The sequence below is a fragment of the Schistocerca piceifrons genome, chromosome 1, assembly GCF_021461385.2.
Source record: "Schistocerca piceifrons isolate TAMUIC-IGC-003096 chromosome 1, iqSchPice1.1, whole genome shotgun sequence".
NCBI lineage: Eukaryota > Metazoa > Arthropoda > Insecta > Orthoptera > Acrididae > Schistocerca > Schistocerca piceifrons.
Window position 1 is genome coordinate 153,826,316 of NC_060138.1, and position 144,179 is coordinate 153,970,494.

A 144,179-nucleotide genomic window follows, 5' to 3' on the forward strand; every position below is an offset into this window, starting at 1 on the left:
TTTACCAAGAGCCATGGGAGACAACTTGTAACCTTCCCTTCCTAAAATCCACAAACGCCCCAGAGAAACATCTTCCAAATAACCCACAGGTCCAACCACAGTCTCTCCAGCAAGGTTCTTGAATCAACCCTTGCCAAAATATGAGAGTGATTTGAAAAGTTCTTGGAATCACCATGAGAAGTCTGCGCTAACACAACGAGTTGTTAACATTGATATTCATTGGACTGTTGCCTGTAAGCATGTGCCACATCAGTGCTCTTGGAAGAGAGCTGTGGTGGTGACGTGGATCTGTTGTTGTTCCCCCATAGTGATTTGTGAAGATGGAAACAAATTGAGATTCGAGCAGTGATTAAGTACTTCGTAAAGAAAGGTACGAAAGCAAAAGATATTCATGCTGACTCCCATAACACACTGGGGGACTCGGCTACTTCATATTCGACTGTTGCCAAGTGGACAAATGAATTTAAATTTGGCCGGGAGAGCTTAGATGATTATCTGCATAGAGGTCAGCCAAGATGTGTCACTACTCCAGAAATCATTGCAAAATTGCACAAAATACTCGTGAAGGATTGCCGACTGAAAATGGGTGAAATTGCTCATGCTTGCCAGATGTCATCTGAAAGGGTATATCACATTTTAACTGCAGAATTAGAAGTGAAAAATAAACTGCAAGATGGATGCTGCAACTCTTGACAAGCGCTCGCACACATGCTGTCACCATGGCAAAATTACACAAACTAAGGTATGAATTGTTGCCACACCCATCTTATGCACCTGATATGGCTCCATCAGACTTCCATATCTTCCCAAAACTGACAATTTTTCTTGGTGGATGAAGATTCACTTCAAACGAAGAATTGATAGCCGGAATTGACAACTATTTTGCAGGCCTGGAGGAAACTCATTTTCGAGATGGGGTAAAGGCACTGGAACATCGTTGGACCAAGTGCATTAATCTGAAAGGAGACTACATTGAAAAATAAAAAAAGCTTCAGTGGTGTAAGTACTTTTTTTCTATTCCATTCTGAGAACTTCAAATCACCCTCGTACATCCACAAACACATCACACAATAGCTCTCCATCCTTGTTATAGATGATTTGAATTTTGTCCCTACCTAGTCCATCTACTATATTAACATAAGATGCATTGACCCTCCCTGTACAAATACCCAAAAATATATTTAAAAAAAGCTGTAGCATGTGTGGCATTGCAGCATCCTGTTCTCATTCCACTACTGTTATTGAAGGAAGATTGGTTTGATGCACCTCTTCTTTTGGTCTACCCTGTACAAGTATCTTCATTTTGGTATAGTTAGTGCACTTTACATCCAGTTGGACCTGCTTACTGCATTCAGGCCTTAGTCTGCTTTCCCCTTGTTTCAATTCTGATCTTTCTGTACAATGTAAATTTTACTCACAACAGTCTATCATCCACCTCATATTGATGCACTTCCACTTCGCTTTCCATAATACTGTCTTCAAGTTTCTTTCCTTTATATTTGCCTTCTGCACATTCCTTCCGACTTTCAACCTTAGTATGAGAATTATTCAGAAAGTAAGGTCCAATTTCTTATAAAACAAACCATCACAGATTTTTTCCCCCAAAAGCACTGTTTTTATTTATTTCCTTAAATGTTTATTTTTCTACATAGTTTCCATATTTGTTTAAGCATTTCTCATAATGTTCTACATGCTTTTGTATCTCTAAGTCCTAGACATCTGCCACTGTGAGGATAACGAGCCTAATGTTTCAGGGACAATTTTGTGCGGAGTTATTCTACCCATATTCAGAAATTTCAATGCAAAAACTGAAATTGTGAATCACCAGCTTCATGAATCTTTTTGTTCACAGCTTTGACCAAATCTTCTAAGATCACTAATCAGGGTTGCCACGAGTTTCCTCAAGTGAAATTCCCTGATTTCCAGGCAAGTTTTGGCATTTTTCCCTGACAAATTTTGAGAGTGATTGATTGATTAATTGAAAGGGTTTATGGGACCAAACAGGAGATCATCAGTCCCACGATTACCAAGTTACACACAGAAGAAAAAGGGTCAGCTAGAAGTGGATGGGTCCAATCAGGGGAGTCAAACTATAAAACAAGGAAGTTAAAACACAATGCAAAAAGGCATAAAAGGTTAGTCCAAATCTGAAAACTGAGTGGTCTTTTCACAGGGGAGTGGTCTTGGGGTCCCAGACTGAGAAAACGTGAAGAGAGTCCCTAACCACAGCCACCCTGCCGCTGCTCCAGGAGTAAAGCAAAACCTTATATCTGGAAGTAACCACTTTCACGGAGGAAACTACCGACCATTTCAAGCATCTGTGAATTGTCTGCTAATATTAAAATTAAGGAAGACTATACTTAGCATGAGGGGGACATTCCACCAATATGTGTGATACTGTCAGTCTGGCTCCACAACCATATTGTGGCAGTGGATCATTACACAGGACACAATGGGTGAGCTTGATATGAATGCATAGAGGGCAAAAAGCAGAGGACCCCTTCTTTTAGGAGTGGAAGGAAGCGCACTAAAGCACAGTGGTCTCCTTGACTGTGCAGAGTTTACTTCTGAGAGCAGCAGTGCAACAGATGGCATTCCACTTTCGGGCAGAGAGATTTGACATAGATCTGCATATCCGCAGCTACAGTCATGAAAGGGAATGGGGGATGACTATCAGCTTATCAAGCCAAACGGCCAGCCACTTCATTCCCTGGGATACCGACATGACGTGGGACTCAGAGAAAGACAACTGAGCAGGCAGGGGCCATGGGCAGAGAGGTGGTCATGGATGGCAGAGACCAAAGGATGGCAAGAGGAGCAGGCTGCTCAGTAAGTCAGTACATATTAACACACTTTGGAGGGAGACCTGAGTAATGGAATGGAGGGCCCTGGTAACAGCTAGCAGCTCTGCTGTGAACACACTATATGATTCTGCCAATAAATGGTGTTCTAAGCCCGTAGGAAACGTGAAAGCATATCGCGCTTTACCTATCATCTTAGAACCATCAGTGTAGAAGATGGTAGCACCCTGGAACTCTGCAAGAATGAAATGTACAGGATGCCGGAAAACCATAGGGGTGACAGAGACCTTAGGATCCTGCTATAGGTCAACCTTAATCTGTGATCTAGGCACCATCCAAGGGGGTGGGGGGGGGGGTGGGGGGTGAGACAGGAAATAAATGGGGCACATTTCAGTGAATGGAGATGAAGATCCCCACAGAGGGAAGTGAGACACATTCCAACTGGCAGCCCACCCATGAGAAGTGATCAGGAGGGAGATGTCCCTTGCTTGCAAATAGGACAGAGTACACAGGTGGTCAGACAAATTGCGAATGGTGATTCCATAATAAACCAGGAATCGGCTTTGTCGTATTTGTAGAGGGGGAATCCCCACTTCTGTGAGGAGATTGTCAACAGGACTAGTGTGAAAGGCACCAATAGCTAGACCCACACCATTATGGTGAACAGGATCAAGTATTTTCAGAATGGAAGGAGCTGCTGAGCCATAAACCTGACTTCCATAATCTAGTCTGGACAAGACCAGAAAAAAAGCGTAAGAAACAGGACTGTGCTGCAACATTTTATTTAGGTAACCAGCAACATCTAGGAGCTGGTTACCTAAATAAAGTTTTGGATCAGAGTGTACTATGAATTGACAAAAAAAATGCATAACCCACATTTTGGAGGGAGAAAATTGGAAGCCATGGGAGGCAGCCTACGCAGAGGTCCATAGGATGGCGCCTTGGAGCTGGCACTCGGCAGATGTTACTGAGTGATTGCTGCACCAAATGCAAAAATTGTCGACATACAATGCTGGGGTAACCTAAGAGCTAACAGATGTTACAAACCCATTAATGGCTATGGCTATGAGGAAGAGTGTGACACTTAATACAGAACCCTGTGGGATACCATCCTCCTGAACCCTGACGGGTGCTGAGTGAAATGCCAACTGGAACCCCGAAGACCTGGTTGGATAAAAAATCATGAATAAAAATCAGAAGGGGGCTGCAAAAGCCCCAGTCATGGAGGGTAACTAAAATGCAATGGTGCCAAGCCATGCCGTATGCCTTATGTAGGTCAAAGAAGACCATGACAAGGTGCCGACTGTTAGTTCTAGCCTGTTAGATTGCAGTTTCCAATCCCATTAAATGGTCAGTTGGAGATTGTCATTTCCAGAAGACACACTTACATGGGGACAAAAGGGCCTTAGATTCGAGTGTGCAACATAAGTGGAAGCTAACCATCCTGTCAAGCAGTTTACAAAGTACCTTCATCAGGGTAATTGGGCAGTAGCTTTTGAGAGATGTTGGGTTCTTCCCAGACTTAAGGACAGGGATAATTATACTTGAGCCGTGGCTGGCTCATGCTACGCACTGCAATTCTGTGTTTAGTCTCCCGCAGTTATGCTGTTATTGTCTCCTTCCACGGGTGGCAGCAGTGTGTATTGATATTCACACCTCGCTCTAGCTTTGACCTGGCGCATATAGTTTCCGGCTGGGGAGTCTGCGACCTGTCGGTCGATTGGCATGGAGCAGCAAGGAATTCTCGGCAGGGCGTGGTTTGGCTGGGCCTGCTGGTGGTCTCTACACGGTGTCGGAATGTGTGGCGCTGTTCCCATTGCTACGAGGTCCGTGGCTCACCGACCCTGGACACGAAAGTTGAGTTCTGATTTAACCTACCAGCAAGTCAAGACTGTTCACATTGTGTCGTTTGGAGTTTGTTGGCAGCTGTTGGGATATTTCTGCGAGCAACAACGTGGTTTTCAAGTTGGAAAATTCTAGTCAGCCTCCAGTGGAGATCCACTGTATTTGGTTATTTGAATTGAAGTGCACCAGCGGAATCTTCTGCCTTGTGGCCATTAACGTTCCGGTTACCTCCCCTGGTCCTCGACGTAAATTTCAGGCTGTGTAGTTTCCTCATCATGTTGTTGCTGTCCAGCACAGTGTGTAGTTTGACAGCTCCATGTATGATTGGTTGTGGGTGCCAATATCTTCTATGTGTTTCCATTGATCTCCCTGTTCAGGTGAAGTGGAAGTATCTTATCGGTGGGTCCGTTGACTGTCGCTCAGTTGGGTTGTCGTCAGATTGTGAATGGTTGGCCCGACTGCCTGTCTAACCTAAGCGAGCGTTAGTGTTTCAATTCTAGGCTGACCCTCGAACATCTGAGCGCCCTTGGGTGTGCTGTCTATTTTTTTAAAATTTGTTCTTGTTGTTTGTACTTGTATGGCTTCTAGCTGATTTTTGTTTTAAATTGGAGTTGTTTTGCTATTAAGGCCTTCAGCCTAGTTTAGAGTACTGTTTCACATAAGCCCTTTGGCATTATAAATATTTTAATGTTGTTGTATTTTAAGTCTTGGGCCTTCAGCCAATTTTAAGTCTGAGTTGTTGCTCTTAAGGCCTTCAGCCCAAAATAAAGAACTGTTTCATGTAAGGCCTTTGGTATTTTTAAAAAAAATTAATGTTATGAAGTTTTAAGTGCTAGGCCTTCAGCTGATTTGAATTTAACTTGTTTACTTCAGCCTAACTAAAGAACTGTTTTAAGATAAGGCTTGCCTTTTAAATTTCTGATTATGCTTGCGTTTTAAGTTATTGGTGTTCAGCCATTTTTAAATTAAAGTGGCTTTCAGCCGGTAATTAAGTCCCAAAGATTAAAGCTGTGTGTTTAAAAAAAAAAAAAAAAAAAAAAAAAAAAAAAAATTTTTAGGGCTCTTGTAATGTTTGATCAAATAATAAAGTTGTATGTTCGAGTGTAACTGACAGCCCCTTATTTTGGCCCCTTTCCACAATTTAAACTACCTGTTCTGTTGTGCGGGTTTAGCAGGGTGTCTCAATACTGTCTCACCATTCTGAGTGGAAGGCACCTGTGAGCAAAATGTGGTTGAACACCCTGAGTAGATATTACCTCTACGTAATGTTCAAGTGTTGGATCATCTGGTTGTGGAGGGAATCTGGGTATGGGGCTGTGTCATGTGAAGAGGTGAGAGCCTGCAAGAATTCCCATTCAGTGAAAGGTAAATTATAGGGTCAGCTTGGTGAGGGTGTGTTCAACTGTGTGTTTCTGCCACAGAAAGGTGGCAGGATAGGAAGAGGTTGCTGATGCTGTCGCAAAGTGTCTCACGACGTGTTCTGCAAGGACCAATGGATCAGCACCTTTAAGGGTAAGCCCCTAGACAGTTGACTGTCACTGGTGGCCCAGAAGGCTGCAGAGCTTGGACCAAGCCTGCAATGAAGAGCCATACGTCCGCAGGGAGGAAACATAGTGGTCCGAGCATTCATTTTTACTCTACTTAATAAGGTAATTAGCCTTAGCATGGAGACGCCTGAAAGGAAGGAGGGTGCCATTTAAATCGCTGCAGCACCCATCAGCATTCCTGAACAGTGACTGTTACATCCTTGGTCGACCATGGTACTGGTCGAAGATGAGGCGGACAGCTGTGTCAGCAGCATGAAGAACAGTGGCAGAGATGCCCTACATGATTGCATCAATGCAATCTAAGAGAGAGGTGTCAAAAGGCACAGCAGACACATATAAAGGCCAATTGGCCTTGTGAAATGCCCTACGTGGGTGTCTGTCTGCCTGGGAATCACAGAATCACCAGAAAGTGGTTACTGTTACAAAGGTCATTACGGGATGATCAATGAAGGTAAGCCAAGAGAGCAGGGCAGGAGATTGTGAGGTCAATAGCAGTAAAGGTGCCATGAGCAGCACCAAAGTGTGTAGGGGAACCATCATAGAGGAGACACAAATCAAAGTCTATAGCAAGATGGTCAAGTAGAAGACCCCTACCCAATGAAGTGGCACTCCCCCACAGGGGGTGACGTGCATTGAAGTCCCCAAGGAGGAGATACAGGGGCGGGAATTGCTGTATTAAGGTAAATAGTTCAACATAAGGAAGTGGCCTATGTGGAGGGAGGTAGCCATTGCAAACAGTGATTGGCGGAGTCATCTCGCTCTAACTGCTATTGCTTCCCGGTTGGTATGAAGGGAGATCCAGTCACTAATGACATTGGTGCAAACCAAAGTGCAGACACCTCCAGACACTGTCCCGGGGCCAGCACAGTTCTGACAGAATGCCCAATAACACGAAATGTTAGAGAGTGGTCATCACGAAAGTGAGTTTCTTAAAAGGCGAGACAGAACGAAGAGTAGGAGGAAACAAGGCGTTGTATTCACAGGAGGTGGTGATAATATCCGTTGCAGTTCGACGCATTACCGTGTGGTGAGAGTCAAGGTGAGACATAAAGAAGCCGAGGGGATGTCAAGTCGCTAGGTCGTTGGTCGTCACCAACAAGGATGGGGTGACATACCTAAAAACTGGGTCTGATTCGGGATGAGGTGGAGGGGCGAAGCACTCCAGGAAGCCAGGGAAGCCTCGTCCTTTGACTAGTGCTACTTCTTCTTCTTCTCCTCCCTTGGATGGATGGATGGAGGGAGAAGCCATTATCAGTAAGGGAACAGGTGGCAGTGATGTCAGGATCGGACAGAGAGCGAGTGGCTTTGGGGCCCTTGGAGCATGGGTCTCTCCTCCGGCATGAGGGTGCAAGCTTCCTGTCCTGAGAAAGGCGGGAAGGGGTGTTCTGAGTCAGAGCCCCACACCTAGCAGGAGCCAAAGAAGAGGGTGTTTCCCCTGGACAAAGAGGAGGAGGAGGAGGAGCAGTTCCTGAAGGTGAAGGGACATGACCTGGAAGGGTGAGGGAAGGGGGGCAGGATGTGGGTAAGGGGGTGGAATGAGGAAGGGAAGGCGTAACTGAGGCATAGGTAGAGGAGAGATTTACAGGGTGAAGTCAGTCAAATTTCTTCCAGGCTTCAAAGTAGCTAAGGCAGTCAAGGGTCTTTATTTCCTGAATTCTTTTTTCTTTCATGTACACTGGACATTCCAGTGAGTGGGGAGAATGGAGACCAGAGAAGTTTACACAGTTAGGTGGTGGGGTACAAGGGCTCCCCACATGAAGAGGGTGGCCACAGTTACCACAGATGGGAGTGACATCGCTTCGCAAGGACATGTGGCCAAACTTGAGGCAATGGAAGCAATGCACAGAAAGGGGAATGTACAGTTTCACATCGTATCTGTATATCATTACCTTGACCTTCTCGGGCAGGATATCCCCCTCAAATGCCATGATGAAAGTGCCAGTGTCTGCACGATGGTCATTACGGCCTTTCTGGACATGCCGGATCAGATGAACACCACTCTGTTCCAGTTTAGCCATAAGTTTATCATCGAACTCAACGAGAAGGTCCCTATAGAAAATTACATGCTGCGTCATACCGAGTGACTTCTGAGGAGCGATAGCCATGTAGCCACGGGTTTGTCTCCTAAATGGTTGCAGGCACAGAGGGAGGCTGGCTGACTGGCTGAAATTGTCTTTATAAGGAGAGAGCCAGAGCTCATCTTGCTTAAAGACTCAACTTCACTGAACTTGTCCTCAGTATGTTCCACAAAGAATAGGGGTTTGGTGGTGGCGAAAGTCTCCCTGTCAGTCCTGGTACAGACTAGGAACCATGGAAAGCATTTCACCTCAAGCCAGTGGGCCTGGCACTGCGCCCAGGGGATGGCCAAGGAGGGTAAGGCTGGAAGGACAGAAACAGGAACTGAAACAGGACTGCATTAAGGAAGAGATGCGGCCACAGTAGAGGGGCCATAGAGTTTAATACATTTCATGTGCCAAATGTCCGCCCTGGTACCACCCACTCCAAACAGCAGCTCACCTTGTGGATGCCACCCAGCCACAGCAATGGCTGCCTGGCAGGACGGTCATTGTTGGAAGTTCCGACACCCTGAAAAGATGGCCAACCTCTCCTAGGCTTGCACAAGACATTCACAGCAGAAGTAACAGCAGTGTGATCCCTGTGGTATAAGGGGGCTCAGCCAGATGGGTTCATAACAGCCCCACCACCACATGGACTGACTACTAAGCTGGTGACCTAGCAAGGAGGCGAAAGGGCTTTGGCTGGGAGGGAGGGGAAGGGGGGAAAAGGGAGAGGGAGAAGGGGGGAGGAGGAGGAGGAGGAGAGGAACCTACATCAAAGGCACTAGGGAGGGAGTTTTCCACATCTAGCTCACACTACAGATTTCAAATTTGGGGATGGAGGTCAAACCGCTGAGGGGGACCAGAAAAGAAAATCCAAAGAGGAGGAGGAAAAGCAACCAATCAAAACTGCAAGATGAAGCAAAGTCATGAGGATAGACAGGCTGGAAAAGGAGAAGACAAAGAGAAAGAAAGGAAGGCGTAAAGGGAAAGGAAGAAGAACAGGGAAGGAGAAGAAAGGCGCAAAGGGAAAGGAAGAAGGAGAAGGAAGCGGCAAAGGGAAAGGAAGAAGGAGATGGAAGGGGCAAAGGGAAAGGAAGAACAACAAGGAAGGAGAAGGGAAAGCAGCCCAGAAAAGAATAAAAGCTGCAATAGCTCAGGGACCCATGCACGCCACACACATACCCTGGGCAGACAAATTTTGAGATCTCAAGAGTAAGTAAAGACATAAATTGACAAAAAAATGCAAGGACTTCTGTACTTCTAAACACATGAGCAAAAATCTTAAGTACTAACATCATCTTTTTCAATGAACTGTTTTTAGACGGAGAAAGGAAGCCAAATGTTATTTATGTTTCATTAAGACCACTGATGTTATTTTACTTCAATAAAACAAAACACATTTGGTGGCAAAAATATTTATTTCTTGGAGTTGCAAGACAGATTTAAACTATCTTGACTGATTTAAGAAGTAATCTAAGAAAAAAGTAGGCCTTTTGAAAGAACTATAGAAGGCAGGGAAAAGTTGTGTAAACCAACACAATAGGTGACTGTTAATACAATGTTGGTTCTACTATGTTTGTTATTGCCCACTGTGTTACGTCTGTTATTTTACAGGTATTGTGTGGTTTTTCTTTCACAAAATCCATGAGTACATAACATACAAACTGCCAGTGACTGCCACAATTAACCATACTTTCTAATATATAAACAACTGTCAAGGTGCCAAAATGCACTAGAACAAATAAAATGTATATAAAATGCCCCACTGCACAATATTCTTGCAATGAGACAGTCACAGTTCCCAAAATCCATTGCCTGTGGCTTCTGACCTGCCGAGGAGCACCACAGTCCTGAGTCCATGAATAAACCACGAAAATCTGCCGCATACACTACATGCACAGACAGACCTGGCCTGCAAGCGGATCGGTGATACTATATCTGATGGACAGGGCCTGTACATTAGTGGGAAGTGTTGGGCTTGAGACTGGCAGGGCAATCCGTTAGAGATACTCACAAAAATGGCTTGTGGTTTTGGCCCGTCATGCAAGCCCACTGGTGTGGTCAGCTATTTACATGTCACAGACACCACGTTGACGAAACGAGACCGCGGTGGTCAATCCATGCAACAGATAACTTGCGTAAATACTCTGAAAATCAATACAAATGAGGATAGGTAGCAACTCACTGTAAAGATAATCACTGATCTGCAGACATGCACATAAAAAGGCAATCACACTCTCACAACAAAATTTTTAGCCATAGCCTCTGTCAGAAAATGAGAGTGTACACACAGTCACACAGTCATTCAGACACAACTCATGCACACATGACTGCTGTCTCCAACCACAGCATCAATAGTCTCTGAGAATCAGATCCAAACAAACCACTCCTCATGCCTCCCTGCCTCTCATCGGTAGCTGCTAGGTTAGCAGCAGAAAGTGGTGGCAGCACTGACTGCAAACTGGGAGGGGGTGGGGGTGGGGGGGTAGTAAAGGAAGAAGCAGGAAGAAGCAGTAAGAATGAGCTCTGCTGTGCCCAGCCAGCAGGATGCATGACATCTTAGTAAACAAACCATTTCATCTCCTGAGACAAAAACAAGATTTTTCCCTGTATTTTTTTCAAATTTTCCTGATTTCCCTAACATGTTTGAAATTCCCTGATTTCCAGAACTTGTGGCAACCCTGCTAATGGTCAGCCTGATTACGGTCCATCATGGACTTTTCCCAACCTCCTTGAAAGATCTCATCCACTTATGCACTTTGGTGTCACTCATTGCATTAGGGCCATATCCCTCACTTAGATGTCAATGCTGCTGCAATGTTTCTTGGTGTCAAAATTTGATCACTGACCGTATTTCACAATCAGTGGCCTAATCAGTTGTTTTAAATATTCTGAACTGTGCACAGCACACTATGACAGTACCAATGCAAATGGCATTGTGTGACAGCACCGCATGTCATGAGTCTGTGCTCACACGCGTTTCAATGTTCGCAGGACGTTCGATTAGTTACGGTGATTCGATCCTTACTTTCCGAAGAACCCTAGTCCCTGTTCACCATTGTAGTTCTATAGGTTCACACAGCTGCTACTCTTTCTCCAACAGTTTCTTTACTCAACCGTAAGTGGCATCTATCTTTCCTATATTCATGTAGACTTCTACAGGTTTGAATTTCCTCCTCGAACCATATTCCCCTCTGGGGAATTTTCTCTATTCATCAGTTCAATTTATCATTTATTATGCATGAATTTCTGCTTGGTCTTGTCTTCTTGCTTAGTTTTGCATCCACTGTTTCCAATATTTGTTCTCTCAAAGCTACTCATTCATTGATCTTATTCCTTTCCCCTATGTTAAGTTAGTTGTTATCTAATACCCAACTCAAACTCTCCACAACCAGTTATTCTTTAACATTATTCAGGTACCAGCTCCTTAATTTCCTACCTTTGTTCAGGTCTAGTTTACTTTTCATGACTAAAATTCTGAGGCATCAAGGGATCACCAATTTAGTATTGAAGGGCAGTGCGGAGGGTAAAAATCGTACAGGGAAGCCAAGATATGAATACACTAAACAGATTCAGAAGGATGTAGGTTGCGGTAGGTACTGGGAGATGAAGAAGCTTGCACAGAATAGAGTAGCATGGAGAGCTGCATCAAACCAGTCTCTGGACTGAAGACCAAAACAAAAACAACTAAAATTATTATTGGAATTCACATCAGCACCTAGAAACATTTTATAATTTAAAACCTACATTCTAAATCTCTATTTTACCATTATGTAATTACTGGAAACCTTACGGTGTCACCAGACATCTTCCATGTATACCTCATTATTTGACTAGTGCCCATTTTTAATCAATCAAATGTGTCTGCCTAATTGTATCCTTTCTAAGTAACCATCCATTCTAACAAAAACCAACATCCACTTCAATATTTTCCACTCTGTCTACAGGCCTGTCCCAAGGATTCATCCTATCACTGCTCCTGTATCTCCTATACAGACTTGACATCTCAAATCCATTCCCTCCTCTGTGTCCCATAAACTATGATTATGACACGGGCTTCCTCATCAATCAATCCATTTCATTCAACTCAACTGTTCCTGCAACTTCATCTGAATAACTTCACCCCACTTGGTCTAGCCCTTGATACCTACACCTGCACTAAAAAATCCCACACAATAAAACACTAAAATTACCAAGCTTTACAGTCTTGTGCATTTGGACTTGTCTGATTTTTTGGGTGCACTACACTGTAACAGGGCAGATGTTTCAGCAAAATATATGACACAAGGAGTTGTGGTACATTTAATTTGTGAACCGCCCTGGTAGGTGATTCATTTAAACTTCTTACATAAGCAGTGTAACTGTTTTCCAATGCATCCCTTGACTTCAGCAAAATATCTTTTGAGGAACAGTATTTAGTGAATGGGAATACTGCACTAAAAGTGCAACATACGTTCTACACAGAAATACTTTTAAAAATGATGTCCAAAATTGTTTCTGCATTGTTGCAGCCACTGTTAATACTCCACTCATATTAAATAATTTCTCTTGGCGTAGGGACACCATTTTGTAATCAGGAAAGGTTCTTATAGTGAGTAGATTAACTACAGAAACAGACAGACAATACACAGATTATACGCTTACAAAGAACATCACCACCGAACTCTTTTGTGGATTTTCCATGTAATTTTCGTGAGGACTACATTAACTTTATCAATGCATGCATACTTTTTTTTAACAACCTTCAATTACATAGAATGGTACTGTCCCTTTGTGAATAACAAATGGTTTGTGCGCACTTATTCCAAGAACTTTCCCTGCCCAAAATAGCAGGGAGGAACATTAAAAGATTCAACTGCTGTGGGACGACAAAGTGGACTCTGCTATACAGATGATGATATGTTCTATGAATTTAGTGTATATGTATTGCTGAACCAGTTCAGAGTAGGATTTCTGGAAAGATAATCAGCAGAGTGCTCTAAAAATTTTGGGAAGAAGCAGTTTGTTATTTTATTGAGACATTCTTTTGCTCAGTCAGTAATTCTATCAGAGATCACATTGTAAATATTGTCTCATAATGTCAGAAAAAGGAAGTCAAGTGAGTTTATTTTGCATGTACTGTTTTGATATACAGCACCATGAAACAGAGCAATGCTTCAAAAATCCAGCAGCAAGCAGATTACTTCAGTTTTTTGTGTTCCAATTATTAAAAGGAACTTATTTTGTCACTATTAGAATTAGGTGGTAACAGAAAGACCACCCAGCAGTGCTTTGTGCTGCCTGTCAGCATGACGGATGGGTGTTGGGTCGCACTCCCAACATGTGGTATTGTTAGTACCCCAAAGCACTGCAGGAAATCGTGGCTAGCTGCTGCGTCAGAGGGTTGCATCTTTCACACATTGCTCAGGCTGGATAGCCCATGATAATGGTAGTGCCGGCGTAGAAACTAATGGTATCAATCACGCACCCATTTCATGAATTCAGGCTCCAGTGGCCCACATCTTAAAAATCACCACAAAAGAAACATTATTTCCTTTCTTATGGTCAAGCAGATTGCACACTTTAGTATTTGTTACATATAGTACATTGCCCAGGCACCATAAAGTGTCCACAAAGGGACATCGTCTCCTCCATACACATGAGGATATTCTACACTTTCGCCCCATAAGAGTTTGAAGCTGACAGTGCATATTAGTTACCCATTTCGTTGCTTCAGTATTTGTTAAAAATCTCAGAAAGTACAGGCACCAACAACGTGGCTTCTCTTACAACACTACACATAGAGCTATTGTCTGTTATAGTCACCTACACCCGAGGCAGGCCACACATGCAGGTTTAAATAATGAAGGCCCGCAGAAGACTAGCTGTCTTGTTTTCTCAACAATCTTGTTAAATTGCAACATACATGGGAGTGTTTATCATTCCAATGTGCACAACATCTGTGTGTTAGTTTAACAAAATTAAAACATGTCATTGAAATAATTCATAACTTAAGCTTTTTTGAAAGGATAGAAGTAGTAAATGTAGAGTAACTAATACCTTGTAATCAGTGTTTAAATGCACGTAATTAAATAACTTTTGTTTAACTACATTTACTAATGTAGTTACTCTAAGTTGTACAAATTTGTAACTTACAGCATGACACTATGACAAAATGGCATGGAGGGGGAGCTACGGATGCAACAACCATTTGCAGACAAACTCCAAGGATGTAGTGGGGATATGGCATAATTTAGCTGGGACTTGGTGTTGAGAAGTGAAGGGGACATCAGCTGCAGACTCCAGAGAATCAAGATGTCTTGTTTAACATGAGCTGTCACACTTTGACTGGGAGATTTGTGTCCCAGAATCAAAAGGGTCAAGACACTGGGTTTAGGAACAAAAGAGAAAGGAGATCAGTTATCACTGACACTAGCAGTACAGTCACTAACTGGTTTTAAGTGGCAACCAACTTTGATGCAGCAGTTTCCAGACTTTGGTTTTTTGGAGTGTACATCACGATTTAGAAGATTTCCGTGTTGTAAAACTGTAGGAATGTTGATTATTCAGTGGGATCATCTTGTCTTTCAATTTTTCCACCAGTGATAATATATGTGAGGAATAAAGTTGTGTTGGGAAGTGCATTCACACAAACAGTTTCTTACAAGTTGTGAGTGAGACCTTTGGTTTGCTTTGTGAATTGACTGCTGTTACAGTTGCTGAAATAATTAGTGTCAATAATAAACTGATGTTAGTACATTAACAACATTAATTTAAATGTATTTGTTCTGTTGTCGAGCTTACTGTTAAAAGACAACTCCAGATACACAATTTTAATATTAAAACAGCTAACAAGTCTGCAAGGATATTATAAACTTGTGAGCATCCTTAAATCAAACTGTTTTGCACCAGTGTGTGACTGGTCCGTAGATAAAATATAATGAGTCAAAATTCAGGTAAACTTCTATTGTACCTTTATGTTCCCTCCCCCCCCTCCCTCCCCACCCCAAGGAAAAGTTTTAATCCACAACAGGGAGTCGTAGCCCATAAATCACAACCATATTGTAAGAATAATTCTGTAAATAACCTATAACAACATTTAAGTTCACACTGCCAACAATCTCGATAAGAGAACACTCAGAAAGCATCATGTGTCACGTCAGACACACACAACAAACCAAAACCTGTCTGTGATTATTCATTAATCTGATAACTTGAAGTATGTAGTGTATTCAATAATAACCTGGGGTGGGAGAGGAGGAGCACATGATGAGAGAGAAACCAGCAGGTAGGGGAAGAGGGATGCAACTTGATCACAATTTTCAAGACCTTTCCACATTCACCTGCTCATTTCATACTTTTAATTTACATCAGCACTAATGAGCATGTTGTCATGCCTCTTAAACAAGTATGTTTTTTTCTTAATTGTATCATCTTCAAATCATATGGAGTACGTGCATACACAATGATTATTACAACACTTGTTGGAGTTAAGTCACAACAGCCAGCATCTAAGCTGGGTAAGTAAAATCACAGATTCAGTTTATATCTAGGAACTGTTTTTATTAACTGCGGTGTGTTTTAACAACATTTCACAAAATTGGCAGATCTGCTGGCATTATTTTGAAAACTGCAACTGAACAACATAGAGTACATTCATTGACATTTTATAAACCAATGAAGAGAACTTGCTACAGACAGAAAAATGGCACATTTTGTAAAGAGACTCAATAAATAAAGCAGTTTAGAACTGCATAATAAAATGGAATGCTACAGTTTTCTTAAAAATGTAACAATATACAATAAGCTATTGCAACAAAAGTGACAAAAAGTGAAAAATGTACTTTAACATTAATTACGAAGCTACTACTCACACAATGTTATTTAATGCATGTTTCTGTATGTAGGTACAATCCAATTCTCTTAATAAGAATATTTCATTACTGACTCAGTAGTAAATATTTACTTTCTAATGAGATGACAGACCTCTTACCACACTGTCATGTTACAATAAATAGGTTTACACTATCAAAATGAAGATTGCTAAAATGCCACTGTGAATAAATTAGTTTAGAATAACTTTAAAGCACCATAAAATTGTATTTGTTGCTAACAAATACATGACTTAGCTTACAATACATAAAAAAGCATAGATTACATAAAAATGATTTTTTTTTAGTTTTGCATCATACATTTATTGTTCTGTATTGGATATGGACAAAAGATACTTGATATTACTGCTGGATGCTTAAGGAAGTGTCACCTACACAAAATACAGGTAACTTGCAGACAGAAATTACTCTTCGATTATTTCTTTTGTAAACAGTTAGTCATTAATTAATGTCAAGGATTTATGTTTATGGGAATGACCTTTATAAGTAGTTTGTGGCCACGACATGCAGCTGCACATGTGTGCCTGAACAGGAAGTCCCTTATAAGACTTCCTGGTTCATGTTGACAACATACAGTGAATGAGTTCTGTGTAGTGCAGCTCTATTGGGAGTTCCTGTACAAAGAAAGTACGAAACATTCACTTGAGGTCAATCGTCAAGTAAAGCTACGCACAAAGCCTGGAGGCTATTTGTGGAACTGAATCTTTGATCTTTGCATGAGAAACAAGTGATGCTATGATCTGAACAAATGCGAAACTGTGTAGTCTGAATTACCTGCCTCTAGCACACAAGAACCGCAGTGCTGCACGTTTATTCTTTGTCATGGTTTCAAAAAGAACTGTGGCACATTGCTCTACATTTTGTTTTGAACATGAGAAAAAGATGGCTGAAATGTATGAAATGATGCAAAAATTATTAAAAATAGTTGACTCTAAGCAAGTTACCTGAAATGTTTTCATATTTTAAAAATCGTTGAGACCTTAGGAGACAGTCCATATACTGGGAGACTGGTAAGTATCCAATGTGCCAAAAGAAAGAAATTAAATTTTGCATGCACAGGAGGTTGAGTTTGTATGACTGAAGGCAAGCTTCAACAGTGTCATGCAAGGCTAGTTTGGTATGTAAAAGGTGTGTACAAAGTTGTACATAATCATGAGAGATTAAACTTGGTGTTCAGAATACCATTTGTCAAAAAAACAATTACCTAAGTGGTGGTAAATAGAATAGGGCCACATGACGAAAATGTGCGCATCAAAATCAAGAGGTGAAGACCATGCTCAGTGCATTTTTCAATTCTTGAGGAATTATTTATTTTGCAAACTCGCACTTCCAAACTTACAGCCAGACTGTGAATGGTGTATTCCATGAGGCAGCTGTCAAACACCTGCTTGCACGAATTCGTGTATCATACTAACAGTCCTATAAATTGTGTATTTTGCATTGCACTGCATTGGGCCTGTCCACAGTAGCATTCTTGTGTGTCAGCTTTTGGCTGTGTGTGTGTGTGTGTGTGTGTGTGTGTGTGAGAGAGAGAGAGAGAGAGAGAGAGAGAGAGAGAGAGAGAGAGAGAGAGAGAGAGAGAGAATTGTGAGGGGAGTGGGCTTAGTCCCTGAAACTACTGTGTGTGTATGTGTATATTATAGTCTGTCTTCTCATAAGAACAACACTTTTACAGTGGAATCTATGACCAATAACCTCACTTTTGACTTACTAATTCAAAAGCAACAAAGTACCCAACATTTTGTATCAAACATGAAATAATAATATTATGACACATTTAGTTACTAAAAATCTCTGCGACCTGAAAATTTGGCAACAATAAACTTAGTAATAATCTGTTTTTGCTCAATGAACTAAAAGCCACACATTAGCAGGTCAAATAAGCAGGATTGTTACATTTCCACAAAAACAGATAGCAAATGTTGTTAAATGCGGTAGTTAAATGTATAAAAAGCTTCATAACATTACATGAGTGATCAGTATCAACTAAATAAACTTGGAAGAAAAAAAGTTCAACTATGGCTATCTAAATATAAATGCTAGAATCTTTGCTAAGCAGTACAATTTTTTCACAAATCATCATGAGAATTGAGTTTAAATGCACAGTTTATGGTAACATAACAGTCACAACATGGAATTTGTATGTCCATCATCTAGCACCTGCCACAGTCACAATTACAAAATATATATCCTCCCTACAGGACATTTTTGGAGAACAAATATCATTAACGTTTAAACAATGGCAGCTTTTGGAGTTTTTATCCAAGAAATTGAATTAAATTGTCACAATGACCATTTCTCAGGTTTGGTGCAACTGGCAGTGAATGAATGGACAATTTATGAATATCTACTCCCTACTCCTATTCTATACACTATTTATGAAACTAATACTTCCTCATAAAAGAAACTTACAAAATTTTTTATCTGAGAACAACAACTGTCCTTACGTAAACAGTGGCAACAATGATTACAATGCAACAATAAAACTGTGAATTATTTGTGATAAATATAACAACAATTATAATACCACACAACAGAATTTTAAAACTGCTTGGATCACTTTACAGCACATTAAATATATGTACAGATCACATTAGAGTTCACTACACCAACAAGTGACAAATACTTCAACCTCACAAATTTTTTGGTTTCCCTATATTCTTATGTTTCAAACTGTTCCATGGCAGAGTACCTCTGACTGAAATCTCCTGTGAACTAGCATAAATGTCTGCTGTCAGTTCTTCCAAGTTACATTCCTTTTCAGACTTTGCTAACTTAACTGCATCATCAATTTCTGTTCTTATTTCACTCTCCAGTTTCTGTTAACAAAGGAAAAAGTATTTTACTATTGTTAACACACATTAAGTTAATAAAATATTTTTTTCACTAATTCCAATAACATATTTATCTGAGGGTGGGGGAGAAATAAAGATTGCTTCCATAAATTGCTTTAAGTACATGATGATATCAAATGTCTAAGACACACAAATTGTATCAGAAAGGATATAAACAATGTGCCTTGAGATTCTAAGCTCAAAAGTTAATTTCTTGACAATTCTGGAAATAAATAATTTAAAAAATGATATGGATTATAACGGAGGATGATTACTGCATATAAATTCCACAAAATCCAAGCAACTGCAACAACAGGCATCAGGTAAAATTCAAAACATGATGCTGACTTTTTCTTTTTCAACATGTTTTTTTATTGGTCCCTTCAAAATCTCTGTGTGCAGAGAATGAAGATTTCCATTTGCTTTTGTTTTATCATAATTATAAATTTCCTACCATTTACAATTAATCTGACAATATTAATGAAGAGATAAAAATGTGTAATCGAGACATAATGATACTGGTAAGGTTTTGGGTTTTGAGTACTGTTTACAATCATTGTGCAATTGACTTTCTTCTGCTCCAGCCTCCCTAAATCTGAATCTGTGGAAGTGGCTTGAAGTTGAAACAATTAGTGCCACTAGTGCTTTGTCTGCTAACAATGCCAACCTAATAAATATACTGGGTGTGGTGTTGTTAGTAGTACATTATTGAATAATTTGTCGAGTTCAGCCAAAACTTCAGTATTATTTCAAATGGAAGGAAAGATCAAATGTTCAAATGTGTGTGAATTCCCAAGGAACCTCAAACTACGTGGCCACTACACATCATGAAGGAAAGATAAAAATGATAAGTAAGATAATTGTCTCTCTTCTGGATAACATACTAACTACCTTCAAACAGCTGCAGATGTGGTGCTTCTTAATAGGAAAGTACCAACAATGGATCTAATAGCTCTGTTCGATTTGAAACTATAATTCTGTGTATATCATGCCCTACAGCATCATATGTCATTATGCTGAAACACACCTATCAACACGTGTACAAACAATTTCATGATGATGTTTATAGAATGTAATCATGTTGGTGGGTCCACCATCTTATCTAAATCAGTCGACATTGACTGCTGTCAACTGCTATCCAGTATTGCTCATATTTATTAACAAAATCATTTTTAAATACAATGTAGCAATTTTTACGCCCATATACACTTATTGTTCAGAAAACTTATGGGAATGCAGCCAGGTGACATTGTTGACAACCGCCAATATTTTGACAGGTGACCAACCTGTCATTTTCATGGCAACACTGCAGGAAGTAAGCACTGTGCAAGTGAATTTAAAACCTTGGTTTGCAGAGCAATTGTGGAAGGATAAAACTCACAATCACTGTAAACAATAGCGCCACCACACAACCAAAGATGACTAATGCCAGAAGTGATTGATACTGAGGGAGAATTAACTCTGTTCTGTTTTTTGACAAGGAAGAGAGCACTGCTCTACACAGAATTTAAGCCAAATTTTCCATCTCCATTTACAAGGTTACTTTGTAATTTAATCTCAACTGCTTCCTTAATAACACTATCGCAATAGCTGGAAGTGCATGCCAGAATCTCTGTGACATATTCCAGAGGGTGACCACTGCTAAGACAATGTTCTGCAATAAATGATCTGCTTGGATGGCATAAGTGTGTGTGATGCTTATGCTCAGTAGACCAAACCTTCATGGTCCTGACAGTCTGAACAATATGTGACATGCCACAACTGCACGGAATGTAACAGACACCCATCTTATACAAACCAAGAGGATTGATGTACTGAGCATAAGCATCAGATATGCTTAGAACAGCCGAGAAAATATGCTATTGCAAAACATTGTATTGACAATTGTTGTCCTATGGAATATAACACAGGAGATTCTGGCATGAAGTTCCAGCTACTGAGATAGTGCTACTAAGGAAGCAGTTGAGATTAAATCAGCAAGTAACTTTGTAAGAAGGGATGGAAGTTCTTGCTTAAATTCTGGGATCCTGCTCTCTTCCTTGTCAAAAACCAGAGGGACGGAATTAATGCTACTTCACTCATTGTTCAGTAATTTTTACTATCAATAATGTCTGGTGTCAGTCACCTATGGTTGTGTGGTGGTGCTAGTGTTTACTGTGTGTGTGTGTGTGTGTGTGTGTGTGTGTGTGTGTGTGAGACCTTTCTGGATGTCTTGAAAATTTCTCGGGTATTCAGCCGGGTAGCATTGTTCAAAAGGCACGATATTTCGGCAAGCCGACTTCTCTGGCAAGAAGTCGGCTTGCCAAAATATTACGCCTTTTGGATGACGCTACCCTTTCTGGAATTGCTTCCCAGATTGAGGTTTTAAATTAACTTGCACAGATACATACTTACCACAATTTTGCCTTAAAAATGACAGGTTGATCACCTGACAAAATATCAGTGGTTGTCAGCAATGTCACTCGGTTGCATTCCTGTAAGTTATCTAAGCACTGCATATGCCAGAAGACACTCAGGTCTACGATACACTTCTTGCTCACTGGGGACATCATACACATGTAATGTATGTCCAGGTCTTGTAATCACTCTCAGACTACTGCACAATGTTTGATGTAGACATCAAAACTTCTGAATGCTTTTATGAGCTAGAAAACCCAATAGATAAATATTCAACTGAAGCAATTTAAATAACTATAATTCTTGACTTTTTTGGCAAAATGCTTGTACTACCAATGTGTTCACTGACTGACTGATTGAGGGGGTTATGGGACTAAACAGCGAGCTCATCAGTCTCACAACTCTAAAATTACACACAGAAGAGAGAGTGTCCGCTAAAGGTGGATGTATGTAACCAGAGTCAAACTGTAAAATGAGGAAGTCAAAACACACACGGCAGAAGGTGTAACAGGGTACCCCAAATCTAAAAACTGGGAAAACAGAGGGATAAAAGAGCGGTCTTTGCGAGGGGTATTGATCATGGGTCCCAGGCAGAGAAAATATAAAGAGAGGTTCCAACCACATTCACCCTGCCCCTGCTCCAGGAGTAAAGCAAAACCTTATATTTGAAAATGAAAACTGCATTCATGGAGGGAACTGAGAACCAGTTCAACCATCTGTGAATGTTCTGCTAATATTAAAATTAAGGATTCTGGAGGACTATACTCATTACAAAGGGCCAAAAGAAGGGGACATTCCACCAATATATGTGATACCATCAGTCTGGCTCGACAACCACACTGTGGGGGTGGTTCATTACAGAAGAGGAAACAATGAGTGAGCCTGGTATGACCAATGCGTAGACGGTGTAAGACAGTGGAGTCCTTTTGAGAGAGGAGGAAGAAAGAGTGCCAAGCTGCAGTAGTCTCCTTGATTATGTGGGGTTTATTACTTAGAGCAGTAGTGCACCAGATGTCATTCCACTATTGGGCAAAGACAGATTTGATGTAGATCCGGCATATCCACAACAGGAATCATTAACGGGAATGGGGTTACGTATCTGCTCTCTAGCCAGTCAGCTAGTTCACTCCCTGCTATCCCCACATGACTTGGGACCCAGAGAAAGACAAATGAGCAGTTGGTATCGCCAAGGACAGAGAGAAGGTTATGGATAGCAGAGAACAAAGGGTGACAAGAGTAGCATCAGTCGATAGCCTGCAGGCTGTTCATTAGTGAGTACATATTAAAACAGTGTGGAGGGAGGCCTGAGTAACAAAAAGGAGGGTTCTGTGAATGGTTAGCAGCTCTACTGTGAACACACTACATGATCCTGGTGGTGTTCTAAGCCAGTAGGAGACATGACAGCATATCTCACCTTATCTATAATCTTAGAACCATCAGTGTAGAAGATGGTGGCACCCTGGAACTCTGCAAGGATGAATATACAAGACACCAGAAAACCATAGGGGCGACAGAGACCTTAGAACCCTGGAACAGGTTGGTCCTAATCCATGGTCGAGGCACCACCCAAAGAGTGGAGGGTGGAGGGAGTGTGTGTGTGTGTGTGTGTGTGTGTGTGTGTGTGTGTGTGTGTGTGTGTGTGTGTGTGTAGATACAAGGATCACACTCCAGAGAGTGCAGATGGAGATCCTGACAGAGGGAAATGAGATTCATTCTAACTGGCAATTCCACCCATTGCCAGTTATCAGGAGGGAGACATCTCTCATTTACAAAGAGAACAGGGAACATTGGATGGTCAGAGAATTGGCGAATGGCAATTGCATAAGAAATCAGGAGTTGGCTCTGTTGTATTTGTAGAGGAGGAATCACCGCTTTTGCAAGGAAACTGCCAACATGACTAACAGGCAGAAGCACCCACAGTGGTGAACAGGGTCAAGTATTTTCAGACTTGAAGGAGCCGCTGACCCATAAACCTGACTACCGTAATCTAGTCTGGACAAGACCAGAGCACGGTACAGATGGAAAAGAATAGCTCAGTCTGCACCCCAAGATGTGTGGGCCAGAAGGGAGAGAGCATTAAGCTTCTGCATGCATGTAGTCTTCAAGGTGGTAGATATGGGGCAGCCACATCAGCTTTTCATCAAAAATAATTCCCAAGAAACTGGACTTTGCTACAACATCTAGAAGCTGTTTGCTTAACCCATTACGGGCCATTGTCCCTTTTTTGAGATGCGTATATTTTACTTATTTCTACGTAAGCAATGGAGCTTTTAGCCTTCATTGTTGCACCTATATGTTCAACTAACTGCTATAATGCCTGTAAATGTAAAATAAATAACTTTTTTCTAAATACTCCATGCCAGGAAAATTATAAACTTGCCGATTTTTTGTTCTCTCACATGGCAGCACTGTACGTCTGCTGATAGTTCCTGGACGATAATGAGCTGTGATTTAATTGTCTGGGCGTGTTTGTGTCGAACATATGGATGTCTGTGTAAGATTAAGTATACTTCAGATTTTTTCAAGTAGGTGCAATATTGATATATTTTATGCGTCCCAATAATGGGACAATGGCATGTTACACTATCATTTATTGTTGATGAGCCCTATTCTTGTATACACTTATTATACAGAGAAGAATTGCATTTTACATTCTTTGTATCTGCCTTTTTTCATATTCTATTCGAATTTTATGATTCCAACAGGATAAAAACACGCGTGGACTTACACTTGAAGAAATTCTAGCAGAACTAGAGAACCATCAAGAGAGTGACGATAAAGATGACGACGTAGAATTGGCGATTATTCCACCCGAAGCAGATGTAATAACAGATGAAGAAGACATTGACGAAAATGTACTGAACAATGAGTCTGTTGTACAAGATGTAGCCAATGCTTTAGAGCTCATAACCAGCAGAGATGAAGCTAATGCTACAGTTATACCTCCAGAAGCCAAAGGAAGGAAAGCGTTAGGAGATGGAGCAGAAAGTGGTACATTATCTACAAAAAAATATAAATGTAAGTGGTATAAATGTCAACCAATGTACAAAAACACTAGTGAACCACGGAAGAGCAACGAACATTATGTTGCGGAATGTCTAGCAAATAAGACAGTGCCCCAGGTGTTTGAGGATTTTTTTTCTGAGAAACTAATGGATACTATTATTGAACAAAGCGAAATCTATGCTTGCCAACATAACAAAATAAATTTTCTGCTAACCAAAGAAGAACTAAAATCATTTATTGGTATACTACATCTAAGTGGTTATCATAAGCTTTCCCATGAGAATATGTACTGGGAACAGGCTCCTGATGTCGGTGTTCCTTTAGTCTTCAACTCCATGTCAAGAAATATGTTTCAGGAAATAAAGAGATTCATTCATCTCAATGACAACTCCAAGATAGACAAACGACAAGATATACAAACTGAGGTTGTACTTTGAAATGCTGAAAAAGGAATTTGGTAAAATTGGTGTATTTCATCCAGAACTCTCAATTGATGAAATGATGATACGCTATTATGGCAAACATTCAGCTACAATGTTTCTGAGGGGAAAGCCTATCAAATTTGGATACAAAATTTGGTGTCTTACAAGTTCCAATGGTTTTCTTTATAATTTTTCACCATACTGTGGCGAGACTGACAACAAACAGGAGCCTTTAGGTGCAAGGGTGATAAATGAACTAACCAGCATGATTCCAGAATCAGAGTATCCGAATTATAAGCTTTTCCTTGACAACTTTTTCACCAGTGTTGACACACTGATCACACTCTGAAAGAGTAAAATGAAAGCTACAGGAACAATAAGAGAGATCCGAACTAATGCATGTCCTTTGATTGATTCGAAAAGAATGGCAAAAGAAAAGGAATGAGGATTCTATGATTACATGTTTGACAAAGAGTGAAATGGAGTGACAACAAACCAGTATGTGTAGCGACAAATTACAGTACTAATACTCACGGGCAAAGAAAAAGGAAATATCTGTTACAATGCCACATCTCACTGAAGAATACAATGTCCATATGGGTGGCGTAGATCTACTGGACAAGCAGATATCACTTTATAGGACGAGGATAAGGTCAAAGAAATGGTGGTGACTATTATTCACACAGATGATAGATATCTGTGTAGTAAACACATGGTGTGCATACCAAATTGCTAACTGTAATGAGAAGCTCTCACTTTTGGATGACCGACAGAGAATAGTTTTTTTTTTCCTATCAAAGAAAACAGGGTCAGTACCAAAATGCAGAGGCCCACAAGGAAGCAAATTGGTGGGAGGACCAGTGAGCACAGATGTACGACTAGATCCAGGAAATCATTTCATTGTGCCAAGTAAAACACAGAAGAGATGTGCTTACTGCAAGGAAAAAAAAAAAAAAAAAACAACAAAAATTTTTGATAGGTGCAATGTTGGTGTACACGACAAGTGTTTTGTTTCATTTCATACTGAATAGACGTTCAATAATATTTAAACATTCTTTATTTATTGTTTGTGTTGTTTCTTACAACATTATGCATGGAGAATAAGGTTGTGAATTTGGATAGCGCATTTGACCAATGTCCCAAAAATGGGACGGTCTGTAGTTTTTGTTCCAATATACTGAAAATTTTCAAAACAACTTTTTACTCAATTAATCACTCAGTGTAACGCATTTATGTATAAAAGTTTGCAAAAAAATGATCCAATAGTGTTTTGGCCAGTAATGGGTTAAATAAAGTTCTGGATTGGGGTGAACTGTGGATCAACGACAAAAATGTATAGCCCGTATTTACGAGGGAGAAAACTGGAACATGGGTGAGAGCCCACACAAAGGCCCGTCGGATGGCGCATTGGAGCCTGCGCTCAGCAGATGCTACTGAAGGAGAGCTGCCCCAGGCGGAAATGAAATGAAATGAGCATATGACATCGTTGGCCGGGAGGCCCCTATTCAAAGAAGTTCGGCTGCCAATTGCAAGTCTTATTTTATTCGATGCCATATTGGGTGACTTGTGCACTGGCGATGAGGATGAAATGATGAGGACAAAACAGCACCCAGTCCCCGAGTGGAGAAAATCTCCAACCCAGCCGGGAATCGAACCCGAGCCCGCTTGCATGGGAGGCAAGCACATTACCACCCAACTACGCAGGCGGACACCAGATGCAAAAATTGTTAACATACAATGCCGTGGTAACCAGAGGCCCAACAGAGGCACCATTGATAGCTATGAGGAAGAGTGTGATACTTAACACAGGGCGCTGTGGGATACCATTCACCTGAATCCGGAGGTTGCTGAGAAGTGCCAATTCTTAACACAGAAGAGATGGTGGGATAAAAACTCACGGATAAAAATTGGAAGTGGGCCGCGAAAGCACCAGTCATACAGAGTAGCTAACCATCCTCTAAAGCAGTTTACAAAGTACGTTTGTCAGGCTAATTGGGTGGTAGCTGTTGAGAGACTCTGGGTTCTTCCTGGGATTAAGGACGTGGATAACTATACTGTCTTGCCAGTGTGACGGGAAAGCATCTGTGAGCCAAATGTGGTTGAAGATCCTGAGTAGATGTTGCCTTTGGGTATCCAAGCGCTGGATCATCTGGTTGTGGATGGGATCAAGGCCTGGGGCGTTGTCACATGAAGAGGTAAGATCCTGCAAGAATTCCCATTTATAGAAAGGTTCATTATAGGGTTCAGTGTGGTGGGGGTTGAAGTGGAGGACGAGGAGGGAGGGGGGTTGTTCAAATCGGTGTTTCTGCTGGAGAAAGGTAGCGGGATAGGAAGAGGATGCTGACGCCATCGCAAAGTGTGTCACGAGGTGTTGTGCAAGGACCAATGGATCAGTAGACAGAGCACCTTGGAGGATATGACCCTGGACAGTTGATTTGTCGCTGGTGCCCCACAAGGCTACGGGGCTGTGATGAAGAGCCATACATCCCCATGGAGGAAACATAGCACTTCCAGCATTCCTTTTTACTCTGCTTAATAAGGTGACAAGTCTTAGCATGGAGACACTTAAAAGCGAGGAGGTTTGGCCATGAAGGATGTCGTTTAAATCACTGCAGCACATAGTGGCAGTCCTGGGCAGTGACTGCTACGTCCTCAGTTCACCACAGTTCTGGTTGACTACTAGAGGGACTTGAGTAGGGGGACAGCAGTGCCAGCAGCAAAAAGAATAGTGGCAAAGATGCCCTGCACGACTACATCAATGCAATTCAAGAGAGAGTTGTTGAAGGGCAATCGAAATGAGGGCGACCTTGGAGCACACAGATTGCGCTTCTCATGGCCGAGTTGTGGCAGTAGGCTTCCAGACAGAGACGTCGCGGAGAGGGGTTCTTGTGGGGAGTCCCGTCATTGGCAGGTGCTGAAGAAGTGGAATACTTCTTTGGCCAGGGAAGGAGAGCAGCTCCTGGAGGGGAGGTTGTTGGAACTGCAGGGGAGAGGGAAGGGAGAGGTGTCAGGGCTGGGGCAAGGACGAGTTCCGAGGGGGAAACGATGTAACAAAGGCAAAAGTTGAAGAAAGTGACACCAGATAGCGTGTCACATATTTTGGCAAGCCACAGCATAACAAAGGCAATCCAGGTATTTGTACACTTGGATCTTCTGCTGGACAATCTGGTGAACAAGGAGAGTGGCAGTCATGACACAAAGGGGGTGGAACACAGGGGCTTCCCTCACCACACAGAGAGTCCGCTGTACAACGGAAGTAATATGCCCAAAATGCAAGCACTGACAGCACTTAATGGGTGGTGGGATGTATGGTTTCATGTCACATCTGTAGCACATAACCTTGACCGCCTCATAGAGTATACCCTCAAAAGCCAGAATGAAGGTGCCAGTATCAGTGCACTTGTCTTTACAAACCTTCTGCACATATTGAAAAAAAAAAAAAAAAAAAATGTATGGCGCATTGCTCCAGATTAGACTTACCAGTTTGCAGGATGAAGTCCCTATAAAAAACATCCCCTGGACCGATATTCAGAAATTGGTGAGGGGTAACAGATGCTGGGACACTGCCAAGACGATCACAAGCACAAAGAGCTGCAGACTGGCCAGCAGAAGAAATGCTGATCAACAGGGAGCTTGACTGCACCTTACTGAGTGACTCCAATTCACCAAACTTGTCCTCGATATTCTCCACAAAAAACAATGGCTTTGTGGCGGTGAATGTGTTTCCGTCATTTCTAGTACAGACAAGGTAGTGGGGAATGTGTTTCATCCCAAGATGGCAAGGCTTGCCCTCCTCCCATACAAAGCACCATTCAATGATCCGTTACCATTCTAAGAGACGGTCGTTTGAGAATGGCTGGATTTTTGCAGCTTGATACACTTCATGTGCCAAGTATCCGAACTGATACCTCCCATTCCAATTAGGGGATCTACAGCAAGGTCGCTTGGCATGGCAGCCATTGCTGGGAGTTCCGATGCTCCAGGAAGACAAGCAACCAGTCCTTGGCAAACATGAAGAGGGAATAGCTAAGGTGTCAGCAGTGTGATCCCTGTGTTGTCAGGGAGTTCAGTCAGATGGGTACGTAACAGTCCCACCACACAGACTGGCAATACTTGCTGGTGACCTAGGGGGGTGGAGGGCTACAGCAGGGAAGGAAGAGGGGTAGGAAAGGGGGAGAGGAATTCATACCATAGACACTGGGGAGGGAATTCTTCCCCAAATGGTTCACACTAAAAACAAAACATTTAGAAGTGGAGATCAAACCTTAAACAGGGATCTAAATGCCAAAAAGGATGAAAGAAAACCAGGCAGGAGGAACCAAATTTCAAGCAATATAGGGAACAAGGTGGATAGCCAGGTCAATATAAATCAGAACACCAAGAGAGGGAAAGGAGGAGGCAGCGGGGAAGGAGTGAGGATAGGGAGGGAGGGGCAGGGTGAAGGAAATGCAGCCAGGGAAGGAAGAATTGGCTGCAATAGCTCAGGGCACCATGTGCGCCATGCACAAACTCACAAAATAATTGAGCCCCCCCTCTGGGTGGGAGTACCAATGTTTTCTTGAAATGAATTATCTATGTACATGCTTAAAAAATAATTTCCCATTACTTACACTGTCACCACAATTTACACCATTTGTGAAGGTTTTCCTGTATAACCAGAAATTTACGCCATTGGTAAAGGTTTTGCTGTACAACCAAAGCACATACATATCTTTTAAAATGGATTCCAAACAGTCTCTACCACAAAAACATTTATAATGATGGTAACTGGTTTCAGTCAGTGTTTGAACATCCTCAGACCTTCGTAGCATGATGGTAGGTGGTGGCAGTGAATGAAGCAGATGATTTAAGTCCACGAATATCAACTGCCAAAGGCAGCAAGGCAGTAGTTGCTTAAATATGGTATGCTTCACCCCCTGAATGCTAAATTATGTCAGCTATTGCCAATCAGGCATACAGGACTTAAAACAGTTGTTACAATAAGGTATGTACAGAATAATTACATGAAAGCTAATAACAATTGAAAAAATGGGTACATATAATGTAACTGCTATGAACAGTATTTTGTCAATCTGTGACACAAATATATATAAAAGAGATACCTGATCATAATAAGTTGTGACAACACTGACAGCCATCTGTGGGGATTTATAGGAAAATCATAAATTGTATGCCAGCAAAGATAGTGGTTAAGTGACGTCAACAGTTCCCATGGAGACAGTGTTGTTGTATCAATATGAACCATCCAGCAGAAGATGATTTCTGAGCTGCGACAGCAACTGGATGTTAAATACATATTGTCACGCGGGCTGACATTGAAAGATGCATGCCAGGTATTGCAGATTGGTCCTACACATTGTAGTGCCACTGGAAATACTGATTGAGTAGCAATGTTACTTACCACGGAAGCAGTGTGGATGTGTCAATGTGCACGTTTCAAGAGAAGGTGAATTCAAAGTTATGATAGCGACTAGCTGTGACAAAATACTGGCAGGCAACTAAGACAATTGTCACAATATGTGTCAGATCTCTGCAGATTACATTGACCAAGTACCGTATTTACTCGAATCTAAGCCGCACTTTTTTTCCATTTTTTGGAATCCAAAAAGCCGCCTGCGGCTTAGAATCGAGTGCAAAGCAAGTGGAAGTTCTGAAAAGTGTTGGTAGGTGCCGCCACAACTAACTTCTGCCGTCGAATATATGTAGCGCGACACAGGCATGCTTTGTAGGCACAAAGATAAATACTGGTGCCAAAACCTCTGCATCAGTAAATAAATTAAAAAAAAAAGTGGAAGATGAGCTTTTTTCTCCGCCCCGAGTTTTGACCACTGCATTTTCATACATTATCCAATGAAGTAAATACAAATTCCGTATTGTTCATCTTCGAATGTAGCAGAATTTCAATGTACTACGAAAATCCGTCTGGCAAGACTGACTGGGATGTTTGTCAATATGGCCAACTCTACGTTCTGAATTTTTTCCTACCCCTGAGAAGAGATGGTTGCTAATAGCAACCTGATGAAATGTGAATCACATGCAGTATTCTCTTCACCATAAGAACAATATGAATATAAACATTTTGCCATGTAGTCTTTCGTGTTTGCTGCTATCTCATTTAAATCCTGTCTGCCTAATAAACTACGAAACTTGAGTGAGGCAACAGCAAACGCGGAAGAATATGTATATCGTGTCACGTTTACATTCGTATTATTCTTATGCCTCATAGTGATACAGTCAGAAATGAAGCACAGCAACTGACTAGATTTTTGAATCTAAGATGACTCTGATTTCTGTGCAGAATTTGATGTACTAAAGAAGCGGCCGCAAAGATTTTCAAACGGAGAAACATTTTCGCCTAACTCTCGTTCAGAACATGTTCTATCATACGCAGTCTATTATTTGGTTCTTGTTGATCATTACCAAAGAAAGCAGCTGTGTAAGTAACAACAAATAGCAGTCTCTTGCCATTGTTTCGCTAATGAGACAATTCCTCTCTTTTTTTTATTGTAAGCGGTGTCAACGCGCACAAAAGCAAGCCATGCCGCGAGCGGCGACAGACCGTAAACACGCACTATCAGAATGCGACGAACAGTACAGTAATGCATTTTCTGCTTAGAGTGATGTAAGCACCTAGAACAAAGAAAATGGCACTTATCAGATCAAAGCAAAATAAGCAATCGATTCAAACCAGACGAAGCACGTGAAAAAGGAAGGGTACCTGTATAAATACAGACGGAGCACCTGACGCATAGCAATGGCTACCTGGTAAAGCTTAACTGCTAAGCTTACGACTCGAACCAAACTATTGTAGCTGTATCGTCATTCATTCGACCTAAATTGTGTCTCATATTACATTGGACCAACATTGTTTCGATTTGGAGGTGCGGCCTAAAACTTTTCTCTCCCCTTGAATTTCGAGTCTCAAATTTCAGGTGTGGCTTAGATTCGGGAAATTTTTTTTTTACTTTATTCGAGTCTCATTTTTCAGGTGCGGCTTAGATTCGAGTAAATACGGTAATCAACAAGATAACAAATAAAGTAGGGTTATAATATCCAATGCATGGAAAAATAAGTTATATCAAAATACATAATTTGGTATGCAATGGGTGCAGCATCACTCATTTAAGCAACAACCCCATTGCTCTCCATAACAGTTGAAATTTGTGGCGTTCCAATGCCTACACAATTTGCCATCACTGCCTACTATCATCGTATGAGGGTCCGAGAATGGTAATTGACTGAAACCAGTTACTATCAAAATAAATGTTTTTGCAGTTGAGATTGTTTGAAATCTATTTTAAATTATTTTTAGCCAGACCACTGTTTTTCCATGAGAAATGTTCTCAAAAATTATGTGTATCTTCTGTCTCCTGTGCATGTGAAAGACCTAAAATTGATAGAGATTTTCTTCACAGTTAAATCAGTACAAACTGACAACAGCAGTACATGTGGTAATGACTTGACACACAGTAAGCTTAAGCAATATTTGATTTTAGCCAGAGATTAGTTATTGGGTCATTCTATGTCAGTTCAACCAGGGGCTCCAGCTCATAGTCTCAGATTTGACTGAAATTCATTACACTAATTCTACCAAGTGTGGAACACTCGTGTACAAAGTACTAGTTTCTCATGCCAATTAGTTCCAGAATTATGACTTGTGAAAGAAGGTGGCGTGACCCGCAAATTGCAACCCGCATCTGGCAATCTATCTTCAGACCCAACTTCAGGTCTTAATAACTTTGGAACTATTTCGCACAGTCCAGTGAAATTTTTACAACCCAGTAACATCCATTTAGAGAACACACTCCATGAATCAAAACACCAACAACATATTTCTGAGGGAAAATGAAAAATTCCAAAATGTGATTAAAAAAAGTAATACATTAAAAGGTACGTGTTGTAAGTGCTCTCTATGCCAAATATAATTCACTCAAAAGGGGTATAAATTTTTTTGTGGTAAGCTTAATGTGGCCTAAATACACACAGAACTCCTCATGCCCATATCAGTCACAAAAACTGAGTTACATGCACACAAAAATACAAAAATTTGAAAAATCACCTGAAAAACATGGATTTTCTAAATGTGGTAGCACAAAAGGGACAAGAGTTATCCAAGCCAAATTTCACACACTGCATAAGTAGACCATAATGATATATATCTCAAAATTTCAGCATGTTATTGCAAGACATTTGTGTACAATGGAAGTTGACAGATGTATTTGGCGATGTGCCCATTGTTCCACAACAATTTTGTAAAAACATATTGTAAACTGCTCTGCCTCTTCTTATCCTCCCCCACAACTGTTTAATCACTAAGCAACAACATACAGACAGATTAACACAACCTATCATTAATGTTTACTGCACCTTAACTGCTAAAAACCAGTTGATTGTGCTTCGAACAGAAGTTCTCCCACAGTTTAGCTATTGTACTCTGTACATTGACTGGCAAATTGTACTGTCTTCCTGACATTGTGTTAGGAACTGGAACTGTCATAAGAATATGTTCAAAAGGAATCCAACACCTGTCTGCCAAACGTGGCCAATGAAATGATCTTGCTGGTCCTGCTGGTGCCATGAAGTTCACAAATACATCACCTTCTGCTTCACAACACTCTGCAACACATCCTGAGTGCCATTTGTCATCATAAACAGCAATAACATAGCAACCTGGTTGTATGTTGCTGCTTTTGCTTCTGAAGACACATGTTGTGCTTCTGAAGACACATGTTGTGCATGAACCTATAGTTATAATTGGACAGTCTGCTCATCTGTACATTGTCAGAGTCCGCTGGAGAGGAGTGATGATGGCTCCTTGTGCCTGCAACAGTTTTAACGTGTCCTAGTCTGCTTTTTAGAAACTCTTCGACTGATTTCACCTCATCTTTCGAAACATAGAATGATTGTATGCCAGAGATATTTTTCTGTACCCAGGTAAATAATTGAAGAGGTGTTAGAAGGTGGCCCGTAGGGTGCTGCAGACTAGCTTGTGATGCCATGCGCTTAATGGTAGCACCAATACCATCACATACATTTTTGCCATGACTTGTTGTGAAAAAATTCCATTGTACGTGAATCTGAAAATCATGGTTCAAATGGCTCTGAGCACAATGGGACTTAACTTCTGAGGTCATCAGTCCCCTAGAACTAAGAACTACTTAAACCTAACTAACCTAAGGACATCACACACATCCATGCCCGAGGCAGGATTAGAACCTGCGACTGTAGCGCAAACATAAATTTTTGAGATTTTTACAGTTTTTGTACTGACTAGCTGCCCCATCACTGAAGTATTTTGCAAAATGTATGTGAGGAAGCTTGTTTTTCACATATGCCATGACAGTGCGAATGTGGACATGAACTGCAATGGCATCATGAATTAAACAGTCACTAAAAACACACAGGTTCATGACAGACACATTACCTGATTCACCTCTATAGTAAATCGCAAATGGCTGGAGAGTTGCTTGACTGTTGTTCCAATGATATCCTTGGATGGCATTTTTAACTATAAATGCTTAATTTTCAGAAGAGTCTAGTATTACTATAATTTCATCCTGTTTCAAATTATCCTTACAAAACTGGAGATAAGCCAATTGTGCTGTTACTGTGAAGCTGTGTGTGGTCAGTTTGTCCGTTTTTTGACAACACATTTCAACAAAATCTTCCACTGTACTTTGCTTTGTTTCAAGACTTGTGTGATCCATGTGTGTCCATTGCTTACAAGAAACAAGTTCATCATCATCCATAAGGAGTTCACCATACAGTTTGTTATTCACGTGTTCTGCACGATTTGCCTTACCAGGACACTTTTCACGCCTGTGTATCATGCACTGGTAGGAACTGATGTCACACTAGCAGCTTCATTGCACCTTTGTAATCCAGACCAGAATCCTTTATAGCAGCAAACATCAGCTTAGCATCTTGATGCGTCCCACGTACACAAACATTGTGTGTGCCCCTTGCACTTACAGGCACAACCCATTTTGGCTGAAGATTGAAAAAAGATGGTAAACCTACCTTGGTATTGGGATACTTTTGCTTGAATTCTACATATAGTTCTGATACGTTGCATAGCAACAGTCTTTTTTGCATCTGTACACGTACATTTCCCATTTTCACCATTACACAGTCTTTTTTCCAGGCATTATTCGGCTATAGTCATTATTTTCATAAAACTCCGACACTAGCATCTTTATTTCTGAACTCAATTGCTTACAATGAGCCTGCTGAAGTTGTGGAAGCACTCCTTGGGTTGCTTTTATTTTCCTAACTTGTGTTACCATATATGTAGAAACATTAAATTCCTTTGCAGTGTAGTCAATAGACCAGCTGGAAGGTGCAAGGGTAAGAATAGCTACTTTTTTCTGGTGTGTGGATATGGCACATTTTTCTTTCAACTCATGCACAATTTTGTCCAAATCAGAGCATTTCTGGCATGATTTCTGTTCCTTTGGAGCAGATAGTTCTTCCTCTTCCACCATTAGCGTGTCAGCTATTTTGTGTTTTAATTCCATTTGAGCTTCTTGTACTTTTTGTCTACCATAGCTGGGCCTGTCTCTTTTCCCAACTTAGTGTGTCTTCATGGGAGACAAACCAGGAGCAGTCACTGACGTATTTAATTGCTCATCTGCTATGGTTGTAGGTGACTGTCATGTAAAGTATCAGAATATTCTTCATTTTTTAGCAGTGTAACACGCCTGGGACATAACTTTTGTCCTGGTTTCATGTTAAGTCCCATGCACTGATTCACTTTCAATACTGATTTTATATCAATTTCTCTGAGGCTACACCTCACTGTCTTCTTATGAATCTGAAATGGATCAAAACAACTTCTTTGTAGGAAAGAATACTTATCCAGAAACACTTTCATATGATGATAGCAAACACTAAAGTTTCCTGGAACTGTACTTCTTGTGCCCACAGAATGTATCCCAGATCTCCATAGCAACAGATCGTGGTCCGATTCATCCAGATCATGCAGTACAAAGCGAATGCCACATTTTGTTCCATATGTTGTTTTATGACATTCAGACGCTTGTGCTCTACCAATACTGCAACTTGTTTGAACAAAAGCACCACTAATACACTCTTTTGCCTCCATACTGACTTTCCACAACAATACTGACCAGTCTGAACTAGAATCTTAAAAACATGAGTAACCTGTAATTGTTGCTTGTTTCCTTTGTTGTTCCTGCCTAATAATGACTCATTCTGTACCTGAAAACTACCACTGTTTAACTTTCTGTTGCCTAATGGTTCCCAACAATTGCTGCAGCTTTATCTGAAACAAGCTGTCTGCATAATCACTATTACTTGCTAAATCGTGTTAAAAGAAACATAAACAAATGCATCTCTGTCAACTTTTATTGTGCACAAATGCCTTGCAATAACACATTGAAATTTTGCCACATATTATATTATGGTCTACTTATGCAGTGTTTGAAATTTGGCTTGGATATCACTTGTCCCTTTTGTGCTACCACACTTAGAAGATCCATGTTTTTCAGGTAATTTTTCAAATTTTTGTGCACGTTTAACTCTGTTTGTGTGACTGGTATGGGCATGATGAGTTCTGTGTGTGTTTAGGCCACATTAAGCTTACCACAAAAAAATTTATACCCTATTTGAGTGAATTATATTTGGCATAGAGGGCACCTACAGTATGTACCTTTTAATGTATTACATTTTTTTAATCACATTTTGGAATTTTTTATTTTCCCTCAGAAATATGTTGTTGGTGTTTTGATTCACAGAGTGTGTCCTCTAAGTGGATGTTACTGGGTTGTAAAAATTTCACTGGACTGTGCGAAATAGTTCCAAAGTTATTAAGACCTGAAGTTGGGTCTGAAGATAGATTGCCAGGTGCGGGTTGCAATTTCTGGGTCACGCCACCTTCTTTCACAAGTCATAATTCTGGAACTAATTGGCAGGGGAACTTAAAATTTGGTACGTGAGTGTTCCACACTTGGTAGCATTGGTGTGCTAAATTTCAGCCATCAGCTGGAACATTTTCTCAAATTGGTTGAATTGACATCGATTGAACCTATATAGACTTAATTTCATTTGTCCATATAGTTTATTAATGTCACAATCTTAGAAAAAGAAAATAGCCTTCACTTTTATTGTTCAAAAAGTAGTCCCTGACATTTGGTGCATGCTGACCAGGTTTATTGCCTGGGCTTTAGGAAGTGGTGACTTATCCACGTTCCAACCACACTCCATCTATCAAAGTACAACAGATTGGAGCTAATTCAGAGGGGATGTGTACTTTACACATTTTCATATGTGTTATCTTTGGTTTACTGTGTTGTAGTCCCAACTAGAAAGTTATAAGTGTATTAATTCCTGCAACAACATTTACACTCAATAAGAGACTGTAGTTTTCAATGCTAATGCAGAGCCCATCTGGGTCCTTTAAATGAACAAAAAGCCTCGTCTGTTGGGATTTTATCAGCTGGCATTGGGAAAATACGAGTTTCTGCATTGTCAGTAACTTTCTAGTAATGATGGCTAGAATGCTATTGTATTCTATCTACAGGGTGTATACACGGACAATTAAAAGGGGGGAGGGGGGGAGGGGGGAAATCCTGGATTTTCATGGATTTCCCAGTTAAAAACGCAGTTTTTCTCATGTGAAAATACATTTATTCCGAGGTGAAAAATACAATTTTGCCATGATAAGTGACAGTATACTTTCCCTTGGAGCTGTGAAAATATCAGTCCTTTGATTGGTAAAGGTTTTATACACCAGCATGGAATTTCAGAGAACAAAAAAAACTTGGCAAAAAAGTTTTGGAGATATATGTGATGTGCAGCAACATTTACGCTGTGTATTTTCATATTATGATACACCGCATATTTTTGTATTACGAATCTATAGATTTGAAATAGAATGTTGGTTTCAAAGCATTGAATATGAGATTGAAATGCGCTTTTGTAAGCCAATCATGTTATGTGATCTTGCCAGCCAATGGCAGCAGATATTCAGAGCATATGACACATGACAGTCAGCCAACAACATAACTGTTATGTAGTGTGAACACTCAAATAGGAAAAGTTAAACTTTCGCAAATAATATTGGTCTTTAAGATTAATAAGCTACAAGAAAAGCTAAGCTTTCACATATAATATTGGTCTTCTTTGCGTGTGTGACACTTTAAAATACATCACACAAATGTGCCAATAAATTTTTCAATAATGACATTAATGTCTTGTCTTATGAGCTTGAAATTCTTCTAACTGGATAGTCCTCAATGTGTTAAATTTTAAACAAGAGTCAAACACTCTGTGATTTAAGAACTTCATTAAACATTCACACATGTAACATACATAATTAATCTTGCATAAAAAGAATTTTACTTTGAAACTAATACTTTTCAAAGCACCATTCGCAATATTTTCTGCAACCTATTGAAAATAGCTTCATTTCAGGAGTCACCACAAAGCGCCAGGAAACAGGCATTGCTCCGCATGGGCAGCTACGATGACACAGTCAGTCCGCATGTTTGTACATGTATAGTATTACGAGATCTTACCTGACGCCATACAAGAAATAGGATACTTCAAGAGCATCAGAATTTCGCACACTATACTAAAATGCATAATTCGGCTTAAAGTGCACATTCATTTACAATGAAGTAGGCCCCAAAATGGTATTAAGCTTTGCAGTGCGAGTTTCGGGATGCAAATTTTCTTTGAGTACCAGTACTGTAATATCTCATATTTGTTTCTTTATTCTGGCATAATGCCACACATTCCCATGACATTCATTGAACAGTTTAAACTAGCCAATAGTGTGGAACGAAACACTTCGTTTCTAATAAATTGACTGCCTCTGGGGACAAGATTAATAAAAGCCACATTTATTTAGCAAACCAAAGACAACTGACTGCCGAAAACCTGGGAAAAAAGTATCAGAAAACTGAACTAACAACATATGTTAGCCTTCTGTAATTACACGAATGTATTTTAATTCACTTGACAGCTCCCAACCACCAAACCCCGTTTTATTTTCATTTGACGTGAGAAGTGTAAATGAAGAGGAAACAGCAAAATCATTAAACATAAGCATGGCTTATGTGGAGGCTAACCCCCTCCCCACTACCACCCACACTGTTATGAGCATGTGCCAATCTGGCAGCTTGGGGGTGCCACAAAAATTTTTACAGGTAACATCTGGCTTCTTGTTGCTACTGCTGACACAGTGAACCAGCCACAGTTTGGTATCCGAAAGCAGGACAAGGTACTGCCCATACACAACTCAACTGCGCATGTGCAAGAGAGTCAGAAGAGTCATACTGGGCATTGTCATGACAGTGCAGAATCATGACATTTAGCCTAACAGACACTTTAAAAATCACAAATGCAATTCATTTTTTGGACCACTTTAAGTTTTGTTGGCTACTGTTTGTAGATCTTTTTTCAGACATTGCTCTATGCTGACCATTTTAAAGTCATCAGTTATGTATTTGGCAAGCATTGTGACACTAACGGGCTCACAGGCCTGGAAAGGACCTTTTGTTCGTTCTACATGTGTTTCCACCATTTTGACTTTTCAATATTTTAATAAAAGACTATGAAGCTGACCAGTTACACAAAATCACTTCTTTTAAGCGAACTATAATGTGTTCGATTGTCAATGATATAATTAAATCTGCAAACGAAAGATGTAAGGAAGATTGGGGTTTAACATTCTGTCAACAACAAGATTGGAGCACAATCACACATTTGGAAAGCAGGGGAATGAAATCAGCAGTGTTCTTTGGAAGAAACTATACTGGTATCCACCTTGAGTGAGGGAGATCAAGGAAAATGAAATCTGGATGGTGGATGAGGATTTGAAACATTATTCTCTCGAGTGTGAGTCTAATACTTTACCCTTACACCACAAACGACTCCAGAATAATAAAACTAACATGACTTCTTGCACTATGGAGTATACCGTATTTACATGATTACATGATGAGGTTTTTCCATAATTTGTTATTAAAAAAATACAGGGTCTTTTAACATTTGCAGATTAAACTATTGCTGCTGAGATCAATGTTTAATAGATTAATGTACGGGTAGCCTTGGGTCTACAGATGAATCTGTGGCAATTGAGATCCTGTAGAAATTTGTTTTGAAGAATTCTGAAGGATTCAAGGGACAACAGTGACACTACCTTGGCTTAAAACTACAACGTATGTGGGGAAGGGACTGGTGAGTGAGCAGAAATTTCACTGTCCTGCCATGTACCTTGGATTTTTGTGAAAACCTGTCATGTTTAAACTGCACGTTGCCTGAATCCATTTGAAGCTGGAATTTAACCAACTTCAGAATTAGGCAAATACCTAACCTAACAGTAGTACATATTTCTGCAGGTCAGTGGCGTACTCAATTGTTTCATGCAGCAATGTTGTCAATGCTCACCATGACGTATGATGGGAAGGAAAGGGTGTGTGTCAGCCACTGCTTCTATGCCATCAATGAGACACCAGTAGGCAGACATGTTTGGAAGCAAGATATCAGATATTCTTATATTCTCATGTCACTATAGACCATGTTTAAGAAATACTTTTACAGACTTTGGGGAGACACTAAACTGCATACCTTATAAGCTATGAGCTCTTGTTCACTAGACAAGATGTGTTTTACAACACCTAAGATGAATAAGTGCTCATGCCTCTAAAGGTATGCATTTTAGAGTCTATTTTTACTAGACATTTTGTTCTTGTTTAGGTGTAAGGGACCTGTCCCAAAAGTTTGCAAAAGTATTTTAGAAACACCCTGTAATTGCAAAATCTGCTATGTATTTGGAAAAAAGCAGTTGTTTTCTCAGGTCCCACCAAAACCACAACAACCTCCGAAATCACAACATATTCAGAAGGAAGAGCCAAATATCTGAGGCAATGAAGACAAATTTCATTGCTACTTGTATATTTTATTTTGTTTACACGTCAAGTTCCGTAGGACCAAATTGAGGAGCAAATCTCCAAGTTCATGGAATGTGTCAGTACATGAAATTACAACATAAAAGTAATGACAGATAACAATAAATGTTTATGAACCAGTAAAAAGTCAGTCCATAAGTGTAAGTAAACGCAATCAACAACATAATAAGAATTGGCTTAATTTTTCAAAGAACTCCTCAACAGAATAGAAGGAGTGACCCATGAGGAAACACTTCAGTTTCGATTTGAAAGCAGATGGATTACTGCTAAGATTTTTGAATTTGAGTAGTAGCTTATTGAAAATGGATGCAGTGGTATACTGCACACCTTTCTGCACAAGAGTTAATGAAGTCCGATCCAAATGCAGGTTTGATTTCTGCTGAGTATTAACCGCGTGAAAGCTGCATATTCTGGGGAGAAAGCTAATATTGTTAACAAGAAATGACAGTATATATATGAGAGAGACCAATGTCAAAATACCCAGACTTGTTAACAGGGGTCGACAAGAGGTTTGTGAACTTGCACCACTTACTGCCTGAACTGCCGGTTTCTGAGCCAAAAATGCCGTTTTAGAATGGAAAGAGTTACCCCAAAATATAATACCATACGACATAAGCAAATGAAAATAAGCAAAGTAGACTAATTTTCATGTCGAACAATCACTCACTCCTGATACTGTTCAAATAGTAAAAACGGCAGTATTGAGTCTTTGAACAAGATCCTGAACGTGGACTTTCCACGACAGCTTACTATCTATCTGAACACTTAGAAATTTGAACTGTTCAGTTTCACTAATCTGTTCTGTAAAATTGAAATGTCAGGTTTCTTTGAATTGTGTGTTAGAAACAATAAAAACTGAGTCTTACTGTCATTTAGCATTAGTTTATTTTCTACAAGCCATGAACTTAGGTCATGTACTGCACTATTTGAAACCAAGCCAATGTTGCACACAACATCCTTAACTACCAAGGGACTACCAGTCCCTTCCCCACATACGTTGTAGTTTTAAGCCAAGGTAGTGTCACTGTTGTCCCTTGAATCCTTCAGAATTCTTCAAAACAAATTTCTACAGGATCTCAATTGCCACAGATTCATCTGTAGACACAAGGCTACCCGTACATTAATCTATTAAACATTGATCTCAGCAGCCAACAGAAATATTTTAGAGTTACCCGTAATATTAGAGGGCATATCATTTATACAAATAAGGAACAGGAGTGGCCCCAAAACTGATCTCTGGGGCACCCCCCACCTGACAGTATGCCACTCAGACCCCACATCACAGCTGTTATCAACATTGTGAATAATGACCTTTTTCCTACTGTTGCTAAAGCGAGAGGTGAACCAATTGTGAGTTACTCCCCGTATTCTGTAATGGTCCAACTTCTGGAGCAAATTTTGTTAACAACACAATCAAATGCCTTAGTTAAATAAAAAAATATGCCAAGCATTCAAAACCTTTTGTTTAGTACCTCACATAGAAAAGAAAATATGGCATTTTCAGCTGTTAAAAGACTTCTAAAGCAGAACTGTATATTTGATAGCAAATTGTGTGATATAGAATGATCAATTATCCTTACATACACAGCCTTTTCAATAACTTTTGCAAACACTGATGGCATAGAGACTGGTCTAAAATTATCTACATTATCCCTTTCTCCCTTATTATAAAGCGGCTTTAATACTGAGCACTTTAATCGCTCAGGAAACTGATCATTCCTAAAGGAAAAATTACAAATATGGCTAAAAAATGTGCAGCACAGTACTTTAATATTCTGCTAGACACTGCATCATAACCATGAGAGTCCTTAGTCTTCAGTGATTTAATTACTGACTCAATCTCCCTCTTATCTGTATCACAGAGGAGTATTTCAGACATCAAACTCGGAAAGGCATTTCCAAATCAAGTTATATGATTTCCTGTTGAAACTAAATTTTCATTTAATTCACTAGCAATGCTCATAAAAGATTGTGAAATACTGTACTGTACATACATCTGATTTATCAGTAACAGAAATATTTTTACTGCGAACTGACTTTATACCGTCGATCTTATGCTGCTGACCAGACACTTCCTTCACAACTGACCGTATGGTTTTAATTTTATCCTGTGAATTAGCTATTCTATTTGCATACCACATACTCTTTGCCTGAGACCTAATAACATTTTTAAGCACCTTACAACACTGTTTGTAATGGGCTACTGTAGCTTGATTGTGACTACTTCTAACGTTTTGATATAATTCCCACTTTGTTCTACATGATATCCTTATCCCACTAGTCAGCCACCCGGGCTGCCTATTACTGCTAGTACCCCATTTAGAACATTCTAATGGAAAGCAACTCTCAAAGAGCATGAGAAACGTGTTAAGGAAAACGTTATATTTATGATCTATGTTATTGGCACTATAAACATCCTGTCACTTTTGTTCCTTGACAAGGTTTAAAAAACTCTCTATTGCTGTTGGATGAACTTTCCTACATAGTTTGTAATGACAACTTTAAACTGACTGATTAGTTCCCTAATTTTGATTCAATAGATGTCAGAAGGCTTTAGCCAATACTCATATGTTTTTGGCTGCAGCCAATGTCATTTAACTGATGGTACTGTGTGAGGTAGTCATTGCTGGCTGCTGTGTTACTGTGGTGTATGTCACTCTGCTGATAAGTGTATGCAACCATTCCAGTTATGACTTCTATTAAATATTTTGTAATTGTGCAGATGAAAAAGATACTCACCAAGTAGCAGCAAGGGAACACACAACTGGCAAAAGGACTGAGGGGGGGGGGGGAGGGGGGGGGGAGGGGGGGGGGAAGAGGGATGAAGAACAAAGACTGATGAGTTTTAGGAAATGGAGAGAGTTTGGAAAAGTTGCCACAACCCTGGGTCAGGGGAGACTTACTGGACAGGATGAAAAGGAAAGACAACTTTCAATGTTAGGCCTGTGGGGGTACCTCCAAGAGACAGCAGGTTTCAAGAAACAGAATGTGAGACTTTAGTTTTCAGAGAGAAGGGTTTCAAGTATCTGAGACGGTGGTAGTAGTAAAATGTAAGCTTAAGTGGGAAAAAAGGTCAGAAAAATGTAAAAAATTAATTAAAAAATCATGAGAGGTGATGAGTGGGCAAGAATTTCTTGCCAGAAATTTAGCTATGTGATATGAAGAAAACTATGACAGGACAAAATACAACAATAAATTGCGAGTAGAATGTTTTTGGATAAGACATGAAAACAAATAAAAATTTAAACACAGAGCACACATACAGAGGAAGTCTTCAGAGAAAATGGAATCTACCATGTTTGGGACATAAAATAACGCAGCAGACTGAGGCAACAGCCAACCTGTGCAGTATGACAAAAAATAAATGCACAAAAATGTGCAAGAATCACGTAAAAGCTGTTGGTTCTCAGGACGAGGAATCATTGTAAAAGCACGGGTCAGAAAAGAAAGTGCTGTCAAATTTGCAAATAAATTGGCATAAGACAATTGGAAGGAGGCCCTGCATTGTAGTGAACTGTAAATGAGGCATTACATGCAAATTTGTAAATAACAATCAACCGTCTAAGTGCACGGAAATCAGTACCAGAAAAGATGTAGGGGCAAGATGTTGGTTAATAAAGGTGGTACAAATAAATGAATGAGTGAACTAGAACATAAGGCTGGAAACAGATGACAGCTTGAACAACACATGACAGTAACGGTTGACAAGAGTATTACACAAGAAGGATTGATGGCCAAGAGAGCTAATATATCAACAAACATAATCAATTTTTGAAAATATAGTGTAACTGGATAGATAAAAAATCTACTCACTAACACACAAACATATAAAGGTTAAAAAATCTGCAAGCATTCAGAGCAAGTGTACAGACAGTAGGGTTGAAGGGGTAGGAAGAGGAATGAAGAGAAAGGACTGGTGAGATTTAGGAAATGGGGAGAACTTGGAAAAGTCACCCAGAACCCTGGGTCAGAGACTTATTGGATGGGATGAGAAAGAGACTTTTCCTCTTGTGCTGTCTGGTACATCTCCCTGACCACAGATTTTCTGGATTCTCCCCATTTCCTAAAGCTCACTGCTCTTTTTCCTTCATTCCTCTTCCATCCCCTTCAATCTTTCTGCCAGAAGAAGGAGCCACTGGGACTGAAAGTTTGCAAAATTTCTTTAACCTTTATATGTGTATGTCTTCTCCTGATGCTGATGGGTGAGTCTATCCAGTCACATTATATTAAAAAAAGAAAAGAAAAAAAATTGTTGATTTATTAAATATGTCAATATATAAGATGATATCCATATTGATTAAGACCAACATTTGCATGATATTTGCCTCCATGCATGACTTTTGCTTTTGCAGAAGCATGAACCACAGGTTAAGGAGCTTACACTGTGAGAGTTTGTGCCCCGCACATGGCTCCTCATCTCGTGACTGTCTACACAGGAGTCAAGATTGCTTTCTCCACTTCTGCAACACCCTCTGGCATTGGCTAACTTACGGTTAACAGACTGTAGAAATACATTGCCTCTTTTCTTCGCTCTCATTAGTTAGGTAAAACTATCATCAGAGATGACAATGTTGCAGAAGAAGCTGAGTAGCACTATGGTGTAGTGGTTATGATACTAAACTGTTAAATGGAGGGTAGTGAGTTCAAAATTCACATGGACTGTACAATTTTGATTTCTATATTTGGTTTAAGTGCATTCTAGAAGTATCCACAAATGTCAAGAATCATTGTACTGGAATGTTCTGTAGCTGTATGTGTTCTGGCCGGAGGCAGTTCACTCTGCACTCTTGTATGTGCAAGTGCTGAATAAACCTTTGTTAAGTGAAGTTGGTGTTCATCATTCATCTTATTACACCCTCTTCTACATGACATTATTCTGGTGGAGACACTGGGTATTGGAACTTGTGACAGCGCACATTATCGACGACACAGTAGCTCCCATCAGGCCATGACAGAGCCGCCGTTTATGTGGCGAGAAACCCGAGTTCGAGTCATATTCAACAGATCGCAATCTACCGGAGACAGAAGAAGAAGAAGATGTTACCATGACAGCAACTGTGTGCCACCACATGAGACATCCTTCTGGGTTCTCTGGCGATGATGGCCAAGATCCAGACAAGTGGCTGAAGGTATATGAGTGTAAAGCCAAATTTAACAAATGGGATGAGACCATGTGTTTGCCTAATGTATTTTTCTACTTGGAGGGCACTGCCAAGCAATGGTATGAGAACAATGAGGAGAAGTTTACAATCTGGAAAGTATTCCAGGTGAAATTGCACAAGTATTTCGGTGACACACAACGACAGAAATGCAAAGCTGAAGATAAATTAAAGTGCAGGGCACAGGGTCCAGGAGAAACCACAGCATCCTACACTCAAGATGTCTTGGAGCTATGTAAAATAGTGGATCCTAGAACGAAGCAGGAAAATAAGGTTGCATATCTGATGAAGGGTGTTGCTGAGAACATCTATCAAGCCCTACTCCTGAAGGAGGTTTCAACAGCAGACGACTTCAAAACAAGATGCCAGTATATCGAGACAATGCATCAAAAAAGAATTACACGCAAGAAGTTTGAACGGCTTCCAAACGTCGTATTGATGTCTGTGATGGAGGAAGCAACTGATTTCACCAGTGTTCGTCAGATAGTGAGAGAGGAAGTTCAGAAGGCACTTGGATTGCACAGCAAGCAAAAAACCGAGACACTTCAAGAGCTCATAAAGGAGGAAGTAGAACAGACATTGAACCCAAACTCTCGTCCTTCATTTCCCTTTAAAATGGTGAAAAAGTTGAGACCCAGGCAGAGTTACGTTCCTACAATGCCGCATCAGGAACCTGTTTGGGTACCAAGAAAGACTGATGTATGGAGGACCCAGGATAACTAACCAGTATGTTTCCACTGCAGACAACCGGTACATGTGATGTGCTACTGTCGAGAAAGGCGGCGGATATTTGATGACTCCTATGCCAGAAGACAGCAGACCAATCTTAGCTTCGGCAACTCCAGGACGACAAAAATGAAGAAAAAGATGATGTCTGTGCAGGACGACATAAGTCACCATCACCACAAGGTAGCTGCTGGAGGGGACGCTGCCCAACATGCCAATCAAGGTCTCCATCGCTATTTAGAAGCTCCAGCCGATCACCTAGCTGGAAGGAGGACGCCAAGATATATCAAATTATGCTTGCCTTAAACTGGGCAGGGGATGTGAAAGGACAATTTAAGGTAGTTAATGTATTACTTTGCAAGAAAAACTTTGATGTGTTTGGAAAGGGGTGGCTACCAGTGATTCCTAAACACATGCACTTAGATGTTCTACAGTAATGCCATGACACACCTGAGGCCGGACATTTAGAATTTATTAAGAATAGCAATAGAATCCGCAAGAGATTTTTCTGGCCAAGTTTATTTAGGAGTGTCTGTCAATATGTGTCGCATTGTAGAGAGTGTCAGAGGAGAAAGGCACTTCCTCAGAAACCACCTGGCTGACTCATACCAATTCCACCAGCTGAAACACCTTTCCAGCATGATGGGATTGACCACCTCGGACCATTTCCAACGTCTGATAGTGGCAATAGACGGATTATTATTTGCACTGATTGTCTGACATACTCTGCCATTACAAAAGCCGTGAAAACAGCCGAAGCATCTAAGGTAGCCAAATTCACCGAGATAGCCAAATTCATTGTGGAAGGCATTGTATTAAAACACGGTGCTCCAAGGTCGTTAATTACGGATCGAGGGAAGTTTTACAATTGAATCTTGGGACAGAGATAAACTGTTGGTGCAACATTACTCATCACGCGATGACTGCCTACCATCTGCAAACTAATGGGCTTAATGAACGCCTTAATAAGACCTCGGCCAACTTGCTATCAATGTTCGTCAATGTTGAGCAGAGCAACTGGGATGAGGTGCTACCTTTCGTGATGTTTGCCTACAACACCACCAAACAAGACACCACAGGATTTACGCCATTTTTCCTGGCGCATGGGCGCGAGGCGACTCCGCTGTTGGACACTGGGTTTTGTTACATCCTAATGATGTGGACGATGACTACATCGGCCAGGTGTCAACCAGAGCTGAGGAAGCTCAGCAGTTACCTAGACTCCGCATGCTGCAGGCTCAAGATAACGATCGCTGAAGGTACGACGTGGGTCACCACTCTGCTGTCTACCAGCCTGGTGACCTCGTCTGGATCTTCACTCCTGTTCTGTAGGTTGGCCTCTCTGAGAAGCTCCTCAGGTGCTACTTTGGACCTTATAAGGTTGTAAAACAGTTGTCTGATTTACTTATGAAGTTGAAGATTTCTACCTCGACGCAAGATGATGAAAGATCAGAGAATGAAGCCCTACAAGCATCCTGCCACCCAGGGTAAACTCGAAGCTCCAGCAACAAGCAGAAAGGTGACGAAGAGCGTAGCGGCAAAAGAAGTACTAAGATCACCGCCAGAGTGAGCATCAGTCATCAGGAGTCTGAGTATGCAGGACCGATGACTTGTTCCCGGACTAGGAGAACGTAACACTGAGACGCTGTTCTCTTCAGGAGGAAGCAATGTCGCAGAAGAAGCTGAGTAGCACCGGGGTGTAGTGGTTGCGATACTGAACTGTTGCATGGAGAGTCACGAGTTCAAAACTCACCTGGACTGTACAATTTTAATTTCTATATTAGGTTTGAGTACATTCTAGAAGTATCCACAAATGTCAATCATTGTACTGGAATGTTCTGTAGCTGTATATATATACTGTATGTTTTCTGGCTGGAGGCAGTTTGCTCTGCATTCTTGTACGTGCAAGTGCTGAATAAATCTTCTTTAGTGAAGTTAGTGTTCATCACTCATCTAATTACACCTTCTTCTACGTGACAATTGTTGTAACCGCAGGAATAAGCCAAGTCTAATTACAGTCGTTCCCAGGCAGTATGCCAAGAATAGTACGTAGGAAGGAGTTAAAATTGTAGCGCTGGAGGCCACGCGTGGCTGAGGGGTAAGCCGGGGCGGAAGTTCAAACTGTCGGCCAGCGGCACTTGATAAGAAAGCAAACAACCAACAGATACAAATGAAGTTCTGTGCTGGGACTCATGATAAGCAGTCAATTAACAGTATCAACAGAAAGCATTTTTGGCTAGAAAGAGAGGTCTGGGAGTAGAGAGAGAGAAAGAAAGAGGGCCCTTGGTGGGGACAGCACTATGTCATGAGGAGCCAATGAAGGGCTCAGGACACAGTGCATGACCATATAGGGAGAGGCGCCTCTAACCCTCCACCCAGCCTCTGAAGAACAATAACAACAATAAAACTTAAACGTTACCAAATAAGGACAAGTTGCCTTTGACCCTATGTCATGCCAAGCACTGGGGGGGGGGGGGGGGGGGGGTCGAAGGGGGAATGCTAACAAAACTAGGGAACACGCTGCTCTCCGCGTTCTTCTTCTTCTTCTTCTTCTTCTTCTTCACCTCTCGATGTTAGGGTCTAGGTAGTGACAGTAGTCAGCGTGATAGCAGCAGCCGACTTGGGCTGAGGAGCGGGCTGTAGGCAGGCAGCCGGAGATAGTCGCTGAAGAGTGTTAGGGTGTAGTCGCGGGGGACTCTGACGTAGGGTGGTAGGAAGTATTGCAGAGCTTCTAGTAGGCAGTCAGAACGGTGGAATCAGTCACCGTCTCTGTATTAGACTTGGCCTTCCTGTGAATGCAATCACCACACAGTTAGGGGGTTGGGTTGGGGTTGTTTGGGGAAGGAGACCAGACAGCGAGGTCATCAGTCTCATTGGATTAGAGAAGGCCGGGTAAGGAAGCCGGCTGTGCCCTTTCAAAGAAACCATCCCGGCGTTTGCCTGGAGCTATTTAGGGAAATCACGGAAAACCTAAATCAGGATGGTCGGACGTGGGATTGAACTGTCAACCTCCCAAATACGAGTCCAGACCACACAGTTAGGGTGAGCTGTAATTATTCAGAATGAACTGCAACTTGTTAAAGTTAGCAAGACTTCAATTCCACCTGCTTCCTAGCCTTGTACCTTCACACCAGGGATTTCCACATCTTAGCCAGGTCAAAAAATCTTCCTCTCACTAAGGTCAACCGGCTAAATCACTTTCACGAACCATGTCACTCAATCCCTCGCAATACCAACACTTGGGATGCGACACAATAATACCTGTGATAATATATTTAGGATGTTCTTATACTCGAGTAAATATGGTAAATCCAATGTGGCTGCCATGTTTAACATGTTTTAACCAATTCTGTACACAATGATCCACCCACATCCTGTAATAAGAAGATAAGGTGATGTTTTTATCAATCACCTATATACATCTTCATATATATTCCGCAAACCACCTTTGGTTTGTGGCGGAGTGAACTTTAAGTAGCACCATCGCTTCTTCCCTTTTTATGTAGGGGGTAGTGATATACTGATAGACTCTTTGAGGAACATACACACTCTGAATCCTAACCTACATTCCTGTTACTGTAGGTACTGTTTTTGTAATTTTTTGTCATATCCATTAATATACATAGGTTATTGTTTGCAGAAGTATGAAATTAGTTTTTGCTGAAAAAAAATCCCACTTAACTGAAAAAAAAAAGGGCCATCGTCTATTACGGAGCTCTATCACTACAATTTTAAACAAACAATTAACAAACCAATATGAGTAAATGTAGTAAAAATATATATTTTTAAATACAAGGATGTGATGTGAACAGGTGCGATTCACATTTTACCTTCAATTCTTCTGAAGTAGCCAGCTCTGCATTAATTATTTTTTCTTTGAAGGATGTTATAGGATCTCTTGTTTGTCTTACTTCTTGTATTTCTTCTCTTGTTCGATAACTAGTTCCAGGATCAGACATTGAATGACCACTGTATCTATATGTTGCAGCTTCTAAGACAATTGGTCCCTTACCACTGAGACAGTGTGCAATTGCAAAACGAGTAGCTTCTCTTGTTGCCAAAACATCCATTCCATCTACCTTTAAGGCACAAAAAATATTGCACATAGAAAATGCAGATAATTTGCTTATTGCATCAAGTACAGCTGAAAGTGAGATATAAGTACAAGTATCAATATATTTACAACAAAATCATTATCTGTGATCAATTTCCTTTTAAGTTAGGAGGAAGGGAAACACTGGTCATAAATTTTAATGTGTTTAATGCAGACTGATTTCAGCTAATGTGTAGATATCTTCAGTGCAACATGAATAAAAGAACATAATGAGAATCAGACATTAAAATACAAATTAAAACCAGATCCCAAATACCTCAGTTGGTAAAACATAAATTTACATACCAATTATATCCACATCATGATGATTCATAGTAAATAAATAAAGTCACATATGGTACCACATTGCCATTACAGATAAACAGTTAAACCGAGCTTGCTGCTTACATTTCCATGCAGCTAACCTCGGCATGTGAAATCAGTAGTAACAAGCACCCTCTTTATTATAGTTACCTGCATATTACACCTTAAAAAAAATTTAAGAAATAAAATGTAGTAACTTGCATAAAATTAAAATGGCATCCTTAAATAAGAAATTGCATTGAATAATTATGTTACAACCAGAAAGAAGAATCCACAATTTGAAATATTAATAACGTGTTTTTGTACGTAGATTACATCAACACTAGTAAAAAATAAGTTATACAATAGGAATACATATAGCATACTGTGTGCTTAATTATTTCTTCCGACGTAGCTTTGATTACGAAAAGTAACTAACATGATTGTCAAATATGAACCAGTGATAGGGTTTCAAGGAACTACAACATATAAATTGACTTATAAATACTTATCACAGTTCAGTATAGAAACATATGTAACTTGGTCTGGTGTTATTTGTAATGCAGATGTGTGCACTGTCTGAGGCAAATGGAAAAAATGGTTTGGTTCATGAGCTGTAAATTTGGTTCTCTTAGTGAGCCATCACAAAGCACTATACAGAGCCATATTTAAGAGATGTTGTGTGTCCTTTGGACCTATGAAAGTCCCTTATTCTTCCCAACCAGGTGCCTTCTGAAAAGCCCCTAAAACTAAGTGCTTCTCACTGCTACCTGCTCACTGGGCAAGGTTGCATGGGGAGCTCTCTGACATCAAAATATCCTCATTTTCTACATGGGATCCAAAACTCTGCCCTTATCCTGTCTTTGCAGCACCTTTAGTTGTGAGGTCAGATCAGGAGGACCATGCCCAGTGTCACCAAGGTGGGTAGCAAAATCTGAATTTTCTACTATACCCCTCCACTGTAACGCCACATGCTCACAGCATTTAATCTCGAGCCTTCTTCCAGTTTGCCCTACTTAGCAGGCACTGCTATCATGAGATTGTAATTTTTTTTTTTTTAATATATATTATTAGCTAACATACGACCAAATTTACTTTCAATTGAAAAAAAGACAACACTTTTTTTTAAATAAATCAATTTGTACACTGTACTTCCTTTAAATTTTAACACTGGTTCATATTTGACAACCATGTAAGTTACTTTTCAGATTGTAAGTTCCACTGGAAGAGATAATTAAGCACTTGGTACGTATCATGTATTCTTATTGAATAACTTTTTTTTATTACTAGTAGTACTGATTTTGGTTTTAAACATAAACAAATGTTAATATTTCAGATATATGTGGATTCTTCCTTCTGGTTGTAACGTAATTACTTAATATTTATTACTGTTTAAGAATGTCACTGTAATTTTATGTGAACTCTAACATTTTATTTTTTAAATACAAGAAAGTACTGAAGAGGATGCTAGTTACTACTGATGACACACGATGAGGTTAGGTGTATGGAAATGTAAGTAGTGAACTCAATTTAACTGTCTATTATTTATAATGGCAATGTGGTATCAAGTGTGATTTTCTTTTTTAACGGTGAGTCTTTATGACTTGGATAATATTAGTATGCAAGTTTAAGTTGGTTGGTTTGGGGAGTAAAGGAACCATGCTACAAGGTCATCAGTCCCTTTTTCCTTATCTAAAACAGGTCTCGCATTAAAACTATTCCCTAAAGGAGTTAGGGAAAGTAAAATGGGGTAAAACTAACTGGGAAACACACTGAAAGAGAAAATGAAAGAAGCTAACCAAAAGGGGAAAACTTGCACTAAAAGGAAAATTAGGGGCAGGCATTAAAATAAATAGTAAAGAAAAAAAGGATGGGCCCGCCACTCTGCAACCCACTAAAAATCTCCAGCCTAAAAGACAAGATTATAGGAACACAGATAGGTAAAGGATGAACACCAAAGCAAACAAACAGCAAGCAAAGAGTGAAAAGGCATTAAAATGGAGGGAGGGTGGAGGCCTGGGAGAGAAGACCAGATGCCCACCCTTAGATAGTGTAATAAAAACCGTCCTCAAGAATAAAACGTAAAACTATATCAACTGTTGAGGAAATGTCTCCCAATAACACTGGCAGTGTGGCAGCAAGGTTAAAAGTTCACTGCAGAGTGGCTAAAATTGGGCAGTGCAACAAGATGTGGACGACAGTGATATGGGAACCACAGCAACACATATGGGGGTCCTTGCGATGGAAGTGGTGACCCAGAGTCAGACAAGTATGGCTGATGTGGGGCCGGCAAAGGACAATGGAGTACCTCAGAGTGGTTTGCATGGATGACCACCACACATTCATTGTCTCCTCGGTAACACATAGTTTACTTGGTGTACTGAGGGTGTACCACTCAGTATCCCAGATCCCGAAAACTCTCTGGCAGACCGATCACCTGAGTTGGTTTATTGGTATCCTGTTTGGCCAGCCCGTCAGAAAGTTCATTGCCTGGGACTCCAACATTTGTCCTGATTTCCAAACAAAAAGACACTGGACATCCACTGTTTCCGAGGGCATAGAGAGACTCCTGGACAGTCATTACCAAAGAAGGACTCACCAGCACAGAAGCAGGCAGCCATCCAGCAAGGAACGCTGTTCAGTATGTCCAGCATGTGCGTACGCGAAGTCAACATGACCACTGAGCATCGAGTCATCAGTGTAGACTACTTCTGAGCTTAAGAACTCGCCGAGAAGAGAGAAAAATTTCTGGTGGAGGGCCTCATGTGGAACTGAGCATTTTGGGCCTTGCGATAAGTCCACACACAGCTGTGGCCAAGGCAAAGACCATGGAGGCGTACATGAGTGGATGTGCAGGAAACGTGGTAGAGGGAAAGTGTCGAGTGCAATAAAAAGTGACCGGACAGGGACTGCAATTAGAATCCCCGATCTCACCCACTGCTACAGGAGACTGAGCGCCATGTTAGGGAAAAGAAGATGGTAATTGGGATGGTGAAGTGAACTATGAATGTGGGCAGTATAATTGGCAAGCAATTGTCACCTGATCTGCAATGGAGGAATGCCAGCTTCCATGAGGAGTCTTATTTGGAAAGCTCCCATCACAAGCCGAACTACACAAAGGTTTACAGGATCCAGCAGCTGCAACACTGAGGGCGACATGGAATCATACACTAGGCTCCCATACTCAAGACAGGACTGCACAAAGGCTTTGTACAGCTGTGGCAGGGTAGGGTGATCAGCACCCTAGGCGGTGTGGCTCAGGCATCGAATAATATCAAGATGCTGCCAGCATTTTTCCTTAAGCTGACGAACATGGGGAAGCCAAGTTAAGCAGGTGTCTAACATCAGTCCCAAAAAGTGGTAAGCCTCCCCTATAATAAGTAGTTGATCATCGAGGTAAAAGTTCTGGATGTGGGTGGACAATATGACAACGAGGGAAGCGCATGATGCACGTCTTGGCAGCTGAAAACAAAGTTGTGAGTGAGGGCCAATGAATGCACCTTTTTTTATGTCTCCCTGCAGTCGACATTCAGCCACACCAACAGAAGAGGAGGAGGAGGAGATTGGTGTTTAACATCCCGTTGCCAATGAGGTCATTAGAGACGGAGCACAAGCTCGGGTGAGGGAAGGATGGGGAATGAAATCGGCCGTGCCCTTTCAAAGGAACCATCCCGGCATTTGCCTGAAGCGATTTAGGGAAATCACAGAAAACCTAAACCAACAGAAGAGGAGCACCAATAGTCTGCTGACAGATGTTTAATCATTTGGGAATGGGTGCGGTCTGATCCAGGCAAAGTGTCAGGACAACTGGCAAGGGCACTGAGAAATTTCCACTCACTGAAGGCACCATTACATGACTCATGGTGGCGGGGAGCAAAAGATACGTGTTGTCTTTCCACCCGCTGTTTGAGGAGACAAAAAGCAGAGCAGTAATTCTCAGATGCAGAGGTGCAAGCATAATGCTCAGCAAGACACTCTGCAATGATATGTGGATTGGCACACAAAGCTGAATGTGTGGAAATTTCAGGTATACCTTCAGGGGTGAGGTATCTGTAAAGGCATCTGAGCTTGGTCCAAAACTGGATAGGAGAGGTTTGTGCTCCAATGGGGGAAACACATCATTTCCAACATTCCTGCTTCCATCAGTTGATGACCTAATGGACTCTGGCATGTAGCCATTTGAAGGCAATGAGATGCTCCAGGGACAGGTGGCACTTATGACATTGGAGGGCCTGCCTGTGGTCTCTGATAGCTGCAGCGATTTCCGGTGACCACCAAGGCACTGTCTGGGGGCAACCTGAGGAACAAGGGATTGACGATTATTTGTTTGTTTGTCTGTGTGTGTGTGTGTGTGTGTGTGTGTGTGTGTGTGTGTGTGTGTGTTATGGGCGCCAAACATGGAGACATGCACTAGAAGACCTAAAAGAAAAGTGCAGAGAACTGTGACTGGTGCTGGCCACTTACAAAAAACTCGCATTGGCCAGTCACCCTGTGGACAAACTACAAACTTCTCCCTAAAATCTTGTTAAAAATGTTGGACAATTCACAAAACTTGAATTCCACTCATTTGAACATTGCTTAAAATAGAGGGCAGATCTGTCAGAAAATTTGACACAGTCCGCTGAATTCTTACAGTGGCGAGAGGATCCTCCAATGTGTGGTGCTTGTAGGGTGCAGATCACTCTGCACCGTATTTTATTGGATTCAGTTGCGGCAACAATGGTAATAGTGATGGTCTGGATCACCTCACTGATGTTGCCATGCTACAGCGAATCAACAGTGGTAGTGGAAGTGAAAGAGTCCCCGTCAGTCTGGGTTAAGAGCCCATCTGGACAACCATCCAGTTGAGTGATGCTGGGGGAGGGACAGGAATAGCGGAAAGTGGTCACTACCACAAAAGTCATTGTGAGCTCTCCAGTAGATGGATGGAGAAGGCCAGGACGTCAAACTGAGACATCAATGGCCAAGTATGTGCCATGAGCCACACTGAAATGGGTGGGGGCAACTGTATTTAGGAGGCAAAGGGTGAGTTGAGTTAGCAGAACCTCAACATTTTTACCATGATCACTAATCTTGGTTCCACCCCACAAATGTTCATGGGCATTAAAATCACTCAGAAGTAGAAAAGGTGGGGGGGGGAGTTAGGAAATTAGTGCAGCCAACACAGGGTGCGGCACTTTACCATTACCATTTGCAGGAAGGTAGATGTCACAGATGGTAATTTACTGTGTTGTCCTCACCCTGACAGCCACAGCTTCTAAAGGTATTTGAAAGGGCACAGGTATGCCACAGGCAGATGTAAGGACATAGATACAGACTCCATCTGACATTCTGTTACAGTCAGGATGGTTTTTGTAGTAGTCCCGATAGCCACGAGGGGTGGGAGTCCACATTGGATAAACCAGGTTTCCTGAAGGGCTACGCTATAAGCAGGTGTAATGCTTAAAAGTTGTCATAACTCAGTCACGTGGGAGAAAAAAACTGCCGCAGTTCCACTAGTGGATGATGCTGTCAGTCATTTGGAAAGTCATGAAGGGACCAAGGAGGCAGTTTACACCTCAGTGGCACCTGCTGCCACCACCTGAGAGCTGGTATCAAGTCTGAAGTGTTGGCAAGACCTAGGTTCTTGGGTGACACTAGAATCTCCACCTTGTCCTCAGGCATGGAACTGTTAGGGACTGGTGTTGTTGGGGCTACTGGAGTGTCCTGTTTCTTAGCAGACTATTACTTCATCTGCTTGCTTCCACACTTCTCTTCAGGGGCTCGCTGGAAGGACTTCTCTGAGGTAGCTTCAGGCAGAGAGGAAGACCGTGAACACTTTGTATAGCAGCTTAAGGCTCCTTCAGGTGCGAGGAGCTGGAGGAGGCTGTTGCTGCTCCAGCTGGGGTGTGGGGACCAACATCCCTGGCATTTCGGGAGGCGTTGCCCCCAAAATAGAAGTTTCGGGAGCAACTGAAGAAGTAGTTCTTCCTACCACGAAACGGGGAGGGGTGTGTATGTAATAGGGTGGTCCTGAGGGTCCACTGTATGAGGTAGAGGCGAAGAGACTACCATCATCAGTGAGGGTGATGACTTAACTGCAGTGTATGTAAATGTCAAGCAAATGGGGTGCAACCATTCATTTCTCCGTTTCGCCTCTTGGTGGTACATCAGCTGCTTCAGAGTCTTGTACTCCATAATTTTCTGCTCCTTTTAGAGTACTGTACAATATGGTGAGCAGGGAGTGTGGTGCTCTCCTCAGTTGACATGGTTGGGAGGAGGTGCACATAGAATATGCAGTGTTTTTTCTTTTTTAATTTAAAAAGGGGAAAGGGCCCAAACTGCTTGGCCATCAGTCCCTTGTTCCTGTGAAAACAATCATATAAGGGAAAGAATAAAACAAATGAGATGTAGAGCACAATAATGAAATGAAGGAAATATGACAAAAACGACAGAAACACTACAAGGAACAAAAGACGAAAACAAAAACCACAGAGAGATGCAAGAAACAGGTAGAGGAGATTAAAACAAGGAAGCAGATTACCATGGCTGGCTGATCATGAGAATAAAAAGGAGAAGCCAGTCACTCTGCACTACATGAAAACCTTCACCCTAAAATTACTACAGTGGAGGACACAGAGGGACAAAGCACATGTCCTAAAACTTAGATCAAACGTAAAACTAAATCAGTTGATGAGACATTATCAGATAAAATTAGCGACAACAAGTCCGGTAAACAAAGATTTCGTCGCAGGGCATCAGGATATGGGCCACTGTCAACCAGGCGCACCGATACTGACTCAGATCTTCACGGCGCAGGAGGTAGCCGTGGGTCGCCCAAGCGTGGGCAATGCGGAGCTGGCAGAGAACCGCAGAGCCCCTGTAGTAGGTCCTCATCAAGGACTTCCACACATTCGTAGTCTCCTTAATGGCACACAGTTTGTTGTGTGTACTGAGATTATGCCATTCCGTCTCCCAAAGCTGAAAAACCTTGCGGCATAGTAATGAATGCAGGTCAGTTACGGGGATGCCAACCTCCAGAAACAGTTGCTGTGTAGCCTGTTTGGCCAGCCTGTCGGCATGCTCATTTCCTGTAATTCCGATGTGACCTGGGGTCCAGACAAACACCACTGAACGACTAAACCGTTCCAGGGCATAGAGGGACTCCTGGATGGTCACTACCAAAGGATGACGAGGGTAGCACTGGTCAATAGCTTGTAGGTTGCTCAAGGAGTCAGTACACAGAAGAAATGACTCCCCAGGGCAGGAGCGGATATGGCCACCAGCTCTGCAGTGAAAACACTGCAGCCATCTGGCAAGGAGTGCTGTTCAATATGTCCTCCATGTACATACGTGAAGCCAACGTGATCATCAGCCATCGAGCCGTTGGTGTAAACCACTGCATGGCCCCAGTACATGTCAAGAATCGAGAGGAAGTGACAGCAGATAGCTGCAGGGTTAACTGAGTCCTCAGGGGTGTTTGAAAGATCCAGGCAAAGCTTCAGCCTATGTTTACACCATGGAGGTGAATGTGGATGAACCTCAAGTAGAGATGGTAAAGGGAAGGACTCCAGTTCAGACAGTAGGGACCAGACGCGAATCGCAATCGTAAGCCCTGACCTGGGCCGCAGATATGGGAGATTAACTGCTGTGGTTGGCAAAAGGAGACTGTAATTAGGATGCTCAGGAGAGCTATGAATGTGTTCAATATAACTGGCAAGTAGCTGTGCATGTCTGATCTTCAATGGAGGGACTCCAGCTTCCACCAGTACGCTGGTCATCGGACTTGTCCTAAAAGCTCCTGTCACTAGTGTAGTGTCACAGTGGTGCACTGGGTCACGTAAATGAAATGCTGTGGGTGCCACCAAACCATAAATCACACTCACATAGTCAAGGTGGGACTGAACAAGGGCTCTGTAGAGCTCCAACAGCGAGGAGCGATCAACACCGCAGTTGGCATTGCTCAGGCAGCAGAGGGCATTGAAAGTGCAGCCAGCACTTCCATTTAAGCTGACGAAGATGAGGAAGCCAAGTCAACTGAGCGCCAAAAACCAGTCTAAGAATCAATATGTCTCCACTACAGTGTGCCTTGTGGATGGCTCCCTGTAGGCACCGTTCAGCAACACCACTACAGGAGCAGCAGTACAAAATGCAGAAGTTGTCTGCACACAGAGAAGGTGAGATGGATGGCCCTACAGCTGCTGCTAGACCGTTAATGGTCACTAGATATAGAGACACTCAATACAGAGCCTTGCGGGACTCCATTCTCCTGGATATGGATGGAACTATGTGAGGCACCAACTTGGACATGGAAGGTACGGAGTGACAGGAAATTTTGGATAAAAATCAGGAGTGGGCCCCGGAGACCCCACTCATATCATGTGGCAAGGATATGTCGTCACCAGGTCGTGTCATAAGCTTTTCATAAATAAAAAAGACGGCAACCAGGTGTCGGCGTCTGGAAAAGGCTGTTCGGATGGCAAGCTTGAGGGACACAAGATTATCAATGGTAGAGTGACTCTGGTGGAAACTGCCCTGTCATGGAGCCAATAGGCCATGTGACTCCAGTACCCAACACATCCGCTGGTTCACTATACGTTCTAGCAGCTTACAAAGAACACAGGTGGGCGGATAGCTATCCACATCAAGCGGGTTTTTACCTGATTTGAACACGGAAATGATGATGCTCTCCCGCCATTGCGATGGAAAGATGCCGCCACACCAGATCCAGATCTGGTTGAAGATGACAAGGAGATGTCACTTGTAGTCAGTCGAGAGATGTTTAATCATCCCACTGTGGATCCGATCTGGTCCAGAAGCTGTGTCAGGCAATGTGCAAGGGTGCTGAGGAGCTCCTGCTCTATAAATAGGGCATTATAGGGTTCACTTTGGCGTATAGCAACGAGAGGGCTTTCCCTTCCATCCACCACTTGAGGGTGCGAAAGTGTGTGGGGTAATTCTCCGATGCAGAGGTGCAAGAATAGCGCTCAGCAAAGTGCTCCTGCGTTTGCGCCTGTAGATAACATGCCTTCGATGTTAATGCCAGGGACACCTGTTGGGGTCTGGTACCAAAAAACATGTCTGATCATCATCCAGACTTGGGAAGGTGACATATGGCACACAATGGTCAACACATATCTCTCCCAACACTGCTGTTTCCGTCTTTTTATAAGCTGGCGAACGTGGGCACGGAGCCATTTAAAGGCTATTAGGGGGTCTAGGAAAGGGTGCTGCTTATGTCGCTGTAGAGCCTCCTTATGCTCTTTAATGGCCCCAGCAATTTCCGGCGACCACCAAGGTACTGACTTTTGCCGGGGTCACCATAAGGAACAAGGGATCACAATTTCTGCTGCAGAAACGATTGTCCTGGTGACACACTCAACCACCACATTGATGTTACCATGTGCGGGAGATTCAACGGGGACCGCAGAGGTGAAAGCTTCTCAGTCCGCCTTGTTTAAAGCACATCTGTGCAGGTGTCTGTGGGCCTGACACAGGGGCAGTGACAGGAAGATGGGGAAATGGTCAACCACACAAGTAGTCATGTGCTCTCCAGTGGATAGATGTGAGAAGTCCTGGGCTGCAAAGTGATGAATCAGTGGCTGAGTAACTACCATGAGCGTCGGGACCCCAGTATTTAAGATGCACAGGTTGAATTGGGACAGTAAAGTTTTGACATCTCTACCGCAGCCAGTAATCACGGTGCCACCCCACAAGGGGTTACGGACGTTAAAATCTACCAAAAATAGGAAAGATTTAGGGACTTGATCAATCAGTGCAGCCAGTATGTTCAGGGGTACTGCACCATCTGGAGGAAGATATACATTGCAGACAGTTATTTCCTGTGTCGTCCATACCCTGACAGCCACAGCTTCAAGAGGGGTTTGAAGGGGCACAGTTTCACTATATACTGAGTTCAGGACATAGATGCAAACTCCATCTGCGGAGGGCAGAGATCTGCATTGGTGGGAACCAGGCCTTCTGGAGGGCATTGCGGAAAGCAGGTGTAAAGCATAACAGTTGCCGTAGCTAAGCCAAGCGGTGGAAAAAAACTGCTGCAATTGTTCTGGAGGATGATGCGATTGTGAGGCTGGGAAGGCACTGTCCAACGAGGCAGTTTATGCCTCAGGGTCACCTGCTGCCACCAACTTAGTTCATGAGCAGTCTATATCCATTGTGTCTCACAGTCTGGCAAGATCTAGATCCTCAGTGGACACCGGAATCTCCACCTCATCCTCAGACGCAGAGCTTGTAGGGAGCAGTGGTGTGGGTGCCCCCACAATTTCCTTGGCCATGGGGGGTCTTCTTTTTGAATTTCTCTCGCTGATCCTTGGGGTTCGCTGGCTGGGAGGGCTTCACTGATTCAGTTTCCATGACTGAGGAAGATCACGAATCCCTACGACCAGCTGCTTTTAGGCACTCCAGTCACTGGCGGGTGTCATGTTTCCCATTAGTAGAAACCTGGGAAGGGAGGGACCCAAGGGACCCCTTCCTAGTGAGAAGAGCTGAAGAAGACTTATGCTTCTCCGGCTAAGAAGTGGGGACAGATGTCCCTGATGGTTGGGGGGAAGGGGCGGGTGGGGGGGGGGGGGAGGGGGTGCAGTGCTCCTGAGGTAGGTGGTATGGGAGCAACAAGGAGGGAAGCACCATCAAGGGGGCAGATGTAGTCTTGCGGCTCTTTTTTTTTTGGGTAGGGTTTAAGGGCGCTCAACTGCTGAGGTCATTAGCGCCCAGTCACTGGTGTTAGAGCACATGGAATCTGCTAAAACTCAAGGGGATGGGGGGACATAAGGACCTGACAAAGATGCAGATAAAATAAGTAAAAAGGTTAAATGTCTTTCGACAAGCCAGTTAAAGTTATAAAACGCAGAATACGAGCAGCTGCTCGAGCGTCATCAGCTAAAACATCCGGTAAAGTAGATGGCAGGGACAGGACAACACGAAATTGACTAAAACGGGGACAAGACAATAAAACATGGCGCACTGTTAATGCAGGCACTGCGGGGCTGGGTCACCGGAGAGCAGGTAGCGGTGGCTAAACTGGCAATGCCCAATCCGCAACCTGGTCAGAAGGACCTCCTCGCGCCGAGATGGTCGGGAGGATGTTGTCCAAGCAGTTGGGAGCGGTTTTACTGCCCAGAGCTTGTTTCCTTGGAGGGATGACCAAGCATCCCACCACAACGACACAAGCCTCTTACATACATCCCCACGAACGTCAGATGACGGGACACAGTGGGAGGCTGGCTGAGGCAGGAGGACTGCAGCCTTGGCTGCAGCATCCGCAGCTTCATTCCCAGGCACTCCTACATGTCCGGGAACCCACAGAAAGCTGACAGAACCACCATTATCAGCGAAAGAATGGAGGGACTTCTGAATCCGTTGAATCAAGGGATGGACCGGATAGGGAGCTCCAAGGCCCTGAAGAGCACTGAGTGAGTCAGAGCAGAGTACGTACGATGAATGGCGGTGGCGGCGGGCATACTGAACGGCCTGATGGAGAGCAAAAAGCTCGGCCGTAAAGCTCGAACATTGGTCGAGGAGCCGGTATTTAAAGGTGGCGGCCCCGTCGACAAAGGCACAGCCGACACCATCGTCAGTTTTGGAGCCATCGGTGTAAATAAAGGTGTGACCGGCAAGGCGAGCACGAAGTTCGACAAACCGTGAGCAATACACTGCAGCCGGAGTACCCTCCTTTGGGAGTGAGCTGAGGTCGAGAGAAACATGAACCAGAGCCTCGAGCCAAGGCGGTGTCGGGTTCTCACCCTCTCTGAATGTGGTAGTGAGGGCAAAATCCAATTGTCGAAGAAGGCGACGGAAGCGGACTCCGGGGGGCAGCAGGGCAGACACATACAACCCGTACTGACGGTCGAGAGAATCGGCGAAGAAGGACTTGTAAGAGGGGTGGTCGGGCATAGACAACAGCCGGCAGGCATACCGACACAGCAGTACGTCGCGCCGGTAGGTCAATGGTAATTCGGCAGCTTCAGCATAAAGACTCTCGACAGGACTAGTGTAGAAGGCTCCGGTCGCAAGACGTATCCCCCGATGGTGGATGGAGTTGAGCCGGCATAAGAGGGATGGCCGAGCGGACGAGTAGACGAAGCTCCCATAATCCAGCTTCGACCGGACTATGGACCGATACAAGCGAAGCAGGACAGTGCGATCCGCTCCCCAAGATGAACCGCTAAGAACTCTTAGGACATTAAGGGAACGTGTACAACGGGCCGCCAAATAAGAGACATGTGGAGACCAACACAGTTTCCTGTCCAACATGAGCCCTAGGAACTTAGTTGTGTCCACGAATGGGAGAACAACGGGACCGAGATGTAAGGATGGCGGAAGGAACGCTTTATATCGCCAAAAGTTGATACAAACTGTCTTCTCTTCAGAGAACCGGAAGCCATTTGCCACGCTCCATGAGTAGAGGCTGTCTAGACAACGCTGAAGGCAGCACTCCAGGAGGCATGTTCTCTGGGCACTGCAGTAGATCGCGAAGTCATCGACAAAGAGAGAGCCTGAGACATTAGGTGGAATACAATCCATAATTGGATTGATCGCGATGGCAAAAAGGGCTACACTCAAGACGGAGCCCTGAGGCACTCCGTTCTCCTGGAGGAAGACGTCGGACAATACGCAACCCACACGTACCCTAAACTTCCGATCCGTTAAAAAGGAATCAATAAAAAGGGGCAGGCGACCGCGTAGGCCCCACCTGTGCATAGTGCGGAGGATACCTCCTCTCCAACAGGTATCATAAGCCTTCTCCAAGTCGAAGAACACGGCTACCGTTTGGCGCCTTTGCAAAAAGTTGTTCATGATGAATGTCGACAAGGTCACAAGGTGGTCAACAGCGGAGCGGCGGCGACGAAAGCCGCATTGGGCATTAGTAAGTAGCCGTCGAGATTCCAGAATCCAAACTAACCGAGCATTAACCATGCGCTCCATCACCTTACAGACACAGCTTGTAAGAGAAATGGGGCGTTAACTAGAAGGAAGGTGTCTATCCTTCCCGGGTTTGGGTATAGGAACAACAACGGCGTCACGCCAACGCCTGGGGACTTGACCTTCGGTCCAGACGCGATTGTAGGTACGAAGAAGGAAGCTTTTGCCCGCCGGAGAAAGGTGTGCCAGCATCTGAACGTGAATGGCATCTGGCCCCGGAGCAGAGGATCGGGACAGTGCAAGCGCACGTTCGAGTTCCCGCATAGTAAAGGGGGCATTATAAGTTTCCAGATTCAGCGAGTGGAAGGAAGGTCGCCGAGCCTCTTCTGCCTCTTTCCTGGGAAGGAAGGCAGGGTGGTAATGGGCGGAGCTTGAAACCTCCGCGAAAAAGCGGCCAAAGGCGTTGGAGACAGCCACAGGATCAACAAGGACCGCATTACCTGAGGTCAGGCCAGGTACCGAGGAGTGGGCCTTAATGCCCGACAGCCGGCGCAGGCAACCCCAAACGACGGAAGAGGGAGTAAAACTGTTAAAGGAGCCGGTGAAAGAGGCCCAACAAGCTTTTTTGCTGTTTTTGATGATTCTACGGTATTGCGCTCGGAGTCGTTTGTATTCAATACAATTCGCCAACGTAGGATGGCGGCGAAAGGTGCGTAAAGCACGTCGTCGAGCACGGATAGCGTCCCTACAAGCCTCGTTCCACCAGGGGACGGAAACGCGACGTGAAGAAGAAGTAGTACGAGGAATGGAACGTTCAGCAGCATTGATAATAACAGCCGTGAGGTATTCGACCTGACTGTCACAACTGGGAAAATCGTGGTCCGGAAAGGTCGCCAGGGAGGAGTAAAGTCCCCAGTCAGCTTTCAGTAAGTTCCAGCTCGAAGGACGTGGGGATGGGGTGTGGTGCAGGAGACGAACGACACAGGGGAAGTGGTCGCTCGAATATGTGTCAGAAAGGACATACCACTCGAACCGACGGGCGAGAGTGGTAGAACAGATCGAGAGGTCCAAGTGGGAGTAGGTATGAGTAGAGTCCGAGAGGAAAGTCGGGGCGCCAGTATTGAGGCAGAGAAGATTGAGATGGTGGAAGACATCTGCCAAGAGTGAGCCTCTTTGACAGGATGCAGGAGAGCCCCAAAGGGGATGATGGGCATTGAAGTCGCCGAACAATAAGAACGGCGGGGGAAGCTGAACGATCAGGTGCATCATGTCAGCCCGACTAACGGCAGATGACGGTGGAGTGTAGATGGTACAAACTGAAAAAGTAAAAGCAGAAAGAGTAATACGGACAGCTATTGCTTGGAGTGGGGTGGTCAATGGGATGGGATGGTAATAGACATCGTCCCGAACGAGCAACATGACCCCACCATCAGCTGGGATACCGTCCACAGGGGTGAGGTCATACCGCTCCGAGGTATAGTGAGTAAAGACAATATGGTCAGTCGGGCGCAACTTGGTTTCCTGGAGACCAAGGGCGAGCGGACAGTGCAGGCGGAGGAGCAGTTGTAATTCCTCCCGATTAGATCGAATACCTCTTATGTTCCAATGTAACAAAGCCATCGCTAGTCAAAAAGTTGGGGGAACGAGACGGGGGAAGAGCTGGTCACCTCGACGGCCGCGGAGGGCCAGGTTGCGAGGGAACAACGCTACAACCGACGGAAGGCGGATCCGGTTCCATCGACTCGTCGCCAGCTGCGGCCGCTGTCCCTGATTGTGTAGGAGGGGCCGCATCATTTGCCGACGAAAGGCCGGCGGAGCGCCTGGCAGCAGAGCGTTCCGGCGAAACTGAGGACGGCCGGGAGCAGCGACTCACGGATGAAGCGTCAGACGAAACGCGCCGGGGTGGAGAGGGGGATAGAGACTTCTTCTTGGAGGCCTTCTTGGAACGCCGAGGAGGCACAGGGATGGTGGGCTGGACCCGAAGAAGGTCCTCACGTGCGGGCTCCGTTTTGGAACGCCGGACCTTGGAAGCTGGGGTCCGGAACGTTTCCCCAAGGGACGCCTGAGAAGAGGATCGCTTCTCAGGGGGCGAGGGGGGAGGAGGAGGAGGAAGGGTGGCCCCTGGGGCAGAGGGGGTGGGGGCCACGGGGGAGGAGGATTTGGAAGGGAGGGATTTGGGAGGCGGAGGCAGAGCCCCCTGATGGGCGGAGGAGGCGGAGGGGGGACAGGATAGGGGTGAGGATACCGCAGAAGGAGTGGACACAACTGAGGCAAACAAGGTGGTCAATGGCACGGGATGAAGGCGGTCATATTTCTTCCTGGCCTCAGAGTAAGAGAGCCGATCCAAAGTTTTGATTTCTTGTATCTTCTTCTCCTTCTGATAGGCGGAGCATTCTGAGGATCTAGGTGAGTGGACGCCAGGACAATTAATGCACCGAGGTGGTGGGGTGCATATATGTTCCTCACGAAGAGGACGTCCACAATCGCCATAAAGGGGCTCAGCCTCACACCGTGACGACATGTGCCCAAAGCGCAAACACCTAAAACAGCGCATAGGAGGCGGGACGTAAGGTCGCACGTCGCACCGGTAGCACATCACCTTTACCTTCTCCGGGAGAACGTCCCCCTCGAAGGCGAGGATAAAGGCCCCGGTGTCGATGCGACGGTCTTTGGGGCCGCGCTGGATACGCCGGACGAAATGCACGCCGCGACGCTCCAGGTTGGCCCTGAGCTCCTCATCAGATTGTAGCAGGAGGTCACGATGAAAAATAACCCCCTGCGTCCTATTTAGTGCCAGATGTGGGACAATGGATACTGGGATGTCCCCTAGGCGGTCGCACGCCTGGAGCGCCGCCGACTGTGTGGCGGAGGTGGTCTTGATTTGAACGGACCCTGATCGCATCTTGCTGAGAGCCTCGATTTCCCCGAAGACGTCCTCAATGTGCTGAACAAAGAACATGGGCTTGGAGGTTGCAAACGTCCCCCCATCGGTTCGAGAACAGACCAAATAGCGGGGGAAGTACTTCGCCCCAAGCCGGCGGGCCTGTCCCTCCTCCCATGGAGTGGCCAAGGGGGAAAGGGCAGGAGAACCAGAACTAGAAACGATACCTTTTCTTTTGAAAGACTCGGCCGCAGAGCGACCTGATACATGGTGACGTTTCATCTGCAAAACGTCCGCCCCGATACCACCCACTCCGACCAGGGGCTCTCCCCACGGGCGCCACCCAGCCGCAGCAAGGGCCACCTGGCAGGATGACCATTGCCGGGAGTCCTGATGCTCCAAGGAGACGGGCATCTACTCCTTGGCCAACGTGGGGAGGGTGCAGCTCAGGTATCGGCAGTACGATCTCTGTGTTGTCAGGGGGCTACAACCTAGAGGGTACATGACGACCCCACCACAACGGGCTGGCTACCGTGCTGGATTTCTGGTGCCATGGAAAGTCCATCATGATCGCTGGTGCAGATGGAGATGCACTATGGGCATAACTTGAACAACCCATCAGGCGTTTAGGCCCAATTTGAGGAATAGTGGGTATGGTTACAACGCCGGTGCAATGCTGAGTGCCAAGGTCTTAGTGCACTTAGGACCAGTGGTACACCATGTAAGGTGTCCTTCCCCAAAAGGCTCGTACTTCTGTAGAATTTTGAAAAATGGAGGTCAAACCCCAAGGGGGACCATCACATAGAAGGCCGAAACGGTTGAAACTCCTTTTAGTCGCCTCTTACGACAGGCAGGAATACCTCGGGCCTATTCTGACCCCGGACCCGCAGGGGGTCTTGCGGCTCTGGGAGCCAACTGGAATAGGCCGAACGGAAGGAGCTGGAACCGTTGTCGTAGTGGCAGTGTAGGTCGATGTTATACACACAGGATGTAGCCTCTCATATTTTCTCTTAGCCTCCGTGTAGGTCAGTCGGTCCAGGGTCTTGTATTCCATTATTTTCCTTTCTTTCTCTAAAACCCCGCAGCCTGGCGAGCAAGGCGAATGGTGCTCTTCGTAGTTGACACAGATGGGAGGCAGGGCACATGGAGTAGTGGGGTGTGATGGACGTCCATAATCTCGGCACGTGATGCTGGACGTACAGCAGGAAGACATATGCCCGAACTTCCAGCACTTAAAGCAGCACATTGGCGGAGGGATACATGGTTTCACATCACAGTGGTAAACCATCACCTTGACCTTTTCGGGTAATGTGTCACCCTCGAAGGCCACGATGAAGGCACCAGTGGCAATCTAATTATCCCTAGGACGTCGATGGATGCACAGGACGAAATGAACACCTCGTCACTCGAAGTTGGGGAGCATCTTATCATCAGACTAAAACAAGGTCCCTGTGGAATATAATACCCTGGACCATGTTCAAGCTCTTATGGGGTGTGATGGAAACAGAAACATCCCCTAGCTTGTCACAGGTGAGTAATGCCCACGACTGGGCATAGCATGCGGTTTTTACCAAGACTGACCCAGAGTGCATTTTGGACAAGCCCTCCATCTCCCCAAACATGTCCTCTAAATGCTGCACAAAAAACTGAGGCTTCATTGACATGAAAGATTTCCCACCTATGTACATATGAGGTATCGGGCTGAATAAGCTTTGCTGCCATTCTTAGCCTCCCATGGTGTGGCCAGGGAGGTGAATAATTTGTGGTCATATTTCTTTGCATTGAAAGTTAGACCTCAATCATTTAGAAACTGCTGGTGGTGGACCACCAGCAAGAGATGACGTACTATGCTTCATGGCGTGTCATCCGCCCTGATGCCACCCACTCCGACCAGGGGCCCTCCCCAAGGCGCCACCTAGCTGCAGCAAAGGCCACCTGGCAGGATGGCCAGTGCCAGGAGATCCGATGCCCCATGGTCACGGGCATTTACTCCTTGCCATACGTGGGGAGTTAATGGTGCATGTATCAGCAGAACGATCCCTGTGTAGTCAGGGGGCTACAACCAAGAGGGTACATGGCAGCCCCATCACAAAGGACTGGCTACCATGCTGGATACGAGGTGCAAACAAGTCCATGGTCATCATTGGCGCAGAAAACGACACTGCACAGTGGATGGAGGAAAACGCACCCAGGAAGGCGTCCTCGCCCAACAGATGGAAGATAAGTGGAACTGCAAATCCATGATGATAAAGTGGGCCAAAGATCTCCGTGCACGATGGATATGATGCACCATGTAAGGCACCCTCCCCAGTTGGCTCGCTCTTCGGTAAAATTTTGGAAAAATGGAGGTCAAACCCTACAAGGGACCATCACATAAAGGCTGAAACATGTTACACTCCTTTTAGTCGCCTCTTACAACAGGCAGGAATACTGCAGGCCTATTCTAACTGCCGGACCCGCAGGGGGCCAGGTGCAGTGGATGTTAGCAATCTCGACATGTGGCGTTGGAATTGCAGTGGAAAGACGTGCCCAAATTTCTAGCATTTAAAGCACTGCATAGGGGGAGGGACATATGGTTTTACGTCAAATCGGTATACCATCATCTTGACCTTTTCAGGGAATGAATCACCCTCAAAGGCCAAGATGAAGACACCAGTAACAACCCAATTGTCCCTTGGTCCCTTACAGACACACCGGAAGAAGCGAACACACTGCCATTCTAAACTGTGCAGAGCTTGTCAGAGTGCAAGAGAAGGTCGCATTGGAAAATAATCCTCTGGACCTGGTGAGGTTTTTAAGGGGCGACAGAAATAGGAACACCATCCAGCTGATCAAGGGTGAACAACGCCTTGTACTGGGCTGGGGAGCTGTCTGAATGAGGACTGCGCCATTTCTCATTTTCGATAGCGCAGCCAATTCCCCAACATATCCTCCACGTTTTCGACAAAAAAACAGAGGTTTTCTAGCCAGAAAGGAGTCCACACCTGTTTTGCTGCAGACTAAATACCTTGGCGAATAGTTCTATGTTCCTCCTATGATGTAGCTATGGAGGGAAACAATTTAGGGTCACACCTGTCAGCATTGTTCCTTGCCATATGTGTGGAGTTTGCAGCTCAGGTATCAGCAGTGCAAACCTGTGTTGTCAAGGGGCTACGACCAAGAGGGTAGCCTTATGGCCCCACCATGATGGACTGGTTACCAGGCTAGATTTTGGGTGCAGAAAAATTCAGCACTGTTATGGGGGCAAAAGAGGACAGCAGAGAATGGAAGAGGGTGTCCTTCCCCAAAAAGCTGAATTGGGGGTGAGGTTGCAAAGCGATGAAAATAAGAGGCACAGGAGATCTAACCGGCCTATGGATATCTGGTGCACCACTTAAGGTGTCTTTCCCTAAATGGCTCACACTTCTGTAGAATTTTGGAAGTGTGAGGTTAAACCCTGGGAGGGAACCAGAACTTAGTAGGCAAGGAAGTGGGAGACTCATGAATATCTTGGGTGTTGAAGATACCTACACAGTAGCTGAAATCTATCGGCATTAAACAGATTTATGAACAAAGCAGCCCTTCTCCCTATCTTGAATCTCATTAATTTGGTCGTGGAGTTTGCAGTTCCCGATTGAAACAAACTTGCAGTTTCCTTTTTCTCTGGAGTATGAAATGGGATATGGAATGACAATTCCTTCACACAGTATTGCTCCTACTCATTAACCTAATATGAAAAATACCACCCATTCACTACTAAAATACTAACAAGGGGAGGGTGTGGGATGGGGCTCACCAATTTGGCTCAAACTGTGGGAATATAAGTACGTTGAGGCTCCTTTAAAGTTCCTAGACTATCTCACCAGACTGAGCCATATGAAGAAAAAACATTCTCTATAGATTTTAGAGTGAAAATTAAGAGACTAAGATGGTACGGACATGTGAGGAGGAGAGGGAAGAACACGGTAATAAAGGCTGTAATGGATGGGAAAGCTGAAGGAAAGAGACCACTGGGACGGCCGAGAATTAGATGGGAGGGTAGTATCATGGGAGACATGCAGATACTGGGTCTGGGAAATGAAGATGCAGATGACAGGTAAGTGTGAAAGGCTGGACTGAGTGAGGCCAAGGACTGGCTGTGGTTTGTGTGGAGGCAGACAGACACAGAGACACACACACACACACACACACACACACACACACACACACACCTACGACTTATCTTAGAAAATAGATTAAGGAAAGGCAAACCTACATTTCTCGCATTTGTAGACTTAGAGAAAGCTTTTCACAACATTGACTGGAATACTCTATTTCAAATTCTGAAGGTGGCAGGGGTAAAATACAGGGAGTGAAAGGCTTTTTACAATTTGTACAGAAACCAGATGGCAGTTATTAGAGTCGAGGGGCATGAAAGAAAAGCAGTGGTTGGGAAGGGAGTGAGACAGGGTTGTAGCCTATCCCCAATGTTATTCAATCTGTATATTGAGCAAGCAGTAAATGAAACAAAAGAAAAATTCGGAGTTGGAATTAAAATCCATGGGGAAGAAATTAAAACTTTGAGGTTCACCGATGACATTGTAATTCTGTCAGAGACAGCACAGGACCTGGAAGAGCAGCTGAATGGAATGGACAGTGTCTTGAAAGGAGGGTATAAGATGAACATCAACAAAAGCAAAACAAGGATAATGGAATGTAGTCGAATTAAGTCAGGTGATGCTGAGGGAATTAGATTAGGAAATGAGACACTTAAAGTAGTAAAGGAGTTTTGCTATTTGGGGAGCAAAATAACTGATGATGGTCGAAGTAGAGAGGATATAAAATGTAGACTGGCAATGGCAATGAAATCATTTCTGAAGAAGAGAAATTTGTTAACATCGAGTATAGTTTTAAGTGTAAGGAAGTCATTTTTGAAAGTATTTGTATGGAGTGTAGCCATGTATGGAAGTGAAACATGGACGATAAAGTTTGGACAAGAGAATAGAAGCTTTCGAAATGTGGTGCTACAGAAGAATGCTGAAGATTAAATGGGTAGATCACATAACTAATGAGGAGGTATTGAATAGAATTGAAGAGAAGAGAAATTTGTGGCACAACTTGACTAGAAGAAGGGATTGGTTGGTAGGGCATATTCTGAGGCATCAAGGGATCACCAATTTAGTATTGGAGGGCACCGTGGAGGGTAAAAATCACAGAGGTAGACCAAGAGATGAATACACTAAGCAGATTCACAAGGATGTAGGTTGCAGTAGGTACTGGGAGATGATGAAGCTTGCATGGGATAGAGTAGCATAGAGAGCTGCATCAAACCAGTCTCTGGACTGAAGACCACAACAACACAATATATCTGAGCAGTAATTATTTTAAATGATACATTTCTGATAGTTTGTAATTACATCTGTTCTTCAACAGCAACATTCTGTTGTCATATCCCCACTCCAAACTGTTTCTTAGTTCACTTTCACTTTCATGCATTCAGAGCACATGGCTCTGATAGTCGTTTCAAATACCCTACAGTTGGTCCTTACTACACCTGTTTTCTGACATTTTCTAACACACTCTACAGACGCGAACAGCCTCTCACCCAGTGCCTTTGGTGATTTTGCATGAAAATTTATTATTTTGTTCAAAAATGGAAACTCAACAAGAATTTTCTACCAGTGAAGTGATTGATGAACACACCAAAACTTTTTATGAAGGCTTTTAAGAAAAATTTCACCAGTATCCTTTCAATTTATAAATAAAAATGTAAGATCACTGATAGTTCTTCCGAATCTGCAGATCCCATAGCAATAATTATGGGTTGAGAAACTGCAAAGCAGGTTTTTAAAATTATAAATACACTTTTACTGTATGCAGCCCTATTTTATATGTAACAGGTTCATTTTTTGAGTACAGACATAAACAATAATGATTACAATCCTAATGGCTGCTAAGAAGAATCTCACTGATTTTGCTGGTGTTCATCCAAAATGGACTTTCCCATCACTGAAATCATGACTCCTAATATTGGGGAAACAAAACAAGATCATCCTCAAATTTGGAGGAAAGAAATAGAACAGGGTGGCACTGTAAATACCAAATTGCATTCATCATCTCTGGAACATGGGAAAGATTTAAGAATGCAAGAAAATTACAAACCAATGGCGATGACATTATGAAGAATAAATAAAAACTTAAAAAATCACGGTAATAGTGAAAGTTGTACCCGAGCTGGAGAACTGACAGTCAGTGCGCTTGTCCACTGCAGTATGCCAATGACTTGATTGTTAGTGCTCAAAACTACTGTACTTCAAAATCTTTAGAGTGTGTTTTCTCTTTTCCTGTGGACCAAGAACCACTCAGGTGAGATATTCTAGGAAGTTGAAATGGACGACAGCTACATGCTTCTATTCACACTGTTTGAGCAAAATCATTGACCCCCTTCTAAGAAAAATCAGTCATTTTTGATTAATACGAAAATGAACATTTTTCATTTAAACAAAGTATCGCAACAAGAAATTTTCTATGGGCTGCTTAACCACATTTAACCCCTCCATTGCAAAAAACCTCACACACGTAAGATTATTATTTCTGAAACTACCATTAACAGGCAAATTGGCAAATTTTATGGAGATAAAGCCATGAAACATCAATAAAGCTCACAGTCCACAAACTCACTGGCAGTATTTTCATATCTCACTATCTGTGCCTCACCATCAAGCATCTCTATCACACAACTTCAGCTAACTTAATCACGTCACAGTTTCGCTCAGATACTTCAACAATTCTCAATGACCTTTTTTCCTATTCCCTATTCCATACAGTCCATGAATCTACAAATATCATTGTCCCATCCCTTTCTTCCAGTCTCCACTACTTGGGCAACGTTTTTGGAACTGACATCAGAAGTCACAGCATTACATTTTGTGCAGATATATCCAAGATACAACAATAAAGCTCCTAAGGTAACACTGTATCGTTGAAATTTGTGCAACTGAAAGATTGCAGCTGCACATATTAATTACTTATAAGATATCACTTATTTTACTAACCCATAATCCTGGAATGTAGTCTCCTCTTGTATAATATGCTGTACTTGCAGATGCTCGTTCTACGCTTGTTCCCATTCCATAGCCATTATTCTCACAAACAAATATACAAGGTAGATTCAGGAGTTTGGCCATATTGTAAACCTCAAAGATCTGTCCTTGATTGGCAGCTCCATCACCATACAGAGCAACACACACGGCATCTGAGCCCTGGTATTTGTGTGCAAAAGCAATTCCAACACCTAAGGGAACCTGTAACATTAAAACCAACAGTGTTGATGTGTATTATTACTGCTGCTACAGCTACAATCAAGCCGCTTTCCAACAAAAAGTGGAAAAAAGAAAATAAAATTGATCGACTTGGCTCTTCCATAAATTATAAAGATTCTGAACTAATACTACAAAACCAGTAACAGATTAGTATTTTAAAATAAACATCAGATACATGTATAATTTCAGACACTTGCCAAAAACGGATCTTTAAAAGCAGTCCAAGACACTTTTTCTTTGTACTTAGTGACTAATTTCGATCAAATAACCATATTTAGACCAAGACACTGATGGTGAGGTGGCAGCATAGACAACTTGTTTACACACATAGCTGACCATTATCGTGGTGTGAGGTTTACCTTTATTAACAATGACAATACTCCCACAGATTAGGTCTAATCTCAGCAGCAGAAAATGCAAGCAAAAGTGTTCAAATAATTTATGGGAATGGAGCTGGGTGATCCCATCGACAACCACCAATATTTCGACAGGGCCACACATTGCCAGTTTCAAGGCAAAATTGCAGCAAGTAAATGCTGTGCAAGGGCATTTACAATTGTTTTACAATTGTTCTTTTCAGAGAATCCCATATAGATAAAACACACACACACACACTCACACACACACACACACACACACACACACACACACAAAATGCTGTAAACACTAATGCCATCACAAACCAAAGATTACTAACACCAGAAAACACACACACACACACACACACACACACACACACACACAATGCTGTAAACACTAATGCCATCACAAACCAAAGATTACTAACACCAGAAATTTTCGATAGTGAAATTAATAATCTATGGGTGAGGTAGCATAAATTCTGTACTTCTGTTTTTTGAGAAGGAAATGAGCTGGATTCCATACAGAATTTAAACAAAAACCACAATCTCTCTTTATAAATTTATGTGTTAGATTAATTTCAACAGCTTCCTTAATAACACTATCCCAACAACTGGAAGTGCATCCTAGAATATCTCTGTTGTTCTATTCCATAAGATGCCTGATGCCAAGACAACATTCTGCAATGGCAGATTTGGTCAGCTGTTATAAGTGTGTGTGCCACTTATGCTCAGCACACTGGTCGTCCACAGTCCTGATAGTGTGACCGATATAAGACATGCCACAACTGCAAGAAATACAGTAAACACCAGCCTTATGCAAACCAAGATCACCCTCTACAGAACCTAAAAGGACCCTGATCTTATATGGTGTTTGAAAAACACACTTGACATGATATTTCTGCAAAATATGGCCAATCCTGTTCAAAATGCTCCCTGCATAAGACAAAAAGTCCGTAGACTTTGGTGTCACTTCGGTATTACTGTCACTCACCAGGTGCACAGTTGTTCAATAGCACAATGCATGTCTGATCTGTCTTTCAATAAAACTATTCTGAGGAAAGGTGACTTCAAGATGGGCTAACTCGGCTGACAAACTCTCATGGTCTGAAAAGACATGTGGCCTATGAACCCAGGTACGGGACAGCCATCCTTTCCATCTCCATCATGAAACAAATATTTGGGTGGGTTGAATTCGGGTGTTCTAAAAAGTCATTCAAATTCTCACTGTCATGAGGCCAAACAACAAAGTATCATCTATATATATAAAGACCACACAGGATTCAATGCCCCCAACTCCAAGGCACATGCCTCAAAATCTTCCGTAAACAAATCAGCAATAATAGGTGACAATGGGCTTTCCCCCCAACTCAATCTGTCTGCTCATATTACTAGTCACTGAATACAAAATAAGTGGAAGTCAATACATTTGAAATAGGTTAGTTAATTCAGCACCAAACCTAACCTCAATTAACTGTAAAAAGTCACACAGAGGAACATGAGTGAAGAGAGAGACCACATCAAAACTTACTAGAACATCAGTAATTCAAATGCATTCCCTGTAATTAACGTAAGAAATCTGCCGAGTTCTTGATGTGGTTCTCACACTGCAATACATGAGAGCTCAACAGAGTGGCAAGGTGTTTTACTACATGATATGTCAGACCACCAATGTTACTCACAATCGGATGACGAAGTACCCCTTCCTTGTAGATCTTAGGTAGACCGTATAACCTAGGGCAAACAGTGCAATAAGAACTGAGACTCTTTATAGTCCCCTGTGATAAGAGACTTTTCTTCAAGAGGCCTTTAATCTTTCACTCAACATCTTTTGTGGGGGTCAGCACTGATCCTGCGATTCACTGAATCAGACAGACAGCTGATTGAGGTTACGTTTTGTGCCGAATTAACGTATCTATTTCAGCCTGTGTAGCCTTCCACTTACTTATTATTCACAGAACAGCACTATGAACAGACAGATGGGAGTTGTGTTGGCAAGCCCATTGTCACCTGTTACTGGCAATTTGTTTATGGAAGATTTTGAGGAACGTGCCTTGGAGTTGGCGGCCCTGAAATCTGTGTGTTCTATCAGAGATGTAGACGACACTTCTGTTGTTTGTCCTTATGACAATGAGAACTTGAATGACTTTAGAATGCCTGAATTCAATCCACTCTAATATTTGTTTCATAATGGAGGTGGAAAATGAAGGCTGTCTTCCCTTCCTTGATGTGTTGGTCAGGAGGAAGGTGGATGGTATGTGGGACACACTGCTTACAGGAAGGGTATTCACACTGATTTGCATCTACAAGCTGATACTTGTCACCGTCCGGCTTAACAGGAACCTTGGTTCACAGGGCACATGTTATCTGGAATCCTGTGAGCTAGTCCATCTCTAAGTCACCTTTCACCAGAGTGGTTGTAGTGAAAGACAGATCAGACATGCATTGTGCTGTCAACCAGCTGTGCACTGGATGAGTGATGATAATATCATAGTGGCATCAAAGTCTACAGCCTGTCTGCCTTACACAGGGAGCACTACAAACAGGATTGGCCATATTTTGCAGAAATACGATGTGAAGTATGTTTTGGTCTACCACGCAAGATAACGGTCCTTTTAGGTTCTGTAAAGGATGATCTTGGTTAGCACAAGGCAGGCATCTACCATATTCCTTGCTGTCACCTATTGGTTGGACTGTGGAAGACCAGTGTACTAAGTGCAAGTGGCAGACACACACACACACACACACACACAACAGCGGAGCCTATCCACTATTGCAGGAGACTGTCTTGGCACCACCCATCATATTGAATATAACAACATAGGAGTCTGGTATGTACTTCCAGTTATTGGGATAGTGTTATTAAGGAAGCTGTTTAAATTAAAGTAGCAAGTAACCTTACAAACAGAGATGGTGGGTTTTGTTTAAATTCTGCATGGAATACTGCTCTTTCCCTCATCAAAAAACAGAGGGGCAGAGTTTATGCTACCTCCACTGTTTATTATTAACTTCACTACCAATAATTCCTGATGCCCATCGGCTTCGGTTTGTGCTAGTGCTACTGTTTATCTTTCCGTAATTATCTGAAAATACGAGATTTTAGGTCCCCTTGCACAACACTTACTTGCTGCAGTTTTGCCTTGAAAATGGCAGGGTGTACTATTTTGAAATATCGGCAGTTATCGATGATGTCACCTGTCTGCATCCCCGTAAGTTATTTGAACATTGGATATGCTGGGAGATACTAAGGTCTCACACAATCAAAATTTATAACAGCCGCATCTTAAAAGAAAGCATTGACTGAAAAGATTGCAAAAGCTGTAAATCCAAAATTTATTATAAGAGCCAATAATACATACAAAATATACTCATCTTTTATGAATGAGTATCGTCTCAGCTGTGTGACTGTATTTGTGATTTCCTGCCAGAAAGGCCACTGTTCATAATAACTGACACAGTCATTGAGTAAAAGAGAAATAGTATCTGGTGTTCCTCAAAGAAGTGTTATAGGCCCCTCTGCTATTCCTGATATACATAAATGATTTAGGAGACAATCTGAGCAGTCCTCTTAGATTGTTTGCAGATGATGCTGTCATTTACCATCACGTAAAGTAGTCAGATGATCAAAAAGAATTGCAAAATGATTTAGACAAGTTATCTGTACAGTGCAAAAAATGACAATTGACTCTAAATCATGAAAAGCATGAAGTCACTCACATGACACTAAAAAGAAATACTACATTTCAATTACAATATAAATCACGCAAATCTAAAGGCTGTGAATTCAACTAAATACTTGGGGATTACAGTTACGAATAACTTAAACTGGGACGATCAAATAGATAATGTAGCACATCTACCAAAGTGGCTGCTTACACTAGACCTGTCTGCGCTCTTCTGGAGTACTGCTGTGCAGTGTGGGATATGCATCAGATAGGATTGACGAAGGACATCGAAAAAGCTCAATGAAGTGTAACTCGTTTTGTATTACCATGAAATAGGGGAGAGTGTGCCACAGATATAATACCTGAATCGGTATTATTAAACCAAAGGCATTTTTCACTGTGGCAGAACCTTCTCATGAAATTTCATTCACCAACTTTCTCCTCTGAATATGAAAATCTTTTGATGACACCATCCTACATAGAGAGAAATGATCATCATAATAAAACCAGAGAAATTAGAGCTTGCACAGAAAGACTGAAGTGTTTGTTTTTCCCATGTGCTGTCTGGGAGTCGAACGACAGAGAAACAGTTTAAAGGTGGTTCAATGAACCCTCTGCCATACACCCAATTGTGAATTGTGCAGTAACCATGTACATAGATGTAGAATACATTTTGTTACGAATTTTCATTATGGTGGAACAAGCTACTTTAAACTATGAAGGAACAAGCTATATTAATGTGTTTCATGGAATTCTCCCACCTGGGATTTCTGGAAGGCCAGAGGTGTGGGGCTTCGAACACTGAACTATTAGCAAAGACTGAGAAGCAGAGCATTCCTTGAAATGTTTGAAGTGATAAACTATGGGTAAGAAATCATTAAATTAAACTTGATGGTTGTTCAGAACACCACAATGCTTTCTTCACTTATTGTGCTTCTACTGGAGGTGGTATTCCCTTGCCTTCTTCCAACCAGTGAGGTGACTTACCCAGCAGCGTTTTTTTTTTTTCCTGTCCCGACATGCTTGTGGGTTTTTTGAGGTCTAATGTGCTTAATGTTGAAGTCCTATGGATATAACTATACCTGACAGTTTGTTGGTTTATTTATAACAAATGATAAAAACAAAGTAGAAGAGATGACAAAGCCAGTTGGAAGATGAGGTCAAGCTGAGGGTCCTCCAAACCCAGCTCCTGGTGGGAGATGCCCCAACCCCAAACACCCTACCCCCACCTCGAAAACAGAATAAAAACAACTTTTATGGAGAAAATGGAAAACTAGTTCAATTATCCACGAGTCGGCCACCAATATTAGAGGCAAAGAATACAGAAGAACACGCTTAGCATGGAGGGCCGGGAGGAGGGAGGCATTCCACTAGGATGCAAGCTACTGTGTGCAAGGCTCTGTAACAATACAGAGGGGTGTCTCTTTACATATAGAAAAATCTAGGGTTAATGGCATGATGAGTTCCTTCCAAAAGCAGGATCATCAAAGTGAATGTTGGATGAGTAACCACTTCTCTAGCCAAAAGTTGGTCAGTTTATTCTCTGGGATACAACTTGGGACCAGAGAAATGCAAAAGTAGGCAGTACAAATAAGGTGAGAGAGAAATTATAAACAGCCAATATCATGGAGAGACAAGAGTAACATCAGTCAATAGCCTTTTGACTGCTCACTGACTCACTATAAATTAAAATGCAGCCTAGAAAGGTTTGTATTGTTAAGCATAGGGCTCTTATGGCCAACAGCCCCACTGTGAAAACACTATTCAGACCCTTAAAATGTATCATGGTCCGGGTACTAACTGAGGGGTGTGTGTGTGTGTGTGTGTGTGTGTGTGTGTGTGTGTGTGTGTGTGTGTGCGCACGCTTCTGTACCTTGTCAATGCAATCTGACAGAGGATATGAAGGTACAACAGAAGTACACAACTGCCAGTTGCCACTTTGAAGAATTCGACATGTTAAATGTTCAGTCAGGTGGCCATAGGGAAGTGTCAGGATCACCACGAATTGTCACTATCACAAAGATCATAATGTAGTGACTACTTTAGCAAAGCAGTGAGATTTAGTGAAGGGATCATATGGTTGATGGTAAAAAGGATGCCAAGGGCAGCACTGAAGTGGATACAAGTATTGTCCTTGACGACAGAGAGATTAAGACAGGAAAGAAGCTGGTCAATCAGAAGACTCCTACCAGACAACATGGTGCTTTCCCCTGAGGGGGATCCCCAAGGACGAAAGGGAATATAACTCATGGATGAAGGTGGTCATCTCAATGTAAGTGCCCTACCTGGAGGTAAATAAATGTTACAAATGGTGATCACTGGGATCTTTTGCACTTGCACTTCTAAGGCTCCCAACGTGTTATGCAGGGAAATCCATTCCCTGATGATGTCTGTGTGAACCATGGTGGTGGTGGTGGTGGCGGCGGCGGCGGCGGCGGCAACATGTACAGGATGCTCAACAGCAAGATGATCAGCACCCTTACTAAAATAATTACAGACAAATGTCTCTATACACAGACTATAACTACACAAAAGCCAAATTGTATTATCGGGAACTGTGCCTGTTTAATCAGTGGAAATGTAGAAGATGAAGCTATCACCCTAAAGACAATATTAAAATCGTTTACCTGAGAAGCTATGTAAAAGGTTGGACATGACACAATTTATTAAAACACAAACTAAATTTGATTCATCATGTATTTGAAGGTGGCAGGTCAACTTGAAAATGGGTTGCAACCCTTATATCTTGGTATAAAATACATCGAGCTAAAATTCATTCAGATATCTGTACAGCATAAGCGTTAATACTGATGGATCCTCCCATCAGAGGAGGAATCCACGTTTCACAGTACAGTGCCCTACACAGAGGTGCATTAAAGAGTACTTTCCTCCTGCTGCAGTGGCTGGAAGGAGGAAAGCAATGACTGTGTTCTTTGTTTCAATGATCACAGTATGTTGCTCCTCAATCCTAACCATTATTCCTTGCACACGCACATGATTCTGTGCCTCAACAGCAAGGTAACTGTATCTTCATGTTGAGGTGACTGCATGTGTAGGGTCAGCACATTTGGAAAATGTACTTTCCAATCAGGCATCCATAGCTGCTTCATTACCCTGACTTCCTATGTGCCACGGTATGCACTGGAATGACACCTCCTTGCCTTGGGTCTCTAACAGGAAAAGAGAGCCGTGAATTATCTACATATACCTCTCCGTTTGACACACATGATGCGTAGGCTCAAGGGCACTTGTAAGTTCGTGCAGATAAGGAATTAGGTAGTATGATTACTTTGCATCTGCTTCAGCATCCTCAAGATTGCATATAATTCAGCACCATACAATGTGAATGTATCAGGTAATCAAATCTTGAGAGCATATTCTGGAAATAAAGCACAGCCAATAGAATCTTCCTGCTCAGACCCATCAGTGTAAACTACAACACAGTTGCAATGCTTGGCTAAAATTCTGGAATACATTGATTTAAAAACAGCCTAGGGTATAATTATTTTTGTAATTTGATAAATCTAAAATAATTCTTGTCTCCTTACACACCAGGGCAGTCAGCGACATGAACCACTATGAAGCACAGGACTCTGATTCGCAGTAAGAGCCACTACGTCATGCTGTCAATATTCGCTGCTCCACTGAATGGGGAGCAACAGTATGGAATGCTACTGACTGGGGCCTAGAGTAGGCTGCACACATATTACACCATGAAGCTCTGCCACTGTATGAAGAGTAGTGGCTCAACAGAGGCTGTGAGTTTGACTGATTCTGTATACTCCTGTTGCCAACCAAATCCCCTCATGTACAGCAATGATTTTTTATGATAAGATGATCTAACTGAGTTGTAAACCCTGCATCTGTAGTCAAGGCAGGACTGCATGCCTTTAGTCCTTTGGCATTTATACTCTTCAGATGGGGTAACTGTGTCCGACACTCATCAAATGAGACGCCTGGAAGACTGAATGAACTTTTAAAATTGAGAACAATGTCCCTCATTTTAAGAATGTGCAGCTGAAAAGGGTGACACGGACAATTGAAATTAACACAAAGCCTCTTCTTTGAAGAAAATTACCCCATTAAGTACCAGTGTCCTATTTTGAGGACAGAGCACATATTTATTTATAAATACACAATAAATTATTAATTTGCAACTATTACTGTTAAACGTCATTTGTTGATGCTTTTTATGACAAATGTATGCTTACAGGAAATTAAAAGCAATAATCCTGCCATTAACTGATTACTGAATACTAAGGCACACTTTTCATTATTACAGGTATTTACTTTATCGACAATTTAGTAATATTTGAAATATGTGGCAAAGATCTTTTTGTGATTAACTATAGTCAACAATGTGTCTTTTAAACTATTTGCATTGTTAGCTCAATTGGAGTTATATTCATTGTTTTCCATTTTATAAAATTTGGTGTACTTGAAATAGGACACTGGGACTTGGCGTTATCATTTCAGTTATTTGTATTGCTGCACGTTAGAATATGAAACTCTGCTACTGCTGATGTATTTTCTATTTAGAACATGATAATTTTACCAGATTTTGTTGCTGAGGTAAGTAACGACCCCTGTTATATATATTACAGGATATGAAGTTACTTTGAAATTTACAGCATATTATGAAAGTAGATTTATGAATATGTTACCCATTAGTAAATAATTCAGTTCCAGATGGACAGAGGTATTTACACATCCCTTTTCTGTAATTTGTGCTAATGTATTATTCTTTCATTTCACTTTATTTTATTACATTTTATTTCATTTCATTTTATATAGATTATAATGGCCTTCAGATGAGATAGATACCTCACTAACGAAGAAATAATAAACAGTGATGCATTCTACAATGCGGTGTCAGATGATCAGGACCATATTGATATCATCGTATGTCCTCCTGAAGTAGACTGTATGACCGACGAAGAAGAAGGTCCAGACGATGTTACTGGAAGCGTGGAAGTCTCAGATGTGCCAGGGGCTATTGAATTACATTATGTTCCATTAGAGAATAATGAAGAAACTGTATGTAAAACTTCACTGTCAGTTACATCCCAAGTTTCCAGAAGTAAATCGAAGAAGAGACATCTTACTGATGAGAAAAGCAATTGGAAAACGACACCTCCAGTTTATACAAGGCTGTCTCAAACTAGTGAGCATGACATCAACACAAAGAGAGAGGAATTGAAGGAACAACTTTCTTCCTTGACTCCGAAGGAGATGTTTGAAGAACTTATGAACGAAAACATATACGAGTTCATAGTGAAAGAAACTGTGAGATATGCAGTAAATATGAAGAATATGCAGGATTTTATCCTCACAGTTGAAGATGTGAAGGTCTTTGTTAGATTTCTTCTTTTTGCTGGTTACCATAAGCTCCCTGCTGAAAAGCTATACTGGTCTGAAGATGATGTTGGCATACCAATTATAAAGACAGCTATGTCAAGGAATAAATATCAGAAGTTGAAAACATTGCTTCATTTTCAAGATAATGACTTAGCCAATGAAAACAAACACGATCGCAGATTCCAAATTAGACCTCTCTTGAAAATGATAAATGAATCTTTTCAAAAATTTGGAATATTTGAGGAAATTTGTCAATTGACGAAATGATAGTCAAATACTACGGACGAAGTGGGCTGAAACAGTTTATCTGAGGCAAGCTTATTAGGTTTGGCTATAAGTTGTGGTCTCTTTGTGGCGCAAGTGGCAACTGTTTCAAATTTGATTTATACTGTGGAAAGGATCCAGAAGATACTGCAAGGGATGACCTACTATTGGGATCAAGAGTAGTCCTAAACATGCTGGACTGCATTGAAAAACCCGAGAATCATTGTGTGTACTTTGACAATTTCTTCACTAGTAGAGATGATCTGATTCATCTGAGAAACAGCAGCAGATAACTCCTCACAAGAATCTTGACCACCAAAAGTTGTGGAAGAGAAGAAGATATAATCTGAGGAGAAGGCTTCTATGTTGACCCCACAGGAACTAGATCCCCCCCATGCCGTTGGATTCCGAATCCATGTCCATTGATGTAGTTCCATACCCACTGGTGACAGATCACAATGTGTGAAGTGGACCCCTCACCCCTCTAAGTGTTCGCATAGTCAGTCTGTCGGCAGCATTAACTCCCAGAGAAAAATTAATCAATGTCGCATGTTGATGTTTTTATGGAGTGTGATGGGAAATGGTACATCACTGTGTTGTGAATAAGAGTGTGTTGTTAAGGAATGTGTAAGATCTGTCATCTTGATTAAAATGGAACCACTCCATAATCTGCTGAAAGAAGACAGCTTCCCAAATATGTTTTCAATATTTTCCACAAATAACAATGGATTGGTAGAGAGAAATGGCCCTCCGTTTGTTTGGGCGCAAATCAGGAACTGAGGGGGCAGTAACTGTCTGAAACTTGCTTGGTTTTGTCTGCCTTCTATGATGTAGCCAACGTGGGAAAGTTTATAGGATGATAACCATCGGCAGTGAACTGCTGCGTGATGGGACGGTGAGTGCCTTGTTGCCACCAACAGATAGCTTTGGCTGTTTCACGATACCAAATATACATCATGAAACACCACATACGGTCACAGGCACATGCATGTGCATACCCTAGCTCATCCAAGGATAACAAAGCTAGTAAGTTTTCCTTCATTTGTGTGTGCCCATCAAAAGCTAAAAGCTTTCTTTAATCCTAAAATATTTGCAGTTCTTGTAGACTTTGCTACAACAGATAATACAAGATGGTTTACTTCTAAGGAGAAGCAGCTGGCTTGAGACAATGGCCCATTAGAATAGCAGTTACTCACAATCTATCAGTGATGCACGAATCCCTACATGATGAATGAGTTATTCTAAACAGGGGAAAGTACACACATTCAAATTCCAAATTGTTCCTTTAAAAATTTTAAGAGACTGGGGAAAAAGATATGAATAAGGCTTCAATCTGATGTGTCAATTAGTCTCTGTTTTCTAATGCTAAAAATAATTTTTTTTTCTTCAGAATGAACGTAAATCATAGCAAAACCACTTACTAATTGATAAATGCATATGAATTTGATGAACACATTGTGTTTTGTTACTTTGTTCAAAGCACCAGCGTGTTAGAAAGTTGCAAATTTGGAGGTGAACTAATGAAACTAAATTGTTAGAGGCATGGTAAACATAAAATAATAGAAAATTCAAAAAAGTTTACTAACTTGAGCTCCAACAATTCCATTTCCACCATAGAAGTTATCGGCATACATGTGCATAGATCCTCCTTTTCCTCTTGCACAGCCTGATTTCCTCCCCGTAAGCTCTGACAGAACGACTGATGGTGGAATTCCCATCAGGTAAGTCCAACCATGAGCTCTGTAGGCAGTGATTACACTGTCCTGTGGCCTGAGAGCAGCTTTCATTCCCACTGCAACTGCCTCCTACAAAGGTGTAAGAATTCATGGTAAGGCACCACAAGTCAAATATTCGTCTCCTAGTACACAAATACAAGATAAATTTTCTTTATTAACCATACCTGACCAGAATACAAGTGACAAAATCCGCGTACAATTTTTTCCTTGTATAAATTTCCTGCAGCCGATTCCATTCGACGGATAACATGCATATGCTTATACAACATAAGTGCTTCATCACGTGTCACACTAACTTGTGTAGTTGGGCCAGAATCGAGTTTGTGTAGACGAAATGGCTAAAATATATTTGTGGCATTAAAGACAGCTTTAGAAGGATTGAAACAGGCATTCAGCATAATTTATATAATTCTTATTAATGCAGTACTGTACCTTTGTTTCAAAGTCTGCTTTAGTTGCAAAATTGCTCTTGCTTCCAAAAAATGACGAAAGAGCTTTCTGGAAAAAGAGAGGGAGGACATTTATTATGGTCTAATGTAAAAAATTGGCTGCCAGCACAATAAAAAAACCATCACTCTGCACACTGAATACCCAGTTGTGCACAAAGAGGCAACTCTACAGTAAAGAAGGATAACACAACTCACTACTTTATTAGAGAGGAAAGTTGCTACTGACCATATAGCGGAGATGCTGAGTTGCGATAGGCACAACAAAAAGATCCACACAATTATAGCTTTTGCCCATTAAGGCCTTTGTCAGCACCACACACACGCAAACGCAACTTGCACACACGTCTGCAGTCTCAGACAACTGAAACCACCACTTTTTTGCTGTGCCTACCGCAACTCAGCATCTCCGTTATATGGTGATTAGCAACTTTTCTTCTCTAATATTGTTACATTCCACCATGGATTTTCCATTGTTTGATAACTCATTACTTGGCAGTTTCAACTAGTGGGGAACAAACACACATTTACTTTGCACAGTATCATAAACAAATTTTATGAAATGCAATTTTTTGTGAATAAATTCTAATGAAATACATTTCTTTAAGAATGCACATCCACTCAAATATGGTGATATTTTTATTTTACTGCAAGGTTAAGAGAAAAATCAAGCTATAAAATGCAACATTAAAGGTTGCTGCATATATTTTTAATGTGGAATTTATGTCTGTCAACACAGCAGCATTTTTGGACCACTATTCACCATTTCACGTCTGTGATCTGCTATTTCAAGTACCAAGCTCACAGTTACACAGAGGAATGTAACAATGTTACATTCACATTTTATGAACAATGTTAAAAAAAATCTAGCATGTAGGTACCAAATGCACTAAGTGAAAACCAGAAAAATATGATGAGGGAACTTTTCCTTGCTTGTCATGAATTAACTTATCAATAAAAGTGAATATTATTATAAATGATTGTCATGGTCCCTTTATATCAACATTTGTATAAGATTATTAGAGGACATTAAAAAAACTAATGATAGTTCTGTTGGTTGGTGCTTTACAGTGCAAAACTGCTAAGGTCATAAGTGCCCACGTCATAATGTAAGAAAAAACAAGTACTACGTAATAACCTGAGGTGAAAAAGCAAAAATGCAATCAAGCGACTTTAAAAGAGAAGCAGGTAAGGACAAGGAGGCCCATAGCGAAAATTTCTCAAATCACTGAGATGGTGGATGTCCCAATGGGGGGGTATCAAATTTGCTTCGCCATGCTGCTGCAGTGAATAAAAACTAAAACACAATCAACAGAATGGGTGTCTTCAGCTAAAACATCTAACAATGTTGAGGGCAAACACAGATTTGAATGTAAACAGTTAAGAAATGGACACATGATCAGGAAGTGGCGGACTGTCAAGGGTTGTGAGCAGTTATTTTTTTTTTTTTTTTGGTGGGGTTTAAGGGCGCTCAACTACTGAGGTCATTAGCGCCCAGTCACTGTTGTTAGAGCACATAGAATCTAGTAAAACTCAAGGGGATGTGGGGGACACCAGAAGGACCTGACAAAGATGCAGATAAAGTAAGTAAAAAGGTTAGATGTCTTTGGACAAGCCAGTCAAAGTTATAAAACGCAGAATACGAGCAGCTGCTCGAGCGTCATCAGCTAAAACATCCGGTAAAGTAGATGGCAGGGACAGGACAACACGAAATTGACTAAAACGGGGACACGACAATAAAACATGGCGCACTGTTAATGCCTGACCACAAGGGCACTGCGGGGCTGGGTCACCGGAGAGCAGGTAGCGGTGGCTAAACCGGCAATGTCCAATCCGCAACCTGGTCAGAAGGACCACCTCTCGCCGAGATGGTCGGGAGGAGGTTGTCCAAGCAGTTGGGAGCGGTTTTACTGCCCGGAGCTTGTTTCCTTGGAGGGATGACCAAGCATCCCACCACGACGACACAAGCCTCTTACATACATCCCCACGAACGTCAGATGACGGGACACAATGGGAGGCTGGCCGAGGCAGGAGGACTGCAGCCTTGGCTGCAGCATCCGCAGCCTCATTCCCAGGCACTCCTACATGTCCGGGAACCCACAGAAAGCTGACAGGAGAACCATTATCAGAGAAAGAATGGAGGGACTGCTGTACCCGTTGAATCAAGGGATGGACCGGATAGGGAGCTCCAAGGCTCTGAAGAGCACTGAGTGAGTCAGAGCAGAGTACATACGATGAATGGCGGTGGCGGCGGGCATACTGAACGGCCTGATGGAGAGCATAAAGCTCAGCCGTAAAGCTCGAACATTGGTCGAGGAGCCGGTATTTAAAGGTGGCGGCCCCGACGACAAAGGCACAGCTGACACCATCGTCAGTTTTGGAGCCATCGGTGTAAATAAAGGTGTGACCGGCAAGTCGAGCACGAAGTTTGACGAACCGTGAGCAATACACTGCAGCCGGAGTACCCTCCTTTGGGAGTGAGCTGAGGTCGAGATAAATATGAACCGGAGCCTGGAGCCAAGGTGGTGTTGGGCTCTCACCCTCTCAGAAGGTGGTAGGGAGGGCAAAATCCAACTGTCGAAGCAGGCGACAGAAGTGGACTCCGGGGGCAAGCAGGGTAGACACATACAACCCATACTGACGGTCGAGAGAATCGGAGAAGGAGGACTGGTAAGAGGGGTGGTCGGGCATAGACAACAGCCGGCAGGCATACCGACACAGCAGTACGTCGCGCCGGTAGGTCAATGGTAATTCGGCAGCTTCAGCATAAAGACTCTCGACAGGACTAGTGTAGAAGGCTCCGGTCGCAAGACGTATCCCCCGATGGTGGATGGAGTTGAGCCGGCGTAAGAGGGATGGCCGAGCGGACGAGTAGACGAAGCTCCCATAATCCAGCTTCGATCGGACTATGGACCGATACAAGCGAAGCAGGACAGTGCGATCCGCTCCCCAAGATGAACCGCTAAGAACTCTGAGGACATTAAGAGAACGTGTACAACGGGCCGCCAAATAGGAGACATGTGGAGACCAACACAGTTTCCTGTCCAATGTGAGCCCTAGAAACTTAGTTGTTTCCATGAATGGGAGAACAACGGGACCGAGACGTAAGGATGGCGGAAGGAACGCTTTATATCGCCAAAAGTTGATACAAACCGTCTTCTCTTTAGAGAACCGGAAGCCATTTGCCACGCTCCATGAGTAGAGGCTGTCTAGACAACACTGAAGGCAGCGCTCCAGGAGGCATGTTCTCTGGGCACTGCAGTAGATCGCGAAGTCATCGACAAAGAGAGAGCCTGAGACATTAGGTGGAATACAATCCATAATTGGATTGATTGCGATGGCAAAAAGGGCTATGCTCAAGACGGAGCCCTGAGGCACTCCGTTCTCCTGGAGGAAGATGTCTGACAATACGGAACCCACACGTACCCTAAACTTTCGATCCGTTAAAAAGGAATCAATAAAAAGGGGCAGGCGACCGCGTAGGCCCCACCTGTGCATAGTGCGGAGGATACCTCCTCTCCAACAGGTATCATAAACCTTCTCCAAGTTGAAGAACACGGCTACTGTTTGGCGCCTTCGCAAAAAGTTGTTCATGATGAATGTCGACAAGGTCACAAGGTGGTCAACAGCGGAGCGGCGGCGACGAAAGCCGCATTGGACATTAGTAAGTAGCCGTCGAGATTCAAGAATCCAGACTAACCGAGCATTAACCATGCGCTCCATCACCTTACAGACACAGCTTGTAAGAGAAATGGGGCGGTAACTAGAAGGAAGGTGTCTATCCTTCACGGGTTTGGGTATAGGAACAACGACGGCGTCACGCCAACGCATGGGGACTTGACCTTCGGTCCAGATGCGATCGTAGGTACGAAGAAGGAAGCTTTTGCCCGCCGGAGAAAGGTGTGCCAGCATCTGAACGTGAATGGCATCTGGCCCCGGAGCAGAGGACTGGGACAGTGCAAGCGCACGTTCGAGTTCCCGCATAGTAAAGGGGGCATTATAAGTTTCCAGATTCAGCGAGTGGAAGGAAGGTCGCCGAGCCTCTTCTGCCTCTTTCCTGGGAAGGAAGGCAGGGTGGTAATGGGCGGAGCTTGAAACCTCCGCGAAAAAGCGGCCAAAGGCGTTGGAGACAGCCACAGGATCAACAAGGACCTCATTACCTGAGGTCAGGCCAGGTACCGAGGAGTGGGCCGTAATGCCCGACAGCCGGTGCAGGCCACCCCAAACGACGGAAGAGGGAGTAAAACTGTTAAAGGAGCTGGTGAAAGAGGCCCAACAAGTTTTTTGCTGCCTTTGATGACTCTACGGCATTGCGCTCGGAGTCGTTTGTATTCAATACAATTCGCCAACATAGGATGGCGGCGAAAGGTGCGTAAAGCACGTCGTCGAGCACGGATAGCGTCCCTACAAGCCTCGTTCCACCAGGGGACGGAAACGCGACGTGAAGAAGAGGTAGTACGAGGAATGGAACGTTCGGCAGCACTGATGATAACAGCCGTGAGGTATTCGACCTGACTGTCACAACTGAGAAAATCGTGGTCCGGAAAGGTCGCCAGGGAGGAGTAAAGTCCCCAGTCAGCTTTCGGTATGTTCCAGCGCGAAGGACGTGGGGATAGGGTGTGGTGCAGGAGACGAACGACACAGGGGAAGTGGTCGCTCGAATATGTGTCAGAAAGGACATACCACTCGAACCAACGGGCCAGAGTGGTAGAACAGATCGAGAGGTCCAAGTGGGAGTAGGTATGAGTAGAGTCCGAGAGGAAAGTCGGGGCGCCGGTATTGAGGCAGAGAAGACTGAGATGGTTGAAGACATCCGCCAAGAGTGAGCCTCTTTGACAGGATGCAGGAGAGCCCCAAAGGGGATGATGGGCATTGAAGTTGCCAAACAATAAAAACGGCGGGGGAAGCTGAGCGATCAAGTGCATCATGTCAGCCCGACTAACGGCAGATGACGGTGGAGTGTAGATGGTACAAACTGAAAAAGTAAAAGCAGAAAGAGTAATACGGACAGCTATTGCTTGGAGTGGGGTGGTCAATGGGATGGGATGGTAATAGACATCGTCCCGAACGAACAACATGACCCCACCATGAGCTGGGATACCGTCCACAGGGGTGAGGTCATACCGCTCCGAGGTATAGTGGGTAAAGGCAATATGGTCAGTCGGGCGCAACTTGGTTTCCTGGAGACCAAGGACGAGCGGACAGTGCAGGCGGAGGAGCAGTTGTAATTCCTCCCGATTAGATCGAATACCTCTTATGTTCCAATGTAACAAAGCCATCGCTAGTCAAAAAGTTGGGGGAACGAGACGGGGGAAGAGCTGGTCACCTCGACGGCCGCGGAGGGCCAGGTTGCGAGGGAACAACGCTACAACCGGCGGGAGGCGGATTCGGTTCCATCGAGTCGTCGCCAGCTGCGGCCGCTGTCCCTGGTTGTGTAGGAGGGGCAGCATCATTTGCCGACGAGAGGCCAGCTGAGCGCTTGGCAGCAGAGCGTTCCGGCGAAACTGAGGACGGCCAGGAGCAGCGACTCACGGATGAAGCGTCAGACGAAACGCGCCGGGGTGGAGAGGGGGATAGAGACTTCTTCTTGGAGGCCTTCTTGGAACGCCGAGGAGGCACAGGGATGGTGGGCTGGACCCGAAGAAGGTCCTCACACGCGGGGTCCGTTTTGGAACGCCGGACCTCAGAAGCTGGGGTCCGGAACGTTTCCCCGATGGACGCCTGAGAAGAGGATCGCTTCTCAGGTGGCGGGGGGAGAGGAGGAGGAGGAGGAGGAGGAGGAGGAGGAGGAGGAGGAGGAAGGGTGGCCCCTGGGGCAGAAGGGGCGGGGGCCACGGGGGAGGAGGATTTGGAAGGGAGCGATTTGGGAGGCGGAGGCAGAGCCCCCTGATGGGCGGAGGAGGCGGAGGGGGGACAGGATAGGGGTGAGGATACCGCGGAAGGGGTGGACACAACTGAGGCAAACAAGGTGGTCAATGGCACGGGATGAAGGCGGTCATATTTCTTCCTGGCCTCAGAGTAAGAGAGCCGATCCAAAGTTTTGAGTTCTTGTATCTTCTTCTCCTTCTGATATGCGGGGCAGTCTGAGGATCTAGGCGAGTGGATGCCAGGACAATTAATGCACCGAGGTGGTGGGGTGCATGTATGTTCCTCACGAAGAGGACGTCCACAATCGCCACAAAGGGGCTCAGCCTCACACCGTGACGACATGTGCCCAAAGCGCAAACACCGAAAACAGCGCATAGGAGGCGGGACATAAGGTCGCACGTCGCACTGGTAGCACATCACCTTTACCTTCTCCGGGAGAACGTCCCCCTCGAAGGCGAGGATAAAGGCCCCGGTGTCGATGCGACGGTCTTTGGGGCCGTGCTGGACTCACCGGACGAAATGCACGCCTCGGCACTCCAGGTTGGCCCTGAGCTCCTCACCAGATTGTAGCAGGAGGACACGATGAAAAATAACCCCCTGCGTCCTATTTAGTGCCAGATGCGGGACAATGGATACTGGGATGTCCCCTAGGCGGTCGCACGCCTGGAGAGCCGCCGACTGTGTGGCGGAGGTGGTCTTTATAAGAACGGACCCTGATCGCATCTTGCTGAGAGCCTCGATTTCCCCGAAGACGTCCTCAATGTGCTGAACAAAGAACATGGGCTTGGAGGTGGCGAACGTCCCCCCATCGGTTCGAGAACAGACCAAATAGCGGGGGAAGTACTTCGCCCCAAGCCGGAGGGCCTGTCCCTCCTCCCAGGAAGTGGCCAAGGGGGAAAGGGCAGGAGAACCAGAACTAGAAACGGTACCTTATCTTTTGAAAGACTCAGCCGCAGAGCGACCTGATACATGTTGACGTTTCATCTGCGAAACGTCCGCCCCGATACCACCCACTCCGACCAGGGGCTCTCCCCACGGGCGCCACCCAGCCTCAGCAAGGGCCACCTGGCAGGATGACCGTTGCCGGGAGTCCTGATGCCCCAAGGAGACGGGCATCTACTCCTTGGCCGACGTGGGAAGGGTGCAGCTCAGGTATCGGCAGTACGATCCCTGTGTTGTCAGGGGGCTACAACCAAGAGGGTACATGACGACCCCACCACAACGGGCTGGCTACCGTGCTGCATTTCTGGTGCCATGGAAAGTCCATCATGATCGCTGGTGCAGATGGGGACGTACTATGGGCGTAACTTGTACAACCCATCAGGCGTTTAGGCCCAATTTGAGCAATAGTGGGTATGGTTACAACACCGGTACAATGCTGAGTGCCAAGGTCTTAGTGCACTTAGAACCAATGGTACACCACGTAAGGTGTCCTTCCCCAAAAGGCTCGTACTTCTGTAGAATTTTGAAAAATGGAGGTCAAACCCCAAGGGGGACCATCACATGGAAGGCCGAAACGGTTGAAACTCCTTTTAGTCGCCTCTTACAACAGGCACGAACACCGCGGGCCCATTCTTACCCCGGACCCGCAGGGGGAGTTGCGAGCAGTAAGACATGTGGGAAGACCAACAGAAGAGGGAAAGGACCGAGATATAGGGATGGGGAAGAAATTCCTGGCACTGCCAGAAATTAACACAGACAGTACTATCAGCAGAAACCCGGAAGCCATTGTCAATGCTCCATGAATAGAGATGATCAAGACATTCCTGAAGACTCTGCTCAAGTAGAGGGGTTCATTAAGAGCTGCAGAAGACATAAATGTCATCAATGAAAAGAGAGGCTGAGATACCTGGTGGGAGACAATAGCGTTAATGGTTATGGCAAATAATACGACGCTGAGCACGGAACTCTGAAGCATCCCGTTCTCTTGAATAAAAGTGTCGAACAGAACCAAGTCCACACATACCTTAGAAACACAATCTTCTAAAAATTCCCAGAAAAAAAGGGACAGGTGCCCCGGAAGCCCTACTCTTGCATAACATGGAGGATACCTGTCCTCCAGAAAGTGTCATATGCCTTCTCCAAATCAAAAAATATGACCACAGTTTGGCAATTCTGCAAAAAACTGTTCATAATATGAGTTGACACAGTGATAAGATAATCAACTGCAGAGTAATGCCTACAGAATCCACGCTGGGTGTTAGTGGGGAGATTCTGAGACTTGAGCAACCACACTAGCTGACCATTAATCATATGTTCCATCACCTTGAAGACATTACTGGTGAGGGAAATTGGGCGCCAGATGGAAGGAAGGTGTTTGACATTACCAGTCTTACGTATGGGAATGACAATAGCCTCACACCAGTGATGTGCCATACATCCAAATGCAGTTATATGTATGGAGGAGAAAACTTAAACCCTCCAGAGATAGGTGTTGCAACATCAGAATGTTAATGCCATCTGGTCCTGGAGCGGATGACTGGGACAAAGAGAATGAATGTTTAAGCTTCCTCAGTAAAAGCAGTATTGTAACATTCACGATTATGGGATGAAACAGATACTGTCCTTGCCTCCGCCAACTGATTCGAAGGGAGGAAAGCAGGATGGTAGTGGGTGAAACTCAAAATGTCTGCAAAATATCGGCCCAAGGTGTTGGAGATATCAACATGATCTACAATGACATTGTTCGCCATGGTTAGATCAGCAAGTGGGGGAATGAACTGTGGTTCCTGAAAGCCACCAGAGATTATCCCAAACAGCAGAAGAGGGAGTAAAGCTGTTAAAAGAGCTTTGAAAAGAAAGCGAACTAGCTTTTTTGTTATCGCTGAAAATTTGGTAATGTTGCACATGTAGCTGTTTATATGGATAGCTGATCACCACTGTGGGATGGTGTTTAAAAATGCAGATAGCTTGTGTCCAGGTGCAGTTTGCGTCGCGGCATGCTTCAGTCCACCAGTGGACAGGGGTATGTTGGTGCGAGAAAGATATGAGAGGTATGCAACATTCTGTGGCTGTGAGAATAGTGCTTGTAAGGTATTCTATCTGGTCACCAATGCAGAAGAAATGGCGTGCATTGAAAGTGGCCAGTAAGGAGCACAGCTGCCAGTCAGCCTGAATAGCTGCCAGTTGGTTTGCCTCACAGATAGGATAGGCATTAACAAATGAATGACACATGGGAAATGGTCACTTGAGTGTGTGTTGGAGAGAACAGAGTACTCAAGACGATGAGCAAGCTGAGCAGTACATATCGAAAGGTCCAAGTTGGAAAAGAAGTCCGGGGAATTGAAAATAAATGTGGGTGTACCCAGGTTCAAACAGATTAGATTGAGCTCGTTGAAGATGTCTACTAGGAGAGAGCCTCTCTGACAGAGGCATGGAGAGCCCCAAAGGCAATGGCAGGCATCAAAATCGCCGAGCAGCAAAAAGAGAGGAGGAAGCTGAGCAATAACTTGCAAAATGTCTGCCCTGGTGACAGCAGAAGATAAGGGTGAGTAGATGTTGCAAAGAGACAAGGTGAAACCAGGAAGGGAAAGACAGACAGTAACAACTTGAAGCTGGGTATGCAAAGAAATGCTGTGACTATAGATGTCATCCCTAATGATCAACATGACTCCCCAATGACCCGGAGTCTCCACCTCTGGGGGAAGTTCAAAACGGACTGAATTTAAGTGTTGGGGGTGAAAGTGATCGTGAGGGTGTAATTCTGTTTCCTGGAGGCAGGAAACAACAGGACAGTATGATCGCAAGAGGAGCTGTAATTAAAACCTATTGGTTCCTATGTCGCAAATTCATTGCAGAATAACCACGTCCGATGACAAGAGATGGGTCAAATAAGGGGGCAGTCACAGAGGTGGCTGCAAAGTTCCAGAACAATCGCAATGACCAGCTTCGGGAGGGGGATCCTGGTCCATTAGTTCGACAGAGGTGTTGGTATTTGCCTTCGGCTGGCCAGCACAGTGGTTGTTGATGGTGCATCCCAGTGAAACGGAGATTATCTGGGTGAGGGTATAGCATGGTGACATCGCTGAGGAAGAATGTCAAGGTGGAGAAGGGGAAGATCACCTTTGTTTGGCTGCTTAGAACCTTAGGGTTTGTCAGGTCCCTAACAGCAGAAAATCTCTATAATAGACGTGGCTGCTGAACTGTATCCCCCAACAACAGTTAAAACTTCCAAATAATGGACAGCACGAAAGAATAGATTGTTGTGTAAAGTAAATGGCAACAATCATTATTATACTTTTGAATGTTTGTAAGTTAAAGTACACACTGTTTCTATTGTCAAGGAAGAGAGCTTATGTACTGTAGTGTTAAGATGTCACAAAAACGTTCATTGAAAAGATCATCATCATCATCAAGTCTATAGAAAGGAAAGCTTAGTGTTAGAGATATGGCTACAGCTCGTGCTGCTGTAGAAACAGAGATCAGTGAAATTTTAAGAAACAAAAAGGGCATTCCGAAATTGTGGGCTGAAAATGATATCAGTAGACAAGCTTTTTCCCAACACACCAGGTTTAGAAGTTGACAATTTGACTTTTGAATGGTTCTGCCAGGCTCCAGTTAGTGGCCTCTGATTTGAGAGACAGCATCTGCAATTGGCAAGGATTTAGGACTTTGTGATTTTAAACATCTGTATGCTGGTTTGACAAATTTAGGAGTAGACACAACGTCTCTTTTCTACCCGTGTATGATGAATCCAGTTCAGTGGATAAAAACATTGTGTCAGATTGGTGAAAATGGATAACAGGAATTTATGGGAGTTACAAAGAAAAACATTTTCAACTTTGACAAGGCTAATCTTTTCTTCAGAATTCTTTCCATTAAATCATTTAGTTTGAAAGGAGACAACATTTCGAAAGAACAAGTCACTGTTCCACTGTGTGCTAATATGATGGGCAAATTTTAAAAGCCTTTAATTATTGGTAAGGTTGCAAAGCTTAGATGTTTTAAGGGTATGGTCTTGAGTAAACTGAAAATGAAGTGGTATGCTAATAAATGATTTTGGATGGCGAGAGCAATAATCAGTGAATGGTTGATGGCATTTGACAGAAGAAATGAAAGACATAAGAAAAAGTAATTTTGTTTACGGATAATGCCGCTTACCACTGCAGTGCTGCACTAAAAAAATGTAAGAATTTCTTTCTGCTGCAAAATTCAACTGCCCATTGTCAATTACTGAATGAGGAAATTATTCAAAATTTCGAAGTGCTTTACAGGTGGAAAGTGTTGAGACATTTTGTCTCTCAGACAGACAATTTTGAATCAATGTATGAACTCTGGAAATCTGTCATGGTACTGCATGCAATTCTATGGATTTCTTCAGTCTTAAAACAAGTAACATACGTTACATCGGCAACTGTTTCAAGAAGGCAGGGTTCATCTTTAATGACCATGCTTCAGCAACTGATGACAGTGTGGGGGCAAAAAAAAAAAAAAAAAAAAAAAAAAAAAAATATCAGCAAAACCTTGAGACTATAGTAGAGGGATCTGGTGGCTCTGAAGGATATCCCAATATTGATTATCCAGTGTTCACAGAAGTTACATCAACTAGTATAAGTGAACTCAAAACAAGAGCTTCATCAAGAAGGGTGAGGTGACAATGTTGACAATAGACAACAGGATTGAATTGAACCAGACTTTACTCTAGTTCCAAGTAAGCAGGCAGCTGAAGAGGTAAGAAAATTTAAATACTACCTTTTAGAAAAGTGATGAAGAAGGACTCAGTTTAACTTTAGCAGTTAAAACATGTACCAAGTTGACAATTATAAGTGACACTCTTGTTCAGAGAAAAATACATGATTATTTCGAACCAACCATCTAGAATGTGTGAAAAAAATTTTAATACTTTATTATACTAGTGTATGGGGATATTTTAATGAAGTACTGTACTTCAATGAAGATGAATTTTCACTAATTTACTTATACAGTATACTGCAGTACAATTTTCCCTGTACATGTATGTTATTCAGAAGTCTTACTGTATTATAATATTTTTAATAATAATTTACTGACAATGAGACACTCGTAGAGGATTAGGATGCTTTTTACTGTCATTCTTCACCTCTAGAGAGTTGATTTCTTTATACAGAGTTGCTAACAGATCTTCAACACACTGAAAAGTAATGTTCTGTTTGCTGTTCTGAACAGTGAGAAACTGCTATAATAATCCAAAAACACATACCCATCTTCTCAATGACTAATACAATTTGGTGGACAGGTTTATGACAGTAATGCGCGTGCAATCTCTCTCTCTCTCTCTCTCTCTCTCTCTCTCTCTCTCTCTCACACACACACACACACACACACACACACACACACACACACTCTTTTAGTGTGAAACTAGTTTTTCGTAATTACCATAGAGAGTTCCATGAAGTCTGGTAACACACTGGCTGCAACTTCTTTACTCACTTTGTACCATATTCCAAACTGGCAGCATTGCAAAAAATCAGCAATGCAATAACTCAGTTCACATATTTCAAAGAGATTACAGTTCCAGATTGCTATCAAGTACACTATGTCAATGAAACCATGCACACTTTAATAAAATATGTATCTATTGGAATAAGGAATGGTTGTTTTTCGGGATTTGTACTGCAGAGTCAAAATGTAATAAACCTATTCAAGGCAAACAAGATGAAAAATCTCTTAAATGAAGCTATGCACCTTCAATCTGTTTTCCAAGAAATAGCACCTAGTAACACTGAACCACAGCAAAATAAGAGATCAAAAATAACTTCTTATTGCAAAATGGTAGTATTTACATAGCAAAGAAAAATCAAAAACAATGCTATATTTTGAAGACCTGAGTTTCAAGATCCAGCAAAAGAGAAAGATTTGGAAAAACTAGTTAATAGAACTAGTATGGGATTACCTCATGACTCACGACACAAAGACATGAAATGACATGAAATAGGCACCACACATTCTTTATGCCTACGTCTATGTTTCATTTTAGAAAACTCATTCCTTGTGGTACAGTTTGTTACAAATATATTCAATTTTGTAACAGGAACATTTCTAGCATTGCACTAATCTTCTATGCCGATTTGCTATAATTTGAGTTATTAGTACCTATTTACAATCTTGATCTATCAAAACATGTTTATGCATGACTGGCAATCTGCAGTGAACAATGATGTGGAGCTGTAATACAGGCAGAGGTCTTCCACATACAGTTACGGTTAGACTGTCGTTCCCACTGCAGTCACAATAGCATTGACTGCAATGGCAAAGAGGGTTACACTCAGAACTGATACCTGAGGGGCTCAAATTTGATGTACATATTGGTTGCTGATGACTGAACCTATCTAGACCTGGAACAATTGGAGGGATAGGAAATTGTGGTAAGCAACCCAGAAGCCCCACTTGTCCAGTACAAATATCTGTAGGATGTGATGGCAATTGGTGGTACCATACCTCTTCCACAGATCAAACAACACAGCAATCAGATATTGTCATTGTGCGGAAGCATTGCACACTGCAGATTCTAGATGGATCAAATGTTCTGTGGTGGACCACAGTGCCTGAAACTCAATTTGAAATTGAGATAAATATCCTCTGACTTCCAGGTACAACACAGTTGTTGGTTGTCCATTCTTGAAATTTGTTTACACAGCACATTCATTCGAGATTGGTCAATAATTAACTGATATTTGAAGGCCTTTCCCCGGTTTCAGGATAGGAATAATAATACCCTTCCACCATCTGAAAGGTAATTCCCGTTCTTGCCAAATATGGCAGAAAAATCAGAAAATTTGTCTTATGCTGTTATTGCTAAGGTGTTAAAGCATTTGACTGTGGGTTTTTATCAGGTCCTGGCGCTGTCTCAACAATCTGCCAAAGCGCGGTAGAACTCCCATTCACTAAATGGAACTTTATGTGAGTTAAGATCTTGTGCATGGAAGGTAAGCAGTTTTGCTCCGCCAGGTGTTTCTGGGTCAAGAAAGTAGGCTGGTAGCCACTGAAACAGATGCTTCACTGTAGCATACTTTGAAACATTCAGCAATGGTTGCTTCTAATGCAGCATTTAGTGGCACCTGCACACTGAAAGTGTTAGAGTGTGTAAGCTTGCATACTCCTGCAGACACTCTCTCGCTGTGTTAATCCAATTTTTTTAGTAGGATTTGTAATTTTTAACAATAGAGAAATTGGTTTCTGAGAACCATGTCTGCTCAAGTGCCATGCAGTTTACAAAGTAGTCATTAACTGATGGAGATTGGATAGGTGACAAAAGTAGCTACGACAATTCCTCTGAAGGAGCATACGAAAACTGTTGTTTTCTATAGCATGATTGGTGGTAGACTGCTGGTCTGTTTCATCCTGGGACAGGACATCTTGGCAGGGGTCCTCTTCTCTGGTGATGCTGGAGGAGTACAAAGCATCGGCAGGCAGGCACTGACATGTGGCTAGGGACATGGGAGTGTTTTACATTCCTGGATTTTTTCTCTCTTGAAAACTGGACATGTTGGCAAATGAAGGGGTGGTCTTTTGGACAACTGACACATGTAACAGGTAGTTTGCAGAGTCTGTCCTCATATGTTATCCTTCTGCATGTCCCCCAAGTTGCCTCAATGGTACAATGGGTGGACATGTATCCCCAAACCTTTGGCACCCAGGAGGAAGAAAATATTGTTTAACATTACACCCACGAAACCTGACTAACCCTCACAGGCAAAACGTTTCCCCTGAAAATTAAGATAAAAGCTCTAGTGTACAACCCATTACTCTTAGGTACTCTCTGAATGAGATGAACAGAATGAACTCCACACTGCTCTAGGTTAGTGGACAGTTCTTCATTTGTGAGTAGTGTTACGTCCCGAAGGAATATATGATCTTGAATCCTGACGAGTTTGTCACAAGGAGAGAGTGAGCTTGATACAGACCTAAAGTGTGTGTGATTGGTTAGCATTCAAACTATCTTAACAACAGAGATCCATTTCTTGTTTTCTCTACTGCAGCACTTATTCTGAACCTATTCTCAATATTTTCAGTGCAAAAAAAAAGTGGCTTCGCTGTTGTAAAGGGTTCTCTGTCAGCTCTGGAGCACACTAAGAACAGCAAACTGTTCATTTCTGCTTGCAGGATTCACATTCCATGGAATGGCCAAAGCTAGAAATGCTGTGGAGGTAGTAAGTATCGGCATAAATATCTTGTCTTCTTTCACCTGAGATGGCCATGTTGGCATGACCACCAATATTGGCGAGTTTGATCCATTTCATTGCTGGGCATCTGCACTGATGATCTCACTTGACCTGATGCTCTCATTATGCACCTCACCACTGCAAAGACTATCTGGCTTAGCAGCCTTTGCTCATTGTCCCTGTGCCCTGGATTAGACATGCCCATACTTCTTGGCATACACGTGGAGGTTACAACTCATGCATCAAGCAGTGCGATCCCCACACTGTCGGGAGGCTACAGTCATGAAGGTACAGAGGGCACATGATGATCCTCCGGCAAGCCACACTGATAGGTGGACAAAAGGCCTTGTGATTCTCAAGTATCCAGCACAATCGATGAGCCACCACTCTCTATAGCAATTTTAATAGCACATTCAAGAGACTGACTGGTCTATAGCTATCAACGAAGTTGCAATTTTGCCTGGCTTAAGGACTGGGATGATGGAACTGTCCTGCTATTGTGAGGGGAATTCAGTCCTAAGCCAGATTCAACTGGAAACCTTGGGCTGATAGCATTCATGATCCATGTTCAGATGTCGAATCATTTCACTGCCCTGTGTCAAGGCCGAGGGCCACATCTCAAGACAAGTTGAGGGCTCTAAGCAATTCCCATTCATTAAGAGGGCCATTTTATGGTGCACGGCAGTTTGCAGAAAAAAAATTGGCAAGCATCTTACACCCATTGTTTGCGTGCTTGAAATTCTAAACTGAGTAGTGAAGCGTTAACTAAGGACAGATAGGTTTGTAACAGACCACAATGGACCAATGGCTGGTGTTGGCCTATACATGGCTTGCCACGCATCTAAGGAGGAAATGCTCCCAGCATTCTTTTTTCCTCTGTTCAATTAAAAAAGAGCAGCTGCTTAAAGGTTATGAGGTTTGACATTAAGGGACCTTACTTATATACAAACAACAAAAAAAGTTTTGCATCACCCCAGTTCCCAAAACTCCTGAAAATAGACATTGATTGCGGATAATGTAACACAGAAACAGTCCACCTGACTGTTCAGAGACGTCACTAAACCCGATAAAAGATGTAAACAACCATGCATGAGCAGTGCCCATTAGACAGAAGGGGTTTGACAGCTGATCAGATCCAGTCATTCCACCAAGGAGGTGGTACACAACTTGTATTGTCTGTAATTCAACCATGCCTAGACGGTCAATACCGCGTTTCGGTCATATGTCCATATTGTTACTTTGTGCCAGGAAGGGCTCTCAACAAGAAAAGTGTCCAGGTGTCTTTGAGTGAACCAAAGCGATGTTGTTCGGACATGGAGGAGAAACAGGGACTGTTGATGGCATGCCTCTCTCAGGCCTCCCAAGGGCTACTACTGCAGTGGATGACCGCTACCTACAGACTACGGCTTGTAGGAACCCAGACAGCAATGCAACTATGTTGAATAATACTTTTCTTGCAGCCACAGGATGTCATGTTACAACTCAAACTGCGTGCAATAGGCTGCATGATGCACAACTTCACTCCCGACATCCATGGCAAGGTCCATCTTTGCAACCATGACACCAAACAACATGGTAGAGATGGGCCCACCAACATGCTGAATGGACCGTTCAGGATTGGCATCACGTTCTCTTCACCGATAAGTGTCGCATATGCTTTCAACCAGACAATCGTCGGAGACATGTTTGGAGGCAACCCCGTCAGGCTGAACACCTTGGGCACACTGTCCAGCAAACGCAGCAAGGTGGAGGTTCCCTGCTGTTTTGGGGTGACATTATGTGGGGCCGACGTATGCAGCTGGCTGTCATGGAAGGTGCCATAATGGCTGTAGGATACGTGAATGCCATCCTCCGACTGATAGTGCAATCATATCGGCAGCATATTGGAAACGCATTTGCTTTCAGGGACAACAATTCATGCCCTCTTTGTGCACATTTAGTGAATGACTTCCTTCAGCATAGCAACATCACTTGACTGGAGTGGCCAGCACGGTCTCCACACATGAACCCTATCAAACATGCCTGGGATAGATTGAAAAGGGCTGTTTATGGACGACGTGACCCACCAACCACTCTGAGGGATCTACGCCGAATCGCCGTTGAGTAGCAGGACAATATGGACCAACAATGCCTTAATGAACCTGTGGATAGTATGCCACGATGAATACAGGCACACATCAATGGAAGAGGATGTGCTACTGGGTATTAGAGGTACTGGTGTGCACAGCAATCTGGACCACCACCTCTGAAGGTCTTGTTGTATGGTGGTACAACGTGCAATGTGTGGTTTTCACGAGCAATAAAAAGGGCGGAAATGATATTTATGTTGATCTCTATTCCAATTTTCTGTACAGGTTCCGGATCTCTTGGAATCAAAGTGATACAAAACTTTTTTTGATGTGTGTATTTGAAAAGCACATCACAACCCCAGATTGCCACTAATTATTTTTTTAGACCACTGTGTGACCAGCTGCTGGTGTTGGGGGGCCATGGAGAGGGAGAAAGGGGGAGGGGGCAGTGATGTTTCTGGAGTGTGAATAATTGCCCCAGCTCTACTCTGGAGATAGTCTGCCAATTCCCCAACTGAGGTGCCCAGCTAGGAGGACCGGTCAGACGAATGATGGCATGGTCACTACAGAACCTTCAGAGAGTGGTCACTATCTTCCTGCACAACTTGAAATCAGAAAGTAGTACTCTATCAGGAGACACCTTTCAGATTGCTTGATACGCCCTAGAGGGGACTGCATGTACTGAAATCTCCAAGCAAAACACAAATGGTGGGAGAAGTTCCTGCATCATGTGGATCATGTTGGGATGAAGTATTTACTTGCCAGGAGGTTGGTAAATATTACAGATGATTATGTCAGTTGCCATCCGATTTCACACAGCTATCACTTGTAAAAGTGCATGATGATTTTGTTAGCTAGTAGGTGCTTTAGAGTGCAAAAGGTGCTGTAGGGTGCAAATTGCTAAGGTTATTAGGTCTGTATTAGAATGTAAGAAAAAACAAGTGCTACATAAAAACCTGGGGCGAAAAAAGGCAAAAACCCAATCAAGCAACTTTACAAGAGGAGCAGCTAAGGACAAGGGCATCCCTAGGAAAAATTTTCCAAAACATCATTGAGTTGGTGGAAGTCCCTGTGAGTAGCATCAAATTTGCTTTGCCATGCCGCTACGGCGAATAAAAATGAGACGCAATCGAAAGAACATGTGCCAGCCACTAAAACATCGGGCAAAGTAGATGGCAAACATAAACGCAAACGTAAACGGTTAAAAAATGTGTGCCAGATCAGAAAGTGGTGGATTGTCAAGTGTTGGGAGCAGTAGGTACAGAGAGGGGCAGGGTTGCCACTTAAAAAATGGCGGTGACTATAGTGCATTTAAAATTAACTGTGACTTTTGACGTATGGCTCACTGGAGGGGACATGACGCCATTCCCAGGTAACACCAATGGTGAGCCGGTTTCCATTACCACGCTGCCAGCAGCTTGGTTGGTAAGGTGCCTCCGTTGCCACACCGGGGATAAACAGTATCACGTGGTGCCGCGCTTCAGATGCTTCTGTGTTCGTTAGCTCTCTTTGATCCTTAAAGTTTTCTGCGGTCGTCACGTGTTGTGAATAATTGTTCTTGTGTTGGCATTGCATTGATAATAACAGTGCAGCATGTCTGAAGGGACCAAACTGCGAGGTCATCAGTCCCTTGTTCCCAGTAAAATAATTACACAAGGAAAGAGGAAAAGGAAGGAGACGTACAGCACAATAACAGGAGAAAGGAAGAACCAGAAGAACGACAGAAGGACAACCGACACTACAATGGACAAAACAGGAAAAGAAAACCACAGAGAAAAGCAAGAAACAGATAGAAGGGATAAAAACAAGAGAGCAGATGTCTGTGGCTGGCCGACCATGAGAATAAAAGGAAAAGCCAGCCACTCTGCGACACAATTAAAACATCCAGCCTAAAAGCATTAGAGTGGAGAACACAAAGGGAGAGGACATGCGCTAAAACTTACATAGAATGATACAACCCACTGTCATGTATAAAACATAAAACTAAATTAGCCGGTGAGGCGTTCTCAGCTAAAATTAATGGCAACGAGTCCGGTAACTGAAGAGTCCGTCTCAGGGCAGCCAAAGAAAGACAGCTCACGTAGATATTAGGGCCACCGTAGATATTAGGGCCACTGTCAGCCGGGTGCCGCACCAACACTGAGGCGGGTCATTACAGCGCAGGAGGTAGCCCTGTCTCTCCAAAGCGTGGCGAACGCGGAACCGACAGAGAACCACAGAGTCCCTGCAAAAGCCCTGCGTGGAGGTCGTAGTCTCCTTAATCGCCGGCAGTTTGTTGTGCATACTGAGGTTATGCTATTCCGTCTCCCAAAGCTGCAAAACCTTGTGGCGTAGTACTGAACGCAGATCAGTTGCAGAGAAACCGATCTCCTTAAGAGGTTTTCATGTAGCCTATTTGGCCAGCCAGTCGGCAAGTTTGTTGCCTGGGATGCAGACGTGTCCTGGGGTCCACACAAACACCACTGAACGACTAAACCGTTCTAGGCATAGCTGGACTCCTGGATGGTTCCTACCAAAGGATGACGAGGATAGCACTGTTTGATAGCTTGTAGGCTGCTCAAAGAGTCAGTACATAGAAGAAACGACTCACCAGGGCATGAACGGATGTGCTCAAGAGCATGGGATGTAGCCACCAGCTCGACAGTTAAAACACTGCAGCCATCGGGCAAGGAACGCTGTTCAATATGTCCTCCAGGGACATACACGAAACCAACATAATCATCAGCCATCGAGCCGTCAGTGTAAACCACTTCATGGCCTCAGTACATGTGAAGAATTGAGAGGAATTGGCAGCGGAGAGCCACAGGGTTAACTGAGTCCTTAGGGCCATGTGAAAGGTCCAAGCGAAGCCATGGCCTAGGTGTACACCATGGAGGTGTACATGAATGTACCTGAAGCATAGGTGGAAAAAGGTAAGGACTCCAGTTCCGAAAGAAGGGATTGGAAACCAACTGCAATTGGAAGCCCTGACCTGGGCTGCTGATGTGGGAGATGAACCACTGTTGGTGGGAAAAGGAGCTGGTAATTCGGATGCGCAGGCGAACTACCAACATGTGCCACGTAATTGGATGAATGGAATGACGCTGACAGAAGCGCATAACAAATGACTTTGCGGCCAAAAGCTGGAAACCACGGGCTAGAGCCCATGACTGTGCCTTGTGGATGGCTCCCTGTAGGCGCCGCTCAGCAACACCAGTACTGGGTGGAGCAGACTCGTGGGACACAAGATTATCAGTGGTAAAGCGACCTTGGCAGAAGCCACCCTGACATGGAGCCAGTAGGCCTTGTGACTCCAGGACCCAACCCAACCGCCAGCACACCATACGTTCCAGCAGCTTACAAAGAGTGGTGGTGAGGCTGATGGGCCGATAGCTATCCACATAAAGTGGGTTTTTACCGGGTTTGAGCACAGTAATGATGGAAAGATGCATTGCACCAGATCTGGTTGAAGATGATGAGGAGATGTCGCTTGTAACCAGATGAAAGAGGTTTAATTGTCTGACTGTGGATCCGATCTGGCCCAGGAGCTGCGTCGGGGCAATGTGCTAGGGCACTGAGGAGCTCCCACTCTGTAAATGAAGCATTATAGGATTCACTGTGGCATGTAGTGAACGAGAGGACTTTCCCTTCCAGCCGCCATTAGAGTGCGAAAGGCTGGGGGGTAGTTCTCCAATGCAGAGACTCCAGCTTAGTGCTCAGCCAAGTGCTCTGCAATAGTGTTCGTGTCTGTATATAACACGCCATTTATGTTAACAACAGGAACACTTATTGGGGCCTGGTACCTGAAAACACATCTGATCTTTGCCCAGACTTGGGAAGGTGGGGGAAGGTGATGTATGGCACCCAATGGTCAAGACGTATCTCTCCCAGCACTCCTGCTTCTGTCATTTGATAAGTTGGTGAACGCGGCACAGAGCTGTTTCAAGGCTATGAGGAGCTCCAGGGAAGGGTGCCACTTATGCCGCTGTAGAGCTCGCTGATGCTCCTCAATTGCTTCAGTGACTTCCGGAGGCCACCAAAAGACTACCTTTCGCCTGGGGCACCATAAGGAGTGAGGGATCATGTTTTCTGCCACAGAAACTACTGTTGGCGTCACCTGCTCAACCATCACATTGATGTTACTGTGTAGGGGAGACTCAACAGTGACAGAGAAGTGAGGGCTTCCCAGTCCGCCTAGTTTAAAGCCCATCTGGGCAGGTGTCCGTGAGCCTGATGCCGGGGCAGTGACAGGAAGATGAGGAAGTGGTCACTACCACACAAGTCGTCATGTACTCTCCATTGGATAGATGGGAGAAGTCCTGGGCTGCAAATTGATAAATCAATGGCCGAGTAACTACTATGAACCACAGTGAAATGTGTGGCAGACCCAGTATTTAAGAGGCAGAGGTCGAATTGCGACAGTAAAGTTTCGACATCTCTGCCTCGGCCAGTGAGCATGGTACCACCCCACAAGGGGTTATGGGAATTAAAATCTTCCAGAAGTACGAAAGATTTAGGGAGTTGATCAACCAGTGCAGCTAATACATTCAGAGGTACTGCACCATCTGGAGGAAGATATACATTGCAGACAGTTATTTCCTGCGTCGTCCTTATACTGACAGCAACAACTTCAAGAGGGGTTTGAAAGGGTGCAGTTTCACTACAGACTGAGCTTAGGACATAAACACAAACCCTACTTGACACTCGATTTAGTCGCTATGGTTCCTGTAATATCCCTTATAGCCGCGGAGGGCAGCTGTCCGCATTGCCAGGAACCAGGTTTCCTGGAGGGCAATGCAGAAAGCAGGTGTAAAGTTTAACAGTTGCCATAGCTCAGCCAGGCGGTGGAAAAAACCGCCACAATTCCACTGGAGGATGACATCGTGTGACTGGGAAGGCATGGAGCATCCAATGAGGCAGCTTATGCCTCAGGGTCACCTGCTGCCACTGACTTATTGCCTGAGCAGTCTATATCCATTGTGTCCGAGGGTCTGGCGAGATCAAGGTCCTTGGTGGATGCCAGAATCTCCACCTCATCCACAGACGCACAGCTTGCAGGGAGCAGTGGTGTGGGTGCAACCGTAGGTCTCTTGGTCTTGGGGATCTTCTTTTTGGATCTTTCTCGCTGTTCCTTGGGTTTTTCTGGCTGGGAGGATTTCACTGATTCAGTCTCCGGGACTGAGGATGAGTGTGAAGCCCTTCAATCAGCTGCCACTGGCGGGTGTCATCTTTCCCACTAGCAGAAACCTGGGAAGGGAGTGACCCAAGGGACCCCTTCCTAGTGACAGGAGCCGAAGGAGTTGTGCGCTTCTCCAGCTTAAAAGTGGGGACAGACGTCCCCAATGGTTGGGGGAGTGTTGCTCCTGAAGTAGGTGGTGCAGGAGCAACAGGGAGGGAGGGAAGTGCCCCCCCCCCCCCCACCTTCAAGGGGGCAGGTGCAGACTTACAGCCCTGAGAAGTGACTGAGGTTGGTGGAGCTGATGCGGTTAGAACTGTTGTAGCAGCAGCTTAAGATTGTGTCATGCATATCGGATGTAGGCATTCAAATTTCCTCTTAGCCTCAGTGTTGGTCAATCAGTCTAGGGTCTTGTACTCCATGATTTTCCTTTCTTTCTGGAGAATCCTGCAGTCTGGTGAGCAAGGTGAATGGTGCTCTCTGCAGTTTACACAGATGGGAGGCGGGGCACGTGGAGTTTTGGGATGTGACATGTGACGCTGGAAGTACAGCGTGAACACTTATGGCCAAATTTCCAGCATTTAAAGTAGCGCATTGGAGGGCATTAAATCACAGTGGTAGACCATCACCTTGACCCTCTTCGGTAATGTATGACCCTCGAAGGCCAAGATGAAGGCACCAGCGGCAACCTGATTATCCCTCTGACCCTGGTGGACACGCCGAACGAAATGTACAACTCGCCACTCTAAATTGGTGTGCAGCTCATTGTCAGACTGCAGAAGAAGGTCCCTGTGAAATATGATACCCTGGTCCATATTTAAGCTCTTGTGGGGCGTGAGGGTTACAGAAACATCCCCCAGCTTGTCAAAAGCAAGTAACGCCTGTGACTGGGCAGAGGATGCTGTTTTGATCAAGACTGTCCTAGATCACATTTTGGACAAACCCTCCACCTCCCCAAACTTGTCCTCTAAATGCTCAACAAAAAATTGAGGCTTCATCATTATGAAAGATTCCCCATCTGCTCTCAAACATACAAGGTACTGGGGCGAGTAAGAGCTGCTGCCATCCTCAGCCTGATGTTCTTCCCATGGTGTGGCCATGGAGGGGAACAATTCAGGGCCGGACTTCTCTGTGTTGAATTGAGCCCGTGAACACTTACAGACTGCTGGTGTTTGACCACCAACAAGAGATGATGTTCTACACTTCATCATGTGGCATCCACCCTGACCAGGGATCCTCCCCATGTGTGCCACCCAGCCACAGCAAAGGCCACCTGGTAGGAGGGCCATTGCCAGGAGTCCCGATGCTCCAGGGGGTGGGCATCTACCGCTTGGCATACGTGGGGGGTTAACGGTGCAGGCATCAGCAGAGTGATCCCTGTGGGGTCAGGGGGCTACAACCAACAGGGTACATGGCGGCTCCACCACAACAGACTTGCTACTGTGCTGGATATCAGGTGCAAACAAGTCCATTACCATCGTCAGCACAATAAATGATACTGCACAGTGGATGCAGGGTGACCTTGCACAACAGCTGTACAATGAGAATGGGCGGAAGTGCAGATCCACGTCGACATAGGACGTGAAAGGTCTCAGTGCACGATGGACACAATGCACCACGTAAGGCACTCTTCCCCAACTGACTTGCTCTCTGGGAAAATTTTGAAATATGGAGGTCAAACCCCACAGGGGACCATCACATAAAGGCCGAAACATGTGAGACTCCTTTAAGTCGCCTCTTACGACAGGTAGGAATACCTCAAGCCTATTCCAACTGCCAGACCCGCGGGGAGGGGGGATAAAACTGAACCTGGCATGAATAAGGTTGAGTTAAATGATATTGTAGCATTTTACAAGATAAAAACTCCACACTATGAGGTCAATGAACTGGCTACTGATAAGGCCATAATTTAATCAGGCTTCCTCCATATCATGCTCTCATTTAAATCCTATTGAGAATGTATGAGGGCAGGTGAAAGGTAGTGTGGCAAAAAACAACAAGAAGTTTACGCTCAGTGACAGTAAAATGCTGACAAAAGAAGCCATAGCGAATGTTACTTCAGAGGACTGGCCTTGAGTTGTCAGCCATACGAAGAAGGTAGTTGAGGAGACTTGGATTCATGAAGGACTGCTGGAAGAACAGATTGAAGAGGTGGCAACTTCAATTGGGGCAAGTACATTCCGAGGAAGAGGACAGTGACGGTTCTTCCCTTGGGTTACTCCATTTACACCGTAACTGTGAGTGTGTATAAATGATCATTTGATTTAACTTCTCTGTTCATTACTATCATTTCTTTGCCACCAAAAAATGTTTGCCTGGGAGCAGCTAACATCTGCGATGTAAGGTAGGTGTGGCCTTATTGCTGCCCAATGGAGCGCTCAGCACATGCCGACAACACCGCTGCCCCTACTCGCCCAGTGCGGAACTACCAAAAGTCGCAACTAATTTTAAACACACTAAAAAACGACATCATCCTATATGCAGCTGGGCTAATACGAGCTTATTGTGATGTGAGGGTCAAGATGAAGTCTACCATATTATTGGGTGAGGTTTAATGTCCTGGAGTTTGTACCCCTGGAGAAAAGACTATTGTGCACTTTGAAGTGATACTACATGCTGAAAGACAGTGACATGAAGATCATCTGGGGAAACACAATGACTAGTAGGCCAAGGGAGGAGAGCTGCAGCCTTTGCAGCAGCATCAGCAGCCTCATTCCCTGGCACGCCGACGTGACCAGGAACCCACAGGAACACTATACTGGCTCCCCCCCCCCCCCCTCCCACAAACACACACAGCAAGCCAGTGGAGTCATTCCATATGTACTGGATGGCATAGCGCTCTGCAGTAAAAACTGAGCAGTGGTCAAGGAGCTGATATTGAAAAGAATCATCACCAAGTACAAAGGCACACTCGACACCACTATCAGTGTAGACGAAGACACTGCCCCCAAGCCTCGTGTGAAGTGTGAGAAACTCACTGCAATACACCAGGAATAGTGTCCTTAAGAAGCAAATGGAGTCTGATATTAACAAGTACCTCAGCACAAAGCCAGGGCAGCGAAGAGTTTGCACACATGGTGAACATGGCACGAAGCATAAAGCTGTTGAAGCAGCAAACGAAAGTGAACACCATCAGGCTACAGAGAAGAAGGCGCAGCCCATCCTGTGTTCTAGGGAATTGTCAAAAAAAGGGAGCATAGGATGGGAGACTGGGCACAGAAGATAGATGCTCATGTAACGACTGAGGAGAACATCCTGCCATTACGATAACGGTAAGTCAGTAGGCTCAGCATAAAGACACCCAATGCGCCTAGTATAGAAGTGCCAGCGGCTAAACATATTCTGCAATGATGGATGGTGTTAAGATGATGTAAGATAGATGGATATGCAGATGTAAAAACACGGCCTTTTAAAAGTTCTCAGATAAAAAGGCGCAGGCAACTCCGGAAGCCCCACTCGTAAATAATATGGAAGATTCCTGTCATCCAGCAAGTGTCATACACCTTCTCCAAATAAAAAAAATAGTCACAATATGGCACTTCCACAAAAAATTGTTCATAATATGAGTTGACAAGGTAATGAGATGATCAACTGTAGAGCAGCACTTATGGAATCCACATTGTGCAATAGTGAGTAGACGCAGACTCTATCAACCACACCAGCCGACCATTAATCATACATTCCATTACCTTGAAGACACTACTGGTGAGGAAATTCGGCGGCAGCTAGGAGGATGGCTTTTGTCCTTACCAGGCTCAGGTATGGGAATGACAATAGCTTCTTGCCGGCAACTGGGAAATATGCCATCTGTCCAAATGCAGTTATGTGTACGAATGAGAAAGCAAAAGCCATAAGAGATATGTGCTGCAACACCAGAATGTTAATGCCATGCAGTCCCGGAATAGTCCGGGATGAAGATAGCATATGTTTAACCACCCTCAGTAAAAGCAGTACTGTAACATTCACAATTCTGGGAGGAGAAAGATATCGTCCTTGCCTCTGTTACCCATTTCAGAAGGAAAAAGGCAGGATGGTAGTGGATGGAACTCTAAATGTCTGCAAAATATCAACCCAAGGTGTTGGAGATATAAAAGGGGGCTACAATGACATTGTTCGCTATGGTCAGACTAGAAACCAGGGTGTGAACCGCAGTTCCTGAAAGCTGACAGAGATTACCCCAAAGAGAAGAGGGAGTAAAACTGTTACAAGAGCTTTGAAAATAAGGCCCTCAAGCTTGTTTGTTATCCTTGAAAATGGCTTTTAAAACTGTGGAGAGCTAGTCTCCATGTGCAGATTGTGTCACAGCATGCCTCAGTCCACCAGAGGATTGGCGTACATCATGGCAAGGAAGAGATGCAAGGTATGGGACATTCTGTGGCAGTAAGTGTATTGCTTGTAAGGTATTCTACCTGGTCATCAATGCAAGGAAAATGGCTTTCATCAAAAGTGGCCAGTGAGGAGTAGAGCTGCCAGTCAGATTTGGAAAGCTGCCACTTGGCTGGACGCCCAGATGGGACAAGCATCAGCAAACGAATGACACCTGTGAAATGGTCAGGCAAGTGTGTGTCAGAGAATGAACTACTTGAGATGATGAGCAAGCTGAGCAGTATGAATTGAAAGGTCCAAGTGGGAAAAGGAGTGTGTGGAATTGGAAAGAAATGCGGGTGTACCCATGTTCAAACAGATTAGACTGAGCTGGCTGGAGGTATCTACTAGGAGGGAGCCCTTCTGATAAGGGTATGGAGAACCCCAAAGGAGCATGTAATTTCCCACTCTTGATTTAAATATTTCTGTGATGCATTTGTATTGACTAAAGAAATCTGTAAATAATCATTCATCTCTCCTATGAATATTTGCTACTCTGCCATTAACATGATTTGGTAACTGCCAAAGAGCAATGAATGGGATTTAAAAATAAGCCAAATGAGGATTTTTAACACACTTTTGTCATGGATAAATCTCAATACGGTGTACACACATATGATACTATGATTGAAGAGGGGGGCGGGACACGTAAGGCACTATGATTGGGGAGGGAGGCAGGGGTGGGGGGGGGGGGGGGGAGAGATATATTAGCTACATAAATGAGAAATTGATATCTGTATTATTATTCCAGAATTTCATTCACGTACTACATTGGCCCTGTATTTAGTCAAAAGTTTTTTTTAGATAGCTCATACTCAAATGGACCAGAAAACCACGGCGAACTTCTACACTAAAAACACACAAAAAAGAAAGAGTAAGTATGCTACTACTTGCCAGTATCTTGGACATCAACATTCTTGATTGCATCTGGAAAGGCAATATACGAAAAAAAAGTCACTTTAACAAGGAAAATTTATATACATTTACAGTACAGTTTCAGCAACTGATTACTTTTCAAGACATGCTAGCCTTCATCATGTGAAATGTTGCTAATTATTGATGAAATAGTTGTGTTACATTACAGAGCCATTAAACTTACACTTGTCTCTCTAGTAGCATATAACACAGTACAATCATTTACATATATAATAGTGGAAGCTCATTGCAGTGTGAATTCCGTATCACACCTATGCACTGAAAAGCAGTACTACCCCTTGACCGTTCAATGATTGTACGAAAGTGCAGCGAACTGGTCAGGCCAAAGTGCTCATCCTACAGTATACAGGCTGTGCTCAACATGACTGAGTATTGGAAATCAGGTTTCTGCTTCCACCATATTCAACAAACCGAAAACACTTTTAGGTAATGAGACAACCATCCAGTTGTCAAAAGAAAACAGAGCTTAGAGACTTTTTTCATCATTGAGGGTATCATCATCCACTTTAACTCTCTGAATAGTGGCAAGTTGGTGTAAGGTGTTAAACTATACACATGACAAAAGTTGTTAAGCCAATGGTAATTATGTATCTATTCTGACAGAGTAAACCCATGATGAGGTAGTCCACTGTGTCCTCCATTTCACAGGCAGAGTGATCAACACTTCTGTCCTTTGCGACACGCCCACAATCAAATGTGATAACATATCTTGCCTCCAAATTAGCAAGTACAAGATTTATCAACAGTTTCCATGTGTGGTGCAGTAAACAATTTCATTTCCCTGACATCATCTGTAATTCAGCTGTTCATTACAGATTTCTGTACCTGTCCTGACTACTCTGCATTTTCTACAAGACACGATTTACGACAACTGAATATGAGCTGAAGTAAATTTCAGTATTATTTATGAAAAGGGAAACAGAAAGTGTTTCAAACACTGATGAAGCAAGAATTTAACTCATACACATTTCAATCACTGCAAACATAAAACAGGACACTGAACACAGTCACAATTTCTGCTGCCATAGAAATTGAACAAACTGTGAAACATGTAGCACACTGTATTCACGAAAATGAGCTGCAGATCTGGTGTGAAAACATTTTGTAACATAATGGCTTAAAATCAAACTTTTAATTGTTAATCCACAAGACCTTCCAAGAGTTAGGACCTTCATCTCTGGAAGGAAGAAATGATGCCAGGGTTTATCCTCCCATCAACACCAAGTGCTTTGTAGACAGAACACATGCTTAGGTTGGGGAAGGAAGTCTGCCTTGCCATTGCAATGTAACCATCCAGAGATTTCCCTTAACCAATTTAGTAAAATTATGGGAAACACAATTATTGATGGCCTGACAGGATTTATATGACTGTCTTCCACAATATGAGTATTGTCTTACCACTGCATCACGTCCTTCATTCCTAATCTTTGTAAAAGTTACACAGTAGACACTCTTATGTGGTTTAGGCCTATGTGTGATATGTCATTAGATAATATGTATCAAAATACTCGTCTGAGACTATATTTGACATAGGTGCTCTGATTTTACCATGCAGTTTCTACTGTCAATTTCAGTGTTGGCAGGTAAACAAACATGTTATCGACATTAAGTTTCAGGGTGAGGGCAATTGGCAGCTCACGTCTCCTGCATATTCTCAGTATTACTGGTAAGCCGTCAACATTCCAACACGCTCTCGCCTCTTAGCTATTCCATACACCGTCTTCACTGGCATCGAAGTCCATACATGAAATAAATCTTCAAACAAAAAACCTGGCAGTTGGTACAAAAGGATTGGCATATGCCATCCACTTTATCACATTATGTACGCTTGTACTTAGATGACCAGAATATCGTTAATAAACAAATGTAGCTACATTGCTCGCATAAGTCACTGTAAAAACAAAAACACACACACAGGGGACGTAACTTATTCGCATATGGCACATGCGTGTATATAATTTCTGAAGACTAATTCGCTCAATTAAAATAAATGTTGTCCACATAATCATAAAAAATACTGCATTTTTTATATAATTTGCGCAAATTGATGTAGTAAGAGCAACTTTACATATTACTATGACTAGTCAAGCTAAAAGAAATGCCCTCTGCTTAGAAGTGCGAGTTTTTGTGCTTACCAGCCTATTCTTCAGTGTCATTAAATAAAGAACCTCCACTGCATGGAGCTCACGAATTCGTTTCGCGGGTAATGAATTCCTCTCGACAACGAACACAGTAATTTTACATACTTGATTTCTTACGGTGCTGAAAGTTTACATGACAGACGGGCTAATATTCGTTCTAAGAACAAGCACAAAGTCATTAAGACAGGGTTTCCAGGATTTTCTGGTATTAAGAAGATTTGCGCTGGTGACATTACTGTAACAGGAAACTTTCAGTAGAAATGTCACTTTACCACATGTACAGTAGAATTTTCAGAACTAACCTGCCGCTGTGAAGTCCTGCTACACAAGATCCGGACGCCCCGCTGCAACATCACTAACAGCAGTTACAAACTCACACTCACAACACGCAACACCCACGCCACAAGCACACTCCACTCTGGGAAACACACACCAATAAAAAAAAAATCTATCTCCAAGGTGACATTAAACCCTCTGCGTACACGATATTCCCTGAGCAATCCACAGAGATGCTACACGTCCACATCTACGGATCACAGACTCCAAGGGAAGGAAGTTCGAACCTCCTTGCTCGAAAGTACCAGTGATCTCTTGTCTCAACTATAGAGTATAAATATCTATGAAGTGAGCGTTCGGATGCGCAGAATGACAATTTCGTCCTGCTCCTCATGAAGTCACGTGATTTTGGGACGGAATATTAATTACATTAAGTCTAGTTTAGACGACGACACTAGGTTGCAGGCAACTGCGCTACCGGCCACTGCGCATGTGCGCCGCGCGTTTGCGCAACTCGTTGGTGAAACTAAAAACTTTCGGCGTGTTCCAACTTTGGCGACACTAGTTGCATGAGTTTTGGGGTTATGTGTGTGAGTATACACAAACTGAAATAGAAAGTGGGGAACGGAGAATAATGTTTGCGTTTTGGATATCTATGCTTTGCATACGTGTTTGCGGGATTTCAGTGATGCTGATTACTAAAATAAGCAACATATTACTGCTGCTGAGACCATCATGTGCGATCATAACATAGATGGTTTGACAATATCTGAGCTGCAGGGTAAAATTTATTGAGGTAGGAGCACATATACAACTGAATTAAGAAAAATATTAGCAAGTGTAATTCTAGCTGTGGCAATGCTCTCGTCTACAAGACTAAAATCCCATTGTTCGAGTTGGCCAGTTCTTTGTTAAGGAATATTGGTAACAGAAGGGAAGGCTATACAAATTCAAGGAGCCGCATTCTTTATTCAATATTCATCTATTTAAAACGTCACTGCAGTGCTCCCCATTCACATATGTTGGAATTTTGAAATATTGCCACTGTACAGATCTGTCTTCAACAGAGTAGTTTGCAAAAATTCTCTTCTTAATGCGGCCTGCTTCGAATAATTATTGTTGCTAATGTTAATAATTATTGTGTTAATGAAATAACGTCATCACCAATTAAAACCGTATCTTATAGCAGCCGGGTGTTCTTGATTGTAATGCATGCAATATGATATGTAATTTCAGTTCTGGCGACAGTGCTTCAGGCATTACAGTACCTTTATTCCTTATCGCATAATTAACTCTATTTAGAGGGAACGTGAACAGTTCTGGTGACATTCTAAGATAATTAAAAGAACTTCTGGGATCTTCCATTATAAATTATTGCAGCAAGGATGCTGAGCAACCGAGCTGACGTCTTTTCTTCATTCAGTCACGAATCGAAACACGTTTCTTATTTTTTTCTTATGCAGCAATTCCACGCAACAAGCTTTAACTCCACCACAACTCGTGCGACGTGCAGCTGCCAAAACTTTCATTTCAGACACGACTCAGGGACCCACAAAACTGGTGTCACCGTGTCTTTACAATGACAATGGAGACAGCGCAGAGGTGCCGCGAAAAACCAATGCATTTGTAACTATGAAATTGTTACAGTAAACATGGTAAGCGATTTGCCGATTATTATTTTCAGTTTTTCTTTATTTATCCTTCTGATTTTTACAGACAATCCTAATATCTATAGCATTGTATCCCATGTCATCAGAAAAGTAACCATACAGTGTGTCAAAACATAAAATACACAAGATCAATGCTCGAATTTTGGAGTAATGAAAGAAGTGACAGCCAACAATATTTTTTTACGTTTCCTATTGCACTGATTCATATTGTTGAATCAGCGCCAATTAATTACGTTACAATGACACTATAGTAAACTGTCTCATGCAGAAGTACTTAGATGCACACTAGGGTTTGAGAATCTGCATAAACTGAAGGAAATTAAACAGATTGTGATGTGTAAGTTTTACCACATAATTATGAACATAGCGCTGATATGTATACACTGACACAGTTTGCTTAGACACACTTGAAAATTTATCTATCACTTGTTACATAAACACATGTCCATAAAATCGCAGAAATTATCTCTACAATACAAGATTTTATAACACAGTGCCTCGATATGTTTCAACATATAAAGTTCCTCATATCAATATGACATTTACAACTATCCACTTGTTGTTCACACATATGAGAAGTAACTGGTCCTCCTTTCAAATTCATTTCTTTACAACCATAACAACGACAATACTGCACATAGCAGTTACTGCAACTCAAAGGAGCAGAAACATATATAACACGAAGCAATTCGTGTAATACTCAAGTTTCGCTATTGAAACAAATTGCAGACAACTAGTGTTGTCCCAAAATCACGTGACTAGTCCGCTTTGATATTGAGAGCGCCTGCAGTAGACTATGTTCATTCAATAGATATACACAAGTCAAAAAAAGTTTTGTATCATCTCGATTCCGAGAGTTCCGGAAACTGTACAGAAAATTTGAATAGAGATCAACATAAACATCATATCCACCCTTTTTATTGCTCATGAAAACTACATATTGCATGTTGTACCACCATACAGCGATACCTTCAGAGGTGGAGGTCCAGATTGCTGTACACACTGGTATCTCTAATACCCTGTAGCATGTCCTCTTGTACTGATGCATGCCTGTATTCGTCGTGGCATATTATCCACAAGTTCACCAAGGCATTATTGGTCCAGATTGCCCCACTCCTCAATGGCGATTCGACGTAGATTCCTCAGAGTGTTGGTGAGTCATGTCGGCCATAAACCACCCTTTTCAATCTAACCCAGGTATGTTTGATAGGGCTCATGTCTGGAGAACATGCTGGCCGCTCTAGTAGAGCGATATCGTTATTCTGAAGATGGTCATTCACAAGATGTATACAATGGGGGCGTGAACTGTTGTCCATGAAAAAGAATGCCTCTTCAATATTCTGCCAATATGGTTGCACTATTGGTTGGAGGATACCAGTCACGTATTGTACAGCCGTTATGGCGACTTGCATGACCACCAGCGGTGTACATTGGACCCACATAATGCTATCTCAAAACATCATGGAACCTCCACCCTGCTCCACTCGCTGGACAGTGTGTCTAAGGCAGTTGCCTCCAAACACATCTCTGACAATTGTGTGGCTGAAAGCATATTCAACACTCACTGGTGAAGAGAATGTGACGCCAATCCTGAGCAGTTCATTCAGCACATTGTTGGGCCCAGCTGTACTGCCCTGCATGGTGTCATGATTACAAAGATTGACCTCACCATGGACGTCGGGAGTGAAGTTGCCCATCATGCAGCCCATTGCGCACAGTTTGAGTCGTAACACGACGTCCTGTGCTGCACGGAAAGCATTATTCAATATGGTTGCGTTGCTGTCTGGGTTCCTATAAGCCTTAGTCCGTAGGTAGCAATCATCCACTGCAGTAGTAGCCCTTGGCCAGCCTGAGCGAGGCATGTCATCGACAGTTCCTGTCTCTCTGTGTCTCCTCCCTGTACAAACAACATCGCTTTGGTTCACTCTGAGACACCTGGACACTTCCCTTGTTGAGAGCCCTTTCTGGCACAAAGTAACAATGCAGACGCGATAGAATCGCGGAGTTGACCGTCTAGGTGTGGATGAACCACAGACAACATGAGCTGTGTACCTCCTTCCTGGTGGAATGACTGGAACTGATCGGCTGTCGGACTCCCTCCGTCTAATAGGCGCTCCTCATGCGTGGTTATTTACATCTTTGGGTGGGTTTAGTGACATCTCTGAACAGTCAAAGGGATTCTGTCTGTGATACAATATCCACAGTCAACGTCTATTTTCAGGAGTTTTGGGAACTGGGGTGATGCAAAACTTTTTTTGATGTGTGTATATCCAATGGTCTCAACCCTTAACATAGATATAGTACCTATGGTCGAAGGTCTCAACCATGTCTCAACCATGGAGGTAAAAGAAGGATGGGAGTGGGCCTGTAGGCTTATGTTGTATGTTGTTTTGAAGCCAGAGAAGGTGGATCCTGCCACCATCTTAAATAGCCCAAAACATTAGCAGACTACTGTTTGCGATTGCATTTTGTTCATTATTTTTGTTGTGCGTACGCAGCAGCTCTTTTAAACACTAAAAGTTACAGCTATTGCATGAATAACATAGTGTAAAGAAGGCAGGCATTTTCGAACGTTTTTCTGTCTTCAAATGCTCTTGCAATACGACAAATTTGGCCAGGTTAAGTAGCTTTGTTTTTGTTAATCTATTTCGAACAACCAAGAAGGGAAGGATGTGTTGTGTGAAGGATGCTTTCATAATGCATTTTATTCCACTTTTACTATATTTGTATCGATAACAAATGAATCTCAAATCCCGAAACCAATTCTTGTTTGCTTACTGGTACTGCTTCCTGTTCCACACATTTTCAGCTTTCAGTTCGTATTCACAACATTTTTACTGTTCACGTTTGCACAAAACTTACCTATGTGTTCTTTGCTAGCCTACAAACACGTGCAATGACGAAAGAAGCAAGGCACGCAATTATATCTCGTGTATGTCAACAAAGTGAACTATTATTAAATATCAAAGAAACAGAACTGCATAAAGATAGACATCCATGTAGAATAGAGTTCTTGTTTTATTAGATTGTCAGTACATTAGTCTCACTTTAGCTCACACATTTCACTTTCATATCTCACTTATGATACATCGTACAGTATGTCGCCAATAATAGCGGTTTATAGGGTAAAACAAAAGGCTATAATTTTTTAAACATCTTTCAGCATTGTGTAATGCTATAAATGTGATTAAGGGGAATGGTCTCGATCATTTAAGACCCCATAAAATGGATATTTTGCTTTAACATTTAGGTAGGTAACACTTTTTAGTAATGATAGCGTAACCTGTGTAAGATGTAGGCCTTCAAACAGTAGTCTGTTTACTTATTTTCCCAGATTATTTCTCACCAGTAACTCTGTCAGTTTTTCAGGAATAACCAAATTTCGCACAATTGGAATGTATGTCTATTTTCATCATCTGGTTGGTTTTACTTCTGAGTTTCCTTTTTAAGGTTGATGAAGTATAGAAGCCAATACCATGCTTTGTGGTACACCCATAGCTAATTACTTATTTAGTTACTTAGTACCACATTCTGTGTAACATTTGCATGATAAATCGTAATGGTGTGGAATGAATCATTATCTTTTTTATATGTTTATGTATTTGGATATCCAAGGTTTCACACATACATTACCTTATTCCACCATACTTACATAAGAAATACCATTTTAATACGACAGATAGTATTGAAATGATTTGAGTATTTATAGTGACAACGTGAGTGAATAATACCGACTATGATCTCATAAAGTCAATATCAGAAATACTTGTTCTACTGCTGCTGAGCCACTAATAACTATAATGGTAACAATAATAATAATGACAATAATAACAATTACGATAGTGGCTGATATAAGAAGAATCTATAGGTGTAGAAAACTGAAGTTTTCTTATGCAGCGAGTTCTGGGGAGAGGAAATTTAAGGCGACTGCGTCGGCTACGAATACTGGGAAATGAGGAAGATCAGGTTGGATAGAAGAGCGTAAGAGATTAAGAGTGCGTACAGGGACAACGGTAATCCTTATTGTTCCTTTAACAGATATGTCCTTAACTGTCTCCTTAAGCTGGAAATGTTACTGAGTGCTTTAATATGCGAGTATTGGAGGAAGTTATTCAGAGTCGGGCTGCTGCACTGACAAGGGCTTCGAGAAAGTGGCTGAACGATAGAGTTGGACAGAAAAGATTTTGCTTTGATGAGAACGAGTGTTTCTGCCATGTTGTTCAGGCAAAAGTGGCAAGGCCGAGGAGAGATACGATATGAAGGACAGCATACGTTGGTAAGACAGTATAGAAGACAGAAGGTACGGAAATCTCTACGCTTGTCCGCACGCAGCCAGAATAGCTGTGCATATGTTGGTGAAATCTGTCAAAGAGTAGAAGATCACAGATATAGCGAAAGCAGGCATCCATCACCAGTTCCAGGCGCTATGAGTTTTCCAGAGAAAGACCAGCATTACTTTAATCAATAATTGAAAGTATAAGTGTTTGTACAAGTTTCTATTCCAGATAAAGAAAAGAGCACTTTTTATATTTTTTTAGGGCATAGAGAGGTGCTGATGTTTTCTTGCTCATCGCAGTTACGTTGTCAATCCAATTTAGATTTTCATCCGTTATTAATCCTAGACCCTTTGCCGAGGGAGAGAAGTTGATATTTGTCCCGTTTAAGGTTAAAGATGGTAGGGATTCCTGGTATTTAGGGCTGATGAGCTTAGAATGACCAACGAGCACCGTTTGAGTTTTGTATGGGTTGAGCTTTAACCCTGTATCCTGCGCCCATTTTGATAGTGCAGGCAGGTCGGTATTGAAATTCTCAATAGTCACCTTCAGGTTTATTGGTTTTGCACTTAGATCTAACAGGAGGTCGTCAGCGTACATGTGGTATTTGCAGCAGGACAAAACTAATGACACATCATTGACATACAATGATAAGAGTATAGAACCTAATACGAAATCCTGGGGACGCCTCATACTACCTGGCCTCATTCTGACTTTTTGGTGTCGGACGTGACGCACTGCTGGCAAGACGTCAGATATGAGCGAAATCATTCCACTACGCTTTTGGAGAAATTTCAGGCTGATAAGTTTGGCAAGCAAAATCTCGAAGCCGACAATGTCAAAGGCTTTGCTCAAGTCTAAGAAGTACATGATAATTACCTCTCGTATATCCATTGTACACTTCTGGTCATTTCTTTATTAGGACAGATGTGCTGAAATGTTTACGGAAAACTGATAGGTATTGGTCTAGTAGATTGTTTGTAGTTAGGTAGGTTGTCAGCTAGTAATGGCCTATATATTCTAAGACCTTGGACAGTGCAGGAAGAACGCAAATAGGTCAGTAATCAGAGGAGGATGTGGCAACATACTTTTTTGGTAGTGGTATAACTAGTCCCTGCCTTCAGGCCTCAGGGGAAATAGTGGTTGCTAGGAAGTGGTTGAAGATATCTGTCACAGTGGGCATGACACCGAAGTTGACGTAACACTGGTGCGACGCCAGCGTAACATCGGTGCGACAGCAGGGTAACGCCAGAGCGACGCTGTCTGATCATTATTTTGGAATAATTTGTTACAGCAATAAAAAATCAAATGGTCTTCTCACTCAGAACACGGAACTCGAATGATTCCCACTGGATGAGAGAAAACGGGGGAGAGGCGAGGGAGGGAGCTCGATTGTCGATTCCCATCGGACGACCTGTCCCTTCCCTCCCTCTCTTTCCCTCCCCACACTTCCTCTTCCCTGGGTGACCTTTTCACATGTAGCCTGCGACCGTCAATATGACGCGCACATGTGTAATATGACACTGGCAGAAAGAGCTGATGGATGTCGAGTCAGAGAGTTGGGCCAGAAACAGCAGTGACCCTCTACTATGGTTTACGAAGTGGAATGATGTCTGCATGAAAACAAAAGCGTTTTATTAAAATAAAAGGTGTGCAGTAGCTGACAACACATGAAATGAGTCAACTCAATAATTTGGATTTAAGGTCATTTAGCTTTTACATCCACATCTGAACTCTGCTGATAATTGTCAAGTACATAGCGGAGGTACTTTTTATGTATCATACATATCTTGTGCTTTTCCTCATAACACTCACTCAGGGTGCTGGGAAGAATAACTCCTTGTATATCTCTGAACGGGTTGTCATTTACCTGACACTGTCTGCGCGAGCTCTGTTGGTTAGATACATAGGGGGTGAACAATACTAGTAATTTCTGTCTCAAAAGACGGCTCTTGATGTTTTCTGTATAAGTTCTTTCTTCGAGTGTCAAGCAGTTAAGTTTTCTCAAGATTTTCTTCATCTCTTGTGGATACTCGTGCCACGTTTCTTTGTGGTTGCTCTAGGTCCCCTATTGGTCCAACGTGCTATGGTTTCCCTACAGTTCAGCAGTATTTTAATAATGGCTGTACAAGTGTTTTGTATACAGTCTGTTTGTAGACAAAATGTTATTTTCCATTCTTGTATTGAGTTTGTGGTGAGATGTTGCATGGCAACGCACTGGCGAATTACACTAGCGGAAAAAAATGCAACACCCTCGACGACTGTTCATTGGCATCAGGGTACTATATGTCTACATTGAGAGGTTGTAGTGTTCGTGATTCATTTGTCATGGCCATTGTTGATGAGATGTCGATCGGAAGGCGTGCCTGTGCACCCTATGTTTTGACTCTGCAAGAAGTAACTTTGCTGAGTGTAGAGGTGAACAGTGTTTGCAACATTCATTCTAGGGCACAACTATGCCCCAGGAATGACTACGTGAAGCATAACAGAAGGCAAGCTGAGCAGCTCATAGCAACTCTGGCTGGTCGTGGGACCGAGTGATAGTTGGTGGGAGGGGCCGGCGCCATGTTTAAAACTGTCCCTGACGTCTCTCTACAACCGTCAAGAATTAGTCTTTGCTTTCGCTTAATATTCAAAGCCGGTTACCATGCGCTGCTAAGTGGGTACCCCTCGTTTCCGAGCGAAGACTCTCGTCTTTTCATATTGTATCTTAGAGGCGATGTTCAAGCACTGCCGACTTCCCCCCCCCCCCCCCCCCCCTTTTCTTTTTAATACAGCGCGAATTGTTTTCCTATGTAAATGCTACCGCATTTGCAGGGTCTACCATACACCAAATGAATTCGAAGACCTAGGTCGTCATTAAGGGCGCGTAACAGATCTCGAATCTTGGAAACGGGCCAGAACACTGGCCTTAATCCATGTCTCTGCAGCAGGCGTCCTAAGCTGCTAGTCATTGCGCCACATTATGGAAGGAAAACAGTCGGCTTGGCCTCTTCCGCCGATTCGTGAAGCGTCTTTCGTCGGTGGGACCTGTAAGTTTTCTCACTCCTTCCTTCACTGTAAAAATTTTTTCTGAACACGCGTCTCAAGCACTTAAATTCCGTCTGTTGATGGGAGTCGTCAGATGTAACCTTCGCCCTATATGCTAATGTGTTCAGGACTGCTCTCTTGTGTATAAGGTGGGGGAAACTACTGGCGTTCAGGTACCGATCTGTGTGTGTAGATTTCCTGTACGATGAATGACCAAGCCGACCTCCTGATCTCCGCTCAGCTAAAAGCATCCAAGAACGGAAGCCTGCCATCCCTCTGTATCTCACAGTAAATTCAATGTTAGTGTGGACACTGGTCATGTTACTGCAGTACGTTTTCACCACGACGTCGTAACAGGAAGATGTCGTCAATGTACTGTAGGAAGAAGATGGATGCAGCCTCGCAGAGTTCAAAGCTTGTTGCTCATGTTCCTCCATAAAAAAGTTCGCGGCAGCTGGGGACTGTGGTGATTCCACCGCAGTACCATCCGTCATCTCATAATATTCGTTGCAGCATAGAAAATACGTTGGCGCTAAGGCATCGTGGAATAGTTTGACAATCCTAGGTGGAAAATGTCATGTTAGAAGATCCAGGATGTCTTATACCGGCGCCTTCATAAAAAGTAACACAACGACCAAGCCAACCATCATGTCGTTTTGTATAAATTTTCAAGGGGTATCAACGAATGACTGCGAATTAACAAAGTGGTGTTGACAGTGTCCCAGTTTAGGTCCCACAAACCGTTTCAGATGTTTTGTCACTCTGCACGTGAGCGAGCAGATTGCACTATCAGTCTCAGAGAAACGCCTTGTGTATGTTCGGCAGTCAATAAAGACTGAGGGGTCTGTCGGCTTGAGGGATTAATTTCTTCACAATTTCTTCTCGCATACCTGAGTCCTTTAATACCTTTCCTGTCTTCCCAACGATGGCCTGTATTGGGTCGTGACTAAGTTTTCGTTAAGTATCATTTTCTAATAAATGTACTATCTTCAGGTGGTAGTGTTAAGGATTACAGTGGCGTTTCCTTTATCGGCTGGCAAGACGAACAAGACCCCATTCACACGTAATAAGCGTAAGCCAAGTCGTTCCTTCCGGCTAATACTGTAGTAGATTTCGGTGGCTTAGCTTTCGCTAGGATACGGCCAGTAGTTAGCCCAACAACCTAAGCTGCATCGTCTAAGAGATGCCTAATGCGCCGCTCTATTTCACTAACAAAATATTGGCAAACGTCGTGGGGCAGGAGAAAAATGAAGTATTTCGTTTGAAGTGATGTGGCTTGTAAACTGAGAAGATATTATTGAAGCATGTCACTGTAAAAGATTCAAAGGACTTACCAAATCCAGTTGGGGAGAAAAAACTAGATTTAGCTGGATAAAGGAATCTGGGTCTTGTATTAGAGATCACGTCCTCACGTTGTGGCCGAACTGGAGAAATACACCGCAACAGTTGTTTCAACAGCACCAGGAATGATATGTTTTAAACCCATAAACATCTTGCAGAGTGTTGGGTAACACAAGAAATGTGCATACTGCAGCTGTGTTGGAATGAAAAAAATGGTTCAAATGACTAATGAGTCTGAGCACTATAGGACTTAACTTCTGAGGTCATCAGTCCCCTAGAACTTAGAACTACTTAAACCTAACTAACCTAAGGACATCACACACATCCATGCCCGAGGCAGGATTCGAACCTGCGACCGTAGCGGTCGCGCGGTTCCAGACTGTAGCGCCTACAACCGCTCCGCCACTACGGCCGGCTTGGAATGAAAGCATACATCCCTTACCCTTTGGGAACAGCATCAAACGGGGCTGAAAGTCGTTCTGAATGTATCCTACACTCTCAATCATTTGCTCAGCAAATACCAGATACGCTCATCACGTTGCTTGGAGTTATGTCCGAGTGAAGCTATGTTACACAGTCTGTTAGTTCCATCTCATGGTCAACTCTACTCTCACTGAGGCTCGATTAGCTCTGGTTCGCATAATAGACTGTCCAAATAGCAGACATTACATTTCTGAAATGTTAGATCTGTGGCTGTGCGCTTTCTTCGAGGTCTCCCTGATTTTATCTTTCAACAAGATAGCGCAAGACCGTATGTTGTCTTGCATACTTCGAAACAGATGATGTTCAGCTGTTGCCCTGGCTAGTACGTTCTCTAGACAGCTCATCCATTGCAGAGTTGTGGTCAGGGATTGCGTGAGATTGGCTTCCAACACTCAGCAGCACGTACAAGCGATAAACTCTAGCAAAGAGCTGAAGCGACAGTGGAAGATGTACCCCTACGGTGGAAACGGTGCAGTAACTGACCAGGCCCTCTCCAGCAGCAGCAGCACGGCGGCGAGCAGCAGCGCGGCGACCAGCAGGAGGAAGGCGGGCGACACGGCGGCCAGGTCGACGCTGACGTAGTCGCTGTCCGACAGGCAGGCGGGCGGCTCCAGGCGCCACGTCCTGTGCGCGTGCGCCATGAAGCCGCGCTCCCACAGCGTGCGCACCCTGCCAACAACAGCCGAGTGTTACGAGTCCTAAGTAACAGAATATCGTCAGGTGTGAAGTTTTGCGATCTGTCCAGGGGTAAAAAATGGCTCTAAGCACTATGCGACTTAACATCTGAGGTCATCAGTCCCCTAGACTTAGAACTACTTAAACCTATCTAACCTAAGGACATCACACACATCCATGCCCGAGGCAAGATTCGAACCTGCGAGCGTAACAGCAGCGCGGTTGCGGACTGAAGCGCCTAGAACCGCTCGGCCACAGAGGCCGGCTCTGTCCAGGGTGTCGATCATGATACACTCGTAGAAAAGACTTAAATGCGGTGGAATTCATGGTTGTACAGGTAACTAACTGGAGTCATACTGAAGAAAATGAATGCAAAACGCTGTGCTGAAAATTTTTTTTCCATTTGTAGATGAAGAGCATAAACAAATGGGTGATCTACAGCATTCATTTATTTAGTTAGCCAGTTATCAACTGAAAAGGATATCACGGAATATAAATGACCATAGCCCGTTGGTGGCCGTGTAAGCCAAAAACCAGCCGAAACTTCCTGGCAGATTAAAACTGTGTGCCGGACCGAGACTCGAACTCGGGACCTTTGCCTTTCGCGGACAAGTGCTCTACCAACTTAGCTACCCAAGCACGACTCACGACCCGTCCTCACAGCTTTCATTCTGGAAACATACCCTAGGCTGTGGCTAAGCCATGTATTCGCAATATCCTTTCTTCCAGGAGTGCTAGTTCTGCAAGATATGCAGGAGAGCTTCTGCAAAGTTTGGAAAGTAATAGACGAGGGGCGGAGGCACTGGCGGAATCAAAGCTTTGAGGACGGGTCGTGAGTCGTGCTTGGGTAGCTCAGTTGGTAGAGCATTTGCCCGCGAAAGGCAAAGGTCCCGAGTTCGAGTCTCGGTCCGGCACACAGTTTTAATCTGCCAGCAAGTTTCATATCAGCGCACACTCCGCTGCAGAGTGAAGATTTCATTCTGCATAAACCAGTGATTTGGATCAATTTATACTGTGGAACATTCACATTTTTTTACTTTTTACTCACAAATACAGGGTGTTTCAATAATGACCGGTATATTTGAAACGGCAATAAAAACTAAACGAGCAGCGATAGAAATACACTGTTTGTTGCAATATGCTTGGGACAACAGTACATTTTCAGGCAGACAAACTTTCGAAATTGCAGTAGTTACAATTTTCAACAACAGATGGCGCTGCGGTCTGGGAAACTCTATAGTACGATATTTTCCACATATCCACCATGCGTAGCAATAATATGGCGTAGTCTCTGAATGAAATTACCCGAAACCTTTGACAACGTGTCTGGCGGAATGGTTTCACATGCAGATGAGATGTACTGCTTCAGCTGTTCAATTGTTTCTGGATTCTGGCGGTACACCTGATCTTTCAAGTGTCCCCACAGAAAGAAGTCACAGGGGTTCATGTCTGGCGAATAGGGAGGCCAATCTACGTCGCCTCCTGTATGTTTCGGATAGCCCAAAGCAATCACACAATCATCGAAATATTCATTCAGGAAATTAAAGACGTCGCCCGTGCGATGTGGCCGGGCACCATCTTGCATAAACCACGAGGTGTTCGCAGTGTCGTCTAAGGCAGTTTGTACCACCACAAATTCACGAAGAATGTCCAGATAGCGTGATGCAGTAATCGTTTCGGATCTGAAAAATGGGCCAATGATTCCTTTGGAAGAAATGGCGGCCCAGACCAGTACTTTTTGAGGATGCAGGGACGATGGGACTGCAACATGGGGCTTTTCGGTTCCCCATATGCGCCAGTTCTGTTTATTGACGAAGCCGTCCAGGTAAAAATAAGCTTCGTCAGTAAACCAAATGCTGCCCACATGCATGTTGCCGTCATCAATCCTGTGCACTATATCGTTAGCGAATGTCTCCCGTGCAGCAATGGTAGCGGCGCTGAGGGGTTGCCGCATTTGAATTTTGTATGGATAGAGGTGTAAACTCTGGCGCATGAGACGATACGTGGACGTTGGCGTCGTTTGGACCGCAGTTGCAACACGGCGAACGGAAACCCGAGGCCGCTGTTGGATCACCTGCTGCACTAGCTGCGCGTTGCCCTCTGTGGTTGCCATACGCGGTCGCCCTACCTTTCCAGCACGTTCATCCCTCACGTTCCCAGTCCGTTGAAATTTTTCAAAAAATGGTTAAAATGGCTCTGAGCACTATGGGACTCAACATCTTAGGTCATAAGTCCCCTAGAACTTAGCACTACTTAAACCTAACTAACCAAAGGACAGCACACACACCCATGCCCGAGGCAGGATTCGAACCTGCGACCGCAGCAGTCCCGCGGTTCCGGACTGCAGCGCCAGAACCGCTAGACCACCGCGGCCGGCGAAATTTTTCAAACAGATCCTTTATTGTATCGCTTTTCGGTCCTTTGGTTACATTAAACCTCCGTTGAAAACTTCGTCTTGTTGCAACAACACTGTGTTCTAGGCGGTGGAATTCCAACACCAGAAAAATCATCTGTTCTAATGAATAAACCATGTTGTCTACAGCACACTTGCACGTTGTGAACAGCACACGCTTACAGCAGAAAGACGACGTACAGAATGGCGCACCCACAGACTGCGTTGTCTTCTATATCTTTCACATCACTTGCAGCGCCATCTGTTGTTGAAAATTGTAACTACTGTAATTTCGAAAGTTTGTCCACCTGAAAATGTACTGTTGTCCCAAGCATATTGCAACAAACAGTGTATTTCTATCGCTGCTCCTTTAGTTTTTATTGCCGTTTCAAATATACCGGTAATTTTTGAAACACCCTGTATATACAGGGTGAGCACAAAGTCTTGACCTGATTATAAAAATTTATAACAGAATATCCATTTGACATAATAAGTTACTTTTTATGTCGTTACATAGGTTAGTGTTGCTAGTTTTTTTTAAGACCACTTACGTTAGTAAACCTCAAAATGTACTCCTTTGGTAGCTTGGAGAATGTCGAGGCGGTATTCCAGTTCCCGCCAGGTGTTTCGTAACATGTGTTCTGTCACAGTACCCACAGCAGCTTGTATCCTAGCCTTCAGTTCGTCGACGTCAGCAACTGATGTGACGAAGACTGTCCTTGATATAGCCCCCGAAAAAAATTCAAGGGGAGTAATGTCGGGATCGGTGGATTGGAAGGAACGGTCCAATACCCTGGCCACCCCGCTCTCCAGACGTTACTACCCCTTGACTTTTTTTTCTGGGGCTATATCAAGGACAGAGTCCTCGTCACACCAGTTGCTGACGTTGACGGACTGAAGGCTAGGATACAAGCTGCTGTGGTGGGTACTGTGACAGAACACATGTTACGAAACACCTGGCGGGAACTGGAATACCGCCTCGACATTCTCCGAGCTACCAAGGGAGCACACGTTGAGGTTTACTAACATACGTGGTCTTAAAAAAAATAAAAATAAAAAAAATAATCAGGGCAAGACTTTGTGTTTACCCCGCACATTTTCCATCAAACAGCGACAGAGGAATCACACTCTAAGAAAAAACAACGACGCACCAAGAAGGAATTATCTGAATGGGATGGAAATCGGTAGATGTGACGTACATATACAGACAAACGAATGATTACAGTTTCAGAAAAGTTGAATGATTTGTTCAAGACAAAGAGTTCACTAATTGAGGAAGTCAGCAGCGCATTGGTCCACCTCTGGCTCTTATGAGAGCCGTTAGTGGACTTGGCATTCATTGATAGATTTGTGGGATGTTTTCCAGAGGGCTGTCACGTCAAATTCCGTCCAAGTGGCACGTTAGATAGTCCAATTCTCAAGCTGGTTCGAGGACTGTGCACATATTGCTCCAAACATCCCTAATTATGGAGACAACCTACGATCTTGCAGGCCAAGATAGGATTTGACGATCACGATGACAAGCAGTAGAAACTCTCGCCGTGTGCGGACGGGCATTATGTGGCTGAAATATAAGTTCGGGATGGAAATGGAAATGAGTGTTTGGCGTCATTGGCCAGGAGGCCGCTCACAGGGCAGGTCTGGCCGCCTTGGTGCAGGTCTTATTACATTCGACGCTACATTGGGCAGCCTGCGTGTCGGATGGGGAGGAAATGATGATGAAGACAACACGCAGTCCCTGAGCGGAGAAAATCCTCGACCCAGCCGGGAATCGAACCCGGGCCCCTTAGGAAGGCAGTCCGTTACGCTGACCATTCAGCTTTCGGGGCAGACAGTCCAGGATGGCTTGCCATGAAGAGCAACAACACGGGATGTAGAGTATCGTCGACGTACCGCTGTGCTGTAATGGTGCCACGGATAACAACGAAAGGGTCCTTCCTATTTTCACCAGAGGGTGAAAAGAAATGGCTCCCTAGACCATCACTCCTGGTTGTCAGGCCATATGGGCGGCGACAGTGAGGTTGGTATCACACCGCTGTCCAAGCGTCTCCAGACAAGTCGTGGCTGGTCGTCGGGATTCATTTTGCAGTGAGGCTCGTTACTGAAGACAGGTCTGCTCCGGTCAGTGAGATTCCACGCCGAGGACATGTCTGGAGACGGCCTGGACAATGGTGAGAGACCAACCTGTTACTGTCTATTTCCAATTGAGAACGTTCGGAGCATTATGGGCAGGGCCCTCCACCCATCTCGGGATTTTTATGATCCAACGCGCCAGCTGGACAGAATTTGGACGATATCCCTCAGGAGGACATGCAACAACTCTATCAATTAATGCCAACCTGAATAACGGCTTGCATAATGGTCAGGTGTGGAAAACGCATTATTGACTTGCTCAATTAGTGAAGTTCTTTCTCTTGAATAAATCATCCAATTTTTCTGAAATGGTAATCATTTGTTTTTGTTTGAAGATGAGCATCACATCTACCAATTTCCAACCCATTCGAATAATTCCTCTGTGTTGCATCTCTTTCTTTTTTTCTTAAGGTGTTTGTTAATTGACTCTTCTCTCGCTGTTTGATGGAACAAGTGCATATTTACGAGTGAACAGTACAAAAATGTCAAAGTTCCACGGTATACTAAATAGGCCCAATTGGTCTGATTTCGGCTTACATGGCCATCATTGGACTATAGTCGTTTATAGTCTTATGATAGTCTTTTAAGCTGATAACTCGTTAACTAAATAAATCAATGCTGTAGATCATTCACATGTCTATGCTTTTCATTTATAAATTTTGTCTTACAGTGTAATTAAAAAATGCTGAAGGAAAGATAATTTTAGCATCTGAGGAGAAATAAGAAAGAGAGTTCCATTGGGGTGAGTTTTGGATCCATTACTTTATATCAGTTTTTTTTGTGTCTGGCTATGCTCATTAGAGACGATGCTTTATGGAACAATAAGAAGCAATGCGGAAGTTTTATATATATACAGGGTGTACATAATGTCTGGGAATCTTTTCAATCATTTATTGCAGAAGAACCAAACATTGTACAGATATCATACGTATATGATTTTGAAGAGAAACCCTGAAAGTTTTTTTTCATGTTTACGGCCACAGCGTAGTTTGGTAATTTGCCGATAGACAACTACACCTTGGACATGTTGCAGCAATAGCTGATGGTTCAAATGCAGTCAGACTCTCCGTTCATCTTTCAGCAGGATGGGGCTCCACCCCATTTTCATCGCGAAGTTCGTAGGTACCTGATTTATTATATTTTAATTAATTTTATTTATTTATTTAAGAAAATTCTCTGCTTCTTATTTATTTTTGGTATTTTTAGTTATGATTTCCAGTGGTTTTATTTAGATTTTAGCGTCAGTCTTTTAAAAGCTAAAGAATATAGGTCTTTGGTTTTAAATGCCACAGGAGAGATAGATATACAGGGTGTTACAAAAAGATACGGCCAAACTTTCAGGAAACATTCCTCACACACAAAGAAAGTGTTGTGACTTGGCAAGACAGCCAAGCCACTAGGAAGTGAAGCCGAAAGGCACGCGTTTAAGCTCACGCAGGCTGGCGTGAGGTCTGGAACAGTTAAAGGATTTGAGTCTAGCAAATATAGTACGTAGCTGTTGGAATACTTAACTTTAATCCATAATTGGTGAACATCGGTCTGACGGTACATGCATCACAAGATAAATAGCAAATGATAATGGCGCCTTGCTAGGTCGTAGCAAATGACGTAGCTGAAGGCTATGCTAACTATCGTCTCGGCAAATGAGAGCGCAATTTGTCAGTGAACCATCGCTAGCAAAGTCGGCTGTACAGCTGGGGCGAGTGCTAGGAAGTCTCTCTAGACCTGCCGTGTGGCGGCGCTCGGTCTGCAATCACTGATAGTGGCGACACGCGGGTCCGACGTATACTACCGGACCGCGGCCGATTTAAAGGCTACCACCTAGCAAGTGTGGTGTCTGGCGGTGACACCACAGAAAGAAAATATGTTATGTGGACAAGTGACCGGAAACGCTTACTTTCCATGTTAGAGCTCATTTTATTACTTCTCTTCAAATCACATTAATCATGGAATGGAAACACACAGCAACAGAACGTACCAGCGTGACTTCAAACACTTAGTTACAGGAAATGTTCAAAATGTCCTCCGTTAGCGAGGATACATGCATCCACCCTCCGTCGCATGGAATCCCTGATGCGCTGATGCAGCCCTGGAGAATGGCGCGTATTGTATCACAGCCGTCCACAATACGAGCACGAAGAGTCTCTATATTTTGTACCGGGGTTGCGTGGACAAGAGCTTTCAAATGCCCCCATAAATGAAAGTCAAGAGGGTTGAGGTCAGGAGAGCGTGGAGGCCATGGAATTGGTCCGCCTCTACCAGTCCATCTGTTGTTGAGAAGCGTACGAACACTTCGACTGAAATGTGCAGGAGCTCCATCGCGCATGAATCACATGTTGTGTCGTACTTGCAAAGGCACATGTTCTAGCAGCACAGGTAGAGTATCCCGTATGAAATCATGATAACGTGCTCCATTGAGCGTAGGTGGACGAAACTAAAATGAGCTCTAACATGGAAATTAAGCGTTTCCGGACACATGTCCACATAACATCTTTTCTTTATTTTTGTGTGAGGGATGTTTCCTGAAAGTTTGGCCGTACCTTTTTGTAACATCCTGTATGTTCCGCAGCGTCGATCTCGCTAATACTTCTCGTCGGAACTGCTCCACCTGAAATCTCTAAAATGTTTATTTCGCTACGAAGACCGTACGGCACAATTAGGCTGAGCCGTGGTAAAAATTGCTGTTTTGAAGAGCGCGCCGCAGCGCGTAGTGTGAAGCAGTCGCCCTCCGTTTCTTGTGGAGCTTGACTCGTTCCTTTCCTGGTGCAGGGATGCCGTTTTGCCAGTGGGCGTATTTCCTCTGCATGGTTGTGTCAGAGCCAGTATTTCCGCCGTCGTGTGTCTGGAAGTGAGTGGGAGACGCACCAGCAGTGCAGTCGCGACGGAGCAGCGGGCAGTCGGTCGGTTGGTGCGGACCAGGAAAGACGGGAGATCGGCGCGCCTTCCTGCGTCCGTTGAAGCGGCTGGCAGCGGACCGTTCGGGAGAGCGATTTGGGGGTGATGCGCCTGGTCTTCTCCAGAAATCGCAGTTTATTAGAAGTTAAGTGATTGGTGATATGTTCTTTCATTTACTTGTTAAATTCTATTTGTTTTCTTGCTCAGTCTCTCGTCCCCAGCTAGCTCGTCTGTCTCTCGTCCACATTTGTTAGGCAGTTAGTGTCTGTCTGTCTGTCGTACGTTAGTAACTGCCTCTGTCATGTTTGTCAGATTCGATGTGTTAACGAATTTATTGCTTGGAGTGTAACGGCCTAATTCCTGAAATATATTTTGATCTTGCCTATCATCTTGAGAGGCGGTATATGTGTACTGTAGAGCATGTTAACTCGTTTGGCCAACCTTATATAATTTTATATAAGATTGTATTTCATGGACTTTTATTTAAATAGTCATTTTAGTATATAAAGTTGCCACCCTTCCACCGTAAGACTTTTCTTAGAAGTCAAAATCAAGTTGCACCTTCGGTGGCAAGTTAATCTTTTAATTTTAGTGTTTTGTACCATTTCCGTCCCTCCTATGGGTGCATAGTTTGTGTGCTTCTGTGAATTGTTAAACCTTTTAGTTTAAAGTAATCTGGTCTGTTGCAGATTTGCACCAGTGTAGTCTTTCAGAGGTTGTTGTGAGCGGTCGTGACTACGGCCGTGTCAAAAGGGAGTGGCAAGATTCTCAGCCCGAAAGCTCATATTGTCAAAATTTGTTCTTTCTGCCTCTGAATCAATTGTAACTTGATATTTGGAAGGTGCTTTCCGCTTGTAATTTTAAATGTGTTTCTTAGAAAAAACACTTTTAGGAATAAAAATTTTCATTTCTTAAAAGCAATTTGATTATGATTTCATCAGTTACTCCCTGGCAACTACTTCCACGCTCACATAGTGTGATTAAATGTGTTAATGTTCTTGCTGAATCGCTAGTAAATAAAATAAAATTTTAATAATATTCTTTGAAATTAAATCCACGGTTCATAGGTGCTATGTTGTATGATGCGTATGGATTGATGTATCTAACTTTTTTATTAACTGAAAGTTTATTGCTTCTGGGCTATTCTCTCGAAGAATATTGACCGTGAAAAGATGCAGGCTCGCACTATCATTCCACACTGCACCTCCGATCGATCTACATCACGTCATATCCGAAGAATGTTTGTAAAATATTTTATAAATTGATAAATACACGCCTTGAATGCGTATTATTTTCTTGAATTTGTTTATTGTCCCATCGACAAACTAAACATTCACAATGGAGCTTAATAGCGTCGCTCAACAATAGCAAAATCTCTCCAACATAAAACACGTCCGATCTTTGTAATCGCTTCACACAGTGTCCTCAAAAATATACATCTTTGGTCACTTATTCCAGAGAGATGCATCCGTAGCACGGAACGTCTAATTCTCGCAGGCAGTTTACACTACTCTCGGCATTAATAATTCGCCTATCGCTATTTATAATCCATTACGGTGCAAAAGGAGGTGCCGGCGTCGATGGATAGACCGTGTTAAAGAAATTGACGGCTATTTCATAAATTGCTACCCCGAGCAGCAGATCTCACTTTGTATGACTTCTTTCTGTGGGAACTCATTAAAGATCCTGTGTACGTATCGGCTCGGCCACGTGATGTAGCAGAGATGCGGGAGAGAATACGGGAAGCGACTGCCACAGTCGACAATGTCATGCGGGGATGATATCTGTGCAATGTTTAGTTTTTGTGCAATAAATAATTGAAAGTGTTCCTGGACTTTATGTACACCCTGTATATTGTTGTACAGTTGTACTTACGCAACAGTGATGGTTTCCTTCAGTTGTGAATTCTTCTTCACGGCTGTGCGGTTTCTGGGAGCCACAAACGCTATCGTCTCCAGTGCACACTTGGCCTGCTCGTCGAGGATGCGATTGATAAGATGATACATTTGAGACTCGTCGGCGTGGTACGCAAACAACTCCGTCGCCATCTTGCGCACGCCGACCTCTTTTGAGGGAAGTAGTTGGGCTTGGAGGCGCCGCGGGCGAACAGACGTGAGGTACACAGCACGCGATCCACCGGGGCGTCGCTCTTCTGTCGAAACAAGGATGCTGATGCACACACACACACACACACACACACACGCACGCACAGAGAGAGAGAGAGAGAGAGAGAGAGAGAGATGCATAGGCTGAGAGGAGATAAGCAATGGAAGGAGAGAAACACAGGACGAGAACTGAAGAAACTAAGAGGATGGGAGGTAGAATGAAAGAATGGAGTATATACCTACACACTGCTAGGGAAAAAAAATTATTTAACATCTTTATCTACGATTACGTGTGGGATTAGATTCCAGGGGATCAGAGAAACAACTAAAAGTAACTTTAATATGAAATAAAAAGAAAGAGTAACAGTAATAAAGGAAATCTGTTCGAAAGTGCAAACCAATGCACATTTGTGAAATCAAAAATCATTGCTGGGTTCCATTCAGTTGCTCCACTTCATCCATTATACTCATAATTTGCTTGGATATTCATTGGCTTGCTGTCCACGAGGCTGCCATAGTCTTGCTTCTCAAGCCCGTTCTCATTAATCCACGGCGGCAATCTCAAGGTCATCACGCGGGTGAGCAGCGTTTCTACGACGACGCGCTGTGAGTCTGATGTGGCATGCATATTCAATCGTGTTTACATCAGCAGAAGTCCCAAGCCATTCAGCGTTGTTGATTGTTGTTTCTTGCAGGAAAGTGTTCACGAGACAGAATCCATCACTCGAAATACTGACTGTAGAAATAGCCAGTAGGTTGAAAGACTCTGTCCCGATACTGCACAGCCCGTACATTACCCGTGTTAGTGACGAGAGGGATCTGGCATCCATACATGGTATTACCCCAGAACATGGCCAAAACATGGCCGATCTATATCTTTGCCGAGCATGCAGACACGTGCATTGGTACCTGCTGCCTCCACTCTCTTCTGTCATCAGGTGACAAACAAAACCAGCGATCATCTGTAAGGCAAAGACTGCGCCAATAATTCAGGAGTCATTTCAGCAATTACCTCGGCCACCTTCTCCACGAACCATGGTGCTGACTGGTTTTGATTTGATGTGATTTGCAAATGGAGAAGAAACAAAAGTGCGCTTAATCCACTGACGTCAGCACCAGAACTGAGTTTACTGTGTGGTTTCTGTTCCTATCATTTTAGCCTGTGTCTTTCAACAGTAGAAGATGACCCTTATTAGCCACAGTGTCTTCAGGAAATAATGATTCCAACATTCTATGTCTTTTGACCTCTAACGCTTCATATTGAAAGATTAAATGTGATTACGGTTTCATCCCCTCTCTCCACATAATCTTGGTAAATGATTTTTGTGGCAGCATGATTGAAGGGCTTATTTCAATAGTGGTACAGGTCCATTTTTGTTCATATTGAGATACAGAGTCCTAAGGTTAAATGAGCGCTGAAAAATCTGCAGTTGAGATACCAGAAATATTCAAGCATATGGCTTCTTGCTAGAGATGAACCTTTCTTTCTGTTTGTTTGGCTCATTAATTTCAGAAGCATTATAGACAGAAAAGTGGAGGTAATGGACTTGTACCACTATTGAAATAAGCCCTTCAATTAACCCCTTTCTGTGCCAAAGTCTTCCTCTGTACCCATTCAGTGCAGGCGTTTGCTGAACCTTTTTTTTATTGTGCTGCCAGAAGTTGGAGGTGCTCTGGTACTTCTTTCTCGTGTGCGTAATCTCCCAAGGGCAGTAGGGAATATTTACGTCACTGTTAGCAAGAGCGGCAAACACGGTACAAATTCTTCGGGTGGAGTTTAGTTTTTAAGGAATTCGCCTTTGATGTTAATGGTGCAAACCTTTGTGATCATTGTGGTGCGCCATTTTTCGTTCGGTGTTTGTGGTGCAAGTTAATGGTTCGGTTTGAACATTTCTTGAATTTCGACAATGTCCATTTTGTGAAGTGTAATACATACATTCCACGGAAGGCACGGAAGGTTGATCTCTGTACCTCTCGGACACTCATTTTCTGTCGTCCTCCTGATGCACACGGCGAGTGATTGGCAGCTAATATTTATCCTGTCAAAACTGTTAACACAACACTTTCAGATGGGTCTTACTAAAGATTGAACTTGCGACCTCGCACTCAAGGGGTTTCTTATTACACCCTATTTTTTGGCATAGGCTCCTGTAGTGCACATGAGAGCACTTTTTACCTTGCAGGATATATCCTTTATATGAGGGGCCCGTGATAATTTCGCATCAACTGTTATACCTCGATACTTCACTACCTCCTCTACTAGCAGAATTTCGTCGAAGAGCTTAAGAGTGCAGTACGTATCCTGGACATGCTTCTTGGTGAATGGAAATACAACAGTTCTCCTGCGACAGACTCTTAGATCCTGTTTCCTACATCAGTTTTGCACAATGTTCAGAGCGCATTGTGTCATTATCCTGATGGTACTTGCAAATTTTCCAAGTATTACTATGGTTAAATCATCTGTGTATCTTTCTCAAAAGTAGTCTCTGGCATTTAACACCTTCTTAGTTCATTCACCACTAGGTTCCACAGGATTGGGGACAAAACGTCTCGCCGGCCGGGGTGGCCGAGCGTTTCTAGGCGCTTCAGTCTCGAACCGCGCGACCGCTACGGTCGCAGGTTCGAATCCTGCCTCGGGCATGGATGTGTGCAATGTCCATAGGTTATTTAGGTTTAAGTAGTTCTAAGTTCTAGGGGACTGATGACCTCAGATGTTAAGTCCCATAGCGCTCAGAGCCATTTGAATCAAAGCGTCTCCTTGCTGACACCTCTGGTAGTATTGATCACTGTTTTTTCATACATCTTGTGGCTTCTACCTTTCATCTGCTCAGGATGTTCTTAATCCACCTGCTGTTCTGCAATTCTGACCATCGATTCGAAGATCGTATTGCAAAAGGCTCGCTTAACATCCAGAAAGATTCAGAAAGCAATTTACTGAAAGTGTAGAGCTTTTCCCATCTTCTCAAAAAGATTGTGGAGTGCTGATTCACGTGATTTACCTGACTGGTATGCGTGTTAGTTTTTATGTACAGGAAACTTACTTAACGTCCTCTCCATAAAGTGCACAGTAACCAGTTTTTCAAAAGTCTTTGAAGAAGGGATAGACTGACTGGTCCCATGTCGCCAGCCTTGGTATGACCACTCCCTCACTTCGGAATGAAAACATCATCTACTGTCGTCCAGTCATCAGAAACGACTCCTGTTACTAGACTGACTCTGAACAGTTTGCATAGGAGTTTGATCAATCGCTCTTCCGCTTGTTGCAGTAGAACTTGAAAGATTTTAATTGGGCCTGGTGACTTGAATCACCCATTGGATTTCTTTGGAATCAACACTTTCTCTAACACGTTAGAAGTTATCCCATTGATTGCCTGTAAACTAGTCCCTTACAGGGAATGAATCTTGGTCTGTGTAATCTGCAAGAATGCACTGAGGGAAGTGAGTCTGTAAGGTGTCAGGCAAATCCAACACCTTCTAGGAAAACCCTGACATGATAGCAAATCCGACAGTATGTCACATAGCTCCGAATAATCCTGACATTAAATTAACCAAAGTAATACGATCAACAAGTGAGCAAATGGAATACCACAGACTAACACAAGAACGCCTAAATGCATGTCATACCTTCCCACCGTGAAACAGACGCAGTTCCGAGGGGAGAAACGAGAACAGAAGCCGAGAGCAGAACCGCATAGGCTAGGAGGCCCTACGATAAGGGACGGACACCCACGTCGCCAGCTGACCGCCAAAACCACCCCCCAGCCCATGTTAAAAGATAGAGCTCTCCAGAAGAACAGTATAGATCTTACGATAACACTAAAAGGGCCACCCCAGCTGCAAGTTTTAGCGTGAGACTTTTTCGCGTCTCTGTTACGTTGCAAACGTTAAAAACATTGCCCCACCACGAGAAGTATAATGTTTCTCATTGGATAGACAGAATTTTTGTAGGCAGAGCTTAAGGTTAACATTGAGACCCTGATTGGTCAGTTGAAAACACAGCCAGATAGCTTTTTTAAACCAACTTCGGTAAATTGTAGTAAGGAGAAGTTAGGAGAGAGTTGCTTCCGAGACGGCGAGACGTGAGGAGCTGCGCCGCCCGCCGCCCCCTGACGCTGCGTAAACACCGACAAGGTAATGAACGCACGCAATGCCGCATAACAGCGCATAAGGCTTCACTCAGAACTGCAGAAGTCTCATCTGTTACACCCCCGTTTTGCGTAATACTAGTGTCGATTGTCAATTAAATCTCATGGTGTTCACATTTGCTACGTGAAGTAAAAATCTGAAACGTGATGATTTTTCTGTTATATAATTATTGAGATGCCACATCAGCCACTGTAATTTACGACAAGTTAGATAAGTAATTAAAGATAATTGAGGGTCACTGTAGACCATTTTGATAGTTTTCTCTTTTGTGAAACTTAATTTAAACCTAGATTATAGATGTGATATGGCATAGGTCATCCTTCGATCCATTGTAGAACTTGGAAACTCATTCAGGGAATATTCGTTCACATTTTTGTTGAACGCAGTTGGTTTTTATCATCCTGTATCAAAACATTTCCTTTTATCAATAGTGCAATTTATAAACAATGTTTTGTGAGTAGAATAAAATTTCCAATGGTAAACTTAACTGCTTTTTCGACGTTATTTTACCAGCTAACTAAAAATAGGAAAGCCTTGAACCCCTTCCACTAAATTTAGTTAGTATTAAAATTCTTTTACAGGGAGTACAGTGGAGCTGACGCTGAAATCATTGAGTATTTGATTATATCATCGCTACTCTCACTGAACTCTTCTGAACTCTACATGTCATGTGTGGTCTGGCATCTCCTTACCAGCAACATGTCCCAGGTTCAAACTAGTCAATTCCCTAAAAAACACGCTCAGAGCGTCGTTGCGCGAAAGTGGTAGGGAGACACCATGCAGAATGTCAGAGAATGGCGACCCTGCCAGGATGGTAAAATACCATGATTTAAGGGCCACCACATGCCCAGCTAGGTCAGAAAAATATCCTGTTAAAAATTTTTCTTAACTAGCAATTTTTTTGAAAGGCATAAATAGTTGAAAACAGTAACTGCAGCGACAGATAGTAAGAAAGTAATCAATAGAAAGTGAGACATTCTAGCAGAGACAATAGCATAATTAAGTTATGAATTTTAATATTGTTAGATTTAAGTTTCCTCTCCAATGCAAGCGCACAGGTGGCGGATACTTCGTTAACAAGTTGGTTCTGACCCAACAAGTAAGTGAATGGGTTGTCAGTCTTGGGTATAATAAGTGTCAAGTCGTGTGAGCAAACGGTTTATGAAACGCGTGAGATCGTATGAGCGAATGTTGACGCGAAGTAGGGCGCGTGAATTGCTTTTAAAACAGAAAATAAGGGAATCGGAAAGATTAGCAATGGCAGATCGAGACATTGACCGAATTGAGGTAGAGACCCAGCATGAAGACGGACAGAGAATAGAAGACAGTACAACAGACGATGCTGTATCGCGAGAAATAGGACAGATAACGCACCATAACGAGGATAATGTACGCCAAGGCATAGAAAACGTAGGTCAGCATACGACAGATGAGCAGGAAAGTAGAGAGACAGTCGATGAGGATTCTGACTTGCGTCTTGAATACGTAGAACCTATAGTACAAGTAATCAGAGCTCCCTCACCATAGAGTACAAGGAATTCGAGCAGAAACGTGTCACCGCACAGTTCAATGCAATCGGTTGCAAACCAACACTTGGGCGAAAGTACAGAGCGTAGGATGTCGGAAGAAAAGGCAATAGGACCCACCAATCTGGCAGAATTATTACAACAAATGACGGAAATCATGACAAGACAAAATAAAGAAATTGCGAATCAAATTAAAATTCTGAATGCAGAAACGACGAAACAAATTGCAGAAACCACGAGACAAATGCGTGAGATTAAAGAACAAAACAAAAAAAAAAAAAAAAATCTGTTACACCTAACAACAGGAGGCCGCCAATTGTGAAATTCAGATTCAATTCACACTGCGCATGATAAAAGCTCATGGCCAGGGGTGTAATGTGGCAAAGCACCAAGATGCACTTCTCAGCCGTTGTCGAGAAAATCGACAGTTAAAATAAACCGTTGGGGTGAAATACTCTCAACGATTAATAATTATCGACCCGGCGACTTTCCGATTACAAACCCGAGCGCTTACCGCTGCGTCACGACGCTGTATAAAACTATTAACCGTAGAGGGCATTTCACCGCAACGGTTTATTTTAACTGTCTATTTTCTCGACAACGGCTGAGAAGTGCATATTGGTGCTTTGCCACATTACACCTCTGGCCATGAGCTTTTATTATGCGCAGTATGAATCGAATCTGAATTTCACAATTGGCGGCCTCCCCTAGGAAGACATATTGAAGACGAGGCAAAAGAATCTCTAGAAGTGATAAGAAACTTAATAACAGGTCACAATCAATTGAGAACAGACATTGACAAGGTACAAGTGGACGTTCAAACATTGCGTAATGACACTCAGGACGAAATCAAAACATTACGCAACAACACCCAGGGAGAAGTCAAGAAACTAGAGAAACAGATAAACGTAATTACTAGACAAGTAGCAGGTACAGCGCGTAAAGGCTGATGACCATAGATGTTAAGTCCCATAAAGCTCAGAGCCATTTGAATAGCGCGTGAAATTGTTGAAAACAGTGTGTTACACAAACGTATCACAAAAGCAGCGCTGAAAAGATATGATAATCGCATAGTCAAAATAGAAGCGCAAACGAAGCAACAATTTCAGAAATTGCGAACAGAGTTGTTGCAAACTATTGAAGAGCGTAGTGAACAGAATCGAACAAGCACTGAGTCTGCAACCACATCCGTGTCTGTAACAGCACCGGAAAAACAAGCAATTAACGAAGATATCATGCATTTGCGATTCCAGTCACAGGCGGAAAGTAACATACATGAAATCAGACAGCCTGCACCGCAACAAACACGTTTCGAAACTCTTGATGAACAAACGGCACCAAAAACACATGCAGAACCACAAATGTATGTTTCAAGACAGTCTGGATCGTGCAATGAAGCGGCAAGGTTAGCCAGACAAGATACCGACCCAATACGTGACAATGGAAAGTCAAGTCGCGAAGAGTACAGTGCAATGCATTCAGCTACACGTTCACAACCGATGGAAGAAAATTATTGCGTACCACTCCAACGATAGTACGCAAGGGTAGGCGAAAGTTACAGTGGACAATATCCAATGGATCTACCACAACCGGAAAGAACGACGCGTGAAATAATCAGAAACAAAAGTGGCGAAGAATCGCGGATTTCATATGGAACCATGACGAAGTACGACGACGATCATTTCCTCACAGTCAGAAAATTTCAACACT

General features: G+C 43.3%; 1 protein-coding gene and 1 non-coding gene across 3 annotated transcripts; one reads left to right on the forward strand and one right to left on the reverse strand.

Annotated features, from left to right (window-relative positions):
* Positions 1–15,774: 15,774 nt before the first annotated feature.
* LOC124784073 (pyruvate dehydrogenase E1 component subunit alpha, mitochondrial-like) lies at positions 15,775–116,010 on the reverse strand. Of its 2 annotated transcripts, XM_047254071.1 has the most exons (8): positions 115,826–116,010; positions 113,341–113,373; positions 85,836–85,901; positions 85,568–85,741; positions 85,254–85,472; positions 73,755–74,003; positions 50,434–50,682; positions 15,775–18,943 (listed from the first exon to the last, which is right to left on the reverse strand). In XM_047254071.1, the coding sequence occupies exons 1-8, from the start codon at positions 115,874–115,876 to the stop codon at positions 18,758–18,760; spliced, it is 1,227 nt and encodes a 408-aa protein (XP_047110027.1). In that variant the 5' UTR covers positions 115,877–116,010; the 3' UTR covers positions 15,775–18,757. The 2 variants fall into 2 exon arrangements, with proteins under 2 accessions (XP_047110027.1, XP_047110028.1); XM_047254072.1 differs by lacking the exon at positions 113,341–113,373 and having other exon boundaries at positions 115,826–116,007.
* Positions 116,011–128,112: 12,102 nt separating this feature from the next.
* Positions 128,113–128,187, forward strand: Trnas-cga. The gene has a single exon. It is a non-coding gene; the product is annotated as a tRNA-Ser (tRNA).
* The last annotated feature ends 15,992 nt before the right edge of the window (positions 128,188–144,179 follow it).

Coding starts and splice junctions, on each gene's coding strand:
- LOC124784073 (XM_047254071.1), bottom strand. CDS start 115,876: ATGTTGCAGCGGGGCGTCCGGATCTTGTGTAGCAGGACTTCACAGCGG. Junction 74,004..85,253: donor ATGGAATTGTTGGAGCTCAA/GTTAGTAAACTT, acceptor TTAATGTTACAG/GTTCCCTTAGGTGTTGGAAT. Junction 50,683..73,754: donor ACTACATTCCAGGATTATGG/GTTAGTAAAATA, acceptor TGTGCCTTAAAG/GTAGATGGAATGGATGTTTT.